The sequence below is a fragment of the Vipera ursinii genome (assembly GCF_947247035.1).
Source record: "Vipera ursinii genome assembly, chromosome: 1".
NCBI lineage: Eukaryota > Metazoa > Chordata > Lepidosauria > Squamata > Viperidae > Vipera > Vipera ursinii.
Window position 1 is genome coordinate 325,628,818 of NC_139512.1, and position 137,298 is coordinate 325,766,115.

The 137,298-nt window shown below is 37.6% G+C and overlaps 3 protein-coding genes across 6 annotated transcripts; 1 reads left to right on the forward strand and 2 right to left on the reverse strand.

Annotated features, from left to right (window-relative positions):
• Positions 1 to 1,694: 1,694 nt before the first annotated feature.
• On the forward strand, positions 1,695 to 17,466 carry CFAP36 (cilia and flagella associated protein 36). Of its 2 annotated transcripts, XM_083348060.1 has the most exons (10): positions 1,695 to 1,877; positions 3,048 to 3,112; positions 5,156 to 5,257; positions 7,330 to 7,444; positions 8,729 to 8,816; positions 9,909 to 9,960; positions 13,829 to 13,928; positions 14,858 to 14,988; positions 15,934 to 16,086; positions 17,095 to 17,466. In XM_083348060.1, exons 1-10 carry the CDS (start codon positions 1,751 to 1,753, stop codon positions 17,179 to 17,181), a joined length of 1,020 nt encoding a protein of 339 aa, XP_083204186.1. In that variant the 5' UTR covers positions 1,695 to 1,750; the 3' UTR covers positions 17,182 to 17,466. The 2 variants fall into 2 exon arrangements, with proteins under 2 accessions (XP_083204186.1, XP_083204187.1); XM_083348061.1 differs by lacking the exon at positions 5,156 to 5,257.
• Positions 17,467 to 18,905: 1,439 nt separating this feature from the next.
• PPP4R3B (protein phosphatase 4 regulatory subunit 3B) lies at positions 18,906 to 65,034 on the reverse strand. 2 transcript variants are annotated; one of them, XM_083348635.1, is made up of 16 exons: positions 64,668 to 65,034; positions 63,053 to 63,108; positions 56,712 to 56,810; positions 53,495 to 54,118; positions 46,670 to 46,747; positions 45,947 to 46,063; positions 44,275 to 44,391; positions 41,055 to 41,186; positions 38,292 to 38,394; positions 36,015 to 36,053; positions 35,611 to 35,769; positions 33,611 to 33,780; positions 27,875 to 28,014; positions 26,389 to 26,573; positions 22,440 to 22,642; positions 18,906 to 20,425 (listed from the first exon to the last, which is right to left on the reverse strand). In XM_083348635.1, exons 1-16 carry the CDS (start codon positions 64,807 to 64,809, stop codon positions 20,330 to 20,332), a joined length of 2,460 nt encoding a protein of 819 aa, XP_083204761.1. In that variant the 5' UTR covers positions 64,810 to 65,034; the 3' UTR covers positions 18,906 to 20,329. The 2 variants fall into 2 exon arrangements, with proteins under 2 accessions (XP_083204761.1, XP_083204760.1); XM_083348634.1 differs by having other exon boundaries at positions 41,037 to 41,186.
• A 5,024-nt stretch (positions 65,035 to 70,058) lies between these two features.
• Positions 70,059 to 110,573, reverse strand: PNPT1 (polyribonucleotide nucleotidyltransferase 1). Of its 2 annotated transcripts, none has more exons than XM_083377828.1 (28): positions 110,290 to 110,573; positions 109,873 to 109,933; positions 109,658 to 109,732; positions 108,946 to 109,051; positions 105,690 to 105,739; positions 104,930 to 104,993; positions 104,787 to 104,834; positions 104,135 to 104,248; positions 100,421 to 100,607; positions 98,219 to 98,270; positions 97,176 to 97,233; positions 96,507 to 96,603; positions 95,936 to 96,038; positions 95,081 to 95,151; positions 86,934 to 86,970; positions 85,514 to 85,580; positions 85,344 to 85,433; positions 84,649 to 84,702; positions 82,946 to 83,055; positions 80,797 to 80,868; positions 80,639 to 80,702; positions 79,203 to 79,286; positions 78,157 to 78,240; positions 77,956 to 78,062; positions 76,497 to 76,552; positions 74,783 to 74,861; positions 74,369 to 74,416; positions 70,059 to 71,336 (listed from the first exon to the last, which is right to left on the reverse strand). In XM_083377828.1, the coding sequence occupies exons 1-28, from the start codon at positions 110,487 to 110,489 to the stop codon at positions 71,184 to 71,186; spliced, it is 2,391 nt and encodes a 796-aa protein (XP_083233954.1). In that variant the 5' UTR covers positions 110,490 to 110,573; the 3' UTR covers positions 70,059 to 71,183. The 2 variants fall into 2 exon arrangements, with proteins under 2 accessions (XP_083233954.1, XP_083233955.1); XM_083377829.1 differs by having other exon boundaries at positions 109,658 to 109,728; positions 110,290 to 110,457.
• Between the last annotated feature and the right edge of the window lie 26,725 nt (positions 110,574 to 137,298).

The window sequence follows — 137,298 nt, forward strand, 5'->3', positions numbered from 1 at the left end:
GGTTCTCCATCACTGGCTTAAGCTGTAACTTTAAATGTGTTTTCTATGGCTTGCAATGTATGTTCTTCTGCTGTAACTTGCAAATGTATCTGCCCAAGGAGAAAGTTCTGGGCTGCTTGCCAGCAATTGTGTATTAGAAGAGTAGCTCTGTAACAAGCTGTAATTGACATAACCTAATAAAAGAAACACTATTCAGACCAAAAATAAATCTTTAGTCTGTTAGTATGAGAAAGTACATTAGCTATAAAAGGGAAAATTTTTATTAGTGTGTGTGGTCTTTTCTCTCTGTCTCTCTGGGTTAGAGACGAGAGATTAAGAGCACCCCAGCTTTTTCTTTTGATAAAAAATAAAGCTGTGTTGTTTTCTGTAGCCTCGTGTTCAGAGTTTCTTTGGGACTTATTTGGATTCTGAGCCGAAAAACCTTACAGTAAGTTTCCATCTGTTACTTCTTGTCCTGCCCTCAGGTGCTTTGGAGAATAGGTCAACCCCCTCTTCTCAACAACCCCTCAAATCCTGAAAGACTGCTGAGGGGCTGTCGCAGAGGAGAGGGGTTGACCTGTTCTCCAAAGTACCTGAGGGTAGGGCAAGAACTAACGGATGGAATCAATGAGAGAGATCCAATTCATGAAATCACAGAATTCAGAGATCTTGGAGGACTTCAAGTCCACTGCTCTTCCAGAACAGCACTAAATGTGTCCAAAATAGCCTGGCTGACAAGTCACACATGCAGCAAAGAAACATGGGATGAATTTGGAAAAAAGTCCCAGGAGAACTTCCTCATGCTTCACTCCACAACCTTCTACTACGCTATCTTCAGCCAAGCAACTTTGGAAAAACTTAAGTTTAGGGGTGTTCCAGAACAGCGCTTAGTTATATTCAGAAATAATCTGTGTAACAAACAGCAGTTATCTCCATTCCCGTAGCTTAGCATTCAGTCAAATTGAAAGTCTGCTAAAGCCTCCAACCCGGCTGCACATTATAAAGACAGTAATTGATGATTGTTTTCCTTATCAGCAGGTGATCATAGATGAGAAGGGAAAGGGGAATCCACCAATCAATATTTTTGAATTGTTTCATTCTAAATTCCTAAGGGCCACTCTCCAGCCTCATCTCTAGGCAGAACGGATCTCATCTGTCCAGGCAGCGCAATTAACGCCTGCATATCTTTCTGACAATTGAAAGACTGCGGGAATGCAATTAGGCCAGGGGTCTTCAAACGTGGCCCTTTTATGACTTGTGGACTTCAACTCCCAGAATTCCTCAGCCAGCAAAGCTGGCTGAGGAATTCTGGGAGTTGAAGTCCACAAGTCATAAAAGGGCCACGTTTGAAGACCCCTGAATTAGGAAATCTGGAGAAAAAGCAAACACGACGCGTCTCTCTGCGAATCGCACGTGCTTTAAACTCTTAACTTGCGGAAGTTCGGCTCTTACAAAAAGACATAACCGAACCAAGCAAGGGGTGGAGAATAACCTCCCCGCAGCGCAAGCTTCTCGAGGTGGGTACGACCTCGCGCCTTCTCTCGCGTGAGTTTATTTAGACATATTTCCCCCCCCCCACCCTCTTTAAATGACGGCGATTGCCATAGTGACGGCAAATCGAAGCCCAACCGTTGCCGGAGTCTTGCTGTCATCTTCTTTTGTTTTTTTTTCCTCCGGCGCACGCGCAGATTGTCTCCTTTCTCCGTACAGGGCTGCGTGCACGCGAGAGCTCCTGTTTTGGAGGGCGTGGAGAAAGGGGAGGGGAGATGTGATGGCGACCGAGGGGGAGGCGGAGGTTGAGACTGAAGTGGAGTGGGTCGTAGATAGCATTGCCGGCTTTCTCCGCAGCCCCGCGTGGTCTGTTCCCATTCTGGAGTTTGTGGAGCACAAGTGTGAAGGTGAGTGGGCTATGGGTCGGTGGAAATTCTGCCAATAGACTTGTCGCCGTGTCCAAATGGGTGTCCTCGGGTGGTGGTTTGCTTTATTCCAGCGTTTCCCAACCTTAGGAACTTGAAGATGCGTGGACTTCAACTCCCAGAATTCCCCAGCCAGCTATGCTGGCTGGGGAATTCTGGGAGTTGAAGTCCACGCATCTTCAAGTTCCTAAGGTTGGGAAACGCTGCTTTATTCCTCTGTAGCGTATGGTTGCATTTAATTTTATTTATTTTTTATTTTTTATTTTAATCCCATTTATATCCCGCCCTTCTCCGAAGACTCAGGGCGGCTTACAAGCTTAGCAGTAGCCTTCATTCAATGTATATGCCTGCTTGTTAGGGCTTTCACACACACACCCCCAAGCGGCATTATTACAAAGTCAGCTTAATTGCCCCCAACAATCTGGGTCCTCATTTTACCTACCTCGGAAGGATGGAAGGCTGAGTCAAATGCAATTTAATGGGCTATGGATTATTATCGTAATCATTATCGCCGTCCTTACGGTAGATCGAGAGCACAGTTAAGGAATGGGAATGGCTGTTGGTCGTGATTCAACCGAAGGTCAATATGTTAGTATCGCACTGATTTTGGTGAATTCACTTAACCAAGGGGGTGTTTGTTTTTCCGTTATGATGTACAGTGCATAGAATTATTACCCCCCCCACCCCCACACACACATTAAGATTCATTGTTTGAATTTAATGGAAATCTACAAAATGAGTGATTTGGAAAGATTGGGCATTCTGTACCATAGCAATGTTTAGATTTAGATAAGGTGCTCTGCTGCATGGAGAGAAAATAATGCCCTCCATAATGCCATATATTTTTTATTTGATATAGTATGCTACTCTTCTTTATGAAGTTTAAGATGAGAGATCTGAAGTTTTAAGAAAAAGGAATTGTTGAAATATTTGTCCTGGAGAGGATTGTGGACGTGCTACATGCACTCTTTTGGGTGCCTAAAATTGCCTGCACTATCACATTTTGTACTGGAGCTTTTATTTTTATATATTTTATATTTTAGTTCAGATAAATTTTGTTGTGTGCAAAATTCAATTTTAAGCTATTACTATATGAAACTATTTTTTTAGTTTGCATATTGTAAAGAACCATGAAATATTATTTTGTTTCAGTTTTTGATGATGAAGAAGAAAGTAAGTTATCTTACACTGAAATTCACCAGGAATATAAAGCTTTGGTAAGTAGATTCCTCAGCCTTTAAAAACATAATATGATAAAGCAGAAATGTGCCGTGTATCTCTTTGAATATATTATAAAATGCAGTTTCATTGTTGGTGAAATGGGGAATCAGAGATTTTTACGTATTTATATAATTGATTAGTATTTGTGTATTCCAGGAAAATATGCATTTGATTAAAGAGGTGTTATATATGTGATATGCAAACTCACTCACATATGATCTAAATCCATCTATTCTATTTTGAGTCTAAGATTGCTGTAGAACCATACAAGAATATATTTATTTGTTGAATTTATATGCTTCCCATCTAACTTATAGAATCAGATGTTGACAACTGAATACTGAATACCCTCCTAAATGACTCTTGCAGATGCTTCTTATAGAAAGTCTCTTAAAAAGGGGCTGTATTATACAAATGTTGAAAACTAAGTACTTTCTATTTTATGACCTATATATCTTTTAAGTTTTCTAGGCATATTTTTCTTCATTCTAGTATTTTGTTTTCCAGATAAGGAGAAGAATTTACAGATGTTCTTTGTTTGCAGTGTTTCCAAACTGCTCTCTGTTTCCCAAGCATAGAGAGAAGACAATAATATCTTTCCCATGAAAGCTTTTGGTATAACATTTCTAGCTTTCCTAGTCTTTAACTAAGCCCAAGCAAATATAACCAAAATAATTGCAGATTCTTCCCTGTCATTCTTTTCCTTCTCCCTTGCTGTATTTAAGTTGTTAGGATTTATCCTGCTGTTTTTAGTAAACATCACTGAATATTAAGGTCATGATGGAGTTCAAAATCATAATTACTAGTTTTTAGAAAAAAGGATTAATCACCTTGAAAGCAGAAATAAAATATGAACTAAGAATGTGGATGGGGTATTGAAAGAGAATAAAAATGAAATAAAATATTCCATATACAGGGTCTTTTACAGAAACAATTTTAATATTCTTAATAATGTTAATATAATCGGTCATGATGGTATTTTTTGAGCAATTTGTAGATGAGAGTTTCTTAGTTCTGTTAGAATATTCAGAAATGTTTCTATATCATGGAATAGGTCTTTTGAGGGAACAGGTCACATTTTTAATTGAGATTGTCAAAATGTAAAATACAAGTGAAAATAAAGATAATGGAGAAGTGGGGAGGGAAAAAGGGGGAAGAGAGAAGTGTGGGGTAAAGAGAAAAAAAGGAAAAAAAGCATTAACTCCCAACTCTTTTCAGTGCAGTAGAATAAAGATAATAAAAATACAGTCTCAACTATTTACTTTTTGCATACTTGGTATATATAAGCCATTTCTATAGTAGCAAATCAGTAAATCCCAAAGTCAGACACTTCCTATATAGAAACAGCCAGGAAGACTGTTGTGTCTAGCTAATCAAAATGTTAATGGACAAACACTCTTCAGTTTCTCTAGGGTTTAATCTGAGGATATTTCTCTTCATCCAGTCCAAATTAGTTCCAAACATTGATTCAGGACTTCCACAGCATTTCAGCCCTGCCTAGGTAATGATGTACAATTGACCATTATCAATGTACTGCTGGTATCTCAGTCTGCCTCACACCGCTCCTAGTTGTTGGATATTAAATAACATGGAGGAAACATCTGAGCCCTGCTATATTCCACATTGGAGCAACATCTTTCTTTTCCTTATAAGTAGTCTTTTTTATTTTTTTTAGAAAATATTTTAACTACATTTATAAGTCATCTCAAACTGTGATTCTCTGGCATGCAAGAAAGAAACCCTATATAATAAAATATTTACAATACACAAAAATACTGAGGGATTAAGGAATATTTCAGAGCAGATTTGGGAGATGTAGGAGAAACAGAGGAAGTCCTGTTGTGGGAAGTCATTCATGCACTAATAAATATAAACCATTTATGTGATTTTAGATCTTAAGTTCTAGATTTATACTTTTATGAATCTGATTTCATTCTGTTTTGAAAAGAAGACACAACCACTGTATTTCCTCATTTAAAGTAATTTATGTCCCATTTCTTTAATAAAAGATAAATAAAATATATATATATTTTTTTAAGGTTGAAAAATTATTAGACAGTTACCTTAAAGAAGTTGGAATTAATGAGGACAAGTTTCAGGAAGCTTGTATGTCTCCTCTTGCTAAAACTCGAACTTCCCAGGTAAACTTTTTAACAAAATTAAAAATAGTAGTGAGCAACCTTTTTGTGAGTAATATTGCACTTGTTAAAAAACTTTTTTCCCTGATGAAACCTGCAAGTCATTGGAACTGATCTAGCTGAAATTTTTTTGTTCCTTTCCCCTAGTAGTTTGGGATTTAATATACCTATTTTGCTACTGTTTCATTTTTATTGCAGGAAATTGGGCTGTGATCTAGTGGGGCATTTTGGGAACTACAGAGTGTGCTTAGGGATTATATGTTGCTCAACCCTCAGTTAAAAGTCTACACCAGAGGTCTCCAACCATTCTCGGTTGGCGGACTGGAGGGAAAGAAAGTGGGAAGCATTTTAAGCTCATGCGCTCACAAACAAACAGGGCTACAAGCACTTGTGACGCAAATGGGGTGGAGTTAGCACCCGCATGACACTCGCCAGCAGTGCCCTGTTTTTGCCACGTGGGTGCTAACACTGCCCCGTTTTCACCGCGTGGTGCCCTGTTTGTGTAGCAGCGTTAGCACGAGTGGGGGATCCCTGGACAACAATTTAGAATAATATGATTAAACTAATAGAATAATGTTATAAACCACATATTTAGAAAAAAAAGTGGTTTAAAATTACACATTAAAAATGATGAAATTCATCCATTATTACATGACTCAAAATTGTTAACATTCTGGCCAGACACAAAAGAATTGGATCGCTCCATAGAAAGAAATACACATGGATTACTAGCAGAGTTGGGACCCTTGTCCTTATGAAAGAAGTAGGGACTGAGATTTTCCTCAGTTTCAATGAATGTATCTTGCAATCAACTAATCAACCAGGTATGAGTTGCTCATAGATTGCTCAGTAGCTTCTAGAACAACCACCAAGCAGTTCAATGTTCAGAACATTCAATGCTACTGAATGCTCAAGTTTGGGACATTTATTCTTCCAGTACCGTGTTTCCCCGAAAATAAGCCCTAGCTTGATTTTGGGAGGTGGGCCCAATATAAGCCCTACCCCCAAAATAAGCCCTACTTAAGACCCCACCATTCCATCCCATTGTCTGGTTTTGACAGGCAGGATCACATGCCTCTCCCCCCCTTCTGCCTCCGCCTACTGCCAGTGCCACTGCTACGACATGCCTAAGCAGTCACCGATGCATGCATGCATAAACCTGTTGCAATGTTGGGCAGGAGGATGATTGCAAAGGGCATGCGCGGATCCCCACAGCTCCTGGAGGCTCTGAGTGCTGTTTCGGCGCCACTCAGTTTCCCACCCCACCCCCACCAGACTTCCCCACCACTGCATTGGCAGCTAGCGCTGCCTTCCCACTGCACACAGCGGTGGAGGAACATGACGGAGGAACACATCAGAGCTGGAAAGAAGGTTAGCAAAGAAATGCTTTGGGAAGGGAGGGCATCTGGGCGGTGGTGGGTGGGGCAAACTCTCCAGCTCCATGGTGGCAGAGAAATGCTAACCTTCTTTCCAGCTCTGATGCATTCCTCCGTCGTGTTCCTCTGCCTCTGTGTGGAGTGGGAGGGCAGCGCTAGAAGAAAAGTTCAATCAATCAATTCCAACTTCTTGTGAAAAAAAAGCTCTTGCGAAGTTCAAATTGATTGATTGAACTTTTTTTTTTGTCCCACCTGTGGCTGTGTAGGCAGAGCTGTGAAGAGGGCCAGGTGGCCGAAAGTGCCAGCAGTCTGGCTTGGAAGGGGAGTGAAAGGGCAAACCGTCTAAGGGCTCCAAGCACTGAAACTGGCTGTCGGTTTCTAGCAGCTGCCCAAGCCTGCCAGACGGAAGGCTGGCATTTACCGGTACCGGCACTTATGGTAAACGCAGTGGCATTCCAGCTCTGGTGGGGAACCCACTGGTGTTCTGCCAGCACCTTGACCTTGGCCTGCTCCCACATGCACAGGCATGCCCCTTCCCTGCGCGCTCACCACCTGCTGTAATGTAAGACATCCCCCATTTGTAAAACCTTACTAAAGTCTTTTTCCTAACATTTTTATTATTGTTATAAGGAGATTTTGAATTATTTAAACTTTGAATTTCTTGGCACTCTGAGATAAAACACTTTTAATTCCTTTCAGGCCATTTTGCAGCCAGTACTGGCAGCAGAAGACTTCAGATTGTTTAAAGAAATGATGGTCCAGAAAAATATTGAAATGCAATTGCAAGCCATTAGAATAATTCAAGAAAGAAATGGTAATAAATAATAAAAAGAATAATATTTTCATTTGCTGTGATTAGCTGGAACAGGTTTAAGTGGATTTCCTAAATCTGGACATATATAACTAAGTCAGATGAAAAAAATCAGTAATGATCAAGGAGGCCTGGTGGTGCAGTGGCTTAATGATCTGTCGACCAGAAATGGTTGGACACTCTACTCTGGTGGTTCGAGCCCCGGTAGCATCGTGGGACTTGGTGAGCTCGTCTCTATCTCCTGCCTTGCCCACTCAGCAATTTGAAAGCATTATTGTGAATAGATAAATGGGTACTATTCCAATGGGAAAGACTAGCTGTGCAAGGAGAACGGGAACTTGCGCTGGACCTGCCTAGACACAAGATGAGATTGGCGGAAGGGGCCCCAGAAGATGTCATCCACCCAAATGCCACTAGCCAGATTGCTGTATACCATGGCCAAGCTTTTGCCCCTCCCCCGGTGGCGCACCGTGAATAAACAGGCAGGTCGAACGAACTAGCAAAGGCTGTCAGGACTACTCGGTAAAGTGTAGATCTCCGTGACAAATGTATGCCATTTGAAATAAGGAAAGTGAAGAGAAGCATTAAATGGCTAAATATATAGCGCAATCAAGGCAAAGGAGACAGCCTGAAAGGCTTCCTGTGTCAGAAGATTAAACTAGTATCTTACTAGGTGGCTTTTGTTTTCATAACCCATTACAATTGCTTGCATAGCTAGTCTGAAGTATATTATTGCCTTTAAACTATCTTAAGAATGATTATTTATTATATTTACCTGCTTTCCCAGGTGTGAAGAAATTGATCTAGAATCAATTGGAAAAAAAGATTTTATTAAAATGAATATAAAAATAATCATTCTATTAACATACAAAATATGTGGGTTAAAACAGTTTCTAAGCAAACAGCATTTAACAGCCAAATATATTTTCATGTTCCCATAAAGACTGTTGCAATGGTAGAAATCATCCTAAAATCAAAGCATATTTATATTTCCTTGTGCAGTATTTTATTTCATACTAAAGTCAGATGTGTACAACTTAATTGTCCCCTTAATAAATCTCACTGAGGTTGCCATGTGGAAAGAGAAATAAACATTTTATTCAGAAAGCAAGCTTCGATGATAATTCAGTTTGCTGTCTTCTAATTACAACCTGAGTAAATTAAAACAGCAATATTTTGAATATAATTTATTTTCTATTCTATAATTTTTTTTGAATTTTGATAATTGATTGAATAGTTTCTCTTTAATTGCCTTTTGACTGCTTTATTCTTTTTTTCATAAAATAGGTGTGCTACCTGACTGTTTGACCGATGGGTCTGATGCATATACTGAAACCGAAGAAGAAGAAATGAAAATACTAAGAGAAGTTCTTAGGTTAAAAATATTTTTCCTTGTTTTATATCACATACTTGGATATGGCCTCTTAAAATAAAATTTGATTGCCACAAGATCCACCTAATTTGCCCTTGAAAGCATTTTTCAGCATAATGACTGAGGAGAAATCATTCCATTTTGTGTTAAATTACAGATATATGGTTAAATATTTGGAAAATTTGAGATACATTGTTAGCATAATGCATAAGTAAATATTGATTATATTTTTACTGAAGGGCAATGGGAAATGTTACATTTCTTCTTAAATCTGTTTTAAAAAGTATCATTGTAAGTAGTCCTCATTTAGCAATTGTTTCTGGCAAAAGGGTCACTAAGCAGTAACTACATGACAGAGAGAGATGCTGTGAAGGATCGCTGGTGGCTGCCTCATTTAGGTAAAGTTCTCTTGTTCAGCAATACCAGTGTTATTTTCACCCCATGTTTGTTGTTGTCAGGTGCAGAAATTTGAGAGTAAATGCATCCATTGGCAGGATACAGTTTTTTATTACTGTTTATTACCGTTGTGTTTATGAACGGTCACTTAACAAGGCAGTTGCTAAACAAAGACTACTTAAGGCATTTGCAGGCTTTGATCCAGAAGGACATTGATAGCAAGTAGTGAATCTAAAGTGGCTTGCTTTCTTTTCTGGGTAGTTTTTCCATTTTGTTCAGTCAATAAATGAGAAAAAAGTGAGAGAAACCTGGGTTACTTATATCTAATAGTCATTGTGGCACCTCACTTCTCTCCACAAGTCCAGCCTCAGAATTCTCGTTTCCCATGAGGTCTTTGCTCTCTTAATTTTTTGTTTCCAATTCTTTTGAATTGTATTTTGATTATTACATTCTGTTTCATTGTGTTACTTTTAATTTTGTATGTTAGTCTTATGCTTCTTGTAAACATTTTAAAGAGATATTTTAATAGAGTGATAAAACTAAATTTATTCTAATTTGTCTTCTCTTTTTTTTAAAAAAAATCTGTTTTGTATTTGTTTATTTTACGTTATTACATTAATTATAAACTGCAACATTTACATGACTGTTAAAGAAGGATAAGGCAGTAAATATATTAAAGTATTTCCTGTTTCTTTGCAGGAAGTCTAAGGAAGAATATGATCTAGAGCAAGAAAGGAAAAGAAATAATGAGGTATATTGGGAGATCAATTCAACAAAACCCCAAGTGATTGCAATTAAAAAATTATTCTCTTCAGTATTCTTTTCAGTCTTCAGTAAAAGCTGCCCAGAGTTGCTTGATAGTGAGATGGGCAGCATATAAATTTAAATAAATAAATAAAACATACTTATTTTTCATCATTGATTGAATAAAATAATCAGCATATTCCTACTAATTGAAATTATTTTTTTACGTCTTTTAATTTCTTGCTTTTATGCACTTGTGGTTTTGGCATGATTATGACTAGCGTATTTTGACTAATGATAATGATAATAAGTTGGAAGAGACCTTGGAGATAATCTAGTCCAACCCACTGCTCAGGCAGGAAACCCTATACCAGGAGTAGGGAACCTTGGCTCTTGTGAACTTCAACTCCCAGAATTCCTGAGTCAGTATGGCTGGTCCACAAGTCATAAAAGAGTCAAGGTTCCCTACCCTTGCCCTATACTATTTTAGACAAATGGCTATCCTGTCTCTTCTTAAAAACTTCCAGTGTTGGAGCATTTACCGCTTCTGGAGGCAGGTTGTTCCACTGATTAATTGTTCTAATATCAGGAAATTTCTCCTTAGTTCTAGGTTGCTTTTCTCTTGTTAGTTTCCATCCATTGCTTCTTGTCTTGCTTTCTGGTGCTTTGGAGAATAGCTTGACTCCCTCTTCCTTGTGGCAACCCTTGAGATATTGGAACACTGCTATCATGTCACCCCTAGTCCTTCTCTTCATTAGACTAGACATTCCCAATTCCAGCAACCATTCCTTATGTTTTAGCCTCCAGTCCCCTAATCATCTTTGTTGCTTTTCTCTGAACTCTTTCTAGAGTCTCAACATCTTTTTTACATTATGGTGACCAAAACTGGATGCAGTATTCCAAGTGTGGCTTTACCAAGACATTGTAAAGTGGTGTTAACACTTCACATGATCTTGATTCTGTCTCTCTGTTAGTGCAGTTTAGCACTGTGTTGGCTTTTTTGGCAGTTGCAGCACACTGCTGGCTCATATTTAAATGATTGTCCACTAGGACTCCGAGATCCCTCTCACAGTTACTACTATTGAGCAAGGTACCACCTATACTATACCTGTGCATTTGGGTTTTCTTGCCTAAATGTAGAACTTTTTTCACCATTGAATTTCATTTTGTTAGATAGCGCCCAATGTTCAAGATCCTCCTGTATCTTAAGCCTATCTTCTGGAGTGTTGGCTATTTCTGCCAGCTTGGTGTCATCTGCAAATTTGATGAGTTCCCCATCTATCCCCTCATCCAAATCATTGATGACGATATTGAAGAGCACTGGCCCAGAACAGAGCCCTGGGGCACCTCACTACACACTTCCTTCTATGTAGATGCAGTTCCATTGAGGATCACATGCTGAGTACGGCCGGTCAGCCAGCTACGAATCCATCTGGTGGCGATGCTATCTAACCCACATTTTTATATCTTATCAAGTAGTAGGTTGTGATCTACTTTATCAAATGCCTTACTGAAGTCCAAGTAAATTATATCTACAGCATTCCTCTGGTCCACTAATTTTGTCACTTGGTCCAAGAATGCAATAAGATTTGTCTGGCATGATCTGTTTTTGACAAACCCATGTTGGCTTTTGGTAATGACTTTGTTTGCCTCTAGGTGTTTGCTGATTCGTGCTTGATTATCTTTTCCAGAATCTTCCCATGTATTGAGGTCAGGCTGTTAGGTCTGTAGTTTCCTAGATCCATTTTTTCCCCTTTTTTGAAGATGGAAACTACATCAGCATTTTTCCAGTCCTCTGGTAGTTCCCCAGTGCTCCAGGATCTTTGAAAGATATAGTTCAGTGGTTCTGAGATCACATCTGCCACTTCCTTCAGAACCTTGGGGTGTAATCCATCTGGTCCTGGTGATTTTAACTTGTCTAGGGTAGACAGGTGCTCACTTACCATTTTCTTGCCTATCTTAACTTGTGTTTCTAATCTGTTTTTTATGGTACTGTTTTTGATAGGTTGGACTGTTTTTTCCCTTTGTGTAAAGACGGATGCAAAAAACGAGTTACAATAGTTCTGCTTTCTCCCTGTTGTTATCACCTTCTTGCCACTTTCTCCCACTAATGGACCAATCATTTCTTTAACTTTTTTCTTGTTTTTTACATGTTGAAAACAACTTTTTTGTTATTTTTTACTTTGGTTGCAAGCCTTTGTTCATTTTGAGCCTTAGCTTTCCTCACTTCACCTTTGCAGGCTCAGACTATTTGTTCATATTCTGCCTTACTTATTTGCCCCTCTTTCCACTTTTTATACTTGTGCTTTTTGTCTTTGAATTTATCAGAGAGTTCTTTATGCAACCATGCTGGTTTCTTTTGAGAGTTGTTATTTTTTTTGTTCGTTGGTATTGTGCTAGATTGGGCTTTTATAATCTTCACTTTTCAAAATTTCCCAAGCTTCTTGAGTTGTTTTCCCGTTGAGGATTCTCATCCATGGAATCCTTCCCAAGCTGTCTCTAAATTTATTGAAATTAGTTCTCTTAAAGTCCAAGACTATAGTTTGACTATGTTCCATTGCTTGCGCTTGCATAATATTGCATGATCACTTCCCCCCCCAAGGTTCCTGTGGCTTCAACACCTTCTATCATTTCATCTCTGTTAGTGAGAATTAGGTCCAATATGGCTAATCCTCTAGTTCCCTTCTCTACTTTTTGGAGACAAAGTTGTCTGCTAGGTTTGTCAGGAATCTGTTTAATCTTCCACTTGGTGCAGAATTTGTCTCCCAGTTGATGTCAGGGTAAAGTCCCCCATTACTATTGTGATGTGCTTCCTACATATCTTAGTTAGCTGAGTAGCAAAAAGTTCATCTATTTCCTCTGGTTGGTTGGGTGGCCTATAGTACACACCAGTGGCAATGTCATTCCCCCCCCTTTTATATTGACCCAAATGCATTCAAGAGTTTTCATCATTGTTGTGCTCTATTTCTGTAGAGATGTAGTTATTTCTTATATAGAGAGCAACTCCACTTCCTCTTTTATTTGGTCTGTTTCTTTTAAATAATTATTTTTCCATTTGTGGGTTTCATCCCACCAAGTTTCCGTAATGGCAACAATATCATATCTGCCTTCATTTAACTGAACTTTTGATGATACTAAGAAAATAGTATAACTTGACATTTTTGTGTCTTGCAAACCAACATGGTTAACCAATTCAAAAGCTCTTACAGTTAATTGACTCATTCCTGTGCAGTGGCAGCACATTGCTTCCTTGTGACACAATCAATCATGGAAGCTGCCTTTTTCTCAGTACTTAGCAGTTGCCTACGAGCTGCAGAAAGATACACCACAAAGCAATTTACTCTGCCTCAGAAGATGCCAGCCAGAGCTATTGGCAAAACATTACACATAACTAGATCATGGCCATTTGCCTGAAAATTCATCACTGCTTCACTGATGCCATTCATGAAAGCTTATATCAGAATATTGTTCTGGATCTGTTTACCAAACTTACCTTGTTGGATAAGTTGATTGAGATAAATATTGCACAATAAACCTATTTCTCTGTACAGTTAAGCGTTCTATGCTAAGATGTTCACTGAGTACTGTGGAAAAAAGGTTTTGATGGTTTTTCTTTTTTTAATGACAGTATTTTTATCTGTGAATTGTAACTTTATAAGAAACAATTTATAAGAAGAATACAGAAAACAATGGGTGAAAGAAAATCTTGCAAAATCCTAATAGATTCCTTAGAACTAGTTATTACTACATACTGCTACCTATTTTAATAATGAAGATAGTAACTAGATAATGCATTTTATGATATTGGTTTTTACTGTATTTGCTGCTTTTGTAATACTTAAATTGATTTCTTACTATTTTTCGTAAAAATTCAGGCACATGATAAACTGAAATCATCTGATGTTGCACATAAATCTCCAGGACATTTTAATGAAAGTGCAGGACCTCTAGAACTCTCTACAGAATTAATGCCAGGTATGATTATTTTCAGGTATTTGCTGCATGTATTTTAAACTTTGTGTATGTGTATGCTTTCAAGTTCAGTTTGACTCCTGTTGATAGACCAAGTCCAGGCAGTTTTCTTGGCAACATTATTGAAAATAGTTTCTCACTGCCTTCTAGGAGAGTGAGTGACCCAAAATCACCCTACTGGCTTCCGGCCTAATGCAGGACAGACTCACTGTCTCACCTAGTGGCTTTAACTAGTACTTAGCTTTCTTATTAAACATACTCAGGGTGTTTATTCATATTTCTTATGAAAGGAATTTTTTTCCTTCAACTAACTTGATGCCAAACTTTGTTTGTTGGGTGTTAGGTATCTATTATAGCAATTGGTCAAAACTCCATTACAAACAAAATCGTTATTTTCATTTCAAGATACGTTTAAGAAGGTGTTTTTGCTACTGAACACATGGCCACTGGTTACACTAATTGGATGGCACAGCTGGGAGGGGGAAGGAAAAAGATTGTACATATTCACTAATTCAGCATTACCTGAAAATAATTTTTTCATGAAATGTATTTATTTCAGGTTTGTAGTTAGTTTTTGTTATTGAAAGTTGCAGCTCTAAATGCTGGTATCCAAACACCCAAAAGCTGTTTTTTTTAATTTGAGATCTCTATGAATTGATATTGAATATCAGTTCTGCTATGGATTTATTTAGTTTTTATAGCTTGTAAAATGGAGAAAGAAAATAGTGGCTTTTCTTGTGTAATGGTTGAGGACACTCTCCATCATATTTAACAGTGAACTGCTTTTTCTATTACATCAAGTTGGCAATTATTCTAAGAAGTGAAACATTTAATTTAAAACCTTTGGTTTTAACTATTCAAGTTACAGATTATTAATATGTTTGTATATAGAAAACATATCATTATATGCATTTATTTCAATTTAAATTTAGGTCCAGAAGGAAAACAAAAAGATGTATCTATTCAAGACCATTCCTCTATCAAACTGAAGGAAGATAGTTGCAGGAAAGCAGTTGGGGATGGCTCTGAATATGTAACAAAGCAAGGAGTACTTAAAGGACGTGTAAGCTGCATGCTCACGTTATTTAAAATATTGAATTAATATTTTGTAATATATATCTACACACACACACACACACACACACACACACACACACACACACACAGTTTAAGTAAGCTAAAAATACGAATCCCAGGCATATTGATATTAAAACAGACGTATGAACACCAGGATAAGATAAAACCAAAACAGTTTTAATAAAATCGAGCTTTCATTGGCCAACTGCCAACGTTGTCAGGATAGAATTGCTGGAGAGGCAGAACCACATATCAGCGGGGCTTTTGCGCTCCACTCATGGAACGTGTCACAGGTCTATTTACCTACATCGGCCGTATTATTTCGAACTGCTTCGCACTCGTTTTCATGGAGTGCGACTGCCTCTGGGTGCTGGCTGTTGAGGGGGAATCGCTACCTGTTCTTCTGGTCGCTATCGACGCCCTCATTGCGCGTGTCATGTCAAATGTCCATGGGGATTGCTGTCTTTTACTTTTTATGTCCTGAGTGTGATCTTTTGACTGAAAGATCAAACTGATGCTTAAAATGTCCATTTTTCATTTTAATCTTTCATATGTTGAGCTTTCTGTGTTCATTTTAATTCCAACAGCAAGCTGCAATCATAGGATCACATTTTCTTGTGTACCATGCCAGCTTCTCAGCAATAAAGTAAATGGGGAGTTTGGCAGGAAGTTGAAAGTTGTTCCTATTCCCATTTTTTCTAAACTTTCATTTTCAGTCTCCTTTTCAGCTGAGCATGATACAATAAATTTTCTTCAGTAGCTGCTACCCATGTTTTGTCACCTGGATGGAATTTTGGAAAGTTTTGAGCAGTTCTGCACGTTGTATTTTTTCCTCTTTTGTTTTGTAATTTGTTATTGGTACTATAGCAACTGTATCTGATAAAAATGTTTTTCAGAAACTATATAAAATCTGATTTTTAAATTCAAATAGAAATTATCAGAACTTGGAGCAAAAGAGCTGAGAGAGCGTGAGGACTATCTAAAGCAGAAACGAGATGCATTGATGGCTTTGAAGAAGAAATCAAAAACGAGTATCCCACCACAAAATATAGAACAGAAAGAAGAGCTGTCCCCTTCTAAACAGGTGAAGGATAACAGAATTAAAATTGCCTATTTGTAACCATCTGTTTTCTTTAAATATTAGTCTACTTTGGAAAAACATGATTCTGAGAATGTACATCATAGTCTCAAGGAGACACTTTTACTAAGACAAATAAGCCGATCTGTTTAAAGGCCTTGTTTACTTAGTTGGAGGCAATGGAAGGGATAGTGAAAACAGCTAAATCTCATCAGTGGGGATGATTGTGGTTGGAAAAAGTTAATTTAGTTCCTGAATAGGAAAAACTAATTTTTCATTCATTCAGCTGTGTTGTGCTTGAGTGTTAACCCTATCAAACAGCTGCCCAAATACCGTCAGTCGACTGACCCTGGAAAAAAATTGGGCTGTCTTACACATTTCTTTTGTTCATTTTACATGACATCCCTGCTTTTGACTAAATAGGGATAGGTCTAAGGCTTCTTTGACTCTGCCCATAATGGAATAGAGCTATCTTATGCAAGTGTGATTTTTTTAAAAATTTGTTAGAAGTAAGAAAAAAGTATCTGAAAGTGCTAGCCTCGTAGCATTCTTTAGGCTAGTTGATGGAAGACGACATTGAATATTTTTACTCTCCTATTGATAAAATCATTGGGAGTGCGTTACAGGTATATTTTCACAGCAGATAAATCAGAAAACACTATTATAAGAGGATGCTTTAAATATTAGGCATACATACAAATAAGAACTGAAATCACAATCACATATATTCCTGTCCTGGACAGAGCTACAGTTTGGCCTTTCTAATGTGTGAAATAGCATTTTAACTATTGCTTTTCTTGCTTTAATATAACCTACAAAATGGTGATGATTTTAATTTTGTTTTAGTGTACAAATAGAAACTAACATTTATTTACATGTTCTACAAATTGTATTTTGTCTTTTGCGTACAATCCAATTTATCTTGCGTGGAAACTTCAATGAAATCAATAGGAATATTAGACATAAGTGTAGTTAGCCATAATTACTGCAAGTAAATATTTTTTTTCTTTTCAGGGAATGTCAGAAGAAGAGGAAGAAAGATTGTTAAAGAAACGAATCCTTGCAGCAAAACTAAAAGAAGAAGTCATTAATAAGCGATAGTTTAAAGAAGTTGCTTCTAAGGTTATATATTTAACCATGAACTCTTTGCTTACAACCATTCCACGCATTAACTTGATTTTATATATTATAAAAACACCAATTCTTTAAGTTGGTTCAAAAGTAGAGTGGAAAGCAATGATTTAACATTTTTAATAGATTCCACTATTTTGTTTCTTGCTATTTCTGTATATGCTGGGTCAGGCTGGTCACTGTTGTACTTTTGTTGGATTTAATATTACTTTTTGAATGTTGCTGTCAAATACTTTTATTAAAACATTAAATTGGCTAAACTTATTTTTTTGTCTTAAGTTGGCCTCATCAACCTGAACAAGAGATATGAAAAATATCTCCATACATGGGCAACATCAGTTCACACACTAATTGAAAACTGGGGAGATCTCACTCATGTATTCCGCTATATCTGTTACCATAAGCAGATGGAAAAGGTTTTAGTATCTCATAGGATTTACTGCTATTCATAAAAATGGTACTCAAGGTTATCTTAAAATTGCATAGGAATTATAATTGTTAGACTCAATTCCCATTGATTTAAGGTCAACTAATTTATTCATAGTCTGGATTTAAACTCTCATTGTGTGAATCAGACCCAGTATGCGTTGTGCAAATGACAGCATGATTAATCAGGCTGTTAATATTTCCAAACCTTTTAAATGAGCCCACACATTATTAATTTTTATGGATATATCATTCAACTTCATTGTAATCATAATTATGCCAAACAGCTTTCCAGTATATTGCTTATATTTCATTATTCAAACTAATTTAAAAATTCTACTTTGGTGGTAAGAAAACTTTTCATTCTTGTAACACACTATAAACACAGGTCATCCACATTTCATATAACTTTTTATTAAAATAGTATTTAACTCAGACATGTTGGCAGATGTAATCTTTTTTTTTTTTTAAAAAAACTCAATTGAAGGACCCCAGGCATTTGAAATGTGGGCTGTCTTGTGGCAAAAAGAAATCAGACTAAAAGTTAGAACTGAGGTGGAAGTATGTACCTGAGGCAGACTGCATAATTTAAACAGGAGAAATTCAATGCATTTTTCAATGTTGATCAATGTTCAGATATAGGTTGAAAAGTCACCTATTGCTTATATTTAAGTAACAAAAAAATCAACTTTTTTCTCATATATTGAAGCAGCTTAAATTAATCTGCATATTCTGAGGTTTTCAATAGTCTTTGAAATAGGATGAAAGAAAATGATCCAGATGTGTATTGGATCTTTTTTCAGTGATTTATTAAATAAGTTTGGGCCCAGGCTGGATAAACATCACTGTCAAGGAAATGGCACACCTTTATTTTCCTATGGTTTGCTGTTCACTTTTATGGGAAAGAGTTACTTCTATGAGGGGTAAAGACTTGTCAAGAGTACTCGAAGAAGGGCAAGTCAATGTAGAAAATCTGCTGAAGCAAACAGTTTCTATAACAAGTTCTTCAAAGTCTTCATTGAAAAAGAGAAAAGGAAAGCCCCATTGTTGATTGCCTGGAGCCCCTAAAGGGCAGGAATATGTCCTTCAGACCACATTGTCAGTCATCACAACACACTGAATCAAATCTAAGAGTATTGCTTTTTCTGCTAGATTTGATTCAGATTAAATTGTACAAATACTATCATTAAAATAAACTAAAATGGCCACATCTCTAAATTTGAATTAATTTACCATTTACAACAATAAAACAATAAAAAACCATTAATCATGGAATTACAGGGTCACATTTTAATTCCTGAATTTTACAGGTCAGCATTAGTATTACCACATGTATACAAATGGTGTAAAACAAGTACAGTGGTTTTTTTTTCTCTCAATACAAAATAAACTTCTGTTTCATGGAAAAACTATACTTCATATCTACAGACAGCCCATCTTTTCAAACAATAGCTAAAATTAAAACTATGAAATTTCCAGGAGAAATGGACCCATGACGTATTGTAAGAGTGACCAATAACGGAGGATTCCTGCTGGTTTCAATTTGCATCACTCTTACCACAATTTGTAATTTAGGGAATTTTGTGTGTGCATGATCTCAGATCATATATGGCCAAACTAACATTAAAATATTTACAATTCAGTTGCTCTGAAAGGAAAAAAGTTTCAAAATGGTTGCCTTCATCAATTCACCTAGTGTACTTTTAGACATTTGCTTAAATACATGGAATGTGTTAAGAAGCAGCTTTATGCTAAACCCCTTAGGTTTATAGTGCTTCATATTAACTCTGCCCCCAGATTACATATATTGTTGAAGTAAGATTCAAGAGTTTCTGGTAGCATTTCATATTTGCTTTTCCTAATGTGAAATGTGGATGGCTGAAGGAAAAAAAAATTGGAAATTAGCAGGGAGCAATTCAATTTAACATTATTTCTGTAAAATGCTACTAGTAATTGCAATTCAATTGCCATTTCAAGTACCAAGGTTTATTGATAGTTTCTAGAGGGTTGGTTTATTTTTCCTGGAAAGCTGATGATCTGTATAATGATTTTCCTGGATAGCTCCTTCTAGTCTGCTTGCATTTACAACCCAGGTTCTTTTTTTATCTTCCAAAATAATGGAGTTGAGAAAAAAAGTTTGCCACTCAACATGCACTGTGCAGCAGTGTGCAACCCTCTGTAATTTGGCTGACTGTGCAAACAGTGGTCCCCAATTCTGATTTTTTTTAATGGAAAGAGAATTGCATTATTTAAAAGAGGCAATTGCTAAAAAAAACCCCACAATGGAAAGCACCATTACGAAGTTATATTACTAGGTTTGCAACTGAAGCCTTATAAATTTCTTCTAGCTTGCTACAAACTGGGGAAACCCTGCAATATCAAAATTTCTTCTCCCATCCCCATCCCCTCACAGAACCCAAGATGACTATTTTTTCTGGCAAGCTTTCATTCCAGGTGCTGATTACTAATCCACTGTTTCAACATTTTAACAGTCTGAATGGCAGACTTCTTGACTAGAAAGGGATTAGGTTCTTTGGAAGCCTGGTGTTCTCAGAACATAACCTTTCTAGTAAATTTTCTTTTGCTACTCCTTGTATTCTCGTGTATTTTCCAGGGAGAACGCTTTCTGAGTCAGACTTTTAGTTCAGTCATAGCATTTAAGCACCCTCTATCAGAGTTTGTTTCAACATTTTTAAGAGCCAAGACGAGGTCTTTTTCTTGGGGATGTTTCTTCTTCATCATCTTCCTCTTCATCATCTGGATAATCCACAAGGCCAACTAAACTTCCCTGTTGGATGTAAAGAGTCACATGTGAACCTATGGAGAAGGACCTTACAAATAAATAAATAAATAAATAAATAGCAATGACATTTTCCATTTTATAAATTTTGTTTTCCACAAAATAGCAATAGCAGTAGCACTTATATACCACTTCACAGTGCTTTACAGCCTTCTCTAAGCAGTTTACAGAATCAGCATATTGCCCCCAACAATCTGGGTCCTCATTTTACTGACTTCACAAGGATGGAAGACTGAGTCAACCTTGAGTTGGTGAGACTCGAACTGCTGGCAGCCTGCAATACTGCATTCTAAACACTGCACCACCATGGCTCTGTGCCAACTATCATTCAATGAATTGATTTTAGAAGAGCTTTCCCAAGAAGAGATCAGAGACTAGCAGCTATGATACCTAAATGACATTGCCATGATAGAAAATACTGGGGGAAAATACTAAGAAGAGGTTTTGAAGTCTTGATTGTTGTGGCTAATATCATATAGATCAGACATGTCAAACCCGTGATGTCATGTGACATTGCGCGATGTATCAGAACTTTTTCCCCACTGCCTGCAATGGGGTGGGTGCAGTTTTCTCATGAGGCGTCCAGGCCGGCAGTTTAACACCCCTGACATAGATGGTCTCACTCTCACGCGTATAGATGGTCTTACTCTCACGCAGCAGGGCAACATGTTCATATGCAATTCTGGTAACCATGTCTAAGGCTGTCTATATTCAAACTAGGACAATTTAAACAATGTAAATGTAATAGTTGCACCTAAGAACATGAACTCTCCTACATATACAAAATCTAGCATTAGAAACAATCCTAATGCTTATGAATATCAATATGGCAAAGTAGCCATTTCATGGCTTCAATGTAGTACATTTTGAGTTTATTAAATATTTAACCTCCCAAAATAATACATTTTAAATGACACATATAATATTAACTTTATCTATGTATTACATCTTAAGTGTTTCAGCTTGCCTAAACTTGCCAGACCTTATTAATGACTAAGAATAAAAACAGTATGTATTTATTTAAACATTTGTAAGGCTGCCTATCTCACAAAAGTGATATTGGCAGTGTAGAAGAATTAAAAATAATTTAACAAACCAAACATAATGCCTGTGGTTATAAGCACAACCCTACTTTAAAATGATAACATTATTTAGCAGAGCTCACCTAACCATACTACCCAAATGCCTAGGGGAACATGCTGAGAAAATCATTTCAACTCATAAGCTCATAAATTCAGGGCACAACAAAATGTCAAACCTAATCTGACTTTGCTGAAAACAGTACAGGCTGCAAGTCAATATCACATTTTAATAGAATACTACTGACAAAGATATGCAGCTTCACTTCATGCACTCTGAGCAAATTTATTTATTTATTTATTTTATTTATTATTGGGACTTATATGCCGCCCTATCTCCTGAAGGACTCAGGGCGGCTAACAACAATAACATATAATAAATACAGAAGTTAAGATAAAATTAAAATTAAAGGCCTCTGTACAATAAATTAAAATTAAAATTAAAATAAATTAAATTTAGAGTTAAAAATTAAAAACATAATTAAAATCCCTGTCAGTCCAAGTCAGCCAGGTGGAAAAGGAGTGTTTTGAGGCCACGGCGAAAGGACTGGAGATCTTGGGCCATCCGAAGCTCATGGGGGAGCTGGTTCCACAGGGCTGGCGCTCCCACAGAGAAGGCCCTCCTCCTGGGGGTTGCCAGCCGACATTGTCTAGCCGACGGTACCCTGAGGAGGCCTTCTCTGTGTGAGCGTACTGGGCGATGGGAATTCGTTCCTGGCAGCAGATGGTCCTGCAAGTATCCCGGTCCTAAGCCATGTAGGGCTTTAAAGGTAAGTACCAGCATCTTAAATCTGGAGTATCTGGATCCGTACCCATTCTGGATTCTTAAAAGTGTTATATATGGATGTTCACAGGAATTGTCCTTATCATATCACTAACAATTTTAAACTGCAAAGCTCCATATGATAACATGCTTAACTCACCTTTGTGGCTGTGACCGCTGTAGTTAAATTGGCATTCTTGGAAGAAGAACCATTTGAACTTGCTGGTGATGTCTGAGCTACAACAGATTTATTATTTGTATTATTTGCTCCATTAGTTGCACTGGTAGAATGGGAAAATGTAAATTTGAAGCCACCTGTGGAAGTCCTTTTGGGGAGATTTTCTTTGTCTTCACTTTCTTTTGCTAAAAGAAAAAAATGTTTATTTAGAGTAATCATTGGGATAAATAGCCATACATTGCCACTAGAAAGACAACTACTTTCATGTTTGTTGTCACTGAATGTCCAGCCAACTATGAACACCCAAATGGTGTGGCAATAAGTTTCCACTGCAATGATTTTGCAAAGGGAACGTTATTTATGCCGTATGAATGAACATGTACATACACATACATACAAGTTTACATATAAACTGATTGTTGTTGACAAATTGCTTTTATAGCATAGTTTCACAGTAATTAAGACACCATATTAGGAAATTGGGTTTTATAAGTCACATAAAATGCAATGGTTCCTCAAACATCCAAGGTATGACATTTCTAAGTGACGAAATGAACTGGAGAAGACTAACAGAATCAAATCTTGAGTGAGATCTGTTGATTATGGAAAGAAATGCATTATCTGGTCAAAGATACTTATCTTTTCATAAGAATAAATAAGGCAGACAAGATAATTTGAGAATGTCTTACTAGACATGGAACAGAAAGTTGCATGAAGATACTGAAAACCCATGCAGCTTTGTCTGAATGCAGATCCATCAATCCATTCATAATGTAATATAGAGGAACATAAAAAACAAGCAAGCCCTTCCACTACAAAACAAGTAACTTAAACGTGACAAAAGAGGAACCAACATTACAGAAAGCACAACTTTAATTTTGCAAAAGGGGCAAAAATCAAAGTTTCAGAATTCTTCAGAATTGAAACAATGGAAACGAATGTTTTTGAGACTGTATCACCCGCTACTGCTCGCAAAGACTATGTTCTGTCAAGAGGACGGAAACTAATTTGGAGTCCTTCAATATTCCTGAAGTCCTTGGAATGCATTAAGTTAGTATTTTTTCATATTAATTCAGAGAAATAATTGCCCAAGATGGATAAAGATAATAAAAAGGAAATGGAAGCAATACAACTAAGAAGAAAATTGACTATTACTCAATAGCTAAGATAAACAGATGTATGCTAAGTGGTCATCAAGTGTCTGGTAAAAATGAAAAATAGTGATAAAGAACCCTGGCTGAAATAGAAAGCTCCACCCCCCACCTTAGGTTGACCCTCAATCTTAGGTTGAGATTCAAGGTACTAGTAATGGTGTTTAAAGCCCTACATGGCAGGGGTCCGCAGTACCTTAGGGAACACCTGCTGCCGGCATCAACTTCCCTCCACCCTGTGCGTTCCCACAGAGAGGGCCTCCTCAGGGTGCCACCAGTCAGAGAATGTCGATTGGTGGCCCCCAGGGGGAGGTCCTTCTCTGTGGGCGCTCCGGAACTATGGAATCAGTTACCGGTTGAGCTCCGGATGGCGCCCGATCTTCGCTCCTTTCGCCGCGATCTAAAAACATACTTGTTCGAACAAGCCGGCCTGGCCTGATGGGGGATTGGTGGGGTTTTTACTGTATTTTATTGGGGTTTTACTATGTATTAATTGTTTTTTAGTGGGCATGTATTTAATCATTTTTTAACTTTTGTAATTCTGTGTTTTTTATTCTTGCCCTGTTCACCGCCCTGAGTCCTTCGGAAGAAGGGCAGTATAGAAATATTAATAAATTAAAATTAAATTAAATTTTTAGGTCTGTGCCTTGCCCCAAACTAGGGCTTATTTTTGGGGTAGGTCTTACGTTTTGGGAAACACAGTATTAATCAGTGGAATGACTTACTTCCAGAAGTTGTGGATGCTCTAACTCTGCAAATTTTTAAGAAGAGATTGGACAAACATGTGTCTGAAATGTTATAGGGTTTCGTGATTGGGTAGGGAATTAGACTAGAAGACCTCCAAGGCCCCTCCCAATGCTGTTATTCTGTTATTCAATGGTATAATAAATGATCAACCCAAATGGTTGAAAAATTGAGAAAATCTATTGAAACCTGTAAGCAGAGTTGAAAGGAAGAAATATATTATTGTTTTATTTATTTAATATTGTAGATATCTAGTGTGGATTGAATGCACAAAAAAGTATTTCATGATTAGTGGAGTCTTGATTTTGAGAATGAAAAACAGGCCTCATTTTACATGTGATCTTTGGGATTCTGTCCCTAATATTTATTTTGGCATTAAAGAACCTTTATTATTAAAAACAAGACTATCTATTTAGGACCTGTCTTCTTATCTGAACATAGACAAATATGTCAATATTTGATATATAAAGCACCAGCTGAGATGTACAGTTAGCCATATAATGAAATACTGTTATTTTTCTTTAGTCAGTTGACTGGCTACCTTAGATGAATACTTTCACTCCCTAATTATTGCCTTAAGGAAGGTGACTCAAAGGGATGATAGTCTTCTTTTGATTTGAATACCTGGCAAACTTGATAATTAGCAACAAAAAGGGGATAATATTGGAAGAGAGGTCCATTTTATCATATTTTTATTGTATTTCTTCCTTCCTGAAGGGATGGTTTAAGTTTTAACAATTTCCCCAATTCTTCAACAGCTATATGAAGACGCTTCACAGGATCAACATCTTTACATCTTGATCCTGGGCCAAATACACAAAGCTGTCAAAGTGCTACCTTGGTACTTGGATGCTGTTCAGAACAGGGTTACACTCAATCTCAGAAATTTAATTTAATTTAAATTATTAAATTTATGTGCCTCTGGATTTGAAGGATTGCCTTTTCTTTAGTTTTACTTCTGAATGAGAACGTGGTCAGAATTTGATGTCCAACATATATATGTATCCAATGCACCAACTATGAATTTTCCTTCAAGAGAAGAATTACTGTCACTCATGTTCTTGTTACTTCTTGATGTATTACTGCAATACATTTCACATGAGACTGCCTCTGAAAATTATTTGAAAAGCAGTACTAGTCCAGACTGCAGCAGCCTGAACTGATGCACACCAAGGTTCCCATATAACACCTCTGCTTTAAGAGTTGCACAAGTTACTTCTGACCTCAAATCAAATTGTTGAATGCCATCTGCAAGCTTTTCATGAACCATACTCTCAAGCCTGAAATTCCTAAAGATCTTCTCCCAGTAATATTTGCCCACTCAATCAGATCTAATAGAATGGGGTTGTCTTCATGTCATCTACAGAGATCATGTCCGAAAAGGCTTGGTAGCTCCATTGTTTTGTTCATTTTTTGTCTTTTCAAGTCAGCACTAACTCCTAGTTGCTGGTTTTCTTGGCAAGGTTTTCAGAAATGGTTTGATATTGCCTCCTTCCTAGAGCTGAGAGAGAGTGACTGGCCCAAGAGCACCCAACTGGCCTTTTACCTAAGGTGGGGCTAGAACTCATAATCTCCTGGTATTTAGCTTAAACTTAACCACTGCACTAAACTAGCTCTCAGCTCCATTTAGATGATTTAAAAAATTCTATTGTAACATAACAACAGTTCAAAGTTACAATAGCATTAAAAAGTAATTCTTGACCTATATTTTCATTGATAACTATTCCACCCCCCACCCCCCAGTCACAGAATTGCAATTCAAGTTCTTGACAACTGGCTTGCACTTATAACAGGCTGCAGCCTCCTTCATTCACGTAACCATGATTTGTGTTCCCCTTTTGTGATTTCAGAAAAGATTCCCATTGGGGAAGCTGGATTTGCTTAATGACAACCATACAAATTGTCATAAAATTGCCTGACTCGAGTTATGACTGAATAATTTATGAGGGAAACTCTGTTCCTAATTGTGGTCATATATCAAGGACTGCTTGTAAGTCACACAGAAATATCATGTGCTACAAAATAGAAAAAAATACCTTTTTTTGTTTCCATAAACTTCTCATAACTTTCTGGAAAATCATCCTCAGACTTGGATTTTTCTACAGGTGGTACAATTGCTTCACCTTCTTCCTCTTCCTCTTCATTGAACCACATTTCTTCATCTTCCTCCAAAGTTCTAGCATCTCTACGGAACCTATTGCTACGTAGTATAGACGGGACGCTGTAAAACATATAAAAACAACACAAAAAAACCTTTTACAATTTGATAATGTGACTGCTAATAAGACTGATAAAGCTAAATTATATTTGGTTGTTATGGCATGGAAAGATTACTAGTAAATAGTTCTGAGAGTTTATATTTTTATTAATGTTGTTATTATTTTAGGCTTGTCTTTTAAGACATTGAGGGTAATACATAGGGTTTCATGAAATCTCCTTCTAAACCTAAAGGCTAGGTGAAAGCATAACACGCATTTTCTGTACTAAACATAATCTGGATTTAATAAATCAAGCCCGTATATATTTTATATTTTATCAAAATCTGTTAAATTCTCTTTCCACTATCTTTTCTAGACGTTCTCTTTCTAGAATGACAGAGGCTCATTTATTTTGATTTATAGATAGTTCATAGTTTATGAAAATAAGCAAAATTATGCTCTTAAAATATTATCAAAATGTTTCCAGAAAATTTGCTTTAATATCTAAAATACTCAACTAAGCCCTAAAGATTATAATAATATGGCTTATGACAGATTCTGTGGTAATATAGAAAGTTACCTCCTTAATACAAATAAAAGAAAACTTAAATGCACACAAATGTGTATCTTCTGATGGGTTGGCTCACCAAACAAACAGGGTAAGCAAATGTCCTCTTTAAGAATACCCTAATACTTCAAGGAACAAAATTCATTGCTATTAGTTTTGCACTGACATGCTTGATGATACAGTTAATATTCATTCCCTTTTCCATGACAAATCCCAGATTTGTCTCTTGATTTATAACCACATCTTCTACAATGTCTTAGCAAGGCTATTTGTAAACTGTACTAAAGGCTTGGTTAGAGCCCCTAGAAGCTTTCCCAAAGTTGTTTTCAAAATGCAGTTCTTAATATGACCGGGGAAAATTAGTATCTGGGGATCATTCAATAATTTAGCTGTTCATCTTTCAGGGCACTATTGAAAGCCATAAAACAGAACCCAACCAAGAATAAATCACAACCTCCTTCCTGATAGCATAAATATCTGAATTTTTTTGGTTGTTTAGAAATTTTGAAATATATTTTTCAAATTAATTAAGAACAAAGCTTTACAGCTTTAGAATATCTCTAAAACAAAGACTGCAGACAGAAATGGATTATATAGAGAAAATCCTGAGACAAAAAAAGTGCACCGCTAAATATAATATCTAGAAGAAAGGTGCATATCACTAACAATATTAATGGAACAAACAACAACGGCTCAGGGGCCTGCAAGATAGACTATCTAGTACTGGGTTTTAGATTTTAGTTTTAAGGTGCGTACCTGTTCAGTTTCTGGCTCTGTCTGTCTTTCTCCTGCTCATATTTTGTCTTCAAGCCTTTGAATGTTTGAACATATTCAATAGATTCAAGTGCCTTATAAAAGTTTTCAACGATATGGGCAGTAAGTGATTTGATATCTTCCTGCATTAATACAAAATAAAAGTTTAGTGCTTCTCAGCTAAAAAAGAAACATCAATATGAAGCTCTCATTGAAGTTACAGTAATTTATGACAGCAAAAGTCTTGATGATTTTTTTTCAACCTCTCTCTTGAAGAACAGGACTACAAGGAATTCGAAGTGATTCACATTTCTCTCCTACATTAGTGAACTGAGACAATAGGTAATTTGAATATACAGAAAACTTTGTAGATAAGAATCCTGAGATCATTAGACAAATGTTTCTCCTACAATGGAAGTGTCTTTAGGATAATTTTCCTCTACTACATCACATTAGTATTTGACCTGCTACATAGAAGACGGAAGCAAAACAAGTGGATTGCTGTCCAAAAATAGCTCAATTTGTATTACTAGAGACTTTGAAAAGTTGTAGAAGAAAATTCAAGACGTTGGGCACTCAGGTGACATTCTCGTCTTCCCTTCAAATCATGGTAATGGACCAGAAAGGAAAAGAAAAATATTACAAATAAGACACACTTGGTTTCTGGGACCAACATCTACATTATCTAGATGACTGGCTATTGATACATTAGCTGCACTTCAAAAGGACTGATAAAAATGTACTTGGCCACAACAAGAACCCTTGATTGGGAATGCTTTAAACTGAATACTGTGGTGATAAGAAAGAAAATCCTTAAGAAAGGGTTTCAGAAAAAGACATGGGCATCATAAAAAGTGGGGGTATTGCTCACCTGAGGCAGGATGGGCATATTTTGGGTCCCATCAGTTCAGAAAGATAGGGCTTTTCTACAAAGAAGCATTCTCCCTCCAGAGATAAGAATCATCTGACCCTGCTGGCCTTTGTAAGGCCCTAGAAATCTGGTTCTCTACAGGCACCAATTTCTTGGTTGTATTTGTGATTATGGGCTATATTTTCTTGGCTGCTATGTATTTTAATTTTTGTATTGTTGCAATTGTATTTATATCTTGTTCACTGCCCTGAGCAGATTTGGACATTTTATGGCCTACAGGCCATATATGGCTCTTTGGCTATCCTTGTCCAAAAGGTGGTGTCAGAGGCATGGGGTTGGCAGTGTGAGGTGGGGTATCAGACTTGGGACAGGAGTAGCAGGGGTGTTAGGGCATCAACAGGGGATGGCACTTTGGTGTGGGAGGATGGGGCAGTGGTAGTCCTCCACAACAGTCCCAGTTTTTCATGTGGTACCTTAGAAAAATTAATTGCCCACTCCTGGCTCAGAGTAACTTGCTGAGAGGGGGAGCCATACAAACTGAATGAATGAATTCCAAAAATCAAACTACAAAACCAATGTGCAAACTGCACATTGATGGGAGACTTTAATTATTTTGATATCTGTTGGGTGACAAACTGTGCCAAGAATGGTCCTTCTAGGTAATTCCCAATTTCCTTTGCTGACAATTTTTCCTTTAGAGGGCAGAGGTGACACAAGAGTTATTTACATCTTCAAAGAAAAACAAAAAAATCCAGTTGCCTCGTGAAAAAGCATCTTTGGGACAACTATGATCTGAATGACTGAGAATTTCCATAGATGTCTAGTTAAATATGTATCTTAAGCTTAAAGTAACATATTTTAATGAATTCTGGGCAATTACAGGTAGGTTACTATGATAGTAGTAGATAATAGGAAAAGAAGTTCAAGATGACTTAAGAGTTCCTAAAGAAACAGATACCAAAAGAACAATTCAAATAAATTTAAGGAGGAAAAAATGCAATAAAGCAGAAAAAGTTAATAATGGCTACGGTATGTAAAACCGTAGTGAAGATGTGAAAACAAAAAAGGACTCCTTCAGAAAATTAAGAGGTTCAGTTGCTACAGGAAGATTATACAAAGTATCCAGAACAGTATAGGTGAGGTCAGAAAAAAAAGCACTAGCACATAGTGCCAAGAATAATTAAAAGAAGGCTTCACTAGATATGCTCAGAATAAAAGGATTTTTTTAAAAAAAACACGTTTCACTATATTAGTTGTTCCCCAAAGATGGCAAAATGCTAATAAATTAGCAATGATAACAACAAAAAGAGCTATTCAATTCCTATTTTGGTTTAATATTCTCAACTAAAAGAATATTTATTCCACCAGGACATTGTAAATATCAAGATGAAAGGGAAGAACTGAGATTTAATAGAAACATGGTCAGGGAATAAATAAATCTTTTACTTTAAATGAGTTTTAAATATACAGGATCAGATTTGTCTCTTATAATATTGATGGAACTGGCCAATGCTCTGTCTGAATCCTTATATACTATACTATCTTAGAAAAATCCTGGAAAACTAGTTGATTTCTACATGAATGGAAGAAAATAAATTTCTTCCGAAAGGAAAAGCAGAAAGATCAACAATCTAGGATCACTCATTCTAATAGCAGTATTTTGGAATATTTTAGAGCATATTATAAATAGATTGATTTGTAAGCACTTTAGAAAAACAAAGTATTGATTATAGAAGTCAGTATGGAGTTATATAGAGCTTATTATGCCACAATGACCTGAAAAGACTCTAAATTTAATGTGTTTTGACTTCAACAAACCACTTGATAAAGTAATCCATGATATGCCAATTAATATGCCATTTATGTGGCATGATACATAGTTGACTCAAAAACTGTAATATAGTGTAAAGCTAGTCCTTGACTTACAACCACAATTGAGCCCAAAATTTATATGGCTAAGCAAAACATTTGTTAAGTGAGTTTTGCCACATTTTATGACCTTTCTTGCCATAAATGTTAAGTGAATTATTGCAGTTGTTAAGTTAGTTACACAGTTGTTAAGTGAATCTTGTCAGAAGGTCACAAAAGGTTACTGTTGTGGACACTAAGCTGATGTTGAACTTAATTACGGCAGCGAGACTTTTAGTAGCGCAATATTGGAAGAAGGAAGAACTGCCGACTATAGAAGAATGGACTTTAAAAGTCTCCAATCTGGCGGAAATGGCAAAGATTTCAGCGTACTTGAAAGATCAAATGCAGCAGAGATATATTGTGGAGTGGAGAAGATGAATTGATTATATTCAGAATAAATATGGGACTAAAAAGTTTCATCTAGCATTTGAATAAGTACTGTTGTGATATTTATATTGCTTGTAGTTATTTTATAAGAGTTAAAGTGCGATAGATTTAATATTTTATTGTTGTTTGCATAAGGTAGACTATGATTGCTTGTATTTTTATACCCTGTATTGAGCTCTGAGAAGTCGGGGAGGGGGAAGGGAGGGAGGTGTTGGGGAGGGTTGGGGAGAGGGAAGGGGGTTGGGAGGGGTTTTGTCTTTTTAAAAAATGTATTGTAAAACTTTTCAATAAAAAAAAAGAAAATCACAAAAGGTAATCACATAATCCTGGGACATTGCAACATAAATGTCAGTCAGTTGCCAAGTGCCTGAATTTTGATCACCTGACCATGGTGATGCTGCAATACTCTAAGAATGAAAAATGGTCATAAGTCCCTTTTTTCAGTGATATTTTAACTTTGAATGGTCACTAAATGAACTGTTGTAAGTCGAGGATTACCTCACTTCAACATTAATCAAACCTGAGTGGAGGATCAAATGGGATTCCATAAGGATTAGTCTTGGGTCTTCCGCTCTTCAGTATTTTTATTAATGATTTGATGAATAGGCGGAGAGGAGGGTCATTAAATTTGCAGATGATACAAAATTGTGATAACTAATATACTTGATGTGAGAAATAAAATTTAAAATAATTCTGACATATTACAATAATGAATTGAAAGTAATGTAAAAAGGTATGAGAAACACTATTTTTCATTTAGGAAATGAAATCACAAGAAATGGGAGAGAATATCTGACTTCATATTTACTTGGAATTGTAACTGATTGCCAGTTGAATATGAGCAAGCAGGATGATGTAATTTCAAAAAAGATAAATGTAATTTTAAGCAGAATCAGTGCATGTGTAATTTCTAAATCACAAGAAGCAATCATTCTACTTTATTTTATTTTGCTTTGACTAGTTCCAACCTCATGCATTACATTCAGTTCTGTGGACAAAACTTTAACAAGGATGCAGAGAAATTGCAACAGATTCAGAGATTGCAACAAGGATAATAAAAGGGCCTGAAATGAAATTCTGTGTTGAGAGATTGAAGAACAAGTGTGTGTTTAGGCTCGAGGAAAAATGACTGAATGGGGTTATGATAGCATTCTTTTGCATACTAGGAAGGATGTTAAACAGAAGGAAAAGAGCTCCTCTTTCTCATTCCAGAACACAATACACAAAATAATGGATTTACATTATGCAAAGAAAGATTCCAGTTGAATGTTAGAAACAACTTCCTATCTGTATAAGTAATTTAACAATGGAATAAATTATATAGAGAGGTACAGCCACCTCATCGCTGGACGTGTTCAAAAGGAGGCTAAAAAGCATTTGTCTGAGATCCTGTAATTTGGATCCTGAGCCCTGAGCCCACCCCAGCTTTAGGATTTTGTTCTGTTCAGGTGTTTATTTATTTATTTATTTTATTACATTTATATACCGCCCTTTCCCTGAGGACTCTTCAGGCCCTGGCGGAATGACCGGAGGTCGGGGGCAGTCCTCAGCTCCACTGGCAGCTGGTTCCAGAGGGCAGGCGCCCCCACTGAAAAGGCCCTATCCCTGGGTGTCACCCGCCGGCAATCTCTTACCGGTGGGACCCTGAGCAGACCCTCCCTGTGGGAGCGCACTGGGCGAAGGGCATTTGATGCCGGCAGCAAGTGTTCCCTCAAATACCCCGGACCCAGGCCATGTAGGGCTTTATAGGTGATATTAAAACTGAATTAAAATACTGGCTTAAAACTGTGTGATTCTCTGGGCAACAATTCTGTTCAATGTTAGAGCTCTATTTCTATTGTTTTCTTTAGCAACTATTGATATCAATGCTAGAATAAAATTAGTCATTAGGACCATTTTTAAGCAAAAACACTCATTAGGGAAAATTTCTACAATCAACTTCAGCACTTACTGCAGAACAGGATTTATATTCTTTTAATCTTACCATCTGACACCCCTCCCCCACAAAAGCTCACCTGGCATCAAACCTCTCCAGTTTCCAGCGCTATCTACCGTACTTTTAATTCTGTGTTCATTGTTTTTTTTAATTTGGATCTAGCAGATGTTTTTACTTTGGTAGACAGAATTTTCATAGTCTTACTGGGAGTACTCTGAAGATGATTCAGAACTCATAACCTGATGAATCCAGTACTTCCTTTGCAATTTATTTTTTCCAGGCTTCCATATAACTCTGAAGAAAGATGCTATCGCTTTACGCAATCTACTTTTTAAAGTTAGTGAATGCCATAGAAGTTGCTTTAATGAACAGCAGAGGAGTGTCCATAATAATATGGACACAGCTGTAACTATTGGCTCTAACAGATAAAGATCAGGATGTATAAGCAATGGACCAAGACTAAGGTCCTTTCATCTTGTGTTCAACTTGCAATAATAAGCCTTATAGAAGAGGTCTTTTGATATTGCCAGGTTTTTTTTTCTATTGTGGTTTTACAATTAAAATCTTGAGGTATTTCTATGCCTAAAACAATTATGTTTGAAAGCTGAAGGTGAAAAACACAGACAAAACTTACCACTCTGATGAATTCAAAAAGTTCAATGACTGCTGAATTCAAGAGATTATACCTAGTTCCATTATCCAGAAGAGCATTTATGACTGGTTCAAATAAGTTTCCTTTGGTAATATAACGGTTATAAAATTCATCTTTTAGGCCAATTATCCTCCTCATAAAACGAAGGGCACCTATAACATTAATATATTAAAAGCATTTTTTTGTCTTTCTTATATCTCTTCTCACATTCTTTGCATTTTACAATAAACCTTAAAGAGACATCTACTTCAGAGTAGAGCAGCAAAAAAGTTGCAGAAGAATTGTAGGTATTTAAAAAAGGAGTCTATAAATACAATAACCCCTTGGATCTAACCAAGAGAAGTTAACAGTACCTCTGAAACGTGAAAGCATTTAAAAAGTACAAGCATAACCATTTAGTTAACGAAGAGCAAGAGGGTTGAACATGAAATGCTAAGTTTTGTATTCAGGGTACGTTTAAACTAATTTTGTTATCCAGCCCTGGGAATCCTTCTGTAGCCAGCAGTACAGAAACACTGAAGGCATAAACAAATAAATAATGAAAACCACTATCTGGTTTTGAAGTTTCACCTTCTCTGTTCTCTTTGCTCACTTCTTCTCACTGCCCCATCTAATGAGAATTAGGAAACGTGTGTGTGTGTGTATGTTTAATTTTCATAAAAAGACATACAGGGATTTAGGTTTCTATTATTGTTTTTAATCATATATAGAGAGAGGATGGCTTCCATTTTTACATTAGAAAGGGGACATGGCATATTATATGATAAATTTTATGGTAAATATAACTTATGGTGACACTTATTAAGACCAAATGCAATTTATGGCTCACTTCAGCTGCATTATTTCTTCATATATATGGAACAGAAGGCACTCTGAAATTGTCCTGAACAAGCCACAAGAAGAGAAGAAAACTGATAAAAACTTTCTTCTGTCAATTTCACTAAGTATTACAACTTGGTTCAGATACAAGACTTACTCAGATGTGAAGCAAATTACTGATTATCTTTATGAGTAAGGTTTTATTTACAGTGGACTAATGAGCCTAAAATATTTCTTGCAGAAGAAACTAAGATAACACATCTTAAAATCTGGGCCAAACGTAAACCATGGTACAATCTAGAAGTATTCAGTTTGTCCCCCATATCGTGTTCTGAAATTTTGATACACGAGGACATGAATTTACCTTGGGAATGAGAAAATTTACAAAAGTGATCTGATGTCTTAAAACATATTCAACTTAGTGGATTATTTGGAATTTTATAGATTTTGAATTGTGGAATAAAGGAAAAATAAATGATATGTACTCCCCCCCAAATAGATTCCATTATGCAGTGTAAAGGTAAAGGTAAAGATTCCCCTGCACATGCGTGCTAGTCGTTTCAAACTCTAGGGGCCGGTGCTCATCTCCGTTTCAAAGTCGAAGAGCCAGCGCTTGTCTGAGGATGTCTCCGTGGTCATGTGGCCGGCATGACTAGACGCCGAAGGCGCACGGAACGCTGTTACCTTCCCACCGTAGTGGTCCCTATTTTTCTACTTGCATTTTTACGTGCTTTCGAACTGCTAGGTTGGCAGAAGCTGGGACGAGTAACAGGTGCTCACTCTCTTACGCGGCACTCGGGATTCGAGCCGCCAAACTGCCGACCTTCTGATCGACAAACTCAGTCCCTTATTATGCAGTGAGATATATTTAATTCTGGTTTATAAATGTATGCTTTCTCTTATTTTGCACAATTTTTGCTGATTCAATAGATCATGATAACAAGAAGAGTATAAACAGGCAATTATTCTATTTTAGTTTCTGAGTTTTACCAAGTCCTTGCTCAAAGTTTTAAATGTTTTCTCAATAGTATTTCTTTATAGCCATGAATGAGTTTAACAATGTGCAGAGCCACTCAGAATTACTTGACATTGAGACAGGTGGCATATAATTTAATAAATAGAAATAAAATGTATCCTTAAGAGAAAACTCTGCTGCTACTTACACAATGCCAAAAAGGTGTGTTTTGAATTCATCAAGACTAAAACTCTTCTTAGCAAGTCCTTGTTCATAATATAGTTTTTGATATGATAAGTGTGATGTTCCACACAAAAAGTAAGCAGCTCCAAAATTAACGCAAGCAGCTGTGCTGTCTGATAGTTATCTGCAAAATAAACATAAACAAAACTAAGGCTCTATGAATTACATGAATATTATTCCTGAATTACTCCTGAATTACATGAATATTACTCCTGAATTATGACTTCTAATGCAAACAGAAAGCTAAATATGTTATTATCTTAAAACAGGGGAAACACAAGATATTAATCTAAAATTTAGGACATAATCTTGCACATCATTTTAATTATTTAAAGACTACATATATTATACACAATAATTTTTACCTACCTGGGCAAATGGTATTATTCTTGTTTGCAACTACAGCATCTTACAAAAAAATAAAAAGAAATGTGTAAGTTCTCTGCTTAGTATCTATGGTACAGAAAAAGTATATTAGATAATAAATATGATCCATTTCAGGGCTGGATTTTTTTTCTTTTTTATTAGATTTCCTTTATATGTAAGAAACAAATCTAATAAAAAAAAAGAGGAAGAAAAATGATGCAAAGAAAAACAAAAAAGAAAAAGCTAAAGAATCTAAAGTAGATGTTTACTAAATGATTTTTTTCATCAGATATTAATAAACCCATTATCAATCTTCCTTCTTAACTATTCAAGAAATTTTCTCAGCCCCCTTGTTTAATTGTCATCTTTTCCAATCATTAAATCTACAAACCATCATTTTATGTTTTTTCCTTCTCTGAGCAAAAAGTGTCTATAAGGTTTCCAGTTTTCTCCCTGACAAAACAGGTCAATTTTACCATTTCCACCAGTTCTGACATTTTGACAATCCATTCCTTCACTGTGGGAATTTAGAACTCTTTTGTCTTTGGGCTTACAACCTTGCTCTTGCTAAGGCTGGAAAGTTTTAATTTCCAAACATACCAGAAGATGCTCATTTATCATCACAGAAGTTACATTACAGCCCACCCAACTTTGTCTGAATTTCAATACAGCCTCACATGAAATAGCAAGGAGCTGGTCTCTGATCAGCATATGTGCAATACAACTCAATTTAAGTTGTTACTGTAGGACAGGCATGTCAAACTGCCGACCCATGGGCCGGATGCATTAAGCCAAAACTGCACCCAGCCCATTGCTGGCAATGGGGAAAAAGTCACGAAACGTCGCAAGTTTGACATCCTGGAGGAATGGCAGAGCCTGGGGTTGGGGTCAAAAAAGGGATGAACCTAGAATCCCTAGGTAGCCACAAACGTATGAAGTCCAACCCACCATGAACTTCTAGCAAATGCTAATCATTAGTTGAGAATATTCTTGTGCATAGGCATGAGTGATAAATCTGTTTAATTAGAACTTCACGTATGGTTCTGGTCTTTCACAAATGGCAGTTACTGAATTAAAAAAACCCTTTCATATGTTGTTGTTACTGTTAAAATTTATCATAGCTGCTACTCCCATAGATTTCTGGGCAGCTTAAAAATACAATTACAAAACAATAAAAAGTTAGAAATATACAACCTTCCAGGCAGTCTGGACTAAAACAATGAAACTGTTAACAAATCAAACCAAATGAGGGCCCCCACTAATGCATTAACCCCACGCCTGAAAATAAAGCCAGGTCTTAAGTGCTTTTCAGAACCTTAGGAGAGAGGCTATTGTCCATATTTATGAGGGGATGCCATTTCAATTGGCAGGGGCTTTACAGAGAAGGCAAGCTTCCTCAATACCACAAGATAGCATCATTTAAATAGAAAGGATTTGGAGCATACCCATTCTGCCACAACATACTAAGCAGGCAGAAACATAAATTATGAGAACACTTATGCCTGAGAGTCAGCACTTTCCCAATTCAACTGGGTACAAAAGAAACTTGCTGTTTTAATAATTAAAAGGGATATAGAAATAACAAACCAAGACAGCAACCTGCATAATTTTTCTGTACTGGATTTACAAAAGAGGCTTGTTAAAGCTTTGAAGAATTAGAAATAAAAGGAATATAAAGTTGGTTTATTTAATCAAGGTTAAAATAGATATGTTGTTATATTTGATATCCCTTAATAGATTTATGCTGACATCACAACTGAAATGGTGATATTTTATGGGTTTATGGATAAGAGATGGGGAATGGGAAGAAGAGTTCACTTTATTTTAAGAGAAGGTGATAAGTTATTAAATTTGTTTATAGTTGTCATAAAGGGGAAGTCACTTCTCTCTATTTTTTAAACTATATTTTTAGTTTTTTATCTTTTCCCTTTTTCTCTTTTTATTCTTTTATTTGAATTAGTTTGTACTAGTTGTATTGTTCTTAATTGTAATTTCTAATAACATTACTATAAAAAAAGAAAAAAATAATTGCTTCTATCTTTCTTCATATGGACAATTGGAACAGGAAAAAAAACAGCTCTTAGGGAAGAATTTTGACAGGCTGGATGTGAAGGTCTTAAAGCCTTCTGGCTGATGGATTGTAGGTTTTTTTCTGTCATATTTGGTCTTGATACATGTTTTACCTAATACAAAGTTTATATTATATGATTGTTACTAAGGTTACTTAGCAAGCATAGATCCTGAGTAAGAATAACAAAGGAGAGTATGAAATAATTTTACCTTTGTCAGTTTTATCTTCTGATGTATTTGCCAAAAGTGGAGCAGTGAGGACATGCATACAATGATTGTAGAAAAAATTTAGAAATTCACTTTTCTCAGTTTTCTGGAACATAAATATGAAATATATTAACAACACTAAAAATATTTGAAGTTATGAAGCTCACAAATAGAATCAGTCATTTTACCCAATGCCTGCAATATCAATTTAAGTACAATTTTTGTGTTACCAGTTTCTGAGATGAGCTAGTCCATTCTCTGCTCTAACACTTCAGTTACTCATTTTTATGCAAAAATTATTAACTCTTCTGGTACAATTTTTTTAAAAAAACATTTCAGGCTCTTACATTGTGGTTTTTGATAAATTCATTTATTTGACTTATTCTTTAATGCTATTATCATCTACTTTAAAATGGCCTGCAAGCCATCTTGAAAATGTCATAATGCAAAGGATTAAAATAATAATAAGCAACAGACGTAAGATGCTGCCTCTGCAAAGAAGCAGAAGAAACACTGGACTACCAAGAAGGTTACACAGGTTGACTGCACACAATGTCATGATAATGTAGCAACAATGATGCATCGGAATACAGTATATGCAAGAAGTACCATTTCCCTGCAAGCAAGAACTGATGGGAGCACAAATAGACATAGTAATAGAAAACGAAGACATTAGTGTGCTGCAGGAGTTTAGAATTCAAACAGACAAACATCTACCACATAACACCTCAGATTTACAAGAAAGACAAGAAAGTCTGGATAGTGTACATGGGAGTACCTGGAGACAGCAGAACTGGAGAAAATCACAAAAACAGGTAGTCCTCGACTTGCAACTGTTCATTTCATGAATGGCACTGAAAAAAGTGACCTATGACCGTTTTTCATGTTTATGGCCATTGCAGCATCTCCATGGTCACATGATCAAAATTCAGATGCTTGGTAACTGACTCATATTTATGACAGTTGCAATGTCTCAGGGTCATGTGATCACCTTTTGGTAACCTTCTGACAAAGTCAATGGGGAAGCCAGATTCACTTAACATCTGTGTAACTAATTTAACAACTACAGTGATTCACTTAACTGTGGCAAGAAAGGTTGTAAAATGAGGCAAAACTCACTTAACAAACATCTCATTTAGCAATTGAACTTTTGGGCTCAACTGTGGTCGTAAGTCAAGAACTACCTGTACAAAGACCTGCAAATAGAAGTAAATTGACTGTGGCAAAAGAAAGCAAAGATAGGCACTATGGGTGAAATCTGGAGCACCCCTTGGACAACATCAGCACTGACAAAATAATAAATATGTCAATTGCAAAAAGCAACTTTACTTGGAACAGCTTACAAGCTGTGATGATATCTTTAACATCACTGACCAACATCAGCCTATTCCAGGTCACTGAGAAAGCCTCAAAAGGTAGATAAAATACTAAATCCAGTCTAAACTGGCTGAATATCCCAAAGGTTTTTCAGGAGGCAACAGGACTTTCTTGTTTCTCTTTGAAGATGTTTTGCTTCTCATCCAAGGAGCTTCTTCAGCTCTGACTGGATGGTGGGGAATGGAAGGATTTATATTCCTTGCAGATAGCTGGTCATTTGCATTCTTTTAGAGCAGGGGTGCCAAACTCAATTTCATTGAGGGCTGCATCAGCATTGCAGTTGCCCTCAGGGGGCCGGGTGGGTATGGCCTGGGTGGGCGTGGCCTACTGGGTGGGCGTGGCTAGAGTGCATATGGCCTACTGGATAGGCATGGCCAGCTCTACATCATTCGCATCAAGGGTGCCTATGGGGGCCTGGGCAGGAGTGGGACAGATCTGATGGTCTCTGGCAGAAGGAGGGTCTCTGGGCAAGGGCCAAGGCAATGGGGGCCGTTCCCTCACTGTTTCCAGGATGGCTTCGTGGGCCGCATGAAACCACTTCGCGGGCCGGATTTGGCCCCCGGGCCTTGTGTTTGACATGTTTGTTTTAGAGACTTTGGGACAACCATGACCTGGATGACTGAGAATCTCCATAGACATCTGGCTGATTACATGACAAACCATAATAATGGCAGAAATTTACAAATTAAACTGCCACTATTACTGTAAAACGTATTTGCTCTGCACTTGCATAACTTTGGGAGATCCTTGTAATGTCATGTAGTAATTCAAATATTGGACTAGATCTGGAAATCCATCTTCAAATCCTCATTCGGCTATGGATCTCATTGGTACCTTTTAGCCAATTACATCTCACAGTTTAGCTTGCTGAAAGAACTACTTTGAGCAGTACATGGTTAGGTAATTATGTTTCCTGTCCTCAGTAAATTGAGGCCTTTTACATTAAAATCCCGAACTATTTCTACTGTAATTGCTGCATATATTTTAAAATATTTACAGACTGGATCATGTAGCAACGTAACCTGTAGGCAATGACAAAATCTGTGCCCACAGATATAACTTTCTACCTTTTTGGCTTATGGACAGGAGACATTATTGTGGAAGAGTTGCATCACCCAAGCATGACATATAATCAAAGAAATAACTGATCTGTAAACTTAGAGACTCAAACATCTGACATTTCTCTATACTGATGATAATACAGATTGGCAGTATGCTATGTGGACAATTTTGTAAAGTAAAGCTACAGGGGAAAAACATTTCAAAGAATATTTGGTCAAATTGTGAAATGTTCTAAACAATTTTTCAAAAGTTAACAAGTATGCTTAAAGTTTTTATTAAATGTATTTTTAGACAGTAAAGTTTCTTTACCCCTTTCCATTTTCTTACATTAGCTGTGGCCAACATGTTCTCAGGATCAATTAGAGTACGCAAGAGGCCCATTAATTGAACAGCACCCCCAAGTTCAGGATCAGTGTCACAAATCATTTGCTCAATGACTACATTTATGAGGAGGATATCCTGTAACAAACCAAAAATAAGTTATGTCTTGCTTTAAAAAAATTAACAATATTAAAACTTCATAGCGCTCATATATTTCGCACCCACATTCTGCCTAAAGATAACAATTGATATATATTTATTACAGAGGGGTTTGGAAAATTTTGTGTTAAAATAACCTTGTAGTGTAGGGGTCCCCAACCTCCCGTTTGGACTACTGTAACGCTCTCTACATGGGGCTGCCCTTGAAGACCACTCGGAGGCTTCAACTGGTGCAGAATGCGGCCGCGTGAGTTGTAATGGGGGTTCCCCGATACTCCCATGTAACACCTCTACTCCGCGAGCTGCATTGGCTTCCGGTTGCCCTCCGGGTGAAATTCAAGGTGCTGGTTATTACCTATAAAGCCCTACATGGCCTGGGTCCGGGTTATTTGAGGGAACACCTGCTGCCGGCATCAAACGCCCTTCGCCCAGTGCGCTCCCACAGGGAGGGTCTGCTCAGGGTTCCGCTGGTGAGAGATTGCCGGCGGGTGACACCCAGGGATAGGGCCTTCTCAGTGGGAGCGCCTGCCCTCTGGAACCAGCTGCCGGTGGAGCTGAGAACTGCCCCCGACCTCCGATCATTCCGCCGGGGCCTGAAGACCTGGCTCTTTGAGCTCTCGGGCCCAGGCTGAGGAGAAATTTATTTTAATTGGGGTTTTTAAGAGTACAGGGTCAATTTAATATTTTTTAATTTGGTTTTTAACTTTTGTATGTTGGATTTTTTAATTCCCTGTAAACCGCCCTGAGTCCTCAGGGAAAGGGCGGTATATATATGTAACTAAATAAATAAAATAAATAAATAAACCTTTCTGGGATGGTGGTGGTGGAGGTACCTTTATGCGTGCGAGCACGTGCACGCATGGACACGGCCATGTGTGCACCAACGGGGTTGTGATTGTGTGCATGACACAAACAGGGCCATGAGTGCCCACGTGATGCTGGGGCGACGCTAGCGCCCACATGATGGTGGGGCGATGCTAGCGCCTGCGCAATGCCAGCACTTGCAATGATAGCGCCTGCATGACGCTGTGACGCTAGCACTAGTGGGGGGTGCGCTCATGGTGACTGCCAAATGTTCATGGCATTGCTAGCTCCCACATGACGCCGTGACGCTAGTGTGAGTGGGGGTTGTGAGTGCACACATGCACATGCATTGGTCAGCTACTCACGCAGCCCAGTGGCCAACAGCCCATGGCCTGGTAGTGGGCTGCGGACCACAGGTTGGTGACCCCTGTTGTAGTGAAATAAACACTATACATTGATGAAGTTTACTCTTTTGAGCCTATTTGTTTCTCTAGATACCTACAGTCAACTTATGACTGTAATTGAGTCTACAATTATAGTTGTAAATTGTGACGATCATTAAGTGGATTATTATGTTATTGTGACCAATCTTTTGTTGTGGTGATTATTGTGAACACAGCTGCTGTTAAGCAAACCCAGCATTAGCTGTGGGTCATTTTTTTTTTTTGCCAAAACTGGAAAGAAACACCAGTTTCCAGCAAAATGTTGTAAATTGCAGTCACATGACTGTGGGATCCTGCAAACAGCCCTAAATTAATGTTGATTATTGAGCACCCAAAATGTGGTCACATGACTATGGATGTAGCATTTTCCATAGCACAGGGATATTCACAGAGAAACCAGACTTGTGGCTCACACCCCTCATATTTTTTGTAGGGGCAGGAACCAGAGGATACCCTCTTTTCAGACTATACAGGATGAATAGAATCATGTTTGGTTTGGCTCAGTTCCATACAATTATAATTACAAATGTAAATGTAATTGTAATTGGTGTAATTGGTAATAATCAACAATTGAATTGGCCAGGAAGCCAACTGGCAACCATTGCAGTGACCACAAAATAGTAGCATGTGGTGCATTTTGTACCGACGATTCCACGGTCTTAAAACGAAGCTCTACATAGAGTGCATTGCAGCAATCAAACTGCATGGTAATCGTCACTGTATTTTAGGATACATTACTGATGCACAAACTGAAAATGGGCAAAGGACCTCCAGGCCAAGGCATCCAATTAAAGCTCTAGCAGGAGCTGTGGGTTCAGGCATGGACCTGATCATCAGGGTGAGCTTGACCGCGCAAAGAACCACCATCAGAATCAATATTCTTGGAAAGCCTGTTTATTGGCAAATGGGACCTCTATATTTCTTCCCTTCTAGTCCCTCACTTTCCAGACTCTGCATGAAGACTAACACACCACCCCATTTGGGATGATAATGACAATATCGTAACATGATAGCAACATGAAGTAAGGAAAGGCCTAGGATTATTCAGAACTATAGTGATGTAAGCGCCGGATTTCATTACATAGGAACAAAATTGTAGATAAGAGAAATATTAAACTATTAGAAGAATCCCTGTTTAGATCCTGCTTCTTGAAATTTGCTGAGAATTTGTATTATTAATAAAATTTATCTAAACAACATGTCATTTATTTAATTTATACAGCTGCCCATCTCCTGCTTGTGATTCTGGATAGCACACTCTATTACAAACATACAATCAAACAATATAATTAAAACAAAGTCATTAAAATACTTCAAAATTATAACAACAAAAACATGGCCGAATCCATTCTAAACTTACATACATACAACTATTTAATGGGGTCCATATTTCCCTTTTATGCCTGCATATTAGTAAATCAAGGAGGTAAAATTAACTATTAAGCCCTCCAATCCATATTTTGCATCTGATTTCCAGAAGTAGAGTTTCCAGAACAAGAAAGAAAGTGACCGATAAACTTAATGGACAAAAGTGAAGAATGGCTGCTGTGCTAAGAGCAAGCAATTGGGTAGCAAGTGAACACCAATCTTACAGTCAGGCAATACTGTTTGAGGCATTAATTAGCTAGTCAAGTGCAACTGTTAAGATCTTCTTTAACTCTATTGTTGAGACAACAAATGCATGTTTTTAGGGGTTAGAAGAACAAGATTAAACAGAGAATAATTGGTTTCAACAGAACAAGAACTTTGATTCTAGAAATGGCCACTATCTTTACTTATGGATGTAATATATATCTGTAAGAAAGTTGCATGGTTCTTACGTCATCACTCTGTTGTGCTTCTTGCATTACAAATTCCCGAACCATAGATGGACTGAATTCTACCAGATAAGAAAATATGTCTGTAGCAGCAGATCTAACTTGTAAATCATCCATACCCTGAAATCAAAATTAGATCACTTAAGTTAAAATGGAGCATTTCTGATAGAGCATTAATTTTATAGAAAGAAATCAAGTGAAATAAAGACCTCAAGGAACTGTTTCAAGATGCTGTGAGGCAATCAGATTGGATCTAAAGACTGGGGGCCCTCCATCACTGCTATAAAAACAATGTATTTGCCATGTCATCTTGAATCTAAGGTCTTCCATAAAACTAGTGGTTACAACTTGCTCTGCCCAGCTGAAATACGGCATAAAGTTGAGCTTGTTTTGCTATTCAATTTATAATTATTACTGAAAATATATTTATGGAATGAAGAAAATATTTACAAATATATAGTTTATTATATATATGTAGAGAGCCATGGAGATGGCCCTGTAGGGAATACTGAGAAACTGTCAATAGAAACTAAGGCTATGGCTTTAACCATTCAGTATGTCTGACACTTGGCAACCTTTTAGCAAGTGCTCTCCATGCTACTCTGTCAAGCACATCTTTTTTTAGTTGTTGGATGTTCATTTTGTATCAGTGTTGAAGTTATCAAGCTGGTATGTTCTTTGCTCGCCTTCTTGTTCCACTAATCATTCCTAGCATCACTGACTTCTCCAGTGAATTTGCATGCATGACATGGCCAAGTAAATCAGACGTAGTCTTGTGATTTTGGGTTCTAATGATGTGTCTGGTTTTATACAATTCATCAACTATATGCCGGTCCCAAAACCAGATAAATGGGGAAGGTCAGGGAAAGCAATGGTGATCTACCCTGCAAAAAATCTCACCTTATGGCAATAACTCAACATGATTCAGAAACAAGGGAAGAAGCATTCTTTTAGCCTTGGGAAATGAAATATTATTAGGAAGAGGTTCATGTTAACTCCTTCCTGACTGTGGGGTATCAGAAGGAGAAAAGGTAAAACAAAAGCAATTTCACAAGGTTCTGTTACTATCAATAAAATATAATAAAATATACTTTATACTACTTTCCGTGGAGTCAGTTTCTTGATTTGATCTAACTTGTTAGGCTGACATTTCAAAATATTTAACATATCCCTCCAAATTTGATATGCAGAGTCACACATACATTATCAGGTACATTTCAGTTATTACAGATGAGAGTCAAGGTTCCAAAATCAGCTGGATATTTAAATTAGTATGCCAGTATTTATTTATCTATTTATTTATTATATAGCCATCCATCTTTTATTAAACTCTTGGAGGCTTCCAAACAACAAACACCCAGAGTCATTTGCTATAAGATGGATGGTAAATAAATTCAATAAATAAATAAATAAATTAAATTAAAGCATCAATAAAAAGCATAATATCTATCTATATTAAAACCATAAACTTTAAAAAGGCACTGAAATTAAGCTTCCAGCATCCTCATTAAATTTCTCATCCCTCTCATCCTATCCCAACATTTATGCAGAGTATACAATATGCAAATATAAAGAGTAATTCTGAACTGTACCTATTTCAAATGATAAGTATGCACTAAAGAATGCTATCCTTATAAGCAAACGTACAACATGCCTTGCCTGGATTTCAACTTACCATTACTATTTCAAGAGCAGGAAGAATGCCTAATTTTGCCAATGTTTTGAAAAAGGTGTCTCTGTTTTGAGGCTGTAATGTCTGAGAAAATGCACAGAACTCTTTGAAAAAATTAACCTGCACCAAGTGGAAGAAAAAAATTATATAAGGAAAAAAGTACATTGCTGATAGTTTAAATGAGCATAGAACCTGTACTGTATTGCACTATACTTACCAAAAAAACTAACATATTTTTTTTAGGAAATATAGGTAGTAAAAAGTACTAATTTAGTGAAGATGGCAATGTTATTGCCTCTTCTTTCATTATTTCTTCCCCCCAAACAGATCAGTATATTGTTTTTTAGACCAACTGGTATCTGAAACTATTTAATGAATACTTATCTTATTCTTATGATTCTTATGTTTTTAATGTGTTATGGATCATGGGGGCCTACTTATTCCAACATTTGAATTAAAAAAATCCTGACAAAGCTGCAGAACTACCTATTTGTTGACCTCACTTTTCTATAAATCAGCCAAAAAACAATCAAGCCAAACCAAAGTAGAACTGAAATCCTGGGTGCCATGTCATGACACAGGCACTCACACAGAGTCCTTCTCTGAGGGAGATGGGCAGTTTTAAAATAATATAAAAAAGCAGTTATAAATGTAATCATTCCAGACACATGGAGGTACTATGAACAATCACAAAAATTTCAGACTTAAATCTACAAATGAACTTACCAGTTCACGTCTTTTGTCATCATCAGTAGCTTCGTCAGTTAGCTGTGCAAAAACTTCAGACAAAAACTTTTCATCTTCCTGCAGAATATTGTAATGTATAGTTATAACACAAAGAATTTTAAGAATTAGACTTTAAAATAAGGTTTTTTCTCCAATTAGTTCACTTTGCGTGCCACTAGTTATACATTTTGTTTTATTTTGACTATTTCATATCACAGATTTGCAAATGTTTCTTTTCAGTCTTATTTGATGTAAAATACTGAATGTGATTAATATTGTAATTAACCATACGTAATTCTCCTGATCATGAACTGTACTTAGTGTAAGATATTTTTAAATAGCCACAATCCACTCAAATTCATATCATTATCACCTATCTATTATTATCCTAGTTAAATACCTAAATGGCAAGAGAAAGCAGAGTTCTAAACTGCCTGAAGAGCTTAAGGATTTAAAGTAACTTCCCTGCTTCAGACTTTGCATGGCATGTAAAAAATGATGGAGCCAGGCAAGTGATATGATGAAGGCATTTTGGTTACAAGGAGATCCATTCTGATTTTTAAATAAACTTGAACTAAATGCCTAGTTTACATTTCATCACTATTTTAAAGAGATAGGTAAGAATTGCTATTTTAACTTCCCTAACCCTAAAATTGTACGCTTCAGGAACTGAGGGAGGAGAAAAGATGGAAAGATTCCCAGTCCTCATACTGTTACTACTTTGTCTTTTCCTACTAAAGTAGGTTTTCCTCCAACAACTTTCATTTGTTCCCAAATTCAAATTGGAATCCAGGAAAACTGAGAGGGTTGGAAGCCAAAGGAGCCCAACTGAACCATTAATCCAGTTTTTCCTCAAAGCTGCTCTTTTCTTGTTTTGATCTGTAGCTTCCACACATCACCCAGAAAACTAGTAGAAAATTACAGGAATTATTGGAAATGCCATGAGTTGGGTGAAATGGCTCAGTGAGCAAATTATATAATTTAAGCGTATTTTGAATATTCAGTTCAGATTTATATAATCTTTGGTTAAGGTACCTTAAAATGAGAACACTTAAGCAATAAAAAAGATGCAGCAAAGCTCTTAACTAATAGAGCTAATAGCTTTACTGTAAAGAATTTAAGATCTCAGCACTCAAAGGTGGTACAAATGCACTGTCATCTGGGAACTGAACAAAATAATCCAGAAAAAAAAATGTGGACATGGATACAGAAGTTTAGTTTCCTAAGACCTGTAATTTTAAAAGGCAAATGCAGATTCAACAGTTATTTTGCTAATCTTAAATATACTCACAATTGTTTTACCCTATCTCAAAGTTATAGAATATGTAGAAATAATAGTAATTTGTATTAAACATCTTGATAGTTCTAGTGGTAAATTTAACATGTACTGGGAGTCTGTCTATCTGTCTGTCTGTCTGTCTGTCTGTCTGTATCTATCTATCTATCTATCTATCTATCTATCTATCTATCTATCTATCTATCTATCTATCTATCTCTCGACTATACCAAGATTTAGAGAAATAAGTATTATACACAGTTCAAATAGTCACAAACTGTTCTTAAACGAAGGCAAATGATTAATTTTAATTAGCATATTTTAATTAGGTAAATATAAAAAAGGAATTAACTTCATTTTTTCCTAGCATATCAAACCTGTCCATCTTCACATTTATGGTAGCTATGCTATTATTATAAGCACAAAATTAATATAATCTTGCCAAACAGGTGCAGGTGAAATATACAGTACTTTGGAACTGGGGAAAATAGTACCATTATTTCCTTCTTCCCACTATACTGTTTCCCAAATGTTCCTCTTTCTCATCCTTCCTGCTTCAGCAATGTTTGCAAATTACTTACTGTCTGTTGATCTGAGAAATGTGTCATGCAAAACAGTCATGACTACTGCAGTTAGTAGGCTGCATTTCTAAATATTCCCTCCCCAATTAAGAGTTAACATGTGTCAGAAATCTCATACTAATGACACATCCTTCTATCAAACTATCTAGCCTAGAAGTTCTAACTAGCTGCCACAAAGGATAATTACTGTGGCTCCCCCACATTTTGAAGAACACTGCACAATTCAAACTGATATTTTTAGAAAAGGAATTCTGAAAGTACAGTCTGTTCTCTTTATTGCTTCTTGGCTACACAGTTAATAATATAATTAACAGTAGTTTGTGTGTGACGTTGTTAAGCATGTGTCATAAGTTTCTATAGATCAGTTAATGCAGTACCATAAAAAGACAAAATGTATCATCTACAATTTTACCATCATATCACATCACATTATTTATATTTTAGTTACAGATCATGCTTCTAAATAGATTGCCCTGTTGCCTTGCTATTAAGAAGCAAAACATAACCTTAAAATATGTTGGTTATTTAGTTTTTACTTGTAAAAATGTATTTCTTAATAAAAAAAGGTTTAGATGTGCTAGAAAGTGAAAAAGAGCCTTGGTGGAGCAGTGGGCTAATGCCTCCTTAAGTAACACCAGCTGCCTGCAATTAGTGCAGGTTTGCATCCCACCAGGCTCAAGGTTGACTCAGCCTTCCATCCTTCTGAGGTAGGTAAAATGAGGACCCAGATTGTTGGGGGCAATAAGCTGACTTTGTAATAATGCCGCTTGGGGGTGTGTGTGAAAGCCCTAATAAGCAGGCATATACATAGAATGAAGGTTACTGCTAAGTTTGTAAGCCGCCCTGAGTCTTCGGAGAAGGGCGGGATATAAATGGAATTAAAATAAAAAATAAAAAACCTGCTGTATATCCTCCATCAGGCCACCAATGTTTTGCTGTAATCACAGCAAAATGAGCTTTAATTTCATCATTTTGGCACAAATGGAAAATATTGTAACTTAAAAGGAAAAGACCAGTAGGAGTTAAACCTCCTTAGTTGTTAAATTCAAGATGGAACTGCTTTTACTTTATTGCTGCCCAGAATTTGATTTGGATCTGGATTACCACAATTGATTTCTAGGCATCTGAATAAGAATTCTCCTGCTTCTCAATGATTTATATACAATAGAAGGGCCAGCGTACTATAGATTTCTCTACAAATTGCAGAATGCTTTTTTATTTAATCTTAAAATAAAACTAGTTAGATATTATTTCAGTACTGGCTCCTATAAGTAAGTATACTTTTGCAAATTAATTATCCTGACATCACTTAACTTTGATTTTGTTTTTCTTTTTTCCCTTTTATAACCTCTAAAATTCTGAACAGCTTTAGGGCAAGATCTAAAAAGGTGTCAGTGCTGAGGACAAGAGTATATCATAGCACATGGCCAACTTCTGAGACTACAGTGAATTTCAACACCAGATTAATGGGTATAGGGGCCTGAAGCTTTGGATTTCTTTCTGAAGTAGTTCTTCAGACTTTAACCATTAAAAGGAAAAAAGGTCCTAGTGTATATACACATAGTGTTCATAGTTTATGGCCACTCCAGTATTGTTAATACTCCCAGTTAACAGATTCATCCACCTTTCTTTCTTTCTGAAACAGCCTTGTAGAGCAGGCAGTAACAAAACTCAAAATGCACAATTTCATATTGTTGCAGTAGTGGTAACATGGCCAGAAATAAAGGAGACTGTTTCCACAACATGACAAGTATAATTTATCTTACGCGGGTCATGCTCTTTGAAAATGTGAAGGTGTAAAAAGGAAAGAACACTCAATAACGCAGTACTGTAACACTAAAAGGTTGCCTACCTTATATCATTTACAATACATTTATCTCATATTCAGAAGTTTATCAATTAGTGCTGCAACATTATTAAAACCAAATCTTAGAAGTTAAGAACTAAACACAATATTAAATTTCTGCAAATCTAAAACTTCATTAAAACATTACCTAAGAGCAGTATGACACCACCCTGAAAATGCTAATTCAGCTCAAATGGCATTGTGATACTTCAACAGAATGTTTTAACAAAACAAAAATAAATATTACACAGGTAAAACAGCTACTAAGGACCAACTTGCAAACTAAATGACACAATAACAGCAAAAGCTTGTTGAAGAGAACCCAGAAAATCAAGAAAGCTAAATATTTTTAAAGTTATGTTTAAAATGTTCAGAATTCAGGTAATAGTATATGTTAAAATGTTGTAGTCCAATTTATTTTGGTGACACCTTGTACTAAATTAATTACAATTTATCTGCTGAACACTGAACAATCATATATTTAAAATGAACTAACCCAAGAATTATAGTAGAATGAATGATGAATGAGTTTTTAAAAAGTAGCATCACCAGATTTATTCTAAAGTACCACAGTCATTTGTTGATACAGAAGGAATAATAACTACAAAATACTTTCCAGCGACTAATTCTTCATGTCCCAATGTTTAACAATCACCCCAATCTGAAATCTCAAGTTGCATTTTGTCCCTTGAATCCTTCAATAAATCTCCAGAGTTGTAAAATTGTCATTCTGCTTTAACTAATGTGAAAATATTAAATTTATTTTGAATAATTACAATAACAGCATTTAACTAATTTCACAACACTGAAGTGATTTTTATTTTTTCTTCTAGTCTTTATACCCTTTTGGAGTGAAAGGCCAAATGCAGAAAGGCCAAATGCAGAACTTCATTCTCTAAAAGTTCTTTGAAAGCTCTACTTATGTAACATGGGCTTTGCATACAAAATATCCATATTCAATTCCTAGGCAATTTTGCAAAATCTTCTATCTGAAACTCAAGAATCATTATCCATTAACCCAGAAAATACTGTGCTAGGTAAACCAGTGATTTCACTTGGTACAAAGCAAGATTCTTTATTCCTATTTAAACCTTCACAAATTTAGCTTCAACTCAGCTTCTTCCTACATTCACCCACTATGACATGTTGAACATGCAAACATGCACAAAGGGAAAAAAACCTGAGAAAAAGTAAAAGCATATAATGGAATATTATAATCAGACTGAGGATACTTACAATAATAACTCAGTTCAACTTCTTATTTCCTCAGCTCTTTTCCAACTGGTTTTTATAAGAGCTACTGTTTATTTTAAAATGTCAGAAGTTTATTTTTCCCCCTCTTCCCACCTCTCTCCATTTTTCATTTTATGTTGTCTTTTTCTGACTGTAAGCCTATGGACAAGGATCAACTTGTATTTACTATATCAGGCTAGCAGTTCTAAGAGTCTTTTTGCTGAACACTATGGTAAAGATACTTTAAATGAATAAATAAATATCAGGTAAACAATTCCAGAAAACTCTTAACAATGTGGTAGATCATACAATTGTTTAATCAATCAATCAATCAATCAATCAATCAATCACAACACATATATCTGAGCAGTCTTAAGAAGATTCAGTCCACTTCTGCCTTTTCAGTACTGGATTTCACTGGATCCAAAATATTTCACACTGAATTGGATTTAAGGTATTGTTTAAGAAAATGGGAGTGCAAATTCTACCAGCTATCTTTGATAAATTTTACGCAGTTTAACTGATTTTACAGCCAATAGCTATGTCAGTAGCTATACTTTGGCATTGCTACCATCACAACACATCAAAATTATATCAATATAATTATTTGATGACTGAAATTCATCTAGATTTGCACCTGTGATGCCATTTAGGAGGCAAACCGGGACAATAAAATACTTACAGATGACAAAATGTTGTCATCCTAGACTGCTTCATCAGGTTCATCAAAATAAGAAACAACAACTAGTAAATATGTAGGGTCTATATGTGTTACTATCACCGTAAACTGAAGTGTTTTTTTCCAGATATATTCACTGTCAACAATACAACTGAAGTAAATGGGAAGCTCAACAAGAGCTTAGATGCATTTTTGCATACCTAAGGTTCTTGGGATGCTGTATTTTAAATAAATTATGCCAATTATAGACTGATAGAAATAAGACTTTTATACTATCAGGAAAAGATGGACATATCAGTGGTATGTATGCTCTCTATATGCAGAGAGACACCGAGCCCAAACTGAGTATCATCAATGAAGATGAAAACATTTTAGTGTAGGGAGTGTAGATCACTAAAATCCTTTGAAGTTGTTGCCAATTAGGCTATATAAGATTGGGCTTTTAAGGACAAAGTAACTTGGCAAAAGGAAGCTTTCTATATTCCTTATCTCCCTTGCCTGGTTATTTATCTCAGTTCTGTATTTTTTATTACCTCAATATCAATATTTGTAAGTATAATTTCTAATGAACAAGGCAACAGCCAGGGGATTTTACATTTATTTTCCTTTTATTTCAAAAGGATTTTTATTCAGACTTTTAATGGTTACAGTATACCAGTAGAAATTATTGCATGTTTTAATATTTTTGATTCATTTTCAGAACCTTATGACTGGTGCATGACTGATTTTCAAAGAAATAAATTTTAACAAAATTAAAAAGTTGCACCTTTTCCAAACAGCCTATAGAAAATGGTCACAGCTCACATATTGCTGTTTATAGATAGCAGGGGAAAATATATATTATAAACATCTGTTTACTTTCAGTACCATGTTTAACATAACTGCTTAAAAGTTAAGCCTCAATGCTAACTAATATAAAAGAACTGTCAGAAAACCATGTACTTCTCATAGCATCTATAAGAACTTATGTGTAGTCTATTCTGTCTGAGAGAAATCTACTGTCTTCATGAAAAGCCTATGAAATATACATCAATGAGTACACAAACAATACAGCTAATTATGCTCTGTGAGTAGTGAAAAATAATTTATAAGAACTAGTAAATAAGCATATGCAAGTAACAGCAGCATATTAAAAGGCTTGATGGTTAGCATCATAATTATATTTAAAATTTTCAAAATGCAACTCTTTTAGACTTTTCAATTCACTTACCTGCAGCATACTGACAATCTCGACTTTGTTAAAGAAAATGAATGAAGTAAGGGTAGAAAGAAAATTATCTTCAAAAACAGATGGTGTTGGCAAGATGATGTCCTGAATGTATTGTACCCTGTAAGTCTGATGAATCTTTTGTCTAAGTTCGGAGTCTGTTATGGGTATAACTTCTTTAAACTTAGCAGTTTTGGTCAAAAATTCCCTATGCCTTTTTGGTTGAGGTAATGCAGGGTCATATTCAAGGCATCCCACAACATCCATAATGCACTCATCTGAGAACATCACCTCAAAAAGAGTTGCTTTATTGAGGAACAAAATTCCTCGAATAATTTCATACAAATGATGCAAGCCTTCAGTATTTTCTAGATTCTCACAAAGCTGGAAAAGCTGTAATAATTTTTTAATATAGCCTTCATTCTCCAGTGCTAAGGCTAATTTTTCTCTACGAATGGGTGATGAGAGAACTGAGGTAACTAGGTCTGCTATTTCTTCGAGTTTGTTGAGTTCACAAGTAGGGAGATCAATCAAATGACTAGTTTCAGGCATTTCCTCAAAGCGTTCTTCTTCTGATTCATCAATGAGATCCTGTGTAACTTCTACAGAAGGGTCTTTCCCTTGAACCTAAAATCAAAAACATTAATAAATTATTGACTTATTCTGACATACATTAGAGTCTTTGTAAGGCAAGGAAAAGGAATTATCAAAATCTGTTATTACCAATATCTAAATTATGTTAATATAGTTCTGACATTCTATGAAATGTCAGTGAAATGGGACTGGTGGGCTGCACACCAAATTTAGGTTGCTCTATCATGCCAGGTGATGAAGTAGGAGGGAGGAGGAAGGAAGGAAGGATATTCTTGGTATACCGTAAGTTAATGGTAATATTTGTAATATGTTATACAGCAGACTCAGTCACTGCAAACCTCAAAATAATTTTATTGTAGAAGTATAAATGTAAAGCTGTTCTGAAATGCTATTTTAAATAATGCCAATGAAAAATCACATCAGCTAAACTAGAAAATAAATTTTGTAATTCATACTATAAAAATTAAGATACAATTAAATAATAATAATAATAATAATAATAATAATAATAATAATAATAATAATAATAATAATAATAATAATAATAATAATAATAATAATAATTTTATTTGTATACCGCCCTTCTCCCGAAGGACTCAGGGCGGTGAACAGGGCAAACATATAAAAATACAAGAATACAAATATTAAAAAAGATTAAACAAGGTGCCCAGAAACTAACAACAATAAGTTAAAATGCATTAAAACAATATTAAAATCCAAACCCATCACCCAACAGACCAGGCCGGCTTGTTCGAACAAGTAGGTCTTCAGATCGTGTCGGAAGGAGCGAAGGTCGGGCGCCATCCGGAGCTCAACCGGCAAACGGTTCCACAAATCTGGCGTGCCCACAGAGAAGGACCTCCCCCTGGGGGCCACCAGACGACATTCTCTGACCGGTGGCACCCTGAGGCCTTCTCTGTGGGAGCGCACAGGGCAGAGGGAAGTTGATGCCAGCAGCAGGTGATCCCTAAGGTACGCCGGACCCATGCCATGTAGGGCTTTAAAGACCATTACCAGCACCTTGAATCTCACCCGGAAGACAACTGGGAGCCAATGCAGCTCACGGAGCAGAGGTGTAACATGGGAGTATCGGGAGACTCCCAGCACAACTCTCGCGGCTGCATTCTGTACCAGTTGGAGCCTCCGAGTGGTCCTCAAGGGCAGCCCCATGTAGAGAGCGTTGCAGTAGTCTAAACAAGAGGTCACAAGCGCATGAGTGACCGTATGCAGGGCATCCCGGTCTAGATAGGGTCGCAACTGGCACACCAGGCGAACCTGGGCGAAGGCCCCCCTAGTCACAGTTGTTATATGGTCTTCTAAAGAAAGCTGTGAATCTAGGAGGACTCCCAAGTTGCGAGCCCTATCTATGGGGGGTAATAACTCACCCCCCATAGAAAGAGATGGAATATTCTGAATATCCTGGGATGCCGATACGCACAGCCACTCAGTCTTGTCAGGGTTGAGTCGAAGCCTGTTCCTCCCCATCCAGACCCGAACCGCCTCCAGGCAACGGGACATCACGTCGAGGGCATCACTGGGGTGGTTTGGGGTCGAAATAAAAAGCTGGGTATCATCAGCATACTGATGATACCCAACTCCAAAGCCACGAATGATCTCACCCAGCGGTTTCATGTAGATGTTGAACAGGAGAGGCGAGAGGACCGACCCCTGAGGAACTCCACAAGCGAGAGGCCTCAAGGTCGACCTCTGCCCCCCTGCCAACACCGACTGCGAATGTCCCAGGAGATAGGAGAACCACTGAAGAACTGTGCCTCCTACTCCCAATCCCCTGAGACGCCGCAGCAAGATACCATGGTCGAGCCGCTGAGAGGTCTAATAGGACTAGGACAGAGGAATATCCTGTCTCGAGCCCTCCAGAGATCATTTACCACAGTGACCAATGCCGTCTCCGTGCTGTACCCGGGCCTGAAGCCCGATTGGTGCGGGTCTAGATAATCCGCTTCATCCAGAACCAGAGGAAGCTGATGCGCCACCACACTCTCAACAACCTTCGCAAGAAAGCGAAGGTTGGAGACCGGACGAAAGTTATTCAACACAGCTGGGTCCAAGGCAGGCTTCTTGAAGAGAGGTCTCACCACCGCCTCCTTCAAGACGGCGGGAAAACTACCCTCCCTCAAAGAGGCATATATAACCGCCTGGAACCAGCCTCATGTCCCTTCCCGAGCCGCATAAACCAGCCAGGAAGGGCACGGGTCCAATAAACATGTGGTGGAGCTCAGCCTCCTCATAATCCTGTCCACTTCCTCCGGAGTCACAGGATCGAACTCCTCCCAGATAACATCAAGACCGCCCGTGTCATGATCGTCAGACTCTGCCCAGTCGGAGTCCAAACCGGTCCGAATCCGAGCAATTTTATCTGACAGATGTTGACTAAACTCCTTGGCACGACCCTACAAGGGTTCCTCCCTCACCTCCTGATTAAGGAGGGAGCGGGTCACCCTAAACAGGACGGCCGGGCATATTATATGCAGACGCGATAAGGGAAGCAAAGTGATTAGATCTCGCCACCCTTATCTATGGGTCACTAGAACTTTATTTCAATCACGAAGTTTATGAAGAGTCAAATCTAAATTTAAAAAAAAAGAACTTTAAATGTAAACCTTACCTGGCAAATTTTTTCCCAGATCTCATCACAGCCAGCTTTTTCTTGAAAACTCAGAGCTAAATCATAATTTTCTGCTTCTGACCAAACAATCAAAGTGTCCTATTTTAAAATGGAATATTATATTTATTATTTGACTTTACTGCAAAATGTAATATACAGCTAGGTTTAGGTATCAGAGAGTAGCTTTCAACCACCAGTACAAAATATAAGAGAAAATGGAAAGAAGAGGGGGATGAGAAAGACGATGCACCATTATATTTTTCAGGCCTGGCCTGATAGCTCTTGGGGTTTCATTTGTTTTTACTATTGTTTAACTGTATACTTACCTTGCTCTGTACACCGCCCCGAGTCCCTCGGGAGAAGGGCGGTATATAAAAACAAACAAATAAAATAAATAAATAAATATATTTTTCCCTATGACTAGCCATACAGCTTTTCAAAAAACACATTTTACGTAGGATAGATAACTCCTGATATACACACTGCCACTCATTTATTAGGAGCTTTAGTTCACAGAAGCACCTTACTAGAAAGATGGCAAACAATATACTATGTCAATTTTTATGGAGATGTTCACTAATTAATTGCTATCACCTGAACTGGATTTGCACATTATAATAAACCATTGTGATTTAAACATTATAATTTGGATTTGTATAACATGCTAAGCCAGAATTTTTTAAAAAATCATAGTGTGCAAAGTTAAGTATCAGGAGACAAAGAAGAAAAGTTTTCTTCACATTTCAATGAGTACTGCATTGTGTTTTTAATCCATGTAAATACTGAGTAACAGAATGAAAGGGTATCCAAGTCCTACATCTGTCATATTCAACATTCTTTTTTCAGTCTGTAAAGAACTGCTCATATATAATGAGTATGAATTCAACTTTGAAGGAAGATAAAAAACAATCTTAAAAATCAGTGGAAAACAATTCAGCAGATTATCCTTCAAGAATTCTTATTACTATAAAGGGATTATAGTGAGGGGAATATACATACATATACAGTTATAGGGAAATATAAATATGATATTCTGTGAAAGGAAATACAATCCATTCCATTCAAAGAAACCAAATAGACATTCATAACCACGACAATGCCAAAATGAAACTGGAAGATGAACTCTTCAGATGAGAAAGTATCCAAGGAGCAACTAGAAAAGAGCACATAGCTCTAAGTGGTATTTATGATGTGGCTGGATAAAAGTCGATAGGAACCCAGGTGTTGATGTGGCCAGAGGCAAAAGGAAAATTTAACACAGTAAACATATGTATTCCACTGGCATGTGGAATGTCAAAACCATAAACCAGATGTTGCCAGACCAGAAATATCTAGATACAATACTGACATTTTGGAAATCAGTGAACTGAACTAAACTGGGTCACTTCATCTCAGAAGAACATCAGATCTTTTACTGAACATCATAGAACAAATGTAGTGAAAATTAACAAAAGATATCAAAATTAGTGTTTGAATATAACTCACAAAATGACAGGATGATCTCACTTTGAGTCCAAGGCAAATCATCTGATATTGCAATGATCCAAATTTATGTTTCAAACAAGAGGTAGGGAAGAAATGGAAGGGTTCTATGGTAATATGTAGCACTTTGCTAACATCTGACTAAAAAGGGAGATGTCATAATATAGGAGGATGGAATGCTAAATTAGAAATAAAATAACAACTGGAATAATGGAAAATAATGGCTTTGGCATACAAGATAAAGGAGGAGACTGACTATTAGGGAGCTGCCAAAAAAACCCTTGTAGCTTTAAGAAATTTCTTCTTTCAACAATCTAAAACAGACATGTCAAAATCGCGACGTCACATGACGTCGCGCAACGTATCGGACGGTTTTGCCATTGCCAGCAATGGGGTGGGCACGGCTTCTGGATGACGCGTACGCCCCACAGGCTGACAGTTTGACACCCCTGATCTAAAAGATAGCTTTACACATGGGCACCACCTGATGAAAAAGAAAGCAAGTACAGCTGGAGATGCTCAATTGATTCAGCAAAAACAAGACCTAATCTCACTGAAGCTCATATCCCAAATTACTTCTTGCAAGATTATAATTTAACCTAAAATAAAACTTAAAAGAATCAAACCCAAAAGATACATCAATAATATTATATATGATTATGCACAGAATTTGAGTTAAATTAGTGATAACTTTAAAGATGAAACAAATAAAAGTATCTCAAAATGCACTTTAGATATAATGAAAATAGCTGAAGAAAGATGGAAAGCAAAAGGCAACAAAAACACTGGAAATTTTATGCAGCCTATGGAAGAATTCATAATGATCAGGTCAGAACAGAATATTGGGAAAACAGCATGCCAAGGTTTATATTGTTACCTTGTTATTTAACTTACATGCAGATTGTAGCATTTCATTTTAAAGAGCATATTCAGGATTGTGGAATTTTTTAAATGTCAGCAAGATTCTCTTGTGAACTCTTTTACTAGAAAACCATGAATATAGCATTGGAAATACCAGACTAGAAGAAATAGCAACTGAAATTAAAATTACTGGGAGAAATATGAACAACCTCATATATGCTGATGATTCTATTTTATGGCTATTAGGAAAGACTTAAAAGAATCTGTTTAAAGTGAAAAGCAGTTCAAAAATAATGCGGTTTAGTATTAAAAATCAGGGATCATGTGAAAAGGTTATACCAACCAATGCATATAACTAGAGAAATTGATATAGAACAGACTTTTACCTTTCTAGGCTCAAAAATGCACAGGAATAGGGCCTACGGTCAGGAAAAAAAATCTATTTATTTATTGTAACATATTGGTTAAAACCTGGTCTAGTAGAAAGGTTGAACAAAAAAGTGATGTATTTTAACTGTGGTGCTGAGGAAAACTCTTAAAAGTACCTGGTAGCTGAGGAAAAACAAATAGCAAATAATTCAGAATTAGATGAACTAGATAAAATCAGATTGCTTGCTGGGAACACTAATAATGAAGGTAAAGTTTAGATATTTTGAACATATAATGTCGAAGTGAAAGTCACTAAAGAAGGCTCTGAAAATCAAAGGCAATTGAAAAAGAGGCTGACAGAAAAGAAGGTGGCTTGATTGATACTATCACTGATGACATAAGAACAAGGTCATCAGTATTCCAAGAAGCATTTACTGAGACAAAATCCGAGCAAAATTGTGTCCACTGGAATACAAAGGGTCAAAAATGAAATTATCAACAATTCAAACCATATAATTATGAACAGAAAGAAGTGAAAGGAGAGTCATCTCTGATGAGATGGGTGACATATAAATGTAATAAATAATAATTGTTATAAATTTAATAAATTATGAAAAGTTTAGGATAATTACAATTGAAGCAACTCTATCCTCATATTTTAATAAGTACTTAACAAATTAGATATCTTTATTTTATCCAAATAAAAGCATCACTAACAATATTAGTTATTTTCAAGTAACTGTACTGCTTTTACTACTTCAGAGAACATTTTAAAATTAAGATGAGAGAATATAAATATTCAATGACAAAAATTCAAAATTCATTTGGCAATCATTTTAATTCAACTGTTATATACCTAAAATTTTATAACTATTTAACTATAAATGTTTGATTAACTGAGTCAAAAACATATATTTTCCAATATACTGCAAAACAGAAAACTAAGAAACTCACACAGTATTACAAACATTTGCTTAACTTTCTAGGAATATCATTATATATCATTATGCCCTAAGGATAAAACTAGCTTTTATTTGTTCGGCTCTATCTTCATTCTCATTTGAGCATGACAGAAATTAGAAATTACAAAACCGAAAATATCTTACATAATATATAGCAACATTTTGCTACTATAAGAGCAATTCAGAAATAAACCTCCATTTGGTTAACAATGACAGATACTTGCAGATACGGAACTTTTACTATACACATTAGAAAACTACAACATTATATTACTTTTCAACATCATCGCCATTCAAATTGAGGCACTTGTCATAACGTCTTACAAGGTTTAAAATTCCTTAGTAGTAGTTGCTTGGCGCCAAAACTGGGTTATAGGAGTGGTGGTGATCAAAAACATCCAATGGAACTGCTTCAAAAGTGTATCTAGTGGTATGTGGGCGAGCATTATCATGAATCACCACACTGGAAGTGGTGCCATAAAAAATCCTGCCAAATGTGAAGATGCTGAAGGAGTACTGCTAGTGTGGTTCGACCATCAATTCAGAAGTCTGCTGTGAAACGTTACAAAAACTCAGAAGAGCCATCCATAGCAAGCGTCGAGGCATGCTGACTTCATGATAATATGTGCCTGCACACTGCTAGACGCACCCAAGAACCTTTGAAGCAGTTCCGTTGGGATGTTTTTAATTACCCCCCCATAACTCAGATTTGGCGCCGAGTGACTACTACTAAGGAATTTCAAACCTTGTAAGACGTTATGACAAGTGCCTCAATTTGAATGATTATGTCAAAAATAATGTAATGTTGTAATTTTCTAATGTGTATAATAAAAGTTCTGTACCTGTGTCTGTCATTGATAACCAAACGGAGGTTTATTTCTGAATTGCCCTTATAGAGTTTATAAATTCTTAGATGCATAATTTTCTGATTTGTATATGTTATATCATGAGCCTTGGTGGAGCAGTGGGCTAATGCCTCCTTAAGTAACACCAGCTGCCTGCAATTAGTGCAGGTTCGCGTCCCACCAGGCTCAAGGTTGACTCAGCCTTCCATCCTTCCGAGGTAGGTAAAATGAGGACCCAGATTGTTGGGGGCAATTAAGCTGACTTTGTAATAATGCCGCTTGGGGTGTGTGTGAAAGCCCTAATAAGCAGGCATATACATAGAATGAAGGCTACTGCTAAGCTTGTAAGCTGCCCTGAGTCTTCGGAGAAGGGCGGGATATAAATGGAATTAAAACAAATAAAAAATAAAAAATATTCACTATGCGCTCTTTTTCTTTTAGATCATAAAGATCTTTTCCAGATACTAATGCTAGTTTATCTCTTAATTTTTCACACTGAGGAACTGATCTAGTAAAAGTATCTTCTGATATACTTGAGACATCTATTAAAAATATTTAATACCTTTAATGGCTGGGTTCACACATTGTTCCAATCAACAATATAGTTTGCTGGTTTATAGTTTATCATCATCTATGAATCCAGTTATAATTTATAAACCAAGATTTGTGGCCTAACTAATGCATAAAGAGGCACTGTAATTTATTCACTTGAGTCATAATTTCAACCATGGTTTATGGGCTGTATGAACTCAGCCAAAACATTTTAGCTGAATTAGCATAAGAGTAAAAATAGTAAAGCAGTGACTGATTTGTCTGGTTTTGTATTTTGATGGGAGATCTCTAGTAAAGGGACTGTAGGCTAGGCTGGGAAGTCAACAAAACATGCTGGAAAATGGTAACAGCAAACTACTTCTGTAATTCTATGAAGAAAACTACCCAGATGTGCTCATGGAAGTCTTTACAGAATGAACTTGACTTGAAGGAGACTCTACCATTTTATGGCATCTGTTAGAAATCTATTGCAATGGAAAGAGCATCATTAATGACTAGAATAAAATAGCAATAATTTGAGATTTGCACAAAGTGCAATCTACCAAGATGTATGCAAGTCATCACCCCATATTGTAATCTACTAGATACTTGGCAGCAAACTTTGAAGATTTATGAACATCCACATGGGCTGTAATAAATATCTGGATAGCTGCATTCAGCATGGAGTAATATAATATAAACTAAGAAATTATAAAATAATGTATTTATAAAAAACACCAAATAGTATTAAAGCTGGACAGAAAACAGAAAACTAATGGCAGATAATTCAGCAAAGGTTATTAAACCAGTGTACTGCCCAACATACAACTCTGTATGGCTCACAGCAAACAAGAAATTATAACAAAATCAAGAAAGCATAAAAATAAAAAGATGGCAAGTCTGAATGAGCAAGTGGTTTCACTCTCTCTCACCAAAGACCTGGGTGAAGAGCCAGGTGTTCATGGCTCTTCTAAACAGCAGTGGGAGCTATCTGAAACTCCGGGGCAGGGGGACCCTTGTTTCAGAGGGCAAACACTGCTACAGAAGTGTGCTTCTAGGGTCTCAAAACATGAATGTAAAAGATAGTATTTTCATACATTAATCTCCAATATTTAATATACACATAGCCCTTGACTTGCCTTATATCAGTATGTGGACAACTAAGAATATATTACAAAACTCTAGTTGACCATTCTGCACTCCAATGGTTAACACAATTGCCAGATTTTTAAAAAAAATAGTATTTTCAATAATAGTAATATAGTTGAAATACAGAAGAAAAAATACATGCCTGTTGTTTTTGATACGCAGTGTTTGGATTTATCTTCGATTCCAACAAGAGGGAACCTGAAATGATGAAAAAATTCCACTAAGAACTTAAATAAGTAAATAAAAAGTCAAGCAACTTAAGTACTAATTATCCACTTTAAGGACAGTACTTTATTCCAAAACTTTTACGCAAACACAGTGATCAAATCTGGGAATTTTAAGATAAAATTTCAGTATGCCATTCTCATGCTACGAACAATTCATTTATGAAAAAATATTAGTCTTATTTTTCTCTGGTAGTAACATACACTATAACATATTTACAAAGCTAAATTATGTAATCCTGAATTTATTATATAGTATGTCTAAGCAATCATGTTTCATGGCAACAGCTCTCAAGCACTTTCAAGTTCACAAGATTTATTTAGTACATTAGCACCTGTTCATTAACAACATCAATACATTTTCTTCTTCCAAAAACAGCTTTTCTAGTTTTGAAAACAACCTATCATGGCTTTACCATAAAAATACTGAAATAGAAAAAAGGCCTTCCATCAGAACATAAAATTTGATATAAAGGTTTATTTTTCTTCTTTTCAAAGAAAAGAAATTGCCAAATTAATAACTAGAGACAATTTTGAATATTTTGCTTTCTCCAAGTATAGTTTTAGGTCACTTCCACTGAAATATTACGGCATGTCCTTAATTCAGACACACTGAAAACCAACAAGGTTTAAAATTTAAGAATTTTAAGTACCCAACATTCTAACAATAGAGAATATAGTAACACAAAGTACAATTTTTTTTCAAGAAGAAAATGATAGTTTCTTGTGGCATTCTAAAAAGCAACAATTAAAATAATTGTGTTAATATTTAAATTCAATAAATGTTGTTTCAGACTAAACTCAACTAAATTTCTGAAAATAAAGTTTAGATGTAAGATGATGGAAAATAAGCAAATCCCTTAAGAATACTATAAATCTGAAAGAAAATATGAAAACTGGAGCGCTGTTGAAAGTCTTTTTTCACTGAGTCAGCTTCACAGAAAAGCAACCCGGAGTGAAAAGCTGATAGTATCTGAAAGTATAAATCGGTACTATGAAAGGCCTTTTAAAAAATCATTAGCCAGTTAGTTCATTTCCAATAAGTAACAATTACCACAGTTTACGGTCATGAAAGTTATGAAAGTTTTCTAAAAGTTAATGTTTCCCACTCCTCCTAATACATTTAGTATCTTTCCCCCAAAGTCGCTCAATTAACACTGACAGGGGAGTTACTAATAACTTTTATAATCAAATGGAACAAATGAATCCCTTAAAGCAGGCAGTACGGTTCCCTAACTATAACATGCATGAATTTAGGGGACCATTAAGAAGGTGCTTAAGATTTAGGGGTGGAAAGCCTATAACATTTGTAGTGAGGGGGTCCAATAACCTGACCCTACGGTTTGTCTAAATATAAAAGAGTGACTATATATGCGGGAAGGAATCCATGGCCTCAACCCAGGGTGTGTGAAGTGGCGGTGGCGGAACTCCCATGGGTTGTTTCCCATTCCTCTGGCTAGGCTCTATTGTCCCAGAGAGATTAGCAGCTACCTCCATCCCCTGCCTGCCATTATCCTTCTTCCCCTTTCTCACCGTCCGACTCGGCTCGAACAAGCAGCGACATCCCTTTGAGCCGCTCCACGTATGTGGACGAGACGTGCCCGGTGCCTCTGTCGTCCCATTGCCGCTCTTCGTTGAGCGTGTAGACCTTCACCCGCCGCCGGGTATCCGACATGGTGGGGCCCCGGCCCGATCGCGAGGCACGGGAAAGGACCGGCCGGGGGCTGAGAGCGTCACTCAGGAGGACTTTAACTCGCCGCTTTTCATGACGTTCGGGTCGGAGCCGCCGCTCGTCTGCCTCGGCAGTACCAACTAGCAGCTGCAACCACTAACACCGCGGCATAGCCGCCATCTTGTAATTCGACTCCTGTCCCGTCCCTGCCTTTCTCTTCCTCTCCCAGCCGGGGGAGGGAGAGGGACGGAAGGCCTGCACGGGCTCCACTAGCAGGGGCTATGGCGGCCGGGAAGGGAAGAAAAAGAAAAGGCTGTCAGTTTGCGAAGGAGGAAGGGGTTGAGAACACGTTGCGCCTGCGTGTTGCATACTTTCCTGCTGGACGCGGGAAAGCTGTGTCGCCCTGGCTTTTTTCTGCAGTAATAGTATCTGTAGCCGCATTTTCTTGGAATGATTGTCGCCTCTAACACAGGAGGGGTCTCTGAAGGACCGTCTCCAAGATTCCCAGCAGTTCTCTCCTTTATTGTTTTATTGAATTAGCCTGAGTTTCTTTGCTAGTGGCGTTGTAGCGTTTGAGAGGAAAGACCCATTCTCGTTGCAAAGAAGACGACGAGTTGGGGCGATATTATACTTTTAAGAACGTAGAGAGGAAAGCAGCCCGTCCCTCCCGCGTGCTCATCAGCCATAATACTGTATTTTTTTTCATCAAAAAGATTCTAGAGCTTATCCCAAGAGTTAAGTGCCTAACTTTTCCCTTCAAATGCCTTTAGAAAATACGCTACTCGATACAGCTGGAGCACAGCGAAGACTTCAGAGATGGACTAACTAAATAGGGCGGTCTAAATATGTTAGCTTCAATTTTTGGAGATGGAGCCACCTTCAGATGCATATGATGATGATGATAACTTTATTGTCACTTTGAATGCACACCAATCGGCATACATCAAAATGAAATTTCGTTGCATACAGCTCTCAAAGGGTCACCACCTCCGATATATACTCCTTGTTCGGGAGTGAACGATGGCAAACAGGACAGATGGAAATGGGGTTCCATGTGGATTAGCCCTCAAATTCGCTTGTATTCTGACAACTTCACCTTCTTTCCTTTTTCTGATCCTGACTCTTCCACCCTTTCCTTAAAGAGGCCTTGCTTCTTTTCGCCCCTGGAGCACGCTGCTGCCGCCACCACCAACTCCTCCAAAAGCCTCTCTCTCTTCCTCTGGGCCTGCCAACAGCCTCATCCAGTTCCTTTGCTCCATAAGCTCCAGGTCCTCTCCTCCTCTGGAAACAGCCCTGATTTGCAATAGAATCCATCACGGCCAACAGTCAGATCTTGCTGCTGGTAGAACAAATTCAAACAGCACCAATGACTTTTAACGGTGCAAGGTGACTTGTTAAGGATTTTAGCTTCTATTAATTAATAAATGATAGTCTTGATGCCCTACAGTTTTTTTTCCAATTCTGCATGGTTTTATACAGCTGTACGTTAAAGCCATGATGCATAAAATTAAGAGCAAGCAATAAGAAACAGGCCTAGAAGGATGCCATGACAAACGGTATCAAATAACAGAATAACAGAGTTGGGAGGGACTTTGGAGATCTGCTCACTCAAGAAATCCTATAACATTTCGGACAATCCAATCTCTTCTTAAAACCTCCAATGTTAGAGTACCCACAACTCTGGAGGCAAGTTGTTCCACTGTCAGGAAATTTCTCCTTAGTTCTTGGTTGGTTGCCTTTTCAATCCCAAACCATGACCTGAACCCTGACTGAAAGGGGTCTAGATAATCTTCATCCAAGGTTCTCCAACTGCGAGGCATCCACTGTCTGCACAACCTGCCTTGAGAAGGGAAGATTGGAAACTGGGCAAAAACTATCCAACTTGGTTGGGCAAAGCGATGTCTTCTTAGGAGGGGGTGCACCACTACTCCTTTCAAGGAAGTTACCTACCAGCCAGACCAATCCTGCATCCCTTTCCACACAGCTTTAATAAGACAGGAAGGGCATGGATTAGGTGACTGAACTAACAGCTGGAAGGGTCTTGTCCACTTCCCTCAGGTTCCAGGGCTCAAACTCTTCCCAGATCACCTTGCAAAATGTGGCCCCCATGACCTCCACAAAGTCTGCTTTTAAGCTGGAATCCAATATGGAGCGAATATGAACAATTGTATCTGCCAGATGTGAACTTTCGTGTTGCTCTGTCTGTATGGACTCAGTTACAGCAGTTTTGGGTGCATTATTGGAAGTACTGAAGGATCAGGTTAAGGACAGATCATCATGGGAAAAAATCTGTTGCTGGCGAGGGTCAACAGTGACCTGATGGTGTATAATCAGATTTCCAAGATAACTGTAAAATAGTGGGATTCACATAAAAAAAAAACTTTAGCCAAACATTGGCTAAAAGTCTGGGGTAGGACTTTTAGGCAATGACTTAAATGTTTTTAATTGGTTTAATTGTTTTTGTCCAGTTGTTCTTTGTAGCTTCCTTTTGAGATTTGCTTGCAAATGGCTAAAATGGTCACTAGTATTAAATAAATGCACTTATATTTACTGAAACTAACAATTTCCACTTACCGGTAATTAAAACTATTAAGGAAAAGGAAAAATATTTAATCCAGGTCCTAGAGTATCAGAAAAGCAGACGTTTGGGGTCATTGTACAAGAGAAGACAATATAGTAATATTTTTCTCCAAGGCAAACAATATAAAATTGGGCCACTTAGATTTAAGTATCATACTATAAACCAAACAATGCATGGTATTAGACTAATTATATACTCACTTCGGGAATTAATTAACCTCAACCCTTTGTTTCCTACGGTGCTTAGTACAAAATTTTAAATTAAGAAATTTGGCCAATAATTAAAATAGTAATAGCTGCAATTTAATTTTTATACATGTATAATAGGTGTAATATACAATACTAACATACAATATCGAACCTCAAATTTATATTTCATATTTCTAAACCACCCATCTCCCTTCAAAGAGGGGCTTTTTGTTAATGTTAAGCTTTAAAATATAAAGCTTCAGTAACCCTAATTGTACATACTAAAACACCACTGTAACACGGGTAGGAATTTTGCTGAAATAAAAGAGGAAGAAAAAAGAATTCTTGCTAATGGGGAAATGCTGATTAGACTTTACTTAGGGAGATGCCGTTCTACTCAGAAAAGGCGTCTAGGAATCAAGCCACATAGGGCTTTGTAGGCTAAAGCCAGTATTGTGATTTGCACTTAGAAATGTATAAGTAATCCACCGAGGTTAGTCACTCTTGATATATTTGCATATTAAAAATACAAACACTACTATCCCAGGCTGCAAGAACCAGGTGCAAGAAGGAACTCTTGCACTACTTATAAAAGAAATGCTTGTTCAACTGTGAACATCTACAACTGCTGAAAATATTCATAAAGTACAGTACATATTTATGATTCTTCCAGAGCCCTAAAAATCCTGATTTTCAAGAGCACCAAAAACTAGTAGCTGGCATCCCCTATAGTCTTATCTAATTATACTGCCAATGAGTGCACCAGTGATAGCTGACTATTAGCAAACATTTCCCACTGTTTGGCTGGAAACATACTAAGATTATAGTGTAAGTCATCAAGCAGACTTAATACAAAAAGTGAAAAACAACCATCACAAAAAAATCAGTTTACATCACACCTCAACCACTGTAGTCTTTCCTTCTAATCAGTTAAGTCCAGTCCCCATACACCTAAAGGATATCCGTCTTTATCATTTAAAAACTGCAATTGTTCAAACATAACACAATTATGACTTACAAATGGATACGATTGCTAAAAGACAGAAATGAAAAATTTAAAACTTTGCAATTTTAATGAAAAAGAAATGGCCTTATATATATTAGTTTTCAAAAGGTGATAGGGAGAGGTAATAATCCTAAAAAAGGGGACAAAGTTCTCAACTGCCAAGGTAATACTTTTAAGATGACAGCAAAAGGAGTATTTCTCACACAGTTGAGTAATACAACAGTCACTTACTCTGAATATTCAAGGGAATTTTATTGCCGTCTCGCTGCCAAGATATGTATAAGCTTAATCCATCAGTATTAACCGGAATAGATGCAAAAGAAGTTCTAAATTATTACTTAAGATCCTGACATGTCAGATAATCCAGTGGGGTAAGACTCTAGCTATTAAGTGTCACAGAACTTAAATTCTTCAGTTTTGTAGGCTAAACCAAAACTTTGAATTATGTCCAGAAGAATATCATCATGGCAACACCACCAATTCTCTGTCATAAGCCAAGCAAAGCCTGTTATTATGAGAAACTCATAACTCTCACTGTGAATCAGAGAAGGCCGGATAAATATAGCCCTTCATGTAATCAGCAAATAAACATTAGTAGTTATTCAGTCTATACTTCATATGTTTTAAAGCAGAGGTCTTCAAACTCGGCCCTTTTATGACTCGTGGACTTCAACTCCCAGAATTCCTCAGCCAGCATGCCTGGCTGAGGAATTCTGGGAGTTGAAGTCCACGAGTCATAAACGGGCCGAGTTTGAAGACCCGTTTTAAAGTGTAGAGTTTCTACAAATGTATATAATTGTTTTTGAAAAGCTAGCACAAAGGCTTTCAGAAACCGTAGATATTTTAAAAAATCCGTAAGTATCTCAGCCTCTGAGACACTCAAGATACTAGAACTTATCAAATCCTTTAAAACTAAAAAATCTATGTTTTTATAGATATTTGTTATCAATAAATCAGTTTGAAATGCAGACAACAAATAATATTTAGAATGTATTTGATTCCATTATGTTCATATAGAAAAAGACTGTAAAAAACAGCATTTTGTTGGATATGTATTAGGGATCGGTTTTTTAAAAAAATGTATACTTAATTTTGGGAGAAAGTATTACATGATTATGCAACAAAAGCTAAAATTTTTAGAGTATAATATTCTTCTAAATTATATACCTAATACATGGAATTTGAAACGGATTTTCTATCCTTATAACTAAAAGGTTGATATCGCAGCATTGGAAAGATAAAAGTATGGCTCCATTTACTGAATAGATCGAAGACCTGGTTGTCCTTGCTATTTATGAGCAGATTGCCTATAGACGTAGATTTTGTATAGGCGAGTATAATAAAATATGGGACTCATTTATATAAAATATAATTAAAAAAGAGCTGTATAAATATATTAGAAAACTATACATACTTGAACATTCACATTCAATAAGTATATAGAGAAGTGTAAGTATTCTTTATATTTTTCTTTGTATTTTTTCACTTTTTTGGACTATTTTTTATTAAAAAACAATAAAAAATCCATAAGAATATCAACTAATTTACATATCTATAATAGCTTAAAGTAGCAAGATAAAAGGTCTGTATATTCATATTACATTTATATTCCTTCAACCCTTCATTAATAAAATATTGCATATAATTGAAAATCATATGCACAAATTGGATTTTTTTGGGTAAGATTTTGGCATTCATTTTTCATCTGATTATAATGAATGATTATGTTGAGATAACCTAGAGTTTTCACTTGGCACAAATGACAAGGCTCAAATTATCCTGCTTCAGACACATCATGCAAAGACTGAGCTCTTTGAAAAGGCTCTAATGTTGGGAAAAATAGGAAAGAGAAGAAGAGGATGTTAGGAACAGATTGTGATGGAGAATATCTATCTATGTAGTAGATAGCAGTTGAAAATGACTTGATGGCACATAATATCAAATGACTTTTCTTGTCATGTAGAACCAAAGATAAACTATATAGAATGAAGATATTTTCCATTTTAAAAGTATTTATAGATTTTATAATTCTACAAAAGAATATTTATTGTCAGTAAAAGTTGCTAACCACTTTTATTTGCTTCTCAAGATTCAGTTTGAGATAACGTACTTCCCTGGGAAAAGCAAAAGTTCAAAAATGTGTTACTGGCAGGTGTTGCATTTTTATTTCTTCATGTTCTGAAGCATCTTCTTCAACATGATTATTTCCATTAAAATTCTTTCTGGGAACATATATTACATAAATGTAATAATACAGGTTTCTACAAATATCAGGAAACAGTTTATGTATGTGACATGTCTTATTAGCACTAGAAATAAGGTTTTAAATAGTATTTGAGTGATATTGTATACTTTTGGAAACATTCATTCTATTCATTTGAAAATATCTGTCAGCTTTTATACAATGTACAAAGATGCTATGAATTCTTATTTTTGAAAAGAACTTTAAAGGCATTAAAACAAGGATAAATTAGCTGGTATTAAATCATATTTTTATGAAATTTAAAATGTACATGGGCATATAGAAACCTATATATATTACCAGTAATTTCTCAGTCTCTATCAAAGGAAACAGTTCTACTAGTTCAGAAGGATTCTTGTGCTATGCTGAATTGGCAGACTCATGAACTGCACTTCCTATTACTATACTTTTTTTGTCGTTCAGTGTTTTAACAACAGATGTAGCTGGACTCTGAAGTACTTTTCGTGAAAGCCTCATTCTTCCATCAGTTGGATCACGTCCAAAGTATTTCACCTGTTCATAGAAGGAAATGAGACTGAATTCAGGATGCATCAAGATTTATGTAGTTTAATTTTTAGTGGGAAAAATGACTGTTATTTTTTAGAATTAATGATATATAGAATTCTAAATTTAAAGTATTAACCTAATGTCTTCAAAAAATCTTTTAAATAAATAAACAATGGGAGAACTATTATTTAATGTTTCAGTGCAAGTAATACTTTTCCCTCTTTTCACATTACAGTCATGTTGCATCTATCCACAAAGATTCCTCACTGGCATATTGAGGCATTAAATTTGTGAAACCAGATCTTCCTAAATATAGCACAATGGCTACATCAAAGTCTTGATCATATTCTGTTAATTTTACTATCAAGATTATAACAATATATTGCCACTTAAAGAGTTTCTTATATATACCCCACATTTTTACTCTGATAAGAGCTTAAAGTAGCTAACAATATCTAAAAAACAGAATATTAAAATAAAATGAAGGACTGTCTGTGGAGATTCTCAATCATTCAGGTCCTGGTTGTCCCAAAGGTGCTTTTTCAAAAGGCAACTGGACTTCTGTGGGTTCCCCCCCCCCCGAAAACGTTTTGCTTCTCATCCAAGAAGTGACTTCAGTTTTTAGATGAGAAGTGAAATGTTTTTAAGGAAAAAAAGAAGGAAGTCCAGTTACCTTTTGGAAAAGAACCTTTGGAAGAAAAGGAAGGATTGAAATTAATAAAAAGGTACTATTTAAAAATTAGAAGTTTGGCAAAAGTAATGAATCTTTACAGAATTGTTAACACAGTGGGATAATATTTTATAGAAAAAGTTTGTCTAATGGTTAAGGCACTAGGCTAGAAAGCAGGAGATGCTGAGTTCTAGTTCTCCCTTAGCCATGAAAGCCAGCTGGGTAACCTTGGGCCAGTCACTTTCAGCCCACCTCAGAGGGTTGTTGTGGGGAAAATGAGGAAGAAGGTAAGATATGTTCATTGCCTTGAATTATTTATAAAAATAATAAAGGTGGTATAAGGTAGTATACAAACAAGCAAAGAAAGTAGCCTAAGATAAGTGGTGGAAATATTGACAATGAATCAAACTAGATAAGAATCAGAAATGAGAGGAAAAACCCCAACAAAAAGGATTTTATATATGCCGAATTCATACTAATTTAGCATATAAGTGATCCTTGGTTAAGGACTCCTTGTTCAGCAACTTTTCAAAGCTGTGATGGTGCTGAATAAGTGGAAGTTACAATTTGTCCTCAGAGTTCTGGCTCTCTCAGCCTCCTTGCAGTCACCATTTGTAATCTTCCTTACTGGCTTTCAACAACCAAAGTCAATGGAGAAGCTACCATGTTTCCTTACCTGACACCCAACCCCGTGCCGTTTCTCCTTCGCGATCCGCTGCCGCTGCATGCACAGAAACGGGTTTTCTTGGGGAAAAAAAGGTCAATCAATTCTAACTTCTTGCATTTTTCCCCCCATGAAGTTGGAATTGATTGATTGACCTTTTTTTCTCCCAAAAAAGCTTCCTTTGTTTCCCTGCACGTGGCGGATTGTGAAGGAGAAATGGCATGGGGCTGGGAGTCAGGTAAGGAAAGAAAGGCAATTCCTGGGGGAAGCAAGGATTTCTTTCCTTACCTGCCCCACTTGTTCCGAGGACACTTTCCGCTGAGCCGCATTGCTCTTGCCAATGGCCCGACCACCCACTTCAGCACCCTCCCTCCCCAAACCCCCGGCGCTCCACCTGCTGCTTTGGTTGGCCTGCTGGCCACCTCCACACCCTGCCTGCCTCCGCTGCCCAGCAGGGCTGCCCCTGCATGGGAAGGGCATGCCCCCCCTCCCACCACCACGCAGGGTAAGATTGCCGCATCCACCCTCGTCCAGATACCCTCACCTCCCCTAAGCATTTTGTTTACTAACCTGCGTTTCAGCTGCATTCCATTTCTCTGTTTCTCAGCTCTCGCCTTGTATTTGCGGGACTACCGGTACCCCCCCAAAAAAAAGTTCAATCAGACTTACTAACTTCTTGAGATCTCGCAAGAAGTTAGACAAGTCTGATTGAACTTTTTTTTGTCCCACAAACACGCGGCAAAGGCTGAGAAGTGACCAGAGAAACAGAATGCAGCTGAAAGGCAGGTTAGTAAAAAAAATGCTTGGGGAAATTGAGGGCATCTGGGCGGGTGTGGCAACTTACCCTGCATGGTTTCGGCAGATGTCTGGCAGGGGGAGGGAAGCAACTGGTCCGCCACCATGCACTTGCCGTGTTGCTTCTCCACTCCATGCACAGGCCCCGCCCAACCACCGCATGGCCTACTGGTGCAGGTACCGGCAAAAAGTAAGCCATCCCCGAAAGTAAAACACTATGCTTACTTCAGAGCCCAAAAGAAAGTAAGACATTGTCTTATTTTCGGAGAAACACAGGAGGAGTATGTCATGAATGGCAACCACATGATGTCCTCACTTAACAACCCATGATGATTTGCTTAACAACAACTGGAAGAGTTGGAATTACCACTGCTAAGTGGTGTGGTCTTGTGGCGTCATGCTTTACAACCATGTTGCTTAACAATGGCAATTCTGGCACTCCTGGCTGCTGTTCCTAATTGAGAATTTTGTACATAAAATCCTTCTTCTCAGCATTTTTTTTCCAAAAATATATCTTTTATGTAGACACACATTCTCACACTCTTCTTAATATTCTAGCATGAAATGTAACAGGTTTATGATTTGAAATATATTTTCCCAATGTTTTGAACTACAGCATAAGTAGCAGTCAGAGGGAGAATGTCTATAGTTAAGCACATAATTATCACCTCCAACCTGTCCCCCCTCCCAGGTTTTCTGATAATGGGGATACTTTTTAGTTCATACAATCCCATTTTATCCCTTTCAAGAACATCACACGAGCATTAGCAATCACATAATACTGATCCTGCTAATATGTTAGCTGTATAAAAATATATAACTTTGCTTCCTACATCTTTTAGCCATGACAGTAATTTGAACGCTATTACTGAAAAGATTTTCACATATAATAAAGATGTAACAAGTTACCTGGATTTCTTGACCAACTTGTAATCCAATAGCACTAGGATGCTTAATCTAAAACAAAATTATCATCTCATTAGAGTTGTCCTTATAGCTTCAGATTGCTTTCAGTACAACTAACAAAACATATAATAGTTTCTATAAAATTTATTTTTCTTATGAACTCTTTCCCAAATTTCCCCAATTCCTTTTTACTTTATATTAACAACTAATGAGAGAATCAGCTGGTACACAGAATGTTTCAACAATATTGTTTAATATAAGGAGAAAAAATTAGAAGTCTATCTAAAGTGACTATTCTAATAGCAATCATACTCAGTGCCACATCATAAACCAGAGTCTCCTATGGAAAACCACATGCAACAAATGGTAATTTACTGAATAATATTGTTATATGGACAGAAAAAACAAAATAAGCACCTTTCTCTGATCCAACTGCGAGTTGTGAAGTAGAACAGGAGTCATGTTTGGGTATAATTTTACCATTACCCCAGCATCTCTGCATTTTTAAAAAGAAGATTTTTAAAAAAAAAAACTACTATAGAATGTTTATTTCATTATTATTATTTATTTTGCAGTATTCATATACCTCTTCAGTCAATTAAGAATTTAAGCAGTGAGTAACAAAGCACAGGTAAAGAAAACAAACAACAGAAAAATATACAACTATAATAAAATCCATCCATCCCTTCGCTCAAATATATACCCAGTCACAATCAATTAGGACTAAAAGTCCAATGAAAGGCTACTATTTTTACCAGCTACAGTGTGGGAGGGTGAATAAATGGAGCTCTGGGGGAAAGGTACACTAGACTAGAGCATGAGGCCTAATAAGGGGAAAGACTGGCTCTTCATCTGCATCTCATGTATTCCTCAGGAGGTAGTGGGCTATTCCCTTGTTGCACAACACTGACCTTATTCCCTCTTTCCTTCAACATTTTGTCCAATTCAAGAACCTCATTTTATCTGACTGAGCACATTATAAATTATTTAACTTTTAAAAGTATTTTATAATCCTTTCCTCAACTGAACTTTGTAAATACAAAGAGAGAGGGGAGGGAGGGATGGCACACACATTCATCTATATGCAGAAATACTATTTGACCAACTTCAGAAGATACATTTGTTTACCTTAATTCAATTATTGTCAAAAATGGTTACATAGTTGAGCTTTGTTCATTGAAAGAAAGGAAAAAGTCATATATGATATATTTGTGAGATCTTGTTTTGGGAAGAGAAACAGGGAAATCCTTATCAATCACAGTCTGCCACAAGGAAGAGGGGGTCATGTTATTCACCAAAGGAACAGAGGGAAGGACGAGAAACAATAGTTGGAAACTGATCAAAGAGAGAAGCAACCTGGAATTAAGGAGAAACTTCCTGACAGCGAGGACAATCACCAGTGGAACAGCTTACCCCCAGAAATTGTGGGTGCTCCATCACTGGAGATTTTCAAGAAGAGACTGGACATTCACCTGTCTGAGATGGTATAGGTTCTCCTGCTTGAGCAGGGGGATGGACTAGAAGACCTCCAGGTCCCTTCCAGCTCTATTCTATTTATTCAGTCTTTTATTGTTCACATTGTATCATTTCACACACAAAGGCCTAATGAAACTCTCAAATAATCAGTGTAAAAACACAAGGATTTGGGATAAGGCTGCAGTAGTCTGCACCTCTGCCTTCCATTATTTATGTTATTTCTATGCAATTAAGATGATTAAAAGTAATTAAAATTCCTTTTTTAAAAACGTACATATAAGTAGTTGGGCAAGGAGTTAGGCATAAAATGAAATATTTTAGATTAATGCCTTAGTTAAGATATTATCCCATCCTTTCCTTTACTTCTTCATTCTACTGATTTTTTTCTCCTTAGCAAAATTAGAACACTAGACTGGTTTGCTTCAGAATTTCCTCTAGTCTATATCTAAGAAATAGCCTAAATGTTTACATAAAGATGCTGAAATATTTTTTTTAAAAAATAAAGATTGTGGGTATGTAGTAAGTGTATATGTAGTGTGTGTGTGTGTGTGTGTGTGAGAGAGAGAGAGAGAGTGAGAGAGGAGAGAGATGAAACGTACATTCATCTATATGCAGAAATACTATTTGATCAACTTCGGAAGATACATTTGTTTACCTTAATTCAATTATTGTTGCTGTATAAATAGCTCCAAATTCCAACTGATAGTCCTGCTATAAATACAAAGAAAGAAGAACCACAGGAGTAAATATATATGCAAAGAACAAAAACATCCTTGCAAAAGCCAAGGGGGTTCTGAACATGCAATATGGCATGGACCTACTATTCAAAGAAAATATTAAAATTCTCAAAAGGCCACTTTTTCATTCATTCAATATAATACTTTGGAAATCAGCTATTATATTTTATTTAAATCTGGAAAACCTATCCAGGCTAAAAAGATTTGGACTTGGAGTAGGAAATGTAAATGCAACAAACTGACTCTGAATGTCTGATATTTTTAGAAAATTATTATGAATAATAAAGCTAAAGATATCAAAAAGATATTAACATCTACTGTATATGAAGCCGCTAGGTGAGATCATCCGTGGTTTTGGAGTGGGATATCATCAGTATGCTGATGACACCCAGCTTTTCATCTCGACCCCAAACCACACCAGTGATGCCCTTGACGTGGTGTCCCGTTGCCTGGAAGCGGTCCGGGTCTGGATGGGGAGGAACAGGCTTCAACTCAACCCGGACAAGACTGAATGGCTGTACATACTGGCATGTCAGGAAATTCAGATTATTCCATCTCTTAATATTGGGGGCGAGTTATTACCCCCCGTAGATAAGGCTCGCAATCTGGGTGTCCTCTTAGATTCACAGCTCTCCTTAGAAGATCATATAGGAGCTGTGACTAGAGGGGCCTTCGCCCAGGTTCGTCTGGTGCACCAGTTGCGACCCTATCTGGACCTGGATGCCTTGCGTACAGTCACCCATGCAATTGTGACCTCTCGTCTAGACTACTGCAATGCTCTTTACATGGGGCTGCCCTTGAGAACCACTCGGAAGCTTCAGCTGGTACAGAGTGCAGCTGCACGAGTTCTTTTGGGGGTCTCCCGATACTCCCATATTACACCTCTGCTCCGTGAGCTGCACTGGCTTCCAGTTGCCTTCCGAGTGAAATTCAAGGTGCTGGTGATGACAAAGCCCTACATGGCATGGGTCCGGATTACCTGCAGGAGCACCTACTGCCGGCGTCAACGTCCCTTCGTCTGGTACGTTCCCACAGAGAGGGCCTCCTCAGGGTACCACCGGTCAGAGAATGTCAGCTGGTGACCCCCAGGGGGAGAGCATTCTCTGTGGGTGCACCAATCCTTTGGAACCGCTTACCAGCTGAACTCCGGATATGCCCCTGACCTTCGCTCCTTCCGGCGTGATCTAAAAACTTATCTATTCGAACAAGCCGGCCTGGCCTGATGGATTTGGGTTTTAAAATTATTTAACTAATGTATTCTTATTTTATTGCCCTGTACACCACCCTGAGTCCTTCAGGAGAAGGGCGGTATATAAATCAAATAAATAAATAAATAAGTAAGTAAATAAATAAATAAATAAATAAAAAGGCTCTTACATCATCTTTGCATAATTCATTAATAAATTCTTTTGCTTCATACATAGCTTCTGGTACTGGAGCAAATATGGAAAAAGTCTCTTCATCTACTTGGCTAACAGTTACCCCTTTGGAATAAAAATAGGCCTACAGTTAGTATTTAATCCATTGCATTAGTTTTAAACAAAATGTGGGAAATATAAAATTTAAAACAGAATTTACCAGTTTCAGCTTGAAGTTTCTTTAAATTATAACCTCCTGGTCCAAGAAATCTTGCTCTTTTTGACAATGATACCTGAATAGTTTCTGAAATGAACAAAATTCAAGATATGAAGAGATTAGGATTTAGGGGTTGACGTTTTCATTTAATTTCACCTTTGGGCAGAGTAGTATATAACAGCACTTGATATTTAGAAATCTAAATAGATCTAAAACTAGATCTCAAGTTCATTTGACTAATAAGAATATCCTAACCACTGCGTTTTGCTCACAGGACACTGGTGTTGACAAAAGAAAAGATGGAGGTAATATTAAACAATTTTCTTTACAGCACTATTATATCCACTCCAAATCTGCAGAAGTTTGGATGATCATCACTAGTAGTCTAAAAGGGAAAAATACCCCACATAGATATAAACATTTACTATTTATTCTAGACTTTCTGATCATTTCAAGACAACACTGCTACTATGATTTTGTGGGCAAGAATTTATTTCTAGATCTTTGTTTTCTGAGCAATGACTAGCAGTTACTAATAGAAAGTGTTGTTTCTAATCAGTCAAAACTGTCGTACTGCATTAAAGGCAGAACAGCTAATAAAAAAAAAATTAAAACAGGACTAGAAAAATTATATTAAATCAATTTTTATACTTAACAACAAACATTTGCAAAAAATAATGTTTTTCCCTTTGCCCCTTCTCTTTCTATTCTCCTTTAATTTTTATTTTTTTAATTTTTTTAATTTATTTTTTTTAACTTTGTTAAATTTAAATTCCCTTAAATATTTTTCCATTTTTCCTCAAGACAAACATGTTGTGGTATCAATGATAAATGCCCTTCTTTAACAGATTCTGATTTTATTGATACTATATCACTTAGCAACTTCAGCAGGTCATGCATGAAACTGAATGACTGGAATAACTCAAAAAAAGTCACAAATCTGCATGTAGTGCTTTATGTACTGTATATACTGGGTCATCAGTGCCCATTTCATGCATTTTGGGAGAAAAACCTCTCTAACCATACCAGTTAAGATTATATGTCATTACCTGTAAGTGGTCCATTCTCTTTTCTACTTGGTCTAGGTTTTGCAATTACTTTGTTCATAATTTGCAAGATCTCTTTCTTTGCAACTATAGAAAAAACAACATTTTTGTTTAAATTCAGGACACCTAAAATTTAACCTTTTCCTTAAAAAAATACTGCTGGTTTTCTGCCTTTCTTTTTTAATATGACTAATCAAGCAAATCCTTTCCAGCATTTCATAACCACAAGGGTTTGAGACACTTTTCATCAGCTGTTCTATTAAGTTAAAAGCAACATTATTTCCAGTCTAGAAAGTCATAAGGAATTTGTATAAGATCACATCTTTTGTCCAGCTTCTGTACTATTTACAGTGCATCATGGAAGCCCTCTATATTCCCACTGGTAGAGAATATTTATGAGAACCAGCTTGGTCTAGTAGTTAAGGCACTGAGCTAGAAAGCAGGAGATGGTGAGTTCAAGTCCTGCCTTAGCCATGAAAGCCAGCTGGGTGTCTCTCTCTCTCTCTCTCTCAGCTTAGCCTACCTCACAAGGTTGTTGTGGGGAAAACAGAAGAAAAAGGTGCGTTGGATATGTTCATTGCCTTGAGTTATTTGTACAAATAATAAAGGTAAGACATAAATAAATATTTTTAAGAATTTAAGTAACATTCCATTTCTTTCATACTTTAAGCTTCTGTTGCAATTTTTTTTGATTACAGACCTATTAAATTTTTAGGTTGGCTCTCATATTTGGCTGTATAGATCTATTCACTTAAGACAATGACAGCATTTTCTGCAAGTAAAATCAAACACATTTCTCCTTAGTATTTTTCTTCTTCTGTAGTAATAAAATAAAAAGCATGTTAAATGCAGTCCACTGCTGACATAGAGACAATGACAGACAAGGACCATTGATTGCTAAGTTTTATGTTGAAAAGCAAAGAGATTTAAAGGGTTATATTTTAATATATATTATTTGATTTAAAGTTTTAATTGATCAGTGGGACTGTGATTAAATAGTCTTATGAAATATTTTGCTTTGAATGAACTCAGATTACCTCCATCTATGTTATCATTCTGGAAGCCCCCAAGATCTAGTTGTGCTAGTCTGGAACCGGAGATGTTCTTAAAGGGCTCCATTGTGCTTGATCTTTTATTCTCTCCTTGTGGTTTGTATATTTCCAATTTTTTTAGTTTTTTAGTTTTAATTTTTATAATGAGTTTTTGTTTTTGTCGATTGCTGTACACTGCCTGGAAAGTCACTTCATGAGTAGATTACCATATAAATATGATAAACTTAATCAACTGAAGGGCAATCAAAATATGAATCAAAATATGAGCCTGGACGTAGTTAATGCTGTGGACATTTTTACAGATTTTTAATTTACCTTTTGTTGATGTGCAAAAATATAGAGAAAAAGAAGCAAAGATAAATCAAGAATTGTGGTTGTCTTTCTTACCTGTAGCTTGTTGAATTGCTTCCATTACAATTTTTAAAGGTATTCCTGGTATCTTGATATCAGCCTAATAATGCACAAATCAAAAGTATAGTATAATATCAACTAATATTTTCTGACAAATTGTGGGTCAGATGGATTAAAATGATTAGAGCTGATACCTGTAAGGCAGTGATTCCTTTATTTGTCCCAGCCATCTTGAAGTCCATATCACCATTATAATCCTCTATTCCCTGTATAAGAGCATTTGGAATAATCAACAACATTGCAATAGTTCTATTAACAATCCAATCATATACATCCAGAACAAATATGGGACCAAAAAGTTTCATTTAGCATTTGTATAAGTTTTGATGTGATATTAGTATTGCTTGTAGTCATTTTATGCGAGCTAGAGTGCGATAGATTTAATAGTTTATTGTTATTAGCATATGGTTGTTTATGATGGCCTGGGTCCGGGGTATTTGAGGGAACACCTGCTGCCGGCATCAAATGCCCTTCGCCCAGTGCGCTCCCACAGGGAGGGTCTGCTCAGGGTCCCGCCGGTAAGAGATTGCCGGCGGGTGACACCCAGGGATAGGGCCTTCTCAGTGGGAGCGCCTGCCCTCTGGAACCAGCTGCCAGTGGAGCTGAGGACTGCCCCCGACCTCCGATCATTCCACCGGGGCCTGAAGACCTGGCTCTTTGAGCTCTCGGGCCCAGGCTGAGGAGAAATTTATTTTAATTGGGGTTTTTTAATAGTACAGGGTTGGTTTAATCTTTTTTAAATTGGTTTTTAACTTTTGTATGGTTGATTTTTAACTCCCTGTAAACCGCCCTGAGTCCTCAGGGAAAGGGCGGTGTATAAATGCAATAAAATAAATAAATAAATAAATAAATAAATAAATAAATGATTGTTTTTATTTTTATACCTTGTATTTAGCTCTGGGAAGTCGGGGATGGGGAGGGGGAAGGGGAGGGGGGAGGGTTAGGGAGGGTTAGGAAGGGTTGGGTAGGGGGTGGGGGAGAGGGATTGTTAAAGATAAAATGTATTGAAAAACTTTTTAATAAAAAAAATAAAAAACAATCCAATCATAAATGTCCACACAAATTCTGCTGTGATACTTTCTATAGAACTGTGCTAAATTTTATACTTATATTAATATAATGGAGTCTCCAAACTATACATCATGTCCTTGGAAAATAACACCAACCAAAGTTACTCTAAATAAATAGTTCAATACACTGATGCCAGAAGCTTAAGCTGTAAACCAATAATTGGTTTAGAGCATAACCAATAATTGGTTTAGAGCATAACAAACATCTGCTGTAAAATACTAAATTCCCAGGATTTCAAATAAGTTTTATAATCTTTTTATGTTTCTAGATGTTATAATTAATATGAGTTTTCTCAGAAGCAGGGGAAATTACACAGACTGCAGACTACATGGTCAACATGAATATAGGTAATTGCAGATTTACAACCATTCGTTTAGTGATGATTCAAACTTACAATGCTAGTGATAAAAATGAGATATGATCAGTTTTTACACATATGACCACTGCAGTATCCCCATGGTCATGTGATCAAAATTTGGGCACTTGGAAACTGGCATGTATTTATGACAGTTGCACTGTCCCAGGGTCATCTGATCACCATTTGTAACCTTCCCAGCCATCCTCTGACAAGCAAAGTCAATAGGGTAAGACAGATTTGCTTAATAACCGCATGATTCACTTATCACAGTGATTCACTTAAATGTGGCAAGGAAGGTTGTAAAATGGGACAAAACTCACTTAACAACTCTTGCTCAAATTGTGGTCGTATGTTGAGGACTAATGGTATACAACACACATATCAGACACACATTCAGTTCAACAGTTCATCATACATCTTATGTGTGAATTTGTATAAATGCAAGAAAAGTTATATAGTTGCTAAAGAACTGGGTAATCTCCAGAGCCAACTAGTATTAATATTTAATATTAAATTTTCATGATTGTACAGCATTTAAAGCACTTCACACAGATTATATTTTAAAATGTGTATGGTTGGCCAATAATATCTCCATTTAATAGATAAGTAGGTAAGTATGAGGAAAAGTAGTGGGTTTCCTGAGGCCATTAGATTCAAACGGTACTCTCCTAATTCAGAGCTCTGCCTCTCTTCATGTTATTGTGAATTTATTTGCTATTAATTTATAATGGTCATGGATTTTAAGTTTTTTATAATTGAATTTTGGTGAAATAATAAACTTTTTAATAATTTAATATAACTTTTATAGATTGAAGATATCTCAAAATTGAGAAACAAACTTAAAAGATACTCACCAGAATGTCTGTAAGTAGACAATAATTTTCAATATCTCCATTTTTTTCAGGATTTGGCTTGGTAATCAAACCAACAGCAACACCTGCTACAGGAGATGATATGGGAACTCCTGGCAGAGAGGGAAAAAACCCCCCAAAATCATGCAGTTGAACAAAACTATTTAGGCTTTAGAATCCAACCTCTGCTCAGTACAAAAGATATTTTTCCCTAGCCTTCATGTCGGTATTCAAAGGGAAGACCATCAGTTTTCTAGGTAATTTGTTTAACTGACAAACTCCTGTATCACTTGAGAAAAAAATTCCCAATGTTCAAATAATTTTTTTCCAAGTTGCATTCTTCCATGTTGTAGTGAATGGGAAGAAGCCTACTCCCAAACATTCTGACACCAAAAAGGTTAAAAGTAAAACCAAAATATAACTGGTCAGTCAGAGAGACAAATAAAACCTAGAAAAATCAAACTCTGAAGAATCAATCAGGAGGGAAAAACTCCTGTCCTGTAGGCTTTTCCAAAAAGGATAGGAAAGCTCAATTTTTTCTTTTGTACCTCTATCTGGCACTGGCTAAAAGCCAGGTAAGAACTACACTCTAATCCATTGCAATTTTGGTTAGAGTTCAGGAATTATCTAACTAGTAGCACACCTACTAGGTTTTCCTAGGGAGTGTGGAAGCATGTAGAAGAAATTGGGGATGGGGAAGATTTAGGGACTCCTGCTCAATGAGATCAAAAGGACCAATCTGCTAGGTATATACAGTATGTGTAATCATACCTCATTATACATATCCTGCAGTTTAGAACAGCGGCCCCCAACCTTTACAGCTTGGTGGGTGGCAGGGGAGAGGGGAACCGGCCTGTGTGCCATACTGTCGCTTGTGTAAGTCGAGTTGCACACATGCGCCAGACCGCCACTTGCATGGCGGGTTAGGGTTGGCCTGGTGGTAGGCCGCAGTGGGGACCCCTGGTCTAGAACTATACAAGTCATGGCCATCATCTCTGTGACAACTTTTCAAATATTTCATTTATTTTCTTATTAAGGTCAAACCTTCCTAAATTCTTAAATTTCTTTTCATAGGAATCACAGTTTAAGTTGGGCAGTCTTATAAATCTAGTAAATAAATAAATATCCCTAAAAGGTAAAGGTAAAGGTTCCCCCGCACATGCGTGCTAGTCATTTCCAACTCTAGGGGCCGGTGCTTATCTCCGTTTCAAAGCCAAAGAGCCAGCACTTGTCCGAGGACATCTCCGTGGTCATGTGGCCGGCATGACTAGACGCCAAAGGCGCACGGAACGCTGTTACCTTCCCACTGTAGTGGTCCCTATTTTTCTACTTGCATTTTTACGTGCTTTCGAACTGCTAGGTTGGCAGAAGCTGGGACGAGTAACAGGCGCTCACTCTGTTACGCGGCACTCGGGATTCGACCCGCCAAACTGCCGACCTTCTGATCGACAAGCTCAGCGTCCTAACCCACTGAGCCACCACGTCCCTAAATATCCCTACTCACCCCTTTTAATATTCTTTTTGTTTAACCTGTTCCAGTTTGCCCTGAAACAGTTTGTGTTATCCAGAATTGAATCCAAAACCAAAAGTTAGATTTGACTTTTATGTTACTTGAAACCAATATTTTTAATTTTACTATTTTCATAGCATTGTATTGCATAAATCAATTCAAAATATGACATTCATACACTTTAGGAACAACATACCTGCATCCATCAAGGCTAGACTTCCACCACAAACAGAAGCCATTGATGATGACCCTAGGGACAGAAATTGTAAGCTATCCCTTAATGCATTGTCAATTAAACTACGTTTCTAACATATATTTACAAATGAGTAGCTTTCCCAGTAAGAGTCAGTTTGGTGTAGCAGTTAAGGAAATCTATCAAAACCAGAGATTGCCAAGTTTTAGTTCCTCCTTAGGTACAAAGCCAGCTGGTTGATGTTGGGTCAGTTACTTTTTTTCAGAGCCTGGAAACAGGCAATGGCAAAATACCAATGAAATTTTGCCAAGAAAACTGTAGGGAATAATCTAGACAATCACCAGGAGTCAAGACTGACTTGAAGGCAACCTTCCCCCTCCAAATGTTTCCCAGTAATATGAAGAAAATTCATAACTGTTCATCAATTTTTAATTTCTATCTCCTAGATGTACGGTAGATACAGTCATTCTAGATACAAGTAACAAAGTAGTAATCCCAAACCTTGATGAATTTCAGAAATTTAAAAAAAAGCTTGGAATAAGAGCTGAAGTATAAAGGCCTTAAACATTCATAAACCCTATTTTTACCAAAATCACAATGAAATTTTCTACTAGAGATAAAAAAGGCTACAAACCCCTTCTCCCAAATCCTAGATTGTTACTAACAGATTATAGCAAAATATATAAAAAAGCAAATACCATTTGATTCTAAAACTTCTGAAGTAACTCTTATCGTGAAAGGGAATTTACTTGGAATCACTGGTTTCAAAGCCTTCTCTGCAAGTGCACCTACAGGTAAAAATAATGTCATGAATACAAAGAATACTTAATTTCAATATAAACATTGAGTTGCCTAAGGGTTTACTTACCATGACCAAGTTCTCTCCTATTTGAACCTGAAACTCTGCCAATCTCATTAGTTGCATATGGAGGGAACTACAAAGAGAAGGAAGACACTTTAAAACACTAACAGTCAGAAATTCACACATGCTATTTGAAATAGTTTTCAGAATTTAGAAATTATTTTAAGTGATTCATTTATTCTCACTGTTCTGAAGAAAAAAATTGGCTCTCACAATCAAATATAAACAGAATAAGCATATCTAATCCACTGAAATCAGGCTAAATGTTATTAACACAATAGTTAAACTGCAAAAATATCTAACATCTACTGCTTGAAATAACTATAATAAATACATATATGCATCTATTTGCAATCCTATGTAAATCTGTGCAATATATCCACATATAAACAAACACACATACACACACTGTAGATGCTATTTAGGAACAACCTAAGGGTTATTTCATAAAAGCCCTTTAATAAGGGATCAGTTGCACAAAATATTCTCTTTCATTTACAAACAAGAGAGGGTATAGCAACTTCTAAATGGTCGTATACAGATAGTCCTCGACTTACAACCACAATTAAGCCCCTTTCTGTTGCTAAGTGAGGCATTTGTTAAGTGAGTTTTGCCCCATTTACAACCTTTCTTGCCACAGTTAAGTGAATCGCTGCATTTGTTAAGTTAGTAACACAGTTAAGTAAAATTGACTTTGCCAGAAGATCGCAAAAGGTGATCACATGACCCCAGGACACTGCAACTGTCATAAATATGAGCCAGTTGCCAAGCATCTGAATGTTGACCACATGGGTGCCGCAATGGCCTTGTGAAAAATGGTCATGTCACTTTTTCCAGTGCTGTGGTAACTTTGAATGGTCATTAAACTAACTGTTGTAAGTTGAGGACTACCTATATCTGACTCTATGTTTCGACTGGATGTTTTTATTGCTGTTGCCCAAATGTAATCTACCTCTCCCAAAACTTCTCAATGAATTCACAATTTAGCCCAATATCTGATTTTACTTTTATGGTTTACGGCTTAACATTAGATGGACTTCTTTAAGTGGGAACCCAGACAAGGTTGTTTTAAGTGGGAACTCTAGAGGTAGGGGTTACTTGCAGTATAAATTAATTATTTTTATTCCTAAAAATATTCAAAGCAGAGTAAAACATTAACATCTCATTAAAAAGTCACAAACATATCACAATACTTCCAGCAAATGCAACTTAAAAGTACACAAGCACAACAGCCTGAGCATTATTACAATACAGCTGGTCTTCCTACAGAAAACTCTGGAGTTCCCTTGAGATCTGAATAAGCTTTTGACAGAGGAATTTTCTTTTTAAGAAAAGCAATGTGGAATCAGCCCTTAGTCCAAGTACTGAAGTTTATTGATTAGGCATACTTAAAAATATTCAAGTGAAACAAAGAAAAATATCATACCTCATAATGAAGCATAAAGTTTTTTTCTTTTATTCCACTAAAATAGAAATAAAAAGTTATGTAGATCTTAATAAGCTGTATATAACTTAATCAATCCATGTTAATAAAACTATCTACTTTGCCCTCTCTCACAAACAGAGACAAAACATGAAGTCAGGATTTAGAGCAGGAGAAACCTCATTTTTCCAAGCATCTTTCCCAAGACATAAATTTCTGCAGAATCCTTGAAATTTTCAGAAGCAGTTTATTTTTGTAGTAAGTTTAGCTTATAGCAATGTATAATAAGTACATTACTAATAGAGCCCTTTTTCTGATTAGACCAACCTGTTTTCAGAACTCAGAAACTAATGTGATAAGCCAGTACAAAGTTATATTTTTAAAACTAAATCAGCCTAAGCATGATCTGTCTTTTATAAGGAATTGTCTGGAGAAATGGTTTTATGCACATAAACTGTGTACAGTATGTGACCATGTATGCACATATTGTTTACAGAAATGTGTCTGAATTGATATTTTAGTCAGTTTTTCTTAAGATAGTGAATAATGTTTTGAGCATTCTGACAAGAAGGCTTGTCTGTTCACAAAAATGACTGGAACAGCCCTTCACGGAAAATTAATTTATAAAAAAATGTGAAATTGTCCATCATCTGCCATTCCAGAATGCTGGTTTCAAACCCGTTTTCTCTGTATGGAAACTTGTGAAGAAAGCATTGGACTGCAATGAATCCACTTTTATTTTATAACAATGGCCAGAAAGCTTATATTATGTTTAGAAGCATTCTTATAAATACAATTATTCTAGGAGAGGATCTTTTTTTGTTACAACTTCTCATTTAAAAAATAAAAATAAGAAAGAATAGGGAAGCTTGTAGGAGCAAAGGTTGTTGAGAGGCATATAAGCATTCAAGTATCATAAACCATTGTCCTATATTAAGCCAGAATTCTTAATTTATAAACTAAAACAATGGACCTGAAAAAAGTGACAACTGGTTCTTACACTTACAACTGTTGCAGCATCCCCACAGTAATGTGATGAAAATCTGGGTGCTTGGCAACTGACATGTATTTATGATGGCCATATCATCCCAGGTCACCTTTTGGGACTTTCTCAGCTGGCTTCTGACAGGCAAAGTCAGCGGGGAAGTTGGATTTGCTTAATGACTGCCTGAATCACTTAAAAACTGCAGTGGTTCATTTAACAACCATGGCAAAAAGGTCATAAAATTGAGCACGACTCACTTAACAATCACCTTGCTTATCAATAGAAATTCTGATTCTAATTGTGGTCCTTGTCAAGGGCTACCTATATTATGAATTAAGATGATGTGAAAAGACAGTCCCCATGGTTTGTAAACAATATAATTCATAGCTCAGTGACAGGTGTAAAACAAGCTTCCATTTGTTCAATAAATCATGCTGAAGAGAAATTTTAGTTTAGTATGTGAATCCAATCATTGTATAACATCTTAAATTTTAAATTGCAATATTGCAATTTATTATTTTATCTATTCCATTTAGTCTATCTTGTCTTCAGTTAAAAAATACTTATAAAGGTAGTCCTCGACTTACAACCATAAATGAGCCCCAAATTTCCACTACTAAGCAAGACAGTTGTTACAAGTGAGTCGTGCCTCATTTTATGACCTTTTTGCCATGGATGTTAAAAAAAAATATCTCTGAACTTGTTAAATGAATCACGTGGTCATTAGGTGAATCTGGCTCCCCTCCCCATTGACTTAAAGTCTCTAAGAAAGTTGCAATGACAATCCCGGGATGCTGCAACCATTGTAAATACATGCTGGTTGCAAAGCACTTAAAAGTTTGATCATGTAGTCCTCTTCACCTTTTCCTCTTGTACCGCTCTGCCTGTTCCTTTAAATCATAGTCCTTTCTTCAGGCAGGGATGGTTCGCAGACGCCTGGCTCTGCTCCAGGAAGTTCGGAGCAGAGACGACGGCCAGCTGGGAGCAACCCAGGCTTCGGGGGAGTTCGATCCTTCAGCCGCCCAAGCTCCAAGCTCAGGCGGCCTCGGAGAACTCTACCCCTACCTGGGGCCTCACCCCCTCCTCTTCTCCCGAGGAGGGGGCTTCAATTTCGCCCGAACAGCTGATCGGCGCTGTTTCGGGCGAAAAAACAAACAGCTGAGCCGCGGGCAGCCAGGGGAGGCTGTCTTCGGCGCCGCGCCGCCACCGGAACTGTACTCTCTAACTTGTTGGACTTTTTAAACTTTAATTGAAAGTGCGTCATAATTGAGGATTAAAAGATGGTGGCTAAACCTCCCTCTAAAACTCTTCGGAGTGGAGGATCCTCGCCGGTGCAACAATCATCACTACAGGCATTGCATCCTCCTGAAGTGCTGACATCGAAGGATTTGCGAGATACCTTGGATAAACATGCCCAGGTACTTTTGGAATCAATTAATCAATCAATTGCTGATAAATTTGCACAGATGGAGGAGAAATTGGAGAAATTTGAGGAAAGAATGGAAGAGAGGATGGAACAGAAGTACAGCGTGATGAAGGTAGACATTTTGACTTCAGTGCATAAAGTGGCGGAATGTGTGGAAGATTTAGATGAAAAAGTGGATGATTTGGCTCAAAGGAATGCTATACTAGAAGTAAAAGCACGGGAGAATGAAATTGAAAGAGGCAAGTTGGAAAGGGAGTTAAGCCATGCCCAATATTACCAGATGCAGTTTGCTGTCAGAATTAGAGGCTTAAAAGAGAATGTTAAAGAAGATTTAAAGCAGCTGATCTCTGAGGCTCTCGAAGGGGTATTGAACCAGCCAGCATCTGAAATAAGAGCAGCTATGGATAAAGTGTTTCGGGTGAATTCATGGATTGCCAGACAGAGAAAGTTGCCTAGAGATGTGGTGGTTTATTTTGCAAAAAGAGAAATTAGAGATCAAGTTATACAAGCTGCCTATGATGCTAAGGTTGTGATTGCTGAACAAGAAGTCTTGGTTTTAAAAGAAATTCCTCCAAGGATTTTAAGGGGAAGAAAGGACTATACATTTCTTGTGCAAGAGCTCAAGCAAAGAGATATAAGGTTCAGATGGGAGATTCCAGAGGGGCTGATGGTGATGTATGAAGGTAAAAGGTATAGGCTGATTACTGTGAAACAAGCACGTGATTTCTACAATAATGTCTTAAAAGCAACCCCATTAACGCTCCTGGAAGCTGGAAAGGGATCTGGAGAAGAAGAACAACAAGAGGAGGAAACAGAGGAAAATGGTGCTGGAGGAGATCAAGCTACAATCTCTTTGGATGATCCTGGAGAGCAAAGAGTGACGCGTGCTGCTTTAAAACGAGCAAAGAAAATAAAAGAACAAGATCAGCAAAAGTCTTCAGATTCTTCACAACGCATTCATAGCCAAGCTGTGGGAGGAGCACGGCCTAAAGTAACCAGTCCTATCAAAGCTGTGGTCCAAGAGCTTTTCGGGGATATACATGGCAACTAAATTTTTAACCTGGAATGTTAATGGACTAAACTCACCGCAGAAGAGGAAGAAAGTTTTTCAATATTTAAAACAATTTAAGATAGATGTTATATGCCTGCAAGAAACGCATATTAGAGTTTTGGATCAAAAGTATTTATTGAACTCGAGGCTGGGTACGCAATTTGTTGCTTCTGCAGAGAATAAGAAAAATGGAGTGGTTGTTTATGTTAAAAGTGCCTTAACAGCGGACCTAATTGAAGCAGATAAGCATGGAAGATATGTTATGATCGAGCTGTTGTTTGAAGGTAAAAAGACGCTTTTAGTTGGATTATATGCTCCAAATCAACAACAAGCTGACTTTTTTAGTTTACTTCATACAAAGCTTACCCAGTTGGATTATAAATCCTTTATTTTTATGGGGGACTGGAATGGAGTTAGGGATGTACAGTTGGATAAGGCTGGAGCCTTTAAGCGCATTCCAAGTCACGCTAGACTGCCTAAATCTTTTTTTGAAATGATGGATGACCTGGAATTGCGAGATATTTGGCGTGAGAGACATTTGCAGGAGAAGGATTATACATTTTATTCTGATAGACACCAATCTTTTTCGAGGATTGATTTTATTTTGTTGACTAATGATTTTCTTTTGAGAACTAAAAAGGTGAAAATCTGCGCAAGAATTATCTCTGATCACAGTCCAGTGTGGTTGGAGATTGATAAGGAAAGAGGAGATAGACGCTCATGGCGCGTAAATGAGAATTTGTTTAGAAATCAGAGAAATGTGGAAGAATGCAAACAGCGGATGAAGGATTTTTTTGAGATGAATATGAATAAGGGTACCTCTATGGATATGGTTTGGGATGCTAGCAAGGCCTATATGAGAGGGGTGTTGATATATATGAATAATAGACATAGACGTGCAGTGGAAACTAGAAGGAAAGAACTGGAGAATGAAATAAAGGAAAAAGAAAAGGCTTTGATTTTGAACCCAGAGGAGGTGAAGATCAAGGAGGCTATTAGACTGTTACGAGGACAATTTGATAAATTAATGGCTGATCAAGTGGCGACCAATCTGCGGTTTGCTAGGCATAATACTTTTTGCAATGCTAATAAGCCAGGCAGATGGTTGGCTTATAGACTGAGGAAAAAACAAAGGGCATCTAATATAGATAAGATTGAGTATAAAGGAAGGGTTGTGTATCAACAGAATCTTATTAAGGATGCCTTTGTGGATTTTTACTCGAAATTATATACTAAAGAGGACATTAATGCAAAAGATATTGATACGTATTTGGAGAAGGCTAGCATCCCGGTTCTTACGCAAGTACAAAAAGAGGGGATTAACCAACTGATTACAGAAGAAGAAATTTTTACAGCTATTAAGGAATTGAAGGTGGATAAAGCACCAGGCACTGATGGCTTGACTGCGGCCTATTATAAAAACTTACAATTAGAGATGATAAAACCGTTAAAGGAACTGTTCCAGACAATCCAGAGGGGGGGAAAGGTGCCCCCGTCTTGGAGAACAGCTTTTATCTCTTTGATTCCGAAGGAAGACCAGGATGCTACTTTAGTTAAAAATTACAGACCGATATCGCTTTTAAATACAGATTATAAGATATTTGCTAAGGTTTTGGCTAATAGACTGATGAGGGTTCTGCAACAGGTGATTCATGGGGACCAAACGGGGTTTATTAGTGGAAGACAAATGAAAACTAATGTGAGACATATAGTTGATGTGTTAGAGTTTTTGGAAAGGCACAACCAGATCTCTGCTGCGCTAATCTTTTTAGATGCTGAAAAGGCTTTTGATCAATTGAACTGGCAATTTTTGTTGAAAGTTTTAGACAAAATGGATTTTGGGGAAAATTTTTTACAACCGATTAGGGCATTATACCAAAAACAAACTGCCCGAATTATAGTTAACAATAGTTTGACAACAGTATGTAATATTGATAAGGGCACAAGGCAAGGGTGTCCGCTATCGCCCTTGTTATTTGTATTAACATTAGAGATATTATTGGTTAAGATTCGGAATTCGGAAAAAATTAAGGGGATACAAGTTGGAGATCAGGATTACAGATTGAGAGCATTTGCAGATGATCTGGTTGTTACAGTGACCCAGCCAGAGAACTCTGTTGTGGACCTGATGGAGATAATAACACAATATGGGAAGGTTTCTGGATTTAAAGTAAATATACAGAAAACTAAAATTTTGGCTAGAAATATGACAGTTTCGCAGAAGGCTCTCCTAGAAGGATTAACTGGATTTGAGATTGTTAAAAGGGTTAAATATTTGGGGGTGATTTTGTCGCCCTCTAATACAAAGCTATATAAAAATAGTTATGAAAAGTTATGGGGGAAAATTCAAAAAGAACTGGAGAGTTGGGAAAAATTGCAATTGTCTTTGTTGGGACGGATTGCAGCAGTGAAAATGAATGTCCTGCCCAAATTTTTATTCTTATTTCAAATGATACCGATTCTTAAGAAAGACTCTAACTTGGAGGAATGGCAGCGTGGTATCAATAAATTTGTGTGGGCAGGGAAAAAGCCACGAGTTAAACTTAAGATTATGCAGGATACTCGTGAGAGAGGTGGCCTTAAAATGCCTAATTTTAAATTATATTATGAAGCTGCTGCACTAGTAGGAATAAGTGATTGGATTAATTTGACACAATCGAGGTTATTAAATCTTGAGGGCCATGATCTGTTGTTTGGCTGGCATGCATATTTGTTGTATGATAAGAAGGTAGATACTGTGTTTAGGATGCATATTTTAAGACAGGCATTGCTGAGAGTTTGGAAGAAGTATAGACATAAGTTAAGCAGCAAGATACCATTGTGGGCAATCCCAAAACACGCAATAGAAAATATACATGCTGGTTTCAAACATGATGAGACTACTTACAAGGAAATTTTAAGTTTGGAAAGGAATATTTGGTGCTTGAAATCATATAGTTTCTTGCGAGAAGAGAAGGTTGTTCAGACTTGGTTTCAATATATTCAGTTACAGGCCAGGTGGAAAGAAGACCAAAAAAATGGATTTGCAACGATTGATGAAAATTTGATAAAGCAAATTAGAAATCAAGGACCAGCACATATTAAACGGATATATCTTGCATTGATAGAGATCGATTCAGAAACAGAGCTTGTTAAGGATTGTATGATAAAATGGGCCCAAAACATTCAGGAAGTTATTACAATGGACACGTGGGAAAAGATCTGGGTGAGGAATGTAAAATTCACTCAAGCTCAAAGTCTAAGAGAGAACTTTTACAAAATGTTTTATAGATGGCATCTAGATCCTAAAAAGCTTGCAAGTATGTATCCGAATTATCAGCCTAAATGTTGGAGGTGTGGTGATGAAGAGGCAACATATTTTCACATATGGTGGACATGTAAAAAGGTCAAGGCTTTTTGGATAAAAGTCTGGTGGAATATGCAGAAGATTTTTAAATGGAGGATAAAGTTTTGTCCGCAATTTTTTTTGTTGGAAATAATTGTTGACGCTACAGTTGTGGACTCTAAGCTGATGTTGAATTTAGTTACGGCAGCAAGACTTTTGATAGGTCAATATTGGAAGAAAGAGGAACTGCCGACTATACAAGAGTGGATTTTAAAGGTTTCCGACTTGGCAGAGATGGCGAAGATTTCGGCCTATTTGAAAGATTACTCGCAAGAACATTATATTATGGAATGGAGAAAATGGATTGAGTTTATCCAGAATAAGTATAGGGTCAAGAAGTTTTATCTAGCATTTGAATAAGTCTTCTTTCGTTTTCTTTTTTCTTTTTTTATTTTGTCTTCTATATATATTTAATAATGCTAAGTTTTGTTTGATCCTATATAAGTTAGAGAGTGATGGATTTTAGAATTTATAGTTGTTAGTATATGGTTGTTTATGATTGCTTTTTTATATATATATACCTTGTATTTAGCTCTGGGAAGTCCGGGGGGGGAGGGGGGTTGGGGGGAGGTGGGGGGGGAGGAGGGAGGGGGGGAGGGGGGGAAGGGGGGAGGTAGGGAGGGGAGGAGGGAGGGGGAAGGGGTTTTTTTAAAGGAAAACTGTATTTTTAAAACTTTTCAATAAAAAAAAAAAGTTTGATCATGTGACTGTGGGGATGCTGCAATAGTCATAAGTATGAAAACGGGTCATAAGTAAGTTTTTCTGTGCCGTTGTTACTTTGAACAAATGGTTGTAAATCGAGGACTACCTGTAATGCTTAATAAAATGTAAACATAAGGCTTGCAACTAAAGACATAGTATCAATTTTCAAATCAATCAATTAAACATTAAAATTCTGATAAAAGTGATCCATCTTCCCAGATTTTCTGAATGATGAGAGATCAGGGAACAAAGTGAAATCCTTAGGGTAAAATGTCTCACTGACTGTGTGGAATAAAGAAACGGTTCTTCTCCATGCCAGGCAGATATGCTTTGGACAAAGAGGAGCCTTACCAAAAGGGCCTCTCCTGAAGATCTAAATGGTAAAACAGGTTAAGCTACAAGGATTATGGTTCCTCCAATATTTAATAATTTAGGAATTTCAAGTTCAACACAGCACATCAACAGAGGAAGTTGCCAGTCCCAATTGTGGTTGCTAAGTGAGGACTACCTGATAAGCAATTAGATGAGCCCGCAAACAGCAAAAACTAAACTAAGCTAGCAGTGTGAAGAAGGTGAAAGGAAAATATACAACGGCACATACCTGAGTACTGTTGTGATAAGATCTGATTTAATACTTGATTCTAACGAATCAAATGTAACTGTACAGAGGACCTAAACATTAGCCAAAAAAGAAGTGGTATGATAAAAACATTTCTATTTGAGGAAATTAAATTCTTTAATAAAAATGATAGTAACACAAGACGTTTCATAAATTCAATGAAATTATGTTCGCCCTCATTTCAAATGTTTCTGAGCTGTACTTGTTTAAGATTATACTACAAGAATAAATGCTGTATATTAGAAGTTTCGATCAAATATGTAAAAATCAACCAAACTTATTTTTCAGAAGGAAAAAAGGATAAAAATATGTATTCTTTTTTACCAGTTTAAGATCACAGTCTGATCAAACATAGTGCTATTTTTAACTATTCATATACAAGAACCTTTTCATTCATTGACATGCATATCTCATAGAATGCAATTTTAATAGCAATGCAAATCAAAGCCCTCTAATTTCATATGCACAAGAAAGTTAGGGATAATATTACATACAAAGTAGCAGTCAACCTATTTCAAAATTTCAAAATATTGTAGTCACTTAAAATCATAAATTTTGTTTTAACTGCACACTAACAGTATACCACTATTTGCAGTGTATGATTTTTTTCCTTCTAAAACATAGACTCGTGAGTCCCAGGGCATGAAAGATTTTTCAAATGATGATGATAAAGCTTTAAATCTTGTTCATATAAAGCTTTGAGTTTTGCTGCAGATCATATCCCCCTTTTAATGCTTTTAACAGCCAAGCCAACAAACAGAAATAAATACGGATTTTTTAAAAAATGAAGCATTTAAGCAATTTTAAATTTATAATATTAAAAAAGGAAGTTAATACCTGTGTTTGTCCCCTTTGAAATAAAGCTGAACCATGTAAAGTTTTAAACAAGTCCACTTCACAACTGATATTTCTAAGTGTAGTGAAATCTCTACCATCGCATCTAGAAAAATAAAGTTAAAAACAAATAATTTTTCTTTCCAGTCTTATTTCATGAACTCAAATACAGAATGCATCCTTTGATTTAAATCCAATAGCAGTGTTACCTGTTAGAGCTGATACAGAGTAGGGGAGAAGCTTTATTACAGTATCTCCTGCTTCTACTATTTCATTGATATGTACATACTGGCATAATATTCAAATATAGGTCCAACTAAAATAGGCTGTCAACAGTTCAGATCAAATCAACTCATTGACACATATTTTTTAAGTTTCTAATCAAGTATTACTTCTCGAACATATTGTCAAATACATTTTTTTCTGGTTCATCATGTACATGTTGTCCTGTTAGGGATTCTATTCTTATTGGCTCATGTACAAGGCATGAGTTGTTTCAAAACCTATCCCACATTTTGCCTATTAGCATCATTTGAAAATAATACCACTTAATTACAATCAATTCCACATTTACCTTCGGTATTCATTCATGATAAGATTTCTAAAGGTTTCCTTGGTAACAACATTAAATGATTCCATGATTTCATAAGAATCTGCCTCTGGAAACTTTTCTAGGGGTTAACATAGAAGAAAAATTATTTTCTCTCACTTAAAAAATTAGTGAACAGCAGCTATTTTAGCAACAAAATAATTAGCATGATTTTATATCTTTTTCTTTCAGCAGATACAAAGAGAACAGCTTAGTAGAAATGAAAGCAACCAAACATGAAGGAAAAGATATGAGATACATGTTTTTTTATTATCTACATCCATATAAGGTATCCGTAGAACTATGAGTTTGGGTTTCACTAAGATGGTAGTCTAAGTATTTATATATATTGTACAAAAAGAAAAAGTCCAGAGATAACAAAATATGGAATATTCATCTTCTTTCTCACTATTTTTTTTTACGTCCAAGGAATGAGAACATTCAATCAGACTAAATCCTGTAGTCTGCAGTACTACATTGCTCAGACATTAGTTCACCACCTTAGTAAAATCTCGGTTAATTTAGGTTACTGACATATCTGTGAAAAAGAATCTGTGCCTTTTTTGCCCATTAAACATAGATCTGTACACAGTCTTTCCAAAATATATTTCGTAATATGCATGCACATGTAAAACAATTATTAATATATCTGACCTTTAAGCTGTTCTTCTGTTTCAAGCCTGATTTTGTTGATAGCTTCATCTCTTGAAATCTAGAATGCAAAATGTCTATGTAGTTGTTAAATTTATATTCTATCTTTCTTTCATCAATAGTGCTCAAGATAGCAAAAGATAAGATACAAAATAGAATTCAAACACAAAATCCCATTTATTAAAGTGAGAATATATAATTAAGAAAAGAATCGACCAGTTCAAAATCACCCCAGAACCTTAAATGTCTTGCTGAAGGATAATACATAGGCAGAAAACACAACTTCATTTGCAGGTATTCACGTTCTCACTAGGCTAGAGGAATGTCTAAGAGTGGCAGGGAATTTATCATGTACAAGAAAACCATGTTCAAGACAAAAAAAAAATTAGAAACAAATTGTATAGATTACTTTAAACTCATTGCAGATGGACTAGCAGGTTCCAACCTTCGATGTGGACCAGGGAATTGCCATTGCAAGCTTTTGAGCCAAGCGTCAGTAACCTGATAATTCCAATCATGATTATGTATCTAACACTACTATGGGATACCAAAAATAAATTGGAAGTAATAAAAAAAAATGGCTAAATCTATGGAGTTTGCACTCTCCTGAGATATGGGCGATTTTAAAATAAAGTGGGGGACTTGTTTTAAATTTTATCAAATGTATATGGTACATAGACTATGGATAACCTGGAGTATCTTTGCAGACAACAGTGGTCCCTGGACCATAGCCCAGACCATGGCCTGGGAGCGGTCCTGCTTCATAAGAAGAAATGTGAACTGAAACTTTATGCATTTGTTAATACTTTCATTTATTTTCTCACAAACATGGATCTTTTTCTTGCTGCCACATGCAGTTTTGCTAAAGAATTGCTGCCAGACGTTATGTTAATTAAATTTTTACGCTTGCCCAATTCCGAGTGATTCAGTGTTTTGAATCATCTTTTGTCTCTTGAAGCTAGATCAGTACATAGCCCTATTGGGATGGAGAAAGAAAATCTAGAAGGGACTTTGCTGCAACTGATTACATGAATGCAAATACTTACTTTATCATGTGTGAAGTCTGAAAATACTGCTGTGACTTTTTCAGATGCAAGTCTTTGCAGAGGTGGAGGAAGAAGTGCAGAAAAATAAGTAAACAATGTAGTAAGTTCATACTTTAATAAAAACTTCATTCATATTGTGTATGTTGAATTTTTCTACTGCTTTGAATGAGTAAACTCTCAAATCTAAAAGTTTGCTTTTAATTTACAAAATATGCTTAAGTGAATTTTATTTGAATTGCAGGCAATAACAAACTTTCTCCCAAACATTGTCCATATTTAGCAAAGCAGTTTAGACTATGCTTGCTGTTTCCACTCAAAATGAGTATTTAATATTAAGAGTAGACTTTATCATGTGCTTTGCTTTAAAAAAGACCCATTTGCCATTTAATAAATGTTTGGTTTTACTAAGCACCCTTTCTCATCATTAGTCTATTTAATCAAAGGTTTCTGTACAATAATCCAGCAAGTATCCAAACACCTGTGTTTAGAGCACAAAATGAAGAGTATATACTAATAAGACCTATTATATGTATTTGAAATCCAAAAAATCAACATAGTCTAGCAAACAAAATCTTCTCAATGTTATGTTGAGGGAACTGAACACAATTTAGAAATGTAGCTTCATTCTTTGAAATTAGGAAAGGAGCCAGGAAGAGACATTTTAGTAAATCAGGGGTGTCAAACTGCCAGCCTGTGGGCTGGTTTCATCATACCGAAGCCGCACCCATCCCATTGCCGGAAATGCAAAGAGTCGTGACACATTGTGACAAGTCACGTGATGTGGTGAATTTGACACCCATGTAGTAAATGAACTGATTGTGATAACTTTCAGGTGCAGTATACTCTAAGCCAGAGGTCCCCAACCCCCGGGCTGCGGCCCACTACTGGGCCATCACTTGTTTGGAATCAGGCTGCACCAGTGGCTGGCCGGCGCATAGCTTGACTTTTGCGACTAGCAGGTGCACACATGTGCACAGCTCGACTTGCACGATCAGCTGGCTGGTGCACATGTGTGCAGCTTGCCTTGTGCTACCAGTGACCTGTGCGTGCATGCACACACAGCTCAACTTGCACAAGTCGCAGGCCAGTTCTCCCCTCGCCATGTCAAGCCGTAAAGGCTGGGGACTCCTACTCTAAGCATCCCTCTTTTCCACATTTCTAAGAATGTTTTCCATACTTCCAAAGACACAAATTGGTATCTAACCTGGATTGGGAGATAATGGAATATTGGCAAAAAAGAATGATGCACATTTGGCATAGTCAACTTCAGGCTGAGATCAAGTAGAACTCAAGAGCACAAAAGTGCTGCCACTAGTGACTTGACTTTATATAACCTTGTAGGTGTTAGGACACCTTTCAAGATGCCACATGAAGCCTTATTAAGAATATGATTAATTTAATTGAAAGAGTGCTAAATGGTATAAATTTCACGACCCTATAAAATACCTGCTTTACTAAACATTTTTAAAAAGCTCGCCTGATTTGCTTTTAAATTATTATGTAGGAATATATTAAACAGTACATAAGCTTCCATTTTTTTCTAAGTTTGTTTTTTATTGAAACATATTTTGTTTCATAGCTGTAACATTTCTGCAAATTGCACATCTTCAGAATTTATCCCATCCAGTTCTACCTACGTTTGTTAAGTGTATGTTCAAATACAGATGGTCCTTGAGTTACAATCACAACTGAGTCCAAAATTTCTGTTGCTAAGTGAGTTTTGCCCCATTTTACAACCTCTCTTGCCACAGTTAAGTGAATACCTGCAGTTGTTAAGTTAGTGGCATGGTTGTTAATTGAATCTGGTTTCCCCATTGACATTACTTGTCAAAAGGTCACAAAAGGTGATCACATGACACTGCAACTGTGATAAATATGAGTCAGTTGCCAAGCGTCTAAATTTTGATCACATGACCACAGGCATGCTGCAATAGACATAAATATGAAAAATGGTCATAAGTCACTTTTTCAGTGCTGTTGTAACCTCGAACGGTCATTAAATAATTTGAGGACTACCTGTATAAAATGGGATTTGAAGAAAGTATAATATTTTTGTGCCGCTTCAGTCATCTGACATCAGGCAGCATGTTTGGAATATCTGTGCAACAATTATGTAGCTACAGTTATTTTTAAGTAAGAAAGACTACAAGAAGCTAATGCACATTCAATTACGGTTCTCCAGATCCCTGTGTCCACACTTACTGTTGTGCATATTTCACAATCTCCTCAGGAGCAGTGAATAACTTCTGGTCAGTTCTCTTTTTGATTTTTTGCTCTCTTTCCAGCTGCTGTATGCCTTGAATGATTTGCTGGGTATGCTTCAAACCTACTTTGATGGCATGGCAGAAATCCTGTTGCAGGATGTTGTCTGCTGCAGCTTCCAACATAACTATTGAATAAAATTGAGAGGTGGTTAATCACTCCAACAGCCTTCAGTATGAAATAAACTAGCTATTAACAAAATTTCTAAGACAAAGAAATGGCCAACCTATATTATGTAAAATGGATCTTAATGAATTAAGATTCACACATACAGTATGAAGACTTAACTGCTTTGCTAAGAAGAAATCTATCCTATTTCACTTAGCTTTTTCTGCTCTGGCTTGAAAACACTACTTTAGAACCTTCCTCAAATAACTACAAGTTAAACTGAGTCACTGGCGAACAGCAATAAACGTCAACAAAAAATACCTAAGTCCATACTTCAGACAGCTAGCTTCTTTGGAAGATTTTTGAAACTCAGAAGTATTAAGTATTTTATTTAATGAATCTATATGGCAGCCCATCTTGCAAATGCAACTCTGGGTGGCTACCAAAACCCAGTAAAATAATAACAAAATTAGCAAAGAATAAACAAAGTGTTCTGGGGATAGTTTATCTTGAAAGACAACTGTAAAAAAGCACTAAATGCTTACTAATTGTGACAAAAAAGTACTAATTGGAAGTAGGCAGTCAGGGATGAAATTTAGTATCTAAATTTAGATTTAGTATCTAAAAGTGTTTAGAGACTTTCAGACTGAAGAAAAGTGACAAAATATCTTCAAACATATCTTTCTGGGTTAGTTGTCAGGGTTGGGGGTGAGTAGCGCAGTACAGTATTGGTTTTCTTCTTTCCCCCATTGATGGTTCCAGTCTGTTGATTGGGAACTACATGTTGTGATTCAGGGTCAGCCTGTGGGTTCGACAGTTGGGTCGGACGACTCAGAGGAGGAGGGGGGTGTTGAAGACCTTGCTGAGGGGGTTGAAGATCTTCCTGATGATAGCCCTCAGGCAGGCCCCTCCCACTTGGTCACCATGGAGACCCAGCTGTGTGAGCCTGACAGTGTGGATGAAGATGACCCACAGCTGGCCCTGTTCAAGGACGCCCGACGCAAGAGGCAGTCAAGAAGGAGTAAACAGAGGAAGGCAATGGGGCTTCTCGGAAGGAGGCAGAGAAGCCACGCCCTGAACTCTTTATAAGGGGAATGTGTGGGGAGGGCTGGTTTGCTGAAAGCAACCGCTTGGATAGTGTTTCAAAGCTTCTGTATCTTGGTTCGTGTCTTGTTTGTTTTTGTAGTAATAAATTTGGCAGACGTAATTCCAGCCTCTTGCCGTTTGTAAAGGGGTTGCCTTTTCTGCAGGGCCGGTAGCAGGCTGGTACAGAACACTACAGGTCCTGCCCTCAGCCCCTACACTGTGGGATGCCACAAGGTTCTCTTCACTCCTATTCAACATCTACATGAAGCCACTGAAAGAGGTTAATGGTAATCATGTGGTAAGGTATCATAAGTATGCTGATGATACCCAGCTGTATATCTATACACATGGTGAAGTAAGCAATGGTATTGACATCCTGCCTTGGTCCTGGAGAATGTAGAGCAGTGGTGGCGAACCTATGGCACGGATGCCAGAGGCGGCACTCCGAGCTTTCTCTGTGGGCACCCGCACCATGCCCTAGAGGTGGCAACTGTCCCTCTTCAACCAGCCGCCTGCTAATTCACCAAGATCCCACGTGGCTGAATGCATCCTGGCACAGCTGGTTTCCCTCCCCCCATCCCGTCTCTCCTGGCCTCGCATGCTCTCCTTTTCCCAGGTACGACCCACTGCATCACCTCCTCAGCTGTTGGCCGAACATCCATCTCAGAGGCAGCTTCTTTGAACTGCTGGTGACGGGCTGTGGAGCCCCAGAGTGTGCCTGTCGAGGGGCCGGCAGGCTGTGGCTACTGATGGACACCGTTGGCCCCCATGCGTCACTGGCCTCTGTGTGGGGGCTGATGCTGTCAGGCAGCAGCTGCCCCAGCCCTTGCCTTGCCCCATGGCAATGGCACCCCCACCCTGCCTCGCCTCACCCCACAGGATGAGTTCCTGCTCACCGCCCCACCTGCCAGAGACCTCCTGGAGCTCCCCCAACCCTGCCCACCCCTCCACAGGTCTCCCTCCCCAGAAGCAACGTTGAGGTGACCACACCCACCTTGGCCACACCCATCCAATCTTCCATGACCACCACAGCCACACCCACTCAGTGGGCCACGCCCACCTGGCACCCAGCGATAAATAAGTGGGTTTTGGATTGCAGTTTGGGCACTCGGTCGCTAAAAGGTTTGTCACCAATGATGTAGAGGTTCGGAAGGGGAACAACAAGCTTTAACTCAACTCTGATAAAATTGAATGGATGTGATGGAATGTGTCTACAAAGAGGACGGTGGCGTGATGGACCACAGTGCAGCAAGTTTCCCAGGACAGAGGGAGCACAGGAGAGGGGGTGAGACAAGAGGCAATAAAGTCCAGAGCTGGATCAGAGAAAGAGATTTAGGACAGTTATTCCCTAAAATCTCTAATTATTTCCTCAGTACTATACATTTAGTTTGGCAAGATTCTGTCTATATAGTATGAGCAAATAAAGAACTGAACTTTGGCTGAGCTATATCATTTTTGGACTGAACCTGGCAACGGCTTTGGGGACCACAGGAACTGAGAATTTATCATGGATAGGGCTGGACTACCTATACAGAGCCAATGCACAATCTGGAGACCCTTCTGGATTCAAGATGACTGCTCAAGGAAAAGGTTGCTGTCGTAGCTAGAGGGCCTTTGTACAACTTTGGGTTGTGCACCAGCTATGACCATAGCTGGATTGGGAAGCCCTACACTGTCACTCATGTCCTAGTTGCTTCCCACATTATTGTAACACAGGGGTGTCAAACTCGCAACATCATGTGACGTGTCATGACGTAACTTTTTCTCCATTTCTGGCAATGGGGTGGGTGCAGTTTCGGCATGACACATGCGGCCCGTGGGCCAGCAATTTGACACCCCTGTTGTAACACATTCTACATGAGGCTGCCCTTGAGGAGCATCCAGAAATTTCAGATGGGTGCAAAATGCAGTACATTTCATACCCCTGCTCTGCACAACAGTTCAAAATACACATTATTTCTATAATCTCATATAATTCTGATATGGGATTTATAATTTCGAAAAACAAAATTTCATTTCTTTCAGTTTCTGGCAAAAAGTCCAAAAGGGGTTTCCATGTAGAAATAAAATTGTTCAGTCTTTTTTAATCAAAGCTAGCTAGTCCTCAACCTACCACCACAATTGGGAACAGAATTTCAGTTATAAATTGTGACAGTTGTAAATCAATGTGCCTGGACCTGATTTTATGACTTTTTTTATGGTGAACATTAAGCAAATCATATGGCTGTATGTCCACATCATGTAATTGTTAAGTGAATCGTATGGTTGTAAAGGTTGCAAATGTAAGCCAGTTGCCAAGTGACCAAAATGTAGTCATGTGGCTGCGGGCGAAGGATTTTATGACATGTAGAAGTGCTTTAGAGGCATAAAGCACTTCTGAGGCCATCATAAGTCCAAATGTTCATTAAACAACCAGCGCCAAGTCAAGAACTATCTCTATATGCATATTGAACCACTTACCAATTTGGCTCCGAGGGGCTCCAGAAACCACTAGATTCAAAGTACTAGAAGCCATTTCTTTTCGAGTGGGATTAACAACAACTTCTCCATCAATCATTCCAACTCTTACAGCTCCTAAGAAGGTACTCCATAAATTAAGATATTCCATCAGTTATGCAAATCAAATCAAATACAAATCAAACAATAAAACCAATAATTTGTGAACCTTTTCAATGTTTTTGAATCACAAAAAATACAGCTTAGATAATAATGTGCTACTTATCAAATTTGCTGCTTCAAATATTTTGCTTTATTGAGCAAATGTTTTAAAAGCTACACCACAGACAATTCCCACACAGTGCTTGTGTCAAATTCATCAAAGAAAGGAAGGAAAGGAAATAAGGGATTTTTTTTGGCTTAAATTTGGGAGGATATTAAAAAAATAGTGAATATAATGTATGAGAAAAGCTACATACATCTCTGGTGCATCTCTGGCACTTGTTTACAATCAGATTACGGTGACCTAGAATGTGGAAACACAATCTCAAGTGCTAGGACTGGAAGTAGTCATGAACTTTTGATTGTAACTCCCAATATTTAATTTTTTAAAAAATATGTATGTGGCATATTTTTTAAAAACTAAATAATAGCCTAAAATATCATCTGTACTTACCAATAGGTCCATTCCATGGAATGTCTGATAATGCAAGAGCTGCGGAAGCTAAAAACAGTGAGATTCATTATTTGAAACTGCTTATGATATTTCACTAGGCGTACTTATTCCAGAGGGGAAAAAGATTTTTTAAAATTCATTACCTGCATTAATTGCCTGTACCTCAGGACTGTAGGCATCATCTACAGCTAGAAGATTACAAATGATCTGGCAAAGGAAAAACAAATAATACACTTTGAGTTAACAGTATTGAATAGTAAATTTCAATAGCTTGGCAAACGGTTTAATACTGAGCAAGAATGTATCATGTCTCTTTGGTTGTTTAATGCATTTATAGACAAATGGATAAGGAATACTTGAAATGAGTTAGAGACATATTGTCTGAGAGAACCGAACTGATGTACAAAAATATTACATAAATTGTAAAAAAAAAATAAAGTGACTAGAAGCATGACAGAACATTCAGTGAAGATGGAGAAATGAGCAAATAATTTTAAGAAGTACTCTTTCTTTGAGGAAAACCAAGTTTTTACTAAACAGCATTGATACTGTCCAAATCACAAGAAACTAGGATAAAATGCTGCATATTTTCACTCATATGATTAGGCTTATTTCTTCTTTCATCTCCTTGAAGTCCCTATGCTTTTATCTAATGAGAAACACATTAAAGAAAAATGCTCCTTTGAATTGAAGCTGGTTTGGGAATGCATTAACACATCCACTAAATTTCCAAAGCTTTGGAGGGCACAAAAAAGAAAAGGAAATTGTTCCTTGCCAATTCCAGCAACAAAACCAATTCTATAACAGAAAAACAAATTGGATTCTACATTACTAAGCAGCTACTTAGCACCAATATTGCACTATTAACTAGACAGAAAATTAGAAGTGACCAAAGCAGCCTACCTGTGTATCGTAACAGTAGCCGGCTGGAAAAAGTGGTCGGATTGACCGATCTGTAAAAATATAATATTTAAAAATATATTATATTTATACAATTTTTAAAAATTGTATAAAAAAACCCAGAAAATTAATTAATTTAAAAATGCTCGGATCATGTATAAAGGTAATAACCTTGCAATATGGCTTTTATAATAAAAAGTTATTTTAGTCAAATATTTTCCAGAACTAGGCTTGTTGCATTTATTTATATGATCCACTACAAGTAGTCCTCGATTTACAATCATTCATTTAGTGACTGTTTGAAGTTATAGCGGAACTGAAAAAAGTGACTTATGACCATTTTTCACATTTCTGACCACTTCAGCATCCTTATGGTCACGTGATCAAAATTTGGACACTTGGCAACTGGCATGTATGCATGATCGTTGCAGTGTCCCAGGGTCATGAGATCACCTTTTGTAACCTTCTAATTAATAAGCAAAGTCAATGGCAAAGCCAGATTCACTTATTTTAGGCTCAGCTGTGGTCTTATGTCAAGGACTACCTGTACTTTACTTAAAAATAAGGAGCTGGTTGTTTATTTCTTCTTGACAGAAAAACTAATCATTGTTCAATGATATGATATTTCTTGTTGATGGATTTTAAAAACTTTCTCAACTGGTTTATTAGAAGAAATTCTGATTTATCATTCTAATATTTTAATGTTTTATATTCACATTTTTATCTAGTTGTAAGCTGCCTAGTCACTTGATGGTGAATTCGGCAGCACATAAATTTAAAAACAAATAGAATAAACTTAGAATAATGTTCTAGAAGCCAAAAATCACATGTTTATTAAAATAGCATATTATTTCATTTTTTGTGCAGACTATTGTTAAATAACAAATAAACATCCATATAAAAATAAAAACTCAGATTTTGGGGGCTATAACTCCCAGAATCCTTTGATTATGGTGGTTTACATTGATGAAATCTAAAATATCTGACAACCCATCATACTATCTCTGTAATAGCAAAAATAAAATGAGCATTATCAATAACATAGATCAGTCCCAAGAATTCCAAAATGTAAATCGTAGTTCTGCTATTAAGCAAGAGTTTACTCCCTCCAAAAAAAAGGAAAGGAAAAAGGTGTTCATTTCCTACAAATAATGCCTCTACTGTATTTTGTCCATATTAAATTTCAGCTTATTTTCCCCCATTCACAAAATTGCTTCTAGATACTAGCTCAAGAATTCCATTGCTTTTAGGAAAAAGAAAATATGGAATAAGGCTCCTTGTCACATCTTGATTTCTATTGGATGGCTTCCATGTACATTTTCATCAGATACAGAAAAGCATAAAGCATAAAAAGAGCCTTGGTGGAGCAGTGGGCTAATGCCTCCTTAAGTAACACCAGCTGCCTGCAATCAGTGCAGGTTCGCATCCCACCAGGCTCAAGGTTGACTCAGCCTTCCATCCTTCCGAGGTAGGTAAAATGAGGACCCAGATTGTTGGGGGCAATTAAGCTGACTTTGTAATAATGCCGCTTGGGGTGTGTGTGAAAGCCCTAATATGCAGGCATATACATAGAATGAAGGCTACTGCTAAGCTTGTAAGCCGCCCTGAGTCTTCGGAGAAGGGCGGGATATAAATGGAATTAAAATAAATAAAAAATAAAGAACCTATTAGTACAGGTAGTCCTTGACTTACAACCACAATTGGGACCAGAATCTTGGTCATTAAGCAAAGTGACTGTCATGTGGCTGCTTCACTCAATGGCTGCAATCCCAGCAGTGGTTGTTAAGCAATCTTGTGGGTGGTTAAGCAGATGGAGACCCAGGGTGCAGGATGCCTCATGGGAGTGGGAAAGACCCTGGGAAGGTAGCTGCAGACTGTGCATGACTTCTCTCTCTACTCAGAGATGCGTGCACTCTCACACCCTCTCCTGAGGCATCCCATGCTTCATAGCTCATTACTGCTTCTTTGCTCTGATGCTGAAAATCCTTCCTGCTGAAATCAAGTATGCTAAAGCTCCACACGCGTGGCTGCATAGGAGCAACAGGAATTTGTTGGAATAATTTGCAAAGGTGCCTCATATCCCAGCAAAGAAGCATGGGGGTGGGGGTGGTTTGCTTTCCCCAAACATCCAGCTGCTGCTGCTACATGGTAACAGCTTCTTTCACCTCTCTCCAAAGAAACAGCACGCGTGCTTTTAGCATGGAAGGCAAGAAAGGCACAACAAAGCAGGAGGGAGCCTGAGAGGAAAAAAGAAACAAAACTCCCTTCTCCTCCTGTCTTTTTCTCTTTGCTCTCTGACCAATCTCCCTCCCAAACATCTGGAGAAAGTACGTGACTAACTTTTTATCAAATGAAAATATCAGTGGTTTGAAATTCAGATTGACACCGTGATTGAATCATGTCACCCATCTTGCTATCCAGAGGCACTGGTTATGTGCTAGTATTTAGTATGCCAGGTAAAATGTATTAGTTTGTTCTGACCATCACCTACCAAACCTTAAAGTAGAAAACAAGTAGCAATCCATCCATAAGGACTTGTTCTAAAACATAATATAGCTCTCTTGAACAGACGTCATAAGTGCCACATTAGATACCGAATAAGTGTATCATTTATTAATCCAATTTCATAGGATATAATTAACTGAATATGATCCAATCCAGAACTGTTTCTACAATTTGTCTTTTAAGAAAGCCAAGACTTATAAATAAGACTGTTGTTGTTGTTGTTGTTAGCTGTGAAGTTGTGTCTGACCCATCGCGACCCCATGGACAATGTTCCTCCAGGTCTTCCTGTCCTCTACCATCTTCTGGAGTCCATTTAAGCTCACGCCTACTGCTTCAATGACTCTATCCAGCCACCTCATTCTCTGTCGTCCCCTTCTTCTATTGCCCTCTATCTTTCCCAGCATTAGGCTCTTCTCCAGTGACTCCTTCCTTCTCATTAGGTGGCCAAAGTATTTGAGTTTCAACCTCAGGATCTGGCCTTCTAAAGAACAGTCAGGGTTGATTTCCTCTAGGACTGAATGGTTTGATCGCCTTGCAGTCCAAGGGACTCGCAGGAGTCTTCTCCAGCACCATAATTGAAAGGCCTCAATTCTTTGCCTGTCAGCCTTTCTTATTGTACAACTTTTACAGCCATACATTGCAACTGTGAAGACCATAGCCTTGACTATACGCACTTTTGTTGATAGGGTGATGTCTCTGCTTTTTAGTGTGTTGTCTATATTTGCCATGACTACTTAATGTTTATTCTGCATACCTATTAATCTGCTTGTAAGAATTTCATGGTCTGTAGTACCCAGTTCTCTTCTCAAGTAATTGGTAGGTATTCTTCCTACAGCAGCACTCTTTTGCCGATAGTCAACCTAATGCAAGAAGAAACATTTTGTTTTGAATTTTTAAGACAAGGTAACATTTTATGTAATGAATCAGGAATAAATATTCCAGTTTACCTTATCTATTCAGAACTATGAAATATTTTTCAATACATCTAAAAATCTTACTATTTTGACAAATGTTCTGCATTATGACCAAATGTTATACAGGTAGCCCTTGACTTACAACAGTTCATTTAGTGACTGTTCAAACTTACAACTGCACTGAAAAAAGTGAGTTGTGACCATTTTTCACACTTACGATCATTGCAGCATTCCCATAGTCACATGATTTACATCTGAATACTTGACAAATGGTTCATATTTATGACAGTTGTAGCTTCCAGGAGTCATGCAATCCCCTTTTGTGACCTTCTGACAAGAAAAGTCAATGAGGAAGCCAGATTCACTTATCTGTTACTAATTAACAACTTTAGTGATTCAATTAACACAGCAAAAAGTCGTAAAATGGGGCATTTAACAAATTTCTCACATAGCAACATAAATTTTGGGCTCGATTGTGGTCATAAATTGAGGACTTTCTGTAGCATTATGCTTGGCATATAATATTTTAGAGCTGTTTCTTGAAATACGTACCACCAAAGGCAGGAACTGAGATTGAGAAGGTTTTGTTTTACTGACCGCTGTCACCATCACTGCTGTATCACCTAGCTTAATTTAAACATACAAAAAACAAAGGAAACCGAGATTAATCATGCTAACTCTATTCACAGGATCTATTATATTTTTAGGATAAAAACCAGCCCACAAACTGCTCAATGGTATGAACAAAATTATTTCACGGTGAATACCTTAACTACAGCACAACCATCAGCAAATTTGGCTAGTTTTCCTGAAGATATTTCCAATTTCCTAGAAAAGGAAGAACATAAACATGTTCTTAGCATCCGTTCATCTCAATCCAACATCTTTTTAATTCTACAGAAAATACTGGATGCAACAGAGAATTTCAAAGTGACAGGAAGAAACATATTGTACTCCATCCAGCCTGAAGTAATTCTCCATAAATAATAAAAACAACAACACGCAAACAGCCCAGGGAAGAAGTTCAACCTGCACGTGGTCAGAACCACTTGAGCTACTCCGAAACTTAACTAGGCTTTGGAAAGATTCTCCAGCGGTTTATCAACCATGCGCAGATTTTCCTATTGGGAGGGGGAAAAAGACCCCTCCCTTGATAAGGAGACAGCCTGTCTGTCTTCTCTTACTTGCTTCCAACATCCACAGTCATCGCTACAGAGGTGGCAGGAGAGCTATTAAAGCTTGTCGTCGAACTCAGCCGCGTAAGGCGAAGGCAGCCGAGCCCGCTCAACCGAAGACCCATAGGGCCTACTTCGCGGGAGGCTGCTATCACAGCAGTCCCCACTGACTTCGTCCTCCATCTCAGCCACGAACAGCAAGCAGCCATAACGCTAAGAATCGCCCGGCAAGGCACTTGCTTCCCATTAAGATACAGCTGATTGGCTCTGCGCAACAAACTCGGTCGCCATTGGCTGCTGTGGCGTGCACGTGCGGGTTAGCCGGAAGAGCTAAGGAATGGAAAGAAGGGGGACGGATGGAAGTGGGCGCTTCCCGCGGTTCAGTTTCGATTCCCAGAAGGAACGGCGCAGAGGTAATCGCTCGCCCTCTAGCGGTGGGGGTTTCCTCGCAGTTCGCTGCTTTAAAAGTCTCTAGTCTAGTACGCGAACAAACTCCTGTTGCGCTTTTCCTGTTCCGGGAAGGCTTGTCGGAATCCGAGTTAGAGCGTTTTTGAGTAACGCTTTTGTTTGAAAGATGGAATTAAACTACCTGGCATCTCTGAATGAACCATGACTTAGATATTAAGACCACGTGTCTGGTGGCTGAAGGGTCTGCGGCAATGATGGTAGCTGGGATGTGCTTTTTAAAAATTGAGTGAAAACCATATTTAGCGGGAATGTCCTTACTCCTACCGTAGGAAGCGGTCTTTGAATTGCTTCTTGATTTTTTTTTAGAACCAATTTTGGAGAAGTAAAAAGATTATTCGGCTATCTTAATACTGTACATGGCTGCATCCACAGAATGGATGGCTCAGCGACTTTATGGTTTTGCTCGGCTCACTGAAAATAGATATATGAGCTATTGTAAAACATAGACTAAAACATGGTTATAATTACAGCCTAACACCGGATCCGTTCACCACAGTGGGATGCAGGCAAGGCAAGAGTATGTGATCTCAACATTAGAGATCCTAGGTTACATAAAATACCATGAACATGATTGAACTAAAATTGGGCTTAATCCAAAATATTACAAAACTGACTTGTACTTTTTATCAGATAGTGGCTGTGTACTGCATGGGTATGACTCAAGGCTACCCTTGATTGATCAAAGCTCTAATGATTGGCAGAGGTCAATTTCTATGGATCCACCTGGTGGCAACTGGAATATGCAAGTTAGCAACTCAGAATATAAGAAAAGTCATTGTATAAATCCATGAACAACCAAAACAAAAAACCAACCACCTCACCACCTGTTGTATGGCTAATCCTTATGTCCTGCTAAAGTGGTACTTTGTGTCAATATGATCACATGATATCACCAACTTGTTCATGCCTGCTGTATAGTTTGCTTAAAATCACCTTTTTTCTTCTCCCAACACGAGACAAGCCATATTGAATTATTTACAATGCCTCATTGATTATGTTAGTAGCATTGCAGTTAGGGGTTGGAAATCTGTCCAGTTCCTATTGACTAGACTACCAGGCACAAATTCACCTGTTCATTTGCTGGACATTGCCCTCTATGGTCAATTTGTCTTTGCTAAAGAGACTGGATGCCTACATCCCCACAAATTCATCTGCCAGTATAATGCCTGATTGAGCTTTAGGTATATAACACCACCCCCACCCCCACCCCACACAGATACCAATACAAGTTCTCCTGTACTGCCTGTTTGCTTCTGGGAGGGATAAGCAAAAAATGTCAGGAATATATGTCAAGAATATTCCTAGCAGGGTCATCCAAGACATAAAGATCATCACAGCTGCCCAGCTAAAGCAATAAACCTGTCTTGGGCAGCAACAATACAGGAAGGTCAGTGCCAGAGGCAGATGATCACTTTAGGGACACTGGCAAAGGATTAGTTTGTTCTGCATGGCAAAAGGCAATGATAATTGTGATTCACAAAGAGAGAGAAATATTTTAGAAGTGATTTGTCTTTCTCTGCTTCCTAGGGCTGAGAGAGTGTGACTGGCCCAAAGTCACTCAGCTGTCTTGGTCTAGAACTCAATACCTCCTGGTTTCTAGCCTGATGCCTTACTATATCAAACTGACTCTCTTTTTGCCATATTACTGTATTGTAAAGTATGTGATAAAATTGCATTGTAAAGATTTAATATTTGTTGTATCTCTAAAAGGTAAAGGTTCCTCCACACATGCGTGCTAGTCGTTTCTGACTCTAGGGGCTGGTGCTCATCTCCGTTTCAAAGCCAAAGAGCCAGTGCTTGTCCGAGGACGTCTCCGTGGTCATGTGGCCGGCATGACTGGACGCCAAAGGCGCACGGAACGCTGTTACCTTCCCACTGTAGTGGTCCCTATTTTTCTACTTGCATTTTTACGTGCTTTCGAACTGCTAGGTCAGCAGAAGCTGGGATGAGTAACAGGCGCTCACTCTGTTACGCGGCACTCAGGATTTGACCCGCCAAACTGCCGACCATCTGATCGACAAGCTCAGCATCCTAACCCACTGAGCCACCGCATCCCTTGTTGTATCTCTACACCTCTATAAATAAATAAATAATAAAACATACTATAACTGCAATTGTGTTCAAGAAATAAAGTATTATTTATTTTTTTATTTTTTTATTTTAATTCCATTTATATCCCGCCCTTCTCCGAAGACTCAGGGCGGCTTACAAGCTTAGCAGTAGCCTTCATTCTATGTATATGCCTGCTTATTAGGGCTTTCACACACACACCAGGCAGCATTATTACAAAGTCAGCTTAATTGCCCCCAACAATCTGGGTCCTTATCAACAATCAAATTGCTCTGTGATATATGGCTTGTTTGGAGAGACTTGTTGTTTCATGCTCAGGTAGCAGAATTATTCAGAGAAGCACAATGAAATGTTCCTGGGGTTTCAGATAAATTTGGATGAGTACAAGCTAATTATAGTGCATTATAGGTGCTTTACATGTCATTACACTTAGCCTGAATTAGTTATACTTTTATTATATGTTGCCTGTTGCTTAATTTTATTTCTTTGAAAGAAGAGAGTGTGATGGTGGCTTGTTTGAACATCACTAACAGAAGTTGGATGTAATTACAAAGATAATAGTAAACCCAGAGACACCCAAAGTTATTTTTGACAAAGGGTAGGAGTGTGTTTGTGGTGGTGGTGGAAAAACAAAAAGGATGATGTGTGCATCATGATATTGTCACATGACTTGAATCAGCTGTCATAACACAGTTGACCCAAATTACATAATTGTGAAAATTAGGATGATTATGATGATAATGTTGGATATGTCTTCATTTTGATGCCATAATAGCTTGTTGCAGACTTTGCAAAGTAACAGGCTGTTTGTGCCTTGGTTGGCCAGTTGCAAAATGAGAGGATTCTTCCATCTTTAACAGGTGAATAAAAGATGTCTATAAATGTCTTATAAAATCAAAAGACAGTTTCAGTTTGTATTATTCATTATATTCATTATACAGGGAGTTTTACATTATTGAAATAATCAAAAAGGGTTATAGAAGACCATAAGGTCAAGAAGTATAGTATTCTGTAACATCATAATATCGCCTATAACCCACTGTATAACCCTAAAATCTATAAAATAAATATAGCAGCAATAACTGGCAATCTTAATGCGTTCCTAATTCATCTATTAAGCGGTAGCTTGCTTTTCACAATTATTTGAAAGTGGATTAATGTGCATTGTTAACATAAAATAACAGTGTAGCATTTTAAAAAAGACAAAGTAAATTATGTTTTAAACTGGTGATAATGTGTCAGTTTATAGCAACCACATAAATAGATTTCCCCCCTTGGAATATCTGTTCCCAACCTGGTCCATCAGGTCTTCTAAGGTACACCCAGCACCACTGTAACTTCCTTGCTGTTGTTTGTCTTCTTCCCTTTCATTTTCTTCAAGATTAGAGCTTTTTCCAGACACCCAGCTGGGTCTTCACTTAATGCATCTGAAGTAGGATATTTCAAACCTGGTCATTTGTGAGATTTATACAATGTTTTTGTGAGTATTTTCAATTCACTGATGTTTAATGTGCCAATTGGTTCAGTTCATATTTCACTGAGCCACATTCATGCTAAGAGCATTACTACTCCAAAAGACCATCACGTCTTCGTCAGCACCAGTAGTATGTTAGTTAAGCAATGTCCGAACTAATAGCCCCATCTTCTAGTATTAGATGGTCAGACTCTTTACATAGCCTACCCATATAGTTTTCTTGGTAAAATACAGTAGTTAACTTTGCTTTCTCCAGCACAATATGAAACGATGCTTTTGCTGGTGTTGCTAAAGTGATTACTTGCTTCCAGCATCTTCCTGTATCATTGCTGCCTGACATGGATGCTTGTGGGATGAGCGATTTTGCTGGTAGTATATTTTCTTGACATACATTTCACTCATCCCTTCCAAGAACACCCCTGTGACATAATAAGGCAACATAGCAAAACATGGGGGGAAATTAAATCATAGAGGGCATTAAAATAATACATTACATTGCAAATACTTTTCAGAATACAAGTCTGCTCTAAAATAAATCCCACTGAGTTTACAGTATTGATTGATTACAGTATTCCCATGTGAGTACCTGTTTGTTTGTCCCAAAGATGCTTTTTCAGGAAGCAACCGGATTTCCTTGTTTTTTTCTTTGAAAAATTGCATCAAACGACTCTCTAAAAGAATGCAAATGACCAGCTGTCTGCAAGGAATATAAATCCTTCCGTTCTCCACCATCCAGTCAAAGCCGAGGAAGCTTCTTGGATGAGAAGTGAAACGTCTTCAAATAAAAAAAGAAAGTCTAGTTGCCTCCTGAAACAGCACCTTTGGGACAACCGTGACCTGGGTGACTGAGAATCTCCATAGACATTTACCTGTTTGCTTGTTTATGTATAACAGACCCATCTGAAGGAAAAGGTTTGAATAAAATGGAGATTCCATTAGGGAAAAATGATAGCATCTTATATCATCAATAACCAAAATTGGTTGCATGCATATAATGTACTATTTGAGGTACCGCCTCTTTCCAATCACATCAACCCATTCCATCAGGTCCGACATGAAGGGTATGCACTGGGTCCGTCAGCCAGGGAGTATCATCTGTTCGGGTCCAGGGAGAGAGGCTTTTCTGTCATAGAAGCTGCCCTGCAGAACATCACCCCACCTCCTCTGGAGATCAGATTAGATCAGATCTGACTTCACTGGGCTTTTGCAAGGTCTTGAATACATGGGAGTATGGCGGAGCTGGCATAGTAGCTGTACAGATAATCCTCGACTTACAACAGTTCATTTAGTGACCATTCAAAGTTACAACAGCACTGAAAAAAGTGACATGACCCTTTTCCCCACTTATGACCTTCGTAGCATTCCCATGATCATGTGATCAAACTTCAGATGCTTGGCAACTGGTTCATACTTATGACCATTACTGTGTCCCACAGTCATGTGATCCTTTTGCAAATTTTTGACAAGCAAAATCAATGGGGAAGCCAGATTCACTTAACAACCGTGTTACCAACTTATCAACTGCAGTGATTCACTTAACACCTGTGGCAAGAAAAGTCATAAAATGGAGCAAAACTCACTTAACAAATGTCTCACTTAACAACAGAAATTTTGGGCTCAATTGTGGTAAACCAAGGACTACCTGTATTGGTTGTTCTGGATAGAAATGATTATTTCACTTTGAATTTTGTTACATGTTTTTGTATGGTTTTACATTGTATGGTTTTGTTGTTTTTATACTATTTTAAATTGTTTGTGAGCCACCCAGAGCCTAATATTGAGATGGGTAGCGCTATAAAATTAATGAACCAATAAATAAAAACCTGCAATAGTTTAAGTTTAAGTTTAAGTTTATTATATTTGTATATCGTTGACATCACATGCATAAAACCAAGTACAGTAACAGCATGATGTGTAAAAACACCTAGATACAATTATTTCCCACAGCCCCTTTGGGGATCAGTTGAAGTTTTGAAACTGCAGCTCCCATCCCTCTCAGCAGTGAATGCAGCTAACTGAATATACCTCCTTCTGAGATCCTATTACGGAGTAGAGTTTTGCATCCAAGCAAGGAACAAAAGCACCCCTCCAAGTGATACCTGATGATCAATAAGTGACATTTGTTGGATAGGGAAGCTGCTTTAATTGCACTCTGGTTTATGTAAAATCAATTAGATCACATCAGTCTCCTCTACTGTGTTTTTTGGTTTAATTAGATCTATCCAGATAAGGAAAAAAATTACTTCTGCACCTACATAGTCTGTTCATTAACTATATTCTGCTATCTTCAGGAGTTTCAAAAACATTATATAAATAAGTTCTAGTGGAGATTAGAAGAAGAGGGGGATAAGTAAAGACATGGTGAGTGGGATAAGAACATATGGAATTATTTATCCCCCATATTCCAAGCTAATAATTAGCCTATCATAAACAATAAAATTGACTTCATAGATAGTATGCTCAAGACTCACAGATGACATGAATTAGCCTTATTTATTTATAGTGTCTTCTTTGTTTTAGTACCTGCCCTCTGCAATGACATTCTCCAGAGATTCATATGGCTCCCATTTGGACCTCACTTAAATGAGACCTTCAGCCTGGCTTTTTCCCCAGAACTTGGGCTAGAACATGTAGTGTCCCCCTTTGTGTGGATTGTTCAAATTGTGAAATTGTGATTGCTTTTCACAACTCATATCTTTTTCAGGATACTATCCTTTTTTATTAAGTCCACTACATCATTTTAAATTTAGTAGAGTCACAGTAGAATTGGGTAGCCTAGAAATGAAATAAATACACTTAGACCCCACTGCAATCAATATGACTCTCAGCATCTATTTTATTCTACTTTACTTTAAAAATAACCTAAGCCTTAGTTCAGCATTTCCCTACTTTTTCTTTTATGGGAACCACTCTGTCATTATCTTATGATGCCTTTTATTGGCATCATATCAGCCAGGATCAACAACTTGGAATCTGTCGGCATCCCTCCATTTTCAAGTGATGTCCACAGGATTCCAAAATGAAATAAAAATTAGTTTTTAAAAATTGTGGCTCCAGACTGCTGGAGAAATGTGCAGAGCCCTCAGGGTAGGGAGGGGAAGAGTGAATTAAATTGATCAGGAGTCATCAGACTACAAATTGTGAACCTTTACTCCAGTGGGTCCATTTGTTTGAATCTGTTTTCCTCAACTGATGCTCCTCAGTTTGGCTGGAGATTATCAAAGTGTAGCATGCATGAATAGAACCATTTAGACTAGAGGAACACAAGTTTAGAAGATTACAATCCTTAAAGATCTTGGTTAGTTTAACTTCAACATCCCTTAGTTGGCAGTAAGAGACCTAAAGTCTTTAATCTTGTATTATTTGTTGCATGTGATGGGTTGATTGCAAGTTGCCTTTGGATAGTTTGATCTGAAAGCAACACAAACCTCTTTGAGATAAATAATTCTAATAGTTTGAGATTAAGGCCTGTGTGATTTTTGAACCAGAAACATACCTAAAGGAAATCTTTCAATTATTGTCTTTGTTAAAGCTGCCCCCTTTTAGCCATTAGGTGGCATCATCAGCTAACTATCTGATCAAGAGATTTTTATTAATTGATTAATGAGAGTCCTTTCCTCTTGCAAAGCTCTGTTAGAAAAAAATGACTAAAAAAATAAACCTCAATTTTCTTGGAGTCACACTGAAAATTGACAAAACATTTGGATAATTAAAAATCTATGTTTTATCATGACTTTGACATAAAGAAAATATATTCCAAAGTAAATTTAATCCATGCTGAAACCTGTCATACAAACTAAATAACTCAAAACCACTTTGGATTAGACTCCTTGATTCTGCAAGGCAATTGTATGTCCTCACAGAATAGAATAGAGCTGGAAGGGATCTTGGAGGTCTTCTAGTCCAGCCCCCTGCTCAAGCAGGAGAACCTATACCATTTCAGACAACGGTACCAGAATTAGTACCAAAAACTCAGGTTTTTATCAGGTTAATCTTCTCTTAACGCTATAGCTAAATGCTTGCTCATTTCAGTGGTATATTAAACAGTATTGGACAGGTTTAGGATGGTGTTCATTACATGTCACTTCCAGTATAAGAAAGTTATAGGTTAGGTCACATATCACAATAAGCCATGACTATTTTAATCACAGTTTATAAAATCATAGTGAGTTACTACCATACAACACAATAACCCATAAAATGTGCTTTTCTAGTGACTCACATAAACCTACAAATTAAATTAAAATCTCCGAGTAAGTTTTACAGAGCTGCAGCATTGCAGAAGAAATTCAAAATTTGCTTTGCTTTCAGAGCACTTCCATTTTAACATTTCGTGCCAGTTTGAGAGCAGCTTCAGGCCTGTTTCTAGGATGGCAACAATGTTGGAGAGTGAAGCTGCAGTGTGATTGGAAATCCTACAAAGCTAGTTTTTTCTTAACTTGTTCTGGTTTCATTTCCCTACTCCCGAGCTTCCTTACAGGCCCTGTAAGGAAAATGATAGCTTGAAGGCTTTGCAGTATGATCTCAATAGCCCAGATAAAAGGACCAAGAAAAAAATGGTCCAAAAATGGTCTCTGTAATGTATTGGCCTTTTACATGTTGTGTTTGCTTATGTTGTACTGTTTGCTAATTGCTTAGTTCAATTGCTAAGTGCTTAGTTGACATGTATGCTTGTAATGATTGCTGGGCTGGCCCAGACTGGTTGTCTCCAGCCGGCTAAGTAGGTCTTTGGGCAGGAAACCACTGCTTTAAACCTATTTTGTCGCTGCCTATCGGCCATCCTTATAAATAGCTGCGCAACAGCTCCTATGTTGCTTCTGTTATGTTCTGACCTTCAATAAAGCCTGTTGCTGTTGCTCAGTCTCGCTCAATGCCTGAAAAGAACCAGCTACACAACACTGGAGACGAGGGTGGGATGTGCTGCTTCATTGTAAGAGCCTGAAGTCACTAGGGGGTGAGACCAGCACAGAGCCTGGTAGGGAACAGTGTTCCCCCCACTGGTCTGTTTAGCAAGCCACGCTGGAGACCACCCTGCCCTGAGGATCCATCCCAGGGCCTACACAGAAGCCAGCAGCACGAGGCAATGCGAGACATGAGCTGCGAAGACTATGCATCATGGCGAAGGTCAGAAAGCTTGAGGAATTTGACGTGATGCACCCAGAGAGATGGTCGCCCTACATTTCCCACGTAGAGAACTACCTGCATGCAAATCAAGTCAGCGAAGATGGGCTGAAGGCTGCAACCCTCCTCTGCGTGTGCGGCCCAGCCACCTTCGACATCGCCAAGAACTTTCTCGCCCCAACGCTACTGGAAACCGTCACATATGCTGACCTCAAGAAGAAACTGTGTGACCATTTTGAGCCTAAGCTATCGATGATAGCATGGAGGCACACCTTCGAACAACATGAACAACAACCCGGCGAGTCGGCAACAGAATTCATCACAGTGCTTCGCCAAGCATCGTGACTCTGCAATTTCTCTGACCTAGAGGAGTGACTAAGAGACTGCTTAGTCTGTGGACTCAGGAACAGAGAGCTCCAACAAAAACTCTTTGTGAAGGACACTCTCTCACTTCAAGAGGCCTTAAAGGAGGTCATAGCAGACAAAGTCACCGGAGGGGCCGGAAAGGCATTGCAGCCCTCCAAAAGCACGCCAGCTACCAAAACCATCCACCACGAGGACGCTGAATGATTGGACCATGAAGTCCACAAGATTCAGCAGCACCACGAAAGAGGAATGAGGCCAGCTGACAAGGCAATTCTGTTCCCCAGGTGTTTGGGCTGCAGAGGCCACTGTCAACATGTGGATTGCCATTTCAGGACAGCCACGTGCCGGGCGTGTGGAAAACCAGGCCACATTGTCGTCTCGAGGTCGCCAGAGGGACCGCCAGCCAGACAAGACTTTCAGGAGAGGTATCGGGGCCCTGGGGCAACACCGAGTAGGGTTCTGCTCCAGCCGCCGGAGCATTTTCCGCACTGGTGACCACCGACTTCTTAAACAGAAGTTGCGACTGCAGGTTGAACTTCAAGGGATTCCATGTAAAATGGAACTAGACACAGGCTCAGCTGTGTCCATCATCTCCATCAGAACTTTTTGGCACGTTTGCAGCTGTAGCAACAGATGGGTCAAGCTATGACCATCTAATATTCTACTTACTGATTTCCAGAATTCCAGAGTGGCGTCAAGGGTGAGGCCACACTTGCGGTCAATTTCAAGGGGTTTTCAGCCCACTGTTATTGTGGTAGATGGCCAACGTATGAGCCTCATAGGGCTCAATTGGTTTGATGCATTGGGCATCCAGGTCACCGGCATTCACCAGACTCAAATGACAGATTTGTCTTCCGTCTGCAAGGAATTCACAGATGTTTTTGGCCCCAGTTTGGGAGAGGACAAGGGCCCTCCAATAGCTTTTAAACTTAATCCCCAGGTCGTGCCAATTCGGGTTAAGCCCTGCCGTGTGCCATTTGCGTTAAAGCATAAAATTGATGCAGAGCTGGACAAGCTTGTTAGTCAGGGGGTTTTGCAGCCTGTACACAGCGGGGAGTGGAAGACCCCCATTGTAGCACCACTCAAGGCCAACGGAGAGATACGAATATGTGCTGACTACAAGTGTACTATTAACCAGGAACTACAGCAGCACGTGTACCCTGTCCCAGTAGTCAGCCATATTCTGGCATTATCGCAAGGAGGCCGTGTGTTCACTAAATTAGATTTAGCACAGGCCTATCAACATCTGCCAGTGGACAAGGCCATGGCAACCGCCCAAATGATTGTTATGCACAGAGGGGCCTTCAGGGTCAAGCGCCTTCAATTCAGGGTGAGTGTAGCCCTAGGGATTTTTCAGAGGATCATGCAGCGCATGCTCAAGGGTATTCTGGGGGTCTGCCCCTACTTCGATGAATAGAATAGAATAGAATAGAATAGAATAGAATAGAATAGAATAGAATAGAAATGAAATGCAAGTTAAGATAGGCAAGAAAATGGTAAGAAGACAAGAAGCAACCTGTCCAGCCTAGACGAGTTCAAATCACCAGGACCAGATGGATTACACCCCAAGGTTCTCAAGGAACTGGCAGACGTGATCTCAGAACCACTGAACTATATTTTTCAAAGATCCTGGAGCACTGGGGAACTACCAGAGGACTGGAAGAGAGCTGATGTAGTGTCCCATCTTCAAAAAAGGGAAAAAAATAGATCCAGGAAACTACAGACCTATCAGCCTGACCTCAATACCTGGGAAGATTCTGGAAAAGATAATCAAACAACAAATCAGCGAACACCTTGATGCAAACAAAGTCATCACTAAAAGTCAACATGGGTTTGTCAAAAACAGATCATGCCAGACAAATCTTATTACATTCTTTGACCAAGTGATAAAATTAGTGGACCAGAGGAACGCTGTAGATATAATTTACTTGGACTTCAGTAAGGCATTTGATAAAGTAGATCACAACCTACTACTTGATAAGATAGAAAAATATGGGTTAGATAGCATTACCACCAGATGGATTCGTAGCTGGCTGACAGGCTGTACTCAGCGTGTGGTCCTCAATGGAACCGCATCTACATGGAAGGAAGTGTGTAGTGGGGTGCCCCAGGGCTCTGTTCTGGGCCCAGTGCTCTTCAATATCTTCACTAATGATTTGGATGAGGGGATAGATGGGGAACTCATCAAATTTGCAGATGACACCAAGCTGGCAGAAATAGCCAACACTCCAGAAGATAGGCTTAAGATACAGAAGGATCTGGACAGACTCGAACACTGGGCACTATCTAACAAAATGAAATTCAATGGTGAAAAAAGTAAGGTTCTACATTTAGGCAGGAAAAATCAAATGCATAGGTATAGTATAGGTGGTACCTTGCTCAATAGTAGTAACTGTGAGAGGGATCTCGGAGTCTTAGTAGACAATCACTTCAATATGAGCCAGCAGTGTGCTGCAGGTGCCAAAAAAGCCAACACAGTGCTAGGCTGCATTAACAGAGGGATAGAATCAAGATCAAGTGAAGTACTAATACCACTTTACAATGCTTTGGTAAGGCCACACCTGGAATACTGCATCCAGTTTTGGTCACCACGATGTAAAAAAGATGTCGAGACTCTAGAAAGGGTACAGAGAAGAGCAACCAAGATGATTAGGGGGCAGGAGGCTCAAACATATAGGGAACAGTTGCTTGAATTGGGTATGTGTAGTTTAATGAAGAGAAGGGTGAGGGGTGACATGATAGCAGTGTTCCAATATCTCAGGGGCTGCCACAAAGAAGAGGGAGTCAAGCTATTCTCCAAAGCACCTGAAAGCAGGACAAGAAGCAACGGATGGAAACTTGTCAAGGAGAGAAGCAACCTAGAACTAAGGAGAAACTTCCTGACAGTTAGAACAATTAACCAGTGGAACAACCTGCCTCCAGAGGTGGTGAATGCTCCAACACTGGAGGTTTTTAAGAAGAGACTGGACAGCCATTTGCCTGAAATGGTATAGGGTTTCCTGCCTGAGCAGGGGGTTGGACTAGATGACCTCCAAGGTCCCTTCCAACTTTATATTATTATTATTATTATTATTATTATTATTATTATTATTATTATTATTATTATTATTATTATTATTATTTACTCATCACCGGGGTGATGAGCGGCTTAGAGCCATCCTTCAGTGGTTCTGCACCATTTACTTAAAGGGAACAATTCCATTTATTTTGACTTAACATTTTTGTCTGGAAAACAAAATGATGGAAAAGAATGAGAAAGGGTAGAAATGATCTTGTCTGGATCCCTCCTGGAATATTGTACCTAGATAATGATAAATTATGGGGGATGTTAAGGGTACTACCAGATGGCCAGCCTGTCAGATTCCAGTATAAAATGCACAGAAGCCTGAACTGTGATGATGGTTTGGAAATCTGTTCCTTGGGTTCCCTTCCTTGCAATATTTTACTTATGTACAGCAGCTCAGGCAAAGCAAGTAGAGGCAAAATTGTCCAGTTTCAGCCATAGACTAGCTGAAACTCTCCTAACACCTGGATTTTATTTATTTGGACTGTCAGTTTCAAAGAGTGTAGCTCCCCTGAAATGGAAGTTTCCCAACCATGGGAACAAGAGAGACATATCAAGATTTCAAGACTCAGTCTTGATGTCCTTTGATACCCTAATTAGTTACTGAGATATAACCTTCATCTGTAGACAGTGAGATTGAGATGAGATGAGAAGCATGCAGATTTGGCGCCTTCACTTTAAACCTGCCATTATATCCAAGCTTCAGATTCCTGGATAAGCAGATATAGTTCTGTATGAATATCTCATAAACCTCTCTTCTGCTGAGTGCATGGGCATTTGAAAGTTGCTGCGTGAGTTAGACACAAAATACAACATCAAGCCAAGGAAAAACTGGTCAAAGTGATGCACTATACAGAATAAAGACATATGCAATAACTGAATGAGGACTTGTATCCCTTTGAAACTGGAATACAAAGCTGAATTGCTAAAAAAAAACACCATAGAGCAATAGCTTACAATGATAAGCTAAACAAACACATGAATTGTGTCTGCCTAACCCTTTTGTTTCATTAGACCAGGAACAGAGATGTGGGAACGAGGTTTGCTTTTTGGTTCCAATATAAACCAATCCAAAGCCGTCACTTGAACAATGTGCCAAAATATAAATGCCATTTGTTAGACCTGCCGAAAGTTCATAAATCTTACCTGCCAGGCAAAAATGTTTGCCCTCCACTCTGCTGGGTGGGACTGAAAGATGGTAGGAAAGTATTCTCCTTTTCAAAATTTAACTATTAGGCATGTCAATAGGATCTGCTAAAAAGCAAACAGAACAGACCACAAACAAAGGTAGAACACACCAAGCCTGTACTTTCCTTCGGGCAGATTCATACCATGGATATGGTTTTAAGAGAAGGGAGGGACATGGTTTGAATGATAAATTACCAAGCAGAGAAGGAATGGGATTGTTTTCTTATGCATGCATAAGAGAAATTTAAGTATGGTGTAAACATCTCCCTAAGATATAGAAAATGAGGTAGGGATGAAAGAATATTATCAAGTTAAGCATGATATTGAAATAATGAACAAATAGCTATTTTACTTCTCTCTGTATTAATAGAAAATAGGTACTGATTCAGTGGGATAAACCTAATAGATGGAGTTCAGTCCATGTGACATGTGGTGAGGAAGGCTAGGATTTGTAAATTTGCAGTGTAGAACTCCAAAACATTTGTCCACAAGTGCCTTAAATTGATTGGTTTAGATTCAAACCATGCTAAAAAAAACAAAAGCTCCTCAAATATCTTTAAAACCTACCACAGTAATTCCCCTGTGCAATTTATATGTAGTGTGATAACTCTGCCTTAATTACCCTAGTTGTAAACTTTGGTAAGATTTAGCAAATAGGGAATTATTTTGGTAAGATTTCAAGATTCTATTACCCTATTAGCAATCTAGAAATTCACATGTTTGTTGTTTCCTCAACTTATCAGCTTCAGAGGGTTTGACAGAAGTGTGAAATTACTTAGCAGTTTTAGGATGCCTGTATTATTCTAAAACCAACTGTACAGAATTCTTACTCCATGTGAGGGAAAAAGGAGCATGGTTAAAAGTCCTCCCTTGGAAGAGGCAGTCCTCAATCCTCAATTGTCATGACTGCCACCAGGCAGAACCAGCCTTCTACCTTCCCCAAACTTAGGCTCTGTTTATTTCCCCACCTCTCCAAATGATGTGGAAGTTATTACTGTTTTGAGTTTGCCAGAAAACCCAAAGAAGGAGCACTCAATTTACCAGCCAGAAGAGAGGAATGGACTGACCAGCCACAGGCCCACTTATCTGCATCCCTGCCAACTTTCCAGTTAGCCAGTTGGTCTTACCCAGCTCTTTGATCGGCAAAACAACACCCACATCTGGCTAGTTTAGCAGTATCCTGGCCACAATCTCTGCCTGGAGCTTGGGCAGGAAACTCAACTTTTGCCATGGAAAAATGGATACTGATCACTGCAGTATCTATGTGCCCTCCCCTCTGGTCATTTGAAAATGTTGTCTGAGAGCCTTGAGCCTCAGAAGGGACTGGGCATCTGTCCTCCATAGAGATATCTGCCTATGTATTTCCAGATTAGCATTTCTCAGTGCCAGATCTTAGCTGTGCTCCATGTCAACATAGGTTTACTATTTTTTTTTTAAAAAAGAATGTTAGACCTGTTTTTAATAATAGTTTTTGCAGTCTCTTGAAAGCACACTAATCTTTTTCTGCCCAGAATGGTGATTTTAATCAGTTCAGAGGACCCAATTCTGTTTGGCGTGTGCTGCAAATTATGTCACAATTAAATCTATTAAGGGAGTGAGGGATAGTTTGCTACTTCTGTTTGGTAGCATTTGTTTGTTGTTTTTACTACTTTTATTATTCTTGAGGGTTTGCAATGAGTATTACAACGTTCCCCTTTAGCAATTAATTTTCTTGAGTCCACCTCATGCAGCTGCAGTTCCTATGGCTATTTGATTGCCCTTGGTGGGAGGGGAACATTTTGCATCATTCATTCTGGCTTTGCTAGCACAGGGTGCATTGGGGATGACTTGTTTTCCCAGCACTTGTTAATTAGGCAATTTGCCAGGTGGCTAAATTGCTATCCCAGGTATCTATTTGTGCTTCTTCTCATGTTAACAAGATCTGGTAGTTGTTGCCAGAACTGATGCAAATCCAGCAGCATTCACCAATCTCTTTTCTTAATTTGGCCCACAATCAGTAAGGACAACATCATTGTTGCAATGACCAAATGGGAATTGGCAATGAGGAAGCTAAGTTTAGAGATTCAGTAGTTCTGGATAGCACTGAGCTTAGCAGAAAGGCAAAGTCTAATCAAGAGGAAGATCACTTTTCAGCTGCCCTACTTCTAGTTCTCAGCCAAAGGGTAGAAAAACCAGAAGCCAAAAGAGAGCAACGTTAGGCTGCCCTATGCCATTAACTGTTAAAACTGTTAAACTGTTAAAAAGAGTCAGTCCTTTTAATGATTAAGGCACCAGGCTAGAAACCAGGAGACCGTGAGTTCTAGTCCTATATTAAGCACAAAACCCGCTGGATGACTTTGAGCTAATCACTCTTTCAGCCTAGGAAGCAGCCAATGACAAATACCTCTAAAAACCTTGCCAAGAAAATTACAGGGACTTGTCCAAGCAGTTGCCAAGAATCAACACTGACTCAAAGGTAACAACTGCAACAATAAACAGCTGTTCATGTTATCAAGTCACAACTCATAGATACTGAGCTGTTATGCTGATCAAAGATACTCATAGAACTTTGTTTGGGCTTAGAAGGTAAGCAAGGTGGATTCTGGTTAGGCTTTTGACTGGGAACTTCCAGTGAACATGGGAGGGGGGGTGTGTTAGACTAGAATGCAGAAAAACATCTGAAGGAGCAGCAGTAAACCATTGTTGCCAAGAAAACTGTATGGTCTCTATGTAGCTTTTAGGAATTTAATCTGATGCAAAAAATACTTTACTTTTAGGCTGCTAAGTATCATATGCACCCATTGATTCTTGGAAAGAGTGATCCAGATAGGATTCATTCTGTAAGACTGGATATTTGTCACTGACCTTCCTATTTGCTGGATTATTTTTTTCAAATGCTTCATAAACCCTCAAACCTCAGAAAAATTCTGCTTAGGTGAATATGCTTTCAGATTATGCCTGAAATCCTGTTCCTTTTATAGTATCTAATAACCTCATTCCAAGTTAGTCACAGTATTAGCCAAAATCCTTTAGTATTACATGCTACTGAACTAACTTGGCATCTGAACTTGGCTGTTCTGGGTTGGATGGGATTATTATTTGTAAAATGATAAATCAGGAACCTTGAAAAAACACAAAAGAATGGAATTATTGTGTTTGCATGTCTGTTTCCAAGGTCACATAAAATCTTTCTACAACGAAACATAGTTTCACCACACTTCATGGAGAAAAGGTGTCTGTTACAATTAACACCTGTTACATGCAAAAGTGTGTTATCCTAGCAATTCACATAATTTGTAATGTCATTATGTACATTGTGCAAATTATGTAATTTGCACCAATTCATGTCATTTGTGTAATAACATTATGAAAATAATATAATTGGTATCAATTTACATCATTTGGGTAATGAAATAACTATAGCAATGACATAAATCATAGAAGTCTGGTTTATTCCACTTGAGGTCTGTGGTAGTACAGACTGCTAAATAGAGACATTACTGTGTTACAGACTGATAGACTAAACCTGTTCATTTTCTAGAAATGTAGTTTGAGCTGATATATACAAACTACCAGTGTATCCAGATTATATACTCAGATATTCTTAATTCTTTTGGATCAAAGATTCTTAAGATTCCCATAAAAGGGTTTTCTATTAATGTAGATTGCCTAGTTAGATATTGGATTTGTTTATATGTCTGTCATTTAGGCTATATTTGGACAAAGGTTTACCAGCCTTACAGAAGACTGATGTATCATTCTTTCTGTCCCTTGGGCTAGAAGGAGAAGCTAGGAGAATTCTTGTCAATTTCACTCCAATTCCTAAAGATCTCAAATCAATAAGTATTGCAAGGGAATTCTGACACCAGTTGGCTGTAGGGCCTGAAACTAGACGCTGAATGGCATTGCTTCACTAGATTTATATGGGATAACAGGGAAAAGCAGGTGAAGCATCTACAGGTGATCCTTATTTAACATTGTTTAGTGACCACTCAAACATATGAAGGTTTTTACAAGATTGGATGGGTTTTGGAGAATTCGATAAAGTAATTGATTCAGACCTCTGACAACCTCTCTCTCCTCTCCCTATAGACTGCTACAGGGGAAAGAAGATGTTGGAGATATGTATCTCACATCCATTTTGTGGAACTTCACCACTGCTTTGATCATACTGAGATTTGGCATACAGGCTCAAAATTGTGACCTCTGAAGAGACGTAGCCCTTGATAGAAAAAAGTTGCCCAGATGTGTCCTACTGAGCAGTGGCCTTACATGTCCATTCTGACATAGGAATCCATGCAGGAGAAGAGAGCACATATTGAAATGTGTGTCACAACATAATTTCCACCTCTTATATATTCCTGCGTGTAACATAGTAACACAATTATGAAAGGTTGGAGCAATATACATTTCATCATTTGCTCTTAACCTGGTTGGCTGAAGATGCATATGATTTGTATCTAATGTCATAAACAGTGATGGTATTTTGAACAGGCAATGGAGAACCTTAGCTGATTCCTTGGAAGGTATAGGTCATCTTCCAGCCAATAAGCTGTTATGAGGCCATTCTGCACCTCTTCAAAGTCCAAAGTTGTCTTCTTGAAGACATCTGGGTATTTTCATCAGGCATTCCTTGATTGTGAACACTCAAGGGAGTTTCCTGGTTTACCTCTAGTACTGCCTTGCTGACAGAACTATGTGAACATGGTTCAAAAGAAAACTTTATGGTTATAAAAAAATCCAGAGGGAAAAACAATAAATAGATCTCTGGCTCTATAACAGACTCTTCTAAATTCTCTGAAATTTAGTGCTTGGTTGAAGATTGCACTGGGTAATTTAGGGCTTCCCCCTTTTAAGCATTCCAGAGCAAAGACAGAATTCTTCTTTCCCATTAAAGTTTCATGTTTCTATTTTTGAGTTTCATGACTTGGGGAAGAATAAAACAGTCAGGCCTCTCAGTAAAGTCCTCAACATGTTTCTTCATGTTTACCCACTTTGCCAAATCTTTATGGTTGTTTATAGCGGTTTTTTTAGTTCTCAAAAGACAAAATAGCCCCATTAAGTATTAGGATTAAAAGATAAGGACTCTAAGATATAAAGCTCAGTTTTTGATTGGACAGGAATGAAATGGTTGGTTGCAGTCTTTCATAGGAATCATTTGAAGTCAATTTTTTTTCTAAAAAATATCCCTATTGAATTTTGGAAGGATTATAGAGGCATACATGCACATTCACACAGAGTCACAATTATCTGGGGCCAGGAAGTCATGCCCAGATGTTCACTTGACAAGCCTGAACTCTGTTTCACTAATCAAGTTGGTACTGGCTTTGCAATGAGTTTGGGAAGCTCCTGCAAGATGCAATTAAAACATGTAGGTATCTGCCTTGGATGTTTTGAGTTCCCAAAGTGACTTCTAAAACGGTATGCATACAGCTAATACAGCGCCCATGGTGCAGGACAGCATGTCTTTGGTTGTAATACATCCAAATATAACAATTAAATGCCCTAACCAAGATGCAACACCAATCTACTGAAAAAGCAGTTAATTTTCAGAAATGTGGAAGAGTTGTTCATTTAATTCAGTATTCTGCAATGCAACACTTATTTCTAAATTTGCTTGTATTATACCGATACTTTACTTTATCCATTATAAAAGCCAGAATAGGTAAGAATGGTCTACATAGTTGATTTTCATTCAGCCACAAAGACCACTTCCCCTTGATTTTAGGAAGGCATATTTCCTATGTCCTTTGTTTTTAACAATGTCCCTTAAATATATTTGGAAAACATTTAAAATGTGTCTGTTATGTGTGGGTGTGTTTTGTAATTTAGTACAGTAATTCCTTAGGGTTCCCCAGAAGCTCCTAACTAAATGGCTATTCTTGCACAACATTGTTATCTGTTTTCTAGGCTCACATTTATCCATTTTTTCCATTCAATCAGCCCACCATACATATTTCATATTCTGACAGAGAGTACTTTCACATACTTGCTGGCTTCACTCCCTCCAAAATCTCAAAAGCATTTTTGCACTGCTATGTGACTAATCTCATTGCTGATATCTTCTCAGTACTCAGTGGACTTTTTTTTTTAACCTGACCTAACCTCTCATATTTTAAAAGCAAAAATCCCTATACCTTTTAGTGAAAGATTGTTAATCCTGCTTCTTAATTGCAAAGTAACATAATTGCCTCCTTTGGGTGGTAGAATGCAGTTCACCAACAAATTGGCAGTACAAGCAGTCATCATTTTGTGACTGCTTTGTTTAATCATCATTTGCATTTACAGCAGAGACAAAAAAGCAACTTTACCACCAATCCTCACATTTACAATCTTTGCAGTTCAGTAAAGCAAAGCAAAGCTGAAGTGAGATTATAAATACAGACCCATTTTCATTTAGCGGTTGCTTTGTTTAATGACAGAGTTGCTGCTCTCAGACAAGGACTATTTGTATAGTGCACAGAATGACCAGCAATGTTAAACTGTTGTTTTACAATATAAATTTATTGCAGTGGCATACCAAGGTAAGAGCAGTGGGCATGGTCTACTCCAGGTGCAGATAATAATGAGCTATATTGCCTGAAACCGGTATCCTATGCAGAATGTGCTAGTAGTGGGTGTGAAGTTGGATCACTGCTGCATATCAAACAGCTGCTAGGAGAAGGGTAGGCTGGCAGTAATGTGATTGGACAAGCCTGCATTATGTTACTGTTCCTGTACCTGCTGCTTGGCCCCCTGATCAGCTTCAGGGGTCAAATATGCTAGGTATGCCATTGACACATGGAAATTATGAATTACCTGCCAGTTGTCCTTCAGAAGGAAATTAAAAATGAAATCTACTCTCAGAGAAATACTGGCATTTTGCTAAGCAAACTGCACGGGCAAGGTCCTGGATGTGTGTGTGGAGCATACAACTGTTATATTAAGATTCCATCCTTCAAGTGGAACTGTGACCATGTACTCTACTGTTTTGCTATAGAAGACACCAGTGTTCATACTGCTGGGACACAAGAGTACCAAAAAGACTTTGACAAGATCTTTCAAGCTTCTAGATCTATTGGACAAAGGATGTTGAGGCTGTACCCAGAAGGTTTCTTGAGGACTTGTTCTATAAAAGTTTGCACTACAGGCTTTTTTTGTTGTAAAAACAGAAGATCAATCGATATATGATCTAGGGCCACTTCCTCCATTAAGATGCTTTTTAGATGTGTTGAGATTGCACTTCTCAACATTCTCAGGATTACTGGTTGGAAATTATGACAGTTGAGACCAAGGGGACAGAAAGGGCTGGGAAAAGTCTACTATTGCATCCTGATCAGCTTGTGTCCACTAGTAATGATTGGGACAGGAGTGATGGTTGAAATATATTACCCAAATTATTATCTGTGCAATGCTCACAATACTATTCTGAACTGTGGACAATTTGAACTCATATTTTACTAAAAGGGTCTGTTTTTTAAACATATACATAAAGTATATACAAGATAAACAGTTCCATTTAACATCTGTTTTTGCCTAACTATAAAAAGCATTTGACTTTTTATCCTCTCTCCTTTCACTAGCAACCTTCATTTGTTCTGTGGGCCAGATGAAATAAGATTTGCCCCCCTCCAGCAACCAGATGCTGTATCCTTTAATTTTGTATCAGGCAGGTGTTCCCCCACCTGGGAAATGTGGAGATTTGCCATCTAGCAGAATTTATGGTTTTTGATGGAAATGCGAGGGCGTTAAATGTTATTTGATGAAGAGTTGCCTTTATTCCTAGTGGGCCCCCATACGCTTAGCATATGATCAGTGAAGCAGCTGTTCTGTATTTGAGTTGAAGAGCTATAAAGTTAGAAACGTGGTTGGCCTTTTCAAAACATAAGCAATTGCTTGCTACTATGGTGATGGATTTCAACAGTAAACTCCTGTTTTTAAAGATGTCCAAACATAATAATCCCACTGGACTCATGTTCAGGTGGTCCTGAAGAGTGAATGAACTTGGTTACTATGCCCACAGCAGGCTTGTTTACTCAAGAGTTTTATTTTTACTGACCTGATCCAGGTTTCTGGGAAGATGCTGCACTTGGGGACAACTTTATGTTATTTCAAAACAGTTGCTAGCACAGAGCAGATTTCAAGTCAATTGCAAATGCTCCTTAAGTCACTTAAAGAAGTAAGTAGCACAGAGCCAGATTTTATTTGCTACTTGAAGATACATAAACCTAGAACAGCAATATGGGCCATAAAGGCACCCTTGTGTGTGGGACTTGTGCTAATCTAAAATCAGCTCTGAAGCTCATCCCATGATGCTTATGGAAGATGGTTTATTTTGCAAACAATCTTCAAACTGCCTTTGAAAGATGGGTTTTGGGTATGATGGAAGCCCAAAAGGGTCACCCAGATTTTGAGTGGCAACTCCACTAACCCATATGCATATGCAAGGGACAAGAATTCTTGGAGTTATAATCTTAAAAAACCTTAGAGGGCACAAACAAGGGCACTCAAAGTAATTTTGTAATATAAATATTAATATTGTTTAAAGCAATATTAAAACATATTAAATGTGATTACCATTGTGCAGCTTGGTACTTTCACAGCATTGTATTCCCTGCTCTGTTTCATTTATTCCATTGTTATTCCTCCTTTCCTATGTTGCAGAGATGAAGTAATTTAGGGGTAGGATTACAGCTGCAGTTTATCAGAAGAGCAGGTGAGGGAAAAGAGCAGAGAATAGAACAAAAGGTAGAGAGCATTTGTAGAAAGCTCTTACCTTTGGAGCTAGAGCACAAATCTGGAATTTTGTGGCTTCTGGATGGGCATCTTCACAAAATGGCTGCCAAAGGGAATCGAGTTAAAAAGTTCCAATTTACCAGAGTGTTGGTTGTCACAATTGCTAGCCATACCACCCCTACCCCTGCCACCCATTCCTTTTGGCTATGCCCTGGGTGTATTTCTAAATAAACACTATATTCCCAACATTTTTATTTTCTAAGAAAGTTGAAGGCACCATTTGGGGCTAAAGACCATTCCCAAAATCAAACAGTGGCTGCTTTAGAATGCCACATTGAAAACACTGGAGTTACAGCCTAAGGCAGGGGTCGGCAACCTCGGCTCTTTTATGACTCGTGGACTTCAACTCCAACTGAGCTATGCTGGCTCAGGAATTCTGGGAGTTGAAGTCCACGAGTCATAAAAGAGCCGAGGTTGCCGACCCCTGGCCTAAGGGAATGGTCTTTTCAAAACTGAGAATTGCAGCTAAGTCTCGTAGAATATCGGGGGGGGGGGGGCGGGGGGATGTGGACAAGCAAAAATGTAGCTAACCTACTTTTTAAAGTTAAAATAAACCTTAAAAAAGAAATTTGCTATCAAAACACCAAAAGGCATCCAAACATCTGCTGAAAAAAAGGCTGCACATCCATTACCAAATGTTCATCCCTTGCATATCAGTTGCCATATTGCACAATCATATACTTTCTTCCTCCATTCTTCTGTCTCTGCACCTTATCTTCATATCACTCTTGATTTTCCCAGGTCCCCTCCCTTATGTCAGGCTGACCCTAAAATGCCCACTTTCTTTACTATTGTTTTTCTGCACCTGTCCCCAAGCCTAGTGTCCCCCTCTTCTTAACAACCTCAATTTTCTTCTCAGATGCGTCTGGTGTTGTCTTGGTTTCCATGCTGCCATTCCCTTGCTTCTTCGTTCACTAGGCCCCGGTATTTGGATCCATCCATTTCTTATTCCATTTTTTTCATTTCAGCCTGCTTTTCCCCCTCATGTTATGTAATTGCATAACAATGATGTGCAGACCTCCATCTTTATTTTTTTGGGTCCACAAAGTGAACAAAGGTTAGTTGCTGGAAGCCAACACTTCATTTGGAATTGCTTTTAGCTCACTAAAGTCATGGACATTATGCTGCCTATCCCCAATGGGAACACTTTCACCTGCAACCATGTTGAGTTAGAGCAGGGGTGTCAAACTGCCGGCTTGTGGGCCGGATGCGTCATGGCGAAACCGCGCCCACCTCATTGCCGGCAATGGAAAAAAAGTCACGTCATGTGACATTGCAAGTTTGATACCCCTGAGTTAGAGCAACATTATGAACTGATTCAGGTTATATTCTAGGTTAGTGGAAACAATATTTTATTAGAGAGCATTAATGATTCTTTTAATTGAAATGTTCTAACCATGCTCCCTATAACTCCCCCCCCCACTTTACATGAGATATGTATTCTGCTACTAAACAACAGTTAGACAACAGCCAGTATGAGCTTGTGCATCCCTGTAAAATTAACAATGACATATACCAGCCACTGATCTGGTTTCTTTGAGCTGTCCTTTAGCTTAAAATAACTTGCAAGGCAAAATGAGTCCACTAAAACAGATATGTTCTTTTATTTATTTATTTTTTAGAAAAATGTACATCAAAGAGTTCTTTGTTATGATTTTTAGATAAGAAACAAGAGAAGTCTATACATAATACAAAAGAATGCTTTTAACTTAAGGTCCTATTACACATTTCTTTTGCTAAACACCATACATTTAGAATCACAATTCTGAGTTATAAAACAGATATATCGGTTGACTAAGTTAATGTCATATTGTAGAAAGCTTTATCAAGAGAAGCTAACTCTTGGACTTCAAATTTAAAAATAGAAAAACCAGAGCCAAACATGATTTTAAAAAAGAAATATATAAAAGCAGCTGTTTTTTAGATTGGGAGATCTTAGTATTCAAACATGTATTTACTTCTTCCCATCTTTCTGTTGGAGTCTTTCATGGCTGCTCCCTGTACATACAATAATACTTATACAAAATGATTTCTCCAAATGATTTTTTTTGTTGTTTTGGTCAAGAGGCTTACTAATGTTTGGCAAATACTTCTCCTTATGTCCTATTTTTCTTGGAAAAGTTAAAATATCAACAAGTGGTATGTAGAAAAGATTTGCCCAGTATCTTTTGCTCAGGAAACACCAAGTGCAAACTATTTCCTTTTTATTATACCTATTAATCTTTGTTATTTTTTAAAAAAACTCCATTACAAGAACAAATTACAGAATTCCTTCTTTAACTTTATTCATCCTCATGAGGCACTTTAAAAGAACAACAGCAAGGGATGTATCTAATATACATTACTGAAATGTCCTTAATATGTAGGTTAATATACAGAGAAGAGTCTATATATTCCACTATAGGGCTCCGAAGGCATACAGTACTTCAAGAATCCCCCTCTAGAAGCACTTTACTTTCCCCTATTGGCATGATTTGCTGCATTTCATTCATGTTAGAAAAATATGTGATTCCTTCACATATGAAGCAGGAATTTGACCATATAAATCAAGGGTGTCAAACTGCTGGCCCACAGGCCGGGCGTGTCATGAAGTAACCGCGCCCACACCATTGCTGGCAATGGCAAAAAAGGTCCAATAAGTCGCTTGAAGTCATGTGACGTCGTGAGTTTGACATGTCTGATGTAAATCAATATGTATTTTGACTGTCACCTGCAGTGTTTTTCTCCTAGTTTTGCTAAGTGAGAGTATTGAAAAGTATAGAATCTAGAACCTTGAGCACTGGATGGCTGCATCTGTGTATCCATGTATATGTATGTATTACTGACACTTGTAATTAATTCAGTAGCCATTTAGTAACTTTAAATATAGAATAGAGTTGTAAGGGACCTTGGAGGTCTTCTAGTCCAACCCTCTGCTTGAGCAGGAGACCCTATTATCATTTCAGACAAATGGTTGTCCTGTCTCTTTTTGAAAGCCTTCAGTGATGGAGCACACACATCTGAAGGCAAGTTATTCCATTGGTTAATTGCTCTCACTGTTCGGAAATTTCTCCTTAGTTCTAGGTTGATTCTTTCCTTGGTTAGTTTCCAGCCATTGTTTCTTGTCTTGTCTTTTGGTGCTTTGGAAAATAGTTTGACCCCCTCATCTTTGTAGGAGTCCCTCAAATATTAGAACAGTGCTATCATGTCCCACCAGTCCTTCTTTTCATTAGACTAGACATACCCAATTCCTTAACCGTTCTTCATATGTTTGAGCTTCCAACCCCCTAATAATTTTTGTTGTGGTTCTCTGTACTCTTTCAGAGTCTCAACATCTTTTGTGGTGACCAGAACTGGATGCAGTATTCCAAGTGTGCTCTTACTAAGGCTTTGTAAAGGAGTACTATAACTTCACATGATCTTGATTTTATCCCTCTATTACTGCAGCTTAGGATTGCATTGGCTTTTTTGGCTGCCGCCGCACCATGTTGGCTCATATTTAAGTGATTGTCCACTAGGACTCCAAGATCCTTCTCACAGTTACTGGCATTAAGCCACGTTTCACCTAGTCTAGGTAAAACCTAGCTGGTTTTTCTTACCTAAGTCTAAAACCTTACCTTAGTCTAAAACCTTATTTTTTATCTACTTTGAATTTCATTTTATTAGATAGGGCCCAGTATTCAAGTCTGTCAAGATCTTTTTTGATTTTGAGCTTGTCTTCTGGGGTGTCATCTGCAAATTTGATGAGTTCCCCTTCAATTCCCTTGTCTAGTTCACTTAGGAAGATGTTGAAGAGTACTGGGCCTAAACCTTGGGGTACCCCACTGCTTACTTGGGGTACCCCAATGTTTACTTCCCTCCATGTGGATGTAGTTCCTATTAAGCCCTTAATGAGTTTACTGTCAATAATAAAATGGCCTTCTTTGATATGGGCCACATTGTAAAGAACACAGGAAGCCCTTTTTCTTAATAGCTGGGTTATTTCATCCTCTTAAAGAGAAAAATACACATGTGGATTGATTTTCTCTGCTGAAATAAATGGAGTTATTGCAAGCAAAAGATTGGCATACTGGATTATGATGGCCACTATTTCACTGGATAAAAATGGAACTATTGTAGTACTGAGTTAAATAGTTGCACGTATGCCCTGAATATCACAACCGAAAACAAGGTTAGTTTCCAAGCTATTTTGAAAATGTATGAAGGCTTTTGTTTTTGAAATTACATAAACTATATTTAGGGTCTAACCCCATAACTCAGACTATGATCACTGAATGTATGAATGAGTATGTGTCAACAGTAAGACACTTCCATGAAATTGGAAATTCTGCTTGTTTAGACCCCCATATAGGTACACATCTTATTCATGTACTGGTTACATCTTCTAGTAATCACAGAGAAGCAGGAGCTGAGTAAGAATGTCATTTGGCTCACTCCCTCCATGCATTTTTTTTCAGAGCTGCTATGCTATAGGATGGCAATGACTACAAGTTATTGTAAGTATGATAGAGGTGCAGTTTCTCAATAGAAGGTG

Excerpts from the sequence above, each read along its gene's own strand:
- CFAP36 (XM_083348060.1), top strand. The coding sequence starts at position 1,751 with ATGGCGACCGAGGGGGAGGCGGAGGTTGAGACTGAAGTGGAGTGGGTC. Across the intron at positions 5,258-7,329 it reads CTAAAACTCGAACTTCCCAG|GCCATTTTGCAGCCAGTACT; the intron begins GTAAACTTTTTA and ends AATTCCTTTCAG. Across the intron at positions 8,817-9,908 it reads ATACTAAGAGAAGTTCTTAG|GAAGTCTAAGGAAGAATATG; the intron begins GTTAAAAATATT and ends GTTTCTTTGCAG.
- PPP4R3B (XM_083348634.1), bottom strand. The coding sequence starts at position 64,809 with ATGTCGGATACCCGGCGGCGGGTGAAGGTCTACACGCTCAACGAAGAG. Across the intron at positions 56,811-63,052 it reads CTGCGTATCAAAAACAACAG|GACACTTTGATTGTTTGGTC; the intron begins GCATGTATTTTT and ends ATTTTAAAATAG. Across the intron at positions 28,015-33,610 it reads TTTTTGAATTCATCAGAGTG|GAAGATATCAAATCACTTAC; the intron begins GTAAGTTTTGTC and ends GTATTAATGCAG.
- PNPT1 (XM_083377828.1), bottom strand. The coding sequence starts at position 110,489 with ATGGCTGCTTGCTGTTCGTGGCTGAGATGGAGGACGAAGTCAGTGGGG. Across the intron at positions 98,271-100,420 it reads ATTGTGAAATATGCACAACA|ACTTGCATCTGAAAAAGTCA; the intron begins GTAAGTGTGGAC and ends ACCTCTGCAAAG. Across the intron at positions 83,056-84,648 it reads TCTAGCCTTGATGGATGCAG|GAGTTCCCATATCATCTCCT; the intron begins GTATGTTGTTCC and ends CCTCTCTGCCAG.